The sequence below is a fragment of the Caloenas nicobarica genome, chromosome 9 (genome assembly GCF_036013445.1).
Source record: "Caloenas nicobarica isolate bCalNic1 chromosome 9, bCalNic1.hap1, whole genome shotgun sequence".
Lineage (NCBI taxonomy): Eukaryota > Metazoa > Chordata > Aves > Columbiformes > Columbidae > Caloenas > Caloenas nicobarica.
Genome location: NC_088253.1, coordinates 5,430,819 through 5,574,997, shown reverse-complemented (window position 1 = coordinate 5,574,997; position 144,179 = coordinate 5,430,819). Strand labels below are relative to the sequence as shown.

Here is a 144,179-nt window from a genome sequence, read left to right as displayed (position 1 = left end):
TAACCTGATCTGTGTATTAGGTTGCTTATTTCTGATAAATACGATCCAATATATTAAAACTACCAACATCTAAGAATTAATACTACAGCTTGTTTGATAGTTCTACAAAAGGAAGCCCACTCAGGAGTTCAACCTATGTCTACAGGTAAAAAATGGACTAACTATAAATAATATATTTCACATAATATTGAAATAAGTGGAATAGTTTCCCTGCTTTTACAGCAAGGTATGCTGGCAGGAGCACAAGTTGGAATTGAAGCTCCAAGTCTGCAATCACCTCCAATTTTCACTGTTTTCCTAAGTATTTATAAGGATCTTAATGTTATTTCAGAATTTCATGAGATTTGTCCTCCTTCAGTAAAGCCTTTGCACATATGTATCTTACATTGAACAGATTGATCTAAAGTGACTCAACGCTTTCTTCTACGCTGCTTCCCCCCTCTTTGGGATGATGTTGTGATGCATTCGGTTGTCCTGCTCTGGACATTTTGGTACATATCATCTACAGAATAACTTGCAGCATTGTGTTATAGTTTAAATAACATTCCCTTGAAACCAAAAACCACAAATCATTTATTGATTGGCAAGTACTGATATACTATAGATCCCTGGCACAATGTAAATCCGTTTTTTATATCTGATGCCACGTTGCGAAATATTAGCATTCAGATTAAGAACAAGTGCAGTCTGCCAAGAAAAGCTAGATTTAGGGCCAAAGCAATTGGATTTTGAAATACATTTATGCTTATTTTTTAAAGCGTTTCAATTTTGGGAAAATGAAATGGAGGGTAAGCTTTTTGCCTGGTACTGTGTACGTCGGGGGTTTACCCAAGGGGATAAAAAACAAGCCACGAAGTTAATTTAGCTTCAGTACTAGACAAAAATCTCTTGGCTCACATAAGCAACGCTGAAGGTTGAGAACAGCTGCAGATCGCTTAAAATCATGATTTTTTCTGCAAAGTCAGTTTTTGTATTTCTATATGCACCATCTATTTATAAGTATTTCTATGGCTATGTAGCTTCCTCTTTATAAATAGGTTATTTTAGTAACCATTTGATCTGCATAGAATTTATTCAGTTCATTTCAAGGTCAGGATTAAATTTAAAGAGAGAGTTTTTTTCTTAGATGTTATTTCAAACGGTGATATTTCATGGGAAAATCCAAGTGGTTTGAAATGCTATCTGTACCTAACTCAAAATATTGAATGTTTTTTTTATTAAATAGTTTGGATTTTGCTCTGAAGGGAAAGCTAACTGTGCTAACTTCTCTTTTTAATGAAAAAGCTAAGAGCTGATGAAAAGCAAACCGGTTCCTTCAGCATGCACTTTTGCAAACACTGCTAAGCAAGTCTGCTTTTGTTTTATAGAATTAAAACAGTATTTTTAAAACCGGTAGTTTTAAAACCAGAAAAATAAGTATAGAGAACAAAAAAAATTGCAAGCTGCTTAGTCTGTTTTTTTCTTTTATTATAAATGAACAAAATAGAAGCTGGTTATGTAGAAAATAATTTTTATATAGAGAGAATCATTCTTGCTGAGTAGAAATTTGAAGCACCTATTGAAAGGTACTGGCATTAATATTTGGAAAAGCTGTCACTTATGGATTTTCCAGAAATGACATTTTTGACTAAGGAGTATAATTTAATACTATGCATGATATTTATTTATACATGCTATACTAATTTAGTTATCAGTAGCAGTTTTTGTAGTCGTTAAGAAATAACTATTTCTCAAAAATGTCACTTTATGTAGATATAGTTACATGCATGAGCTCAGGTTGATTTTGCTTTTGAGTACAAATCTCCTGTAGATATTCAGGCCTATAGCTCAAATATATTTTGAGGAAATGAAATTTGTGTGTAAAATTTGTCACACTGCCTTGATGTCACATTGCAGGAGGAAATTTGTCTTCTGAAATTTTCCGAGTGCTATTTCTTTTCAATATTATTAGCTTCACGCAAGCTGTAGTTACTGCGGAAATGGAAGAGAGCAGCATGATCTGATTTCCTGACATCCATAGATTGTCTGTAGACTTTTATTCCTATTTTTGCCATCCCAAATGCATTTAGTATTTAGGGGTTTTTTTGGCAGTTTAGTTCAGAGGCTGCCAGTTTGGGCGTTCAGCTTTGCAGATGATGTTGCTGGTTGATGCCAGTAGTTACCCACAGGACTGCGAGCAAGCGTGTAGTAGCGGTGGAGCAGGAATGGTTCCGAGGATTCAGTCCTAATGGACAAATCCTACTGATATGGTAATTAAGGGCTATGACTTCACTGATGGTCTTGGAGAAAAGGTAAATGGCTTAATCTTTGTAAAAACATCCTAGGTAATCAGTTACTCACAGATTTCATGGAGTGGTTGTAACAATATACCTGTTCTTCATGCCTATAGTACATTTTTACCTCTTGTACCGAGCATATCTTTCGTCACGGGATGCGAATAACGCCAATGCTTTTCTTTACCCGTTTCTATTAGCATGCTATTTATATTAATAGACTAGTAAATCGGAAATTCTTTTCAGTGCCAGCTGTAGTAGAGGCTTAAGTGTTCCAATCTTGAGACCTCATTGATGTGAAGAACGCTCAGGGAATGGCAGCGATCACCCCCTTCCCTGCTGCAGCCTGTGTGACAGGAGAGCTGGCTGATCGTTGTCACCTGCTTGGCTTCTCTTATCTGGAGAGATATCCCAACATCTGCCTTTCCACAGCTGCACGGTTTGCTTCTCGTCCTGTCACGATAATACATTTTCACTGTTCGCGTATGTAATTATCTTGCTTAGTATTTGAGGTTCTCTAGTGTAAAATATGAAGTAGAAATACTCATATCATCTTGTGTTATCAACGAACTAGAAAAAAAATGTTAGTTTCTTGAAATCCTTGCTTTATTTTTGAGACGTGTTTTGGTGATAATTTACAACCACGTACAGAACACTGAGTTCCCTCCCTGTCACATATACACTGACACGTATACCCACACCTGACCCACACTTTTTTTACCTGGTAGCTGATGGAGGGCATAATTTTGACTCGGTTTCTGAAAATCATGTTTAGATATGAAATACAGAGAACTTCTCTGTTAAGGAGCATGCTAGTAACACTGACTTAAAAATTAATGCAAATTTCGATTTATTTTAGGAGAGTGTTTAATTAACCGATATAACATTGTTAGTTATTGAAACAGAGTATAACATGAGTATTCTGGGCTATGGGATTATTGTGTTTTATCTTCTCTTTGGCAGTTAGTTAATAATTTTGAGATAAAAGGTCAATTCAGGGCTAAAAGATATTTTCGAATGGGTTTTCTGGGAATGAAGTATGAACATTGTTTTCTGAAAATTTTCATAGACCATGTGTTGTTCTAAAAAACAAGTTGTTTTGTCCTCATACGCTCTACTTTGCCATTCAAGCATCTTTGGTTGTCCAGGTTTAATTGTGTGGGCAATTCTCGAACTTGCTTTCTTACATTCAAAATCCTCAGTGTCTTTGAGAGCCTATCTAAGTTACTGATTTTGTTCCAATATTATTGTACGTATTTTAATTAAACGGTCTTTTAAGTGACAGAACTGAAGTCTAGAACTTCAAATTTGGCTGTAAAGAAAAGGGAGTACATGGACCAAAACACAGAGCCCCAGCAGCTTTGTGAACACAGCAGGAATCGTTCACCAGTATCCCGGTAAGATTACTGGGGAGACAGGCTCCCTCTAGCACAAAGGGCACAATTATTATAAATTGATGCGTTGCCTGAATCATTAGGGAGGTTGAGGGACCTGCTGACAATAACTTCAACATTGTATTGAAAAATACTATTCTTTTTAAACTGAGTCATCCTTAGTGATATACGGTGTTTTGAGGGCAGAGAAGCAGCCAAAGATAATCGCAGTAAAAAGAAATTAAGAGCTTGCTTTTGGAAAGTCATAATTTTACTTTGTAATTTCAATTTTGCAGTAGATACAGTGTGGCAGATAATTTTGAAATGCTGGGGGAAGGGATAGGTATTTAAAATATCCTAATAGTACCATGAATGATCCTCAAGCAAAAAGTGTAGAAAAGATATTTTCCAGACTATGCCCTTTTCTCTTAAAATCCACAAAGAGCATCACTGTTAGAATGGAAAATGAATATTTACTTTGGAAAAGTGCTCGCTTTTTGAATAAGTCATGTTGCACAGGGTAGAATGGAATGGCACACATCATAAATTAATGCTGTTAAAATGAATACTCGATATGAATCCCGGGAAATGTTCTTTGCCGTCAGTGTTTGAAAAAAAAAAAAAAAGTAGGAGCTATGCAGAAGCCAAACCAATTTGCATTGCTTGAAAACCCGTAGGTTTTCCGCTACTGGGGAATTAGCAAATGCTTTGGATCAGCTCCATCTTGTAGTGTTGTTAGTGTTTACCTAAAAAGCAATAGTGCAAGAAGGTACAGTATGTGATTTGGAAGTAAATCAATACTGAAGTTCAATAAAGAATTGTAAGTTAGAAGAGCAAAAAGAAATGCAGTTCTGTGGAGCTAAACACCTGACGTATATCGAAGCACAGAGCGTGGGCCAACAAAGGTTGTCCAAAACACAGCTGCTGTGCACTTGTGAGGAGACATTTATTTTATTTTGTAAAAGTTCTGCATTCCTGCCAGGCCAAACTGTCAGTTACAGGATCTGCTCGCCAGTTTGGGGTCTGTTCTTGCAATTGTCAACCTTTTTCTTCTGATTCCATTCCATTTATTTCTCATGCTATCCTCTTGCCATTGCCCCCATCAATGGCTGTATTCTTCTCAGTACTTCAAATACTCCGATTTAACCATTTTTATATTTTGTGATAAATTAATCAAGCAGCTACTTTCTGCCATTTCTATATGAATTAGCGTTTTATTTTTCCACTCAGAAAAAAAAAAGCTCTTTAGGTTAACAGATGTAAATTGTGCATATCATTTGGTTAGAATGGCCAAACATCATTCTTGAGCACCACTGCCATTGAAAACCAGAGACACTGAGTGACAATCCTGGGCTCTGTGACTTGAGCGTTTAGGAAAGAAATGTAACAGACCTTTGTTCTTTGTGTGTAGGATCACATTTTTCCAGGTTTTTAACTAAGTAATGACTATACTTTCTAGTATGACAACTGCCATATTGAAATGTTTTGTGATCAACATTTAAAAAATGGTCTGGCAATGTAAATTTGTACCTTCAGCTTTATAGCCACAAAGAATAAGGTTTCGCACGTATGTACCTGGGCGTTATTGTACCGACAGAGCTCTGCTATGGCTCAGTCCAACATTCTGACTAGTAGGGGTCATCTCCGAAGCACTCATTAAGTTCCGCTTAATATCTGAAACATGGAGATTTAAATCACTTCAAGTAATTCTTTGTCAACACTAAGTAAAATTCCTAGTTTCAGCCACTGTGTATCTCAAGAATTTATCTACGTGGAATCTAATCTCTCTGTGAATCTTGTTAAATTTATGGCCTTAGCAAAATGCCGTGGCTGAGAGTTCCAAAATCTAATTATGTGTTGTGTGAGAAAAATTATTTTCCTTTTATCAGTTCCTAATTTACCCCATTTCAATTTAATAACTACCTCATTTTATTGTATTATGGAAGAGAAGAAGAAAAGCTCCCAGTTGACCTTCTTTATAGCTTTCATTACTTCTTAATACACTTTTTGTCATGCCTGTTCCTATTTGTCTTCTTTTCAAGAAAATAAACAAAGTAAGAGTTTTAAAAGCAACTTATCCTTATCTAAGAGTTTCTCTTTGGTTCCATCATATTTATCTGCTTCTGTGAACCCCATTTCTTCAATATCCCTTATGAGATGCAGAAAATCTATAGGTTTTAAAATCTACATTGTTTCATTCTTCTCCTTATATAGTACAACTTTTTTTTTTTCTTCTTTTTACGAGCTCTTGTTCCTGCTACAGGCCATCCTTCAGGTCTTCACAATATTGGCTAGGTGCCTTTCCCACAATATATTGCTCATAACTTGCTAAGATGAATGGCTAATTTCCATTATTTCCACAGTGTACATTAGTTTCAATTTATCAATATTGAATTTTTTCTGCGGTGGCTTTGACCTAGATTATTAAGACATCGGAAAGGTAGTTATAGTTACCTCAGGACTTGAGAAACCTAAATAACTTGATTCTCTGTAAATTTTACTGCCCTGTTTGTTTTTAGTTTAAGTAGACCAAACACCAGGTTTTGTCATCCTTGAGCACCACTAATGTTTTGTCAAAATAAGAAGTCCAAATAGATTTGAAGCTTGATAGAATTATAAAAAGGTCTCCATTCTTTCATAATGGTTTAACTGAAGCAGAGAATGAAATCTTTGGTGGTATTTGGACACGTGCATTTTGGGACTAAAGTAAATAACTTGCTCTGACGTTGTACTGACCAGACCTTACCATGGACTTTCCCCTCTGGTTTGGCCACCTCGGAATGGCCTGGAGGTTTGTACCGTCCCCTGCGTCTTGTGTCAGCGTTTCACCAAAGTGACCTTAGTGTGGACTTTACCTCTGCACTGTATGTAACATCAACGAGCCATTATAAGTTAGTGATTTGTTACATATTCTGCCATATTGATTTATTTTTCTGCCCCCCCCCACCCCGATGGCTGGGAAATTTGATTCAAAAACCCTAGGAAACAGAACTGGAGATTTCGTGTTGAGCTTTGAGAGCATCCTGATTGAGCTCCTTGCTGAGTTCAAGATCCTTTGCTGTTGTTTCTATATTCTGCTTTTGAAATGCCAGGGAAAGGATGCCGGGGAGTCTTCATCATCGTGGTGGCAGAAATTCGCTGTAGCTCAGCAAGAAGGTGCCAAGTCCGAGAAAGCCCTTTCCTGGTTCATATTTCACGTGACACGTAGATTACCTTCTCGACTTCTTATATTTTCTAACTCTAAATGCTGTGCTATTTGTCTGATGAGCATCTTAGTCAGGTTTCGGCATAATTCTTATGAATTGATTTAACAATCTTGGTCATCTGTCTATTGGACCTAAGGGGTCTAAATCTATCTGTCACTGAGCTGCACTGTTCCTTATCTCTTAGCGCTGATTTTCTTCCCCTTCCTTGGCTCTCTAGTGTGACTGGTGCATCTTTGGCACTAAATCTGCCCTGCTGCTCCCTCGACAGCCTCATTAACTTTATCCTGAGGTGTGGATTTTTGTCAGTAGCCTTTTCTGAACCCAATCTCATCAGTAGATCAATTGTAATTGTGCTCTGAAACGGTCCTTGTTGCGATTATTAAAGCTCGAGTATTTATCCGTTTGGTTTTAGGGACTTGGGTGCGAGGAGTGCTTGTTCCTCCTGCTTTACAACCTCCTGACATGAGCAGTTATTTTTAGGTGTGTAACTGAGGTTGTGAGCATCTGATGTCTAAGAACTGTTTACAGAGCAGGAGTGTGTCGTTACAGAGGGTGTTCCTACAGTATACGAGTGTTCCCATGAATTCCTCATTTCGTTCTTCCCCGACACTCTATCTGCTTAGTTTCAAGGGCATTTTGGGATGGTGGTGGGATGGAGAAGGCAGCTCGCTGCTGGCAACTGGCATAAACATTCTTTTTAACGTGCGTAATTTGGATACCGGGCTGAATTTTCAATGGTAATTAAAAGGTTGAGTAACCTCAGTGGTTGTTTAGGAAGTACCTGCAGAATTTGTTCTCTAGGGGATGGGCATTTTAGTTTTGAGCCATTTATACCCTGGCAGGTATATTCTGTAAGCAGCATTTTACCTAGATCCAAATTCACATTAAATTAAAATTGAGTTAGTACAAGCAGGTTCCCTATAAAAGCATTAGAAGTAGAATTATTACGAAAGAATGTTCTGTGATAAATTTGGAACAAAATGAGAACTTTAAAAATAAGTTTTTATATTCCACATATGCATTTTTCAGGGGGGAAAAATATTGGTAACAATATTTTTAATTAATAAACCTGTGTTCCAGCAAACGTGAACCTATTGCAGAAGAGAAAGCGTGTTTTGAATACATACACTAGATCTACTGAGCTTTAAAATATGCCAACATTTAGCATGTTTCTAAGAGCGTTATGTGAGCATTTGTATGTATAAGTCATACAAAATCACTACTGCAATAATGTTTTGTCTTGTTTTGCAGAAACCCTTGAAGTTGGTTTGGTAGAATTAGTGGCAAAATAATGTGTCTTCACACAAAGTGGTCAGAAAGATGTCTGTATCCTTAGGCCAGAGAGTGAAACACAGTGCTAGTCAGTTTGTGAAATCTCGTGTTTTTAAATGGTGGTAAAAGTTGCCTCCTACCATAGACACCCAGGACTAATGAACTATATATATGAGAAGCCCCTGTCCCAGAGGGATCCTCGTCAAACGAGCAAAATAGGTGCAAGGACCACAGGGTTTGGGTCCTGTTTCAGGCTCGGAAGAGAACTCCACGTGTTCTGGAGCAGCGTAATGCCACAGAATTGTGATTTACTTCTCGTGGTGGTTTGGAAGGCTCTGAGCAGAGTCTCCCTGCAGTGAAACCCCAGACACAAACCCATCAGTGGCTGCACGTGCTGCTATCGACAACCTGCGTCTGGTTTCTGCAGACGGTTTGCTTCTGATTTGAAGCTAAAAGAGCTAAACCAGCCGGGCAATTTCAACAAGAAAGAAACCAGCTAGGTACAACTGTATTTTGAAATGCTAATAATAACCTTTAATAGATTTCAACTAACAATTGGTATAATTTAGATACAGTGCAACTGCAGAACAGACCAACTTAGGGCAGATCTGGCACCGTGATGTGTTTCAAAAGCACTTCCATCAAACCATCTAGATTCAAGCAGATATCACTATTGATTATCACTTATTCTGCTGTGAGTGCTAAAGATGATAGCAAAACGCTCCAACATATACCGAAAAGGATCATAGATTTTTCTCTTTCAGGGTTTTGTGACTGGGAATAAAATGTGCTTCAGTGTGTTTGTATGGAAACACGTATAAAAGAAAGGAAATGGAGCAGGCTGGATTTATTCTTGGGCAGGGGAAAAAGCTTAGGAGCTGAAGCCTAATAATGTCCCTTAAAATGTCTTAAGGTGTAATAGAAAGGGTTTGAAAAAAGTCAGAGGTGTTAAAACAATATATATGCATGTATTCAGCAGTACAGAGGTAATAACGTGAGTAGACTGTGTGTCTTTAAATCCAATGGCATTACTGGAGAAAATACTACACAAGATTAAAAACCTGAAGTTCAGAATTTCAGTTGGATCTGTGGTGGTGCAGCATCCTACAACGGTGCTACATGGACGAAGAGATGTCCTTTTTGTACGGGTATCACATGCTATCTGTATTAAAAAAAATTGTGCGGTGTGAGGACGTTCAAGTTTTACTAGAATAAAATACTGAGCATTTAGAGCAGGTATCTGTTTCTTGTTGGTCTTTGGGATGAAGGAGAACTTTGTTGTTTCCCACCTTAGGTGTCGGGGCTGTGCCTGTTGGAAGCATTAAGAATATCTTTACTGTGGTACGAAACCAGCTAGATTATAATCACATGCTTGTTTATCCTTTGCTTACTAACAGGGCAAAAAAAGGCTACAGTTGAGAGAATATTTAGCAATGAGCTGAGAATATTAATGGGTAGTTCTATGTAATTGCGTTGCTGCGCAATAGGCTGACAGGGAAGGACGCAGTGTCTGTCTGTCTGCTGAGAAATACACATTCTCAGGTCTCGCTGTAACTCCTGTCTCCTTGGTCCATTGTTATTTTTTATGTTTTACTGCTATGCTTTAGGGCTTCATGAAGTATGTGTGCTATAGGAGACCAAAGAGGGTGGTTTCTACCTGAATTACAACCTGGCATTATTTGATGTGATCTGTTTTTCCTTGTGATTCAAGCCGATTTAAAGCAGATGTATAACACTGCGAAGGTGATTGGTATCACTCACGAATACTTAGCATTTGGTTTCTTATGTTGTATTCCACACAATATTGGTGCTGACCACATTTGCTGTAGTGGTGTTGGGAGGGCAAAAGTAAGTTAAAAACCAAACTCTAGCCAAAACAAGATTTCAGACCAGATCTTAAAAATTGCCAATCTATCTTTCTTTCCATCTTGGGAAATCTGGGAGGCCTGAAATGATAGCTGTGAAATACAAGCATAACTTAGTGCAGTAGGGGACTGTTGTAGAAGTCCATGAGCAACAGAGAAAAGTCTACAAGCAATAGAGAAAAGAGGAATAAGAAGCAGATATTTCTGAGGATATAACAACTATGCTGATAGTCCACGCCACTGACCAAGTGGCAAGTTTAACAAAAATCAAAGGACGTGCTCACTCATTTAGTGCTGAATAATCTACTCGTAGAACTCATTAGGATATTGTGGAAGCCAAAAGTCTAAAAATCAATTCATAAAGTTGTAACGTGAATTAATGGAATGAAGTCCAGCTGTTATTAAATACGATGCTCCACTTGAAAACTCCAGCTCAGAAGGGTTTACTTGGGAGAGTCACCTTGGAGAGGACCCGTCCATGAAGCCCCTGGTTCCTGGTCTTCAGTTGTCCCTCTTGGTCAAAGCCAGAGCCAAGAACTGTCCTCCAAGCCAGTGTAGCATTTCTAATCTTTGTACAGTATCATGCACCGTAAACAGTACCCTAGTTAGAAACTACAAAGATACCATCTTTGGGTTTTACATGGCTCTTCTACTTACGTGAAGTTACAAATTTGACAATTCCTCCTGCAGTCAGTGAATTCCACACTCGCAGGTCCCTTTCTATTGTTTCAGAGTGTGTTACCCACGTGTCTATTGTAAGAGTGCAATGTGTATGTTATCTCCCTTAAACATAGGTGCAGGAGCTTATAAACTGCCATTCTGCTGTTCCTGCCTGGGAAACGTGCCCTCCAATACACACATTTGGTACTCATACATTATCTTTTGGCTTCCTATCCGCATGCCCATCTGTTCGGATGGCGCAATGCCTGCTCACGAGCTGGTGCGCCAGCTTCACTAGACAATGATGCCAATCAAAAAGGACTTGCTGCAAGTGCTTTCTTTTCTAAAAGTAGCCCCTCTCCAGTGAAAGCGATGCTATAATGGTGCCACTTGTCTCCTTTTTCCTGTTTACACCTGCTGACACTTATCCTCCAAGATAGTGTTAAAGGAGAGGAATAGATGCAACGTGGGATGAGTCTGGGCTGTCAGAAAATATAGGCAGAATCACAAGAGCAACCTCAGAAAGCCATTTGAAACACAGGGCACACTGACCATCTCGATAGGATGCAGACCCAAAAGAATGCAGAAAGAAGTGTTTAACTGGAAAGAAGTGTTTGAGAATAAGCGTATTACTGGGGGAAAAAAAAAAAAGGGCAAAAAGACAGGCTTTGTATATATATCACATATATATGTACAACTTTGGAACAGTAACCTATAAAGCTGAAAGGTCTTAGTGCAGGTAAACCTCTTTATTCCATTGCCTGTCAGCAAAGGGTACCTGTTCAACTCAGGAGAAACAGAGAACTACACCTCAGCAAAATCTGACAGATAAGTCAAATTGTTTGACAGTTTGTTGTAAGATGTATAACCAGCTGGGACTGGAGAGAACCCACTTTCTTTGTTTCCATTTGTATTATGAGCAAAAAATACGAGTTCAGTGTTTCACATCTGAATGTCTAGTGCCACTTTGCAGGTTTTCTGCTTTCTTTCGGAAGGATATCAACTCTGAGAGCATAAGCTTAAGCAGAAGGTAGAACACTTCTATATATTCTGCAAAGCTCTCAAGGGTGTTAGTATCCAGAAATTCATCTGAGAACAAAGCAGTGATAAATAAGACTTGAGGTTACAAATATTTTGTGCATTTGTGCCCTTTTGAAATGTTTATGGACCATTACTGAATATGTGTTAAGGTAATTCTGAACACTCTAATCAAATAAAGAAAAATATCATGTTTTTAAGAATATTATCTACTGGTTGCCTTCAGAAGGTTTGGCCACCTTGCTATTTTCCCCATCCCTAAATGGAGTTTAGTAGTACCCTATTTCTAAATTGTAAAGTCAAGAGCTAATTATGGAATTTGCGTAGCATATGGTAAGAAACCATGAAGCAGTTCCTGGGGTGCACAAACCTTGCATTATTAATCCGTGGAATTACTGGGGAAAAATTAATGTTACACAGGAATAAAGAATGGCTCTCAGTTCTTACTTCTGATGATCATCTCGATACTTGAAAGCCCCTTAATAGCCCATTAGCAATGATTATAGTGATCTTTCTGCTAAGGTGACCATGTCCTGTAATGACAGATGGGATTAAAAAGAATACAGCTTCATCGCTTTCAGATTGGTTAGCAGTCAATACAAAATACAGACATTCACATGGCAGAAAGAGAAAGAACTTGGATTATTGTGGTGAGGAACAAGCTGGGGAGAGAGAAAATAAAAGCTGACTAATGGAGAACCAGCTTTTCACTGTTGATGTATAGTGCAGCCCATAGAGAAACACATTTTCAAATTCTCAAATGTACAAGTAATATACTGAAACAGAAGAGTGATTATTATTACCAATAAGCAGCAACCAAAGATACCAGTCTCTGTGCAGGGTTCTTGTAACTTTTCAACTTATTTTTATAATTATTTCTTTTCTAGTGGAATATGGATGCTGCAAAACAAAGCAAGAGAGGTATCTATATGGAAAAAGAGTGTTTGAACTCTTACAGTCAACACAGACAGTAAGAAAGACTGAAGATTGAACAGTCAGGGAAGGTGAAGTGAGCTGCCTAAGGTGTCCAGAAAATTAAATACCAGATCTAGAAATACTATCTGCCTTCTGAGTTCCAGTCTTATGTCCTGTCTGGGTCAAACCATTACCTTTTGGGGCAATAGGCTGGATAAGGTCTAATTAGCTAATATTTTGAAGTGATAGGACCTGGGGGACCTGGGTAAGAAGTGATAGGACCTATCACCTGTACAGAGATCAAAAGGTAATATTCCATGAACTCTTACTGGCTCTACAAAGAGAAATACAAAGTTTTACATTCATAGTTGAAATGTATCTGGGAGAGTACCTTATATTACATAAACACACTGTCTGTTCATGACTAAAGATATTTCACAATGTAAGAGTCCTCTTTAGTCATGCAAAATGCATAAAATCTCTGTTATATGAAAAAAAAGTGAAAGCCAACTTTTAAATTTCACTCTACAGAGAACAATAAAAGTCAATCGTTGACCCAGAAAAGCTCAAATAAAGCTTTACTTACAATTTACATCCAAACAATTTGCATCAAACATTTTCCTGACGAAGAGAAACGTGAGTAACTCATGGGAAAGCGTAATGTAGAATAACCCTCAACCTTCTGTGCCCCCATTCAGGCTGCTGCTCTCCGCGACTGCTCATTTAATGCACAGGCAGCTCCATTCTTCTGGGGAAGACTTTTATCCGTTGCATACTGGCATTACTGGGACATGGGATTAACACACTGTAAACAAGATTTATCTTATCACAACTCGTAGCAAGAGACTGCTATGTAGAACTGTAAATTGTCATGAAGCTGTCTCCTTAATCCTTTCTGCATTCATTTTTATTAGATTTCTTACTGCCTCCTTCAGTCATGTTTGCAGATTATTAAAACTAAGAGTTTGGGAAAACGCAGTCTTTTGAGCTGTCAGCTGTGACACTGCTGCCTAGACAGAATACATATAAATAAAACCCCTTCTAATATTTGCTTTAGTATTTTCTGCCATGGTATCGCGTGTAATTGTGCTGGTGGCTGCAAGTCCCCAGGTGAGACTGGAAGTGATTTTTGTCTCCCTTATCATGGTTTGATGACTTTTAAAATACTAAAGAAACACTCGTTTATTAGAATGTCAGCTGGGAAAACTAGCAGGTTGATACTGAAATCACTTTGGTTTGTTAAATTCTTATCTTCATTTCCATTTTAATACTTCAGACTTTCAGAGTTTGTTAGCAGTAAAGCGGCTACAGAAATAGAAACGAAATAGTGGGAAGAACGAGGGAATGACATTCAAGGCAGGAGAGGACCCAGGGGGTTTGGTCACTCCATGCAGAGGTCAGGGACACCCCGGGCACCATGCTGGCGGCACGGATCTTCATAACTCTGTAGCAGCTTTGGGAAGTCATTAATTTAATCAAGAATGGAAGCAGCCAGAGCACACCTGCATCTCTGGCACAGCTTCTCTGAAGTTCGGCACAGTCGCTTAAGAGCGCTGCTGTTAATACTTTTATTTCTGTTTGCCGTAGATGCCCATGACCTTGAAGGAAACTTCCCTGCCTTGCCCTGGAAGGAGAACACCTCTCCCCAGGTCTTGCTTTATAATCTTCTTCTATTATTCTTTTATGACAAGATAGCAAACCTTTCTCATTTCAGTTTCTCTGCCACTTATGCTTGAAATTTCTCTCTAGATTATTTGATTCTTTGATCAAATGGCCCAAGTGCCTTCGTGGCACCCATTTTCCCACATCAAGTAGCTAACAAAGCTGCTTTTATTGATAACAATTTGAGTTGCTTTCTAGGTCCTGCATAGTTTTTCTTCTCTGGAAAGCAAGAGCACCCTCAGCCGTCCTTTAAGAAACCTGGAAAAACAAACAACAAAAGACAAACAAAGAAAAAAAACCAAAACCACAAGTATTTCTTCTTGCTTGCTGGGTTTTTCTGGGTTTCCCATTCCTGGTTCTCAGCTGTCCTTCCTCCAGGGCAGAACAACACCCCTGTAAGCACCTTTACCTGCTGTGACTCCTCAGGCAGTTGTTACGGGCTGGATTGCTGCTGAGCCCCGTCCAGGGACTTACAGAAACCTCCTTACGCTGCAAGTAGTCAGTAAATCATTTATAGTCAGCTGCTAAGAATAATGCACTACTGCTTCAAAACAAAATCTAATTAATCACAGAAGCATGTACAAGTTACTAATTAAATGGAGATAAAAAGTATAATTCACACAAATGCTTAATTATTGTCAGGTTATTACAATTTTCGAAATGTCTTGTGTATTTAAGTTGCTTTAGAAAGTGGGAATGCAGCTCCTGTGTTAGTTAAAAGTTTAGGAAATGTTATATACCAGTTTTCCTTTCTTCCATTGAATCTGTTTTATGTGTTCCTGTTGAATGGTTTATATGCAGCTCTCTGTAAAAGTACAGACTAGCACAGTGCTGGATCATTAAATCTTAGGCCAGTGTTAAACCGGACCAACTGAAATGCATGTCGTTGCCTGAGAATGGAGAAAAGAAGCTTTTACTGTGTTTTGAGGATGTATGTTTTATGATAAACGATATTCACGTGATTTGCGTTAATTTATGAGAGACCAAGTATTTCTAGAGGCGTCAGGATAATTAGAGAGCAATACTTTATGGTTTACAATAAACAGAGCTCTGTTTTCTTTCAGGAGTGAGGCTTGGGTACGAGCAGATAAATGGCTCTGGTACCACAACACACTTATCAGATTCATTATATGTGTCTTTACACATCTTTGAGTTGACTGAATCTGCAAAGTGGAGAGGGCAGCGTCATGTCTTGGGGTGCACTCAGACAAGCAGAGCTTTTGAAATACGCATCTTTCCATGGCTGGGGGTGGTAAACAGCAAAAGATCTTTCTGTGGATATACTATGGGCAGTTTAAAGAATCATTAATTCTACAGTTGAGCACAGAGGAATTAAGTAATAAGGCAAAGCAACTAGCAGGATAAATCAGAAGTGGAAGTTGTATATATTTTGTTCTTCTGCAGTGTAAAAGAAGAAATCATGACACCAAAGACATTAAGTCATGATACCTTCTATAGAACGCAAATTTTAAGAAGTGAAAAGCCATGGCCTTCAAGGTGGAAGTGGATGGAGTGAGACGACTCGGTGGCAAAACAAAATTTTAAATGAAAAAAACTCTTTCACGGTCTGTTCTTCTTGCTGTGCTTAGAAGATATTAGAGAGCTGGGGAAGAACCTAAAAAGAGTAGTCCTCAGGATCTGAGGAGCTTAATTACAGAAAGGGAAATCAGGAAAACCAGATCTCTGAAAAGAGAAAAGGTGACTCTGCTGGTGTATTTAAAATCCTGAAGGAACAGAAAGCATTGATGCTACAAGACACTCTATTTGTGACAAATACAGGTAGTTGGGGATGTCAGTCGCTGCTGGGAAAAGGTCAGTATGAAAGAATTAGGGAGAAATCTATTTACATGTGGAATACAATTAAAAAAAGAGCAAATAGAAGCATCTGACAATGCCAAAAAGATGTGTAATAAATGGAAGAGGAATCAGGGAAGTATACAGAGGAAGAGATGCGAGACATGGTTGTTATACCAGGGGGTAATGTATTGCCTGGTGATGTATCAGCAATTCCTAATGCAGTTCGAGCTGTAAATCATGGTTTGTGCGGCCGGGTCGCTCCCTGGCACCCACCCCAACACCCAGCGGCTGCTCCTGCTTCTTCCTTCTGCCATGGGCTCCTTCCAGCCCCTTCCCTGGCTGGAGCAGCAGGGCTTGGCCGGACTGCAGCCAAGAGGTGCCTTTTTGCCTATGAAGTAGCACGGCCAGATTTTGTGCCATGTCTACTGTAAAGCATCGTGTCGTGGAGACAAACCATTACATTGCAGTCTTGGCTCAGTGGAAAAGGAGCGTGTCTTCCTGAGTGGACATGGTGGGTGTCAGGAAAATTTGGAAGCGTGAACTGCAGAGTCCCATGCTACCATAGGAAAAAACGACCTTAATAATCATCAGCTATGAAAAATCTCACCATCTTTTACAATGTACGTACAAATGTTGTGAAATATTTCACCTTCATTCATCCATGTTTGATGGTCGTCACCTCAGGGAAGCTAATCTTGCATGGTGGAGAATTCCAGCTCCAGAAGCTTAGATTGTCACTGGTTTCACCAACAAACCAGTATGATATAGTTTTCTCATATCACTTTGCTACAAAGACAAATCAATGGGAAGGTCTGTCTCCATCTGATAAGCAGATTGTTAACACCAGATATTCCCAAGTCTTCATGACAGTTTAAAAAAAAAATAATAAAAAACCCCACACATTCTTAATGAAGTAATGAATGTTGGCTTCCCTTTATTTCATTTTAGTTTCGGAGTACAATTTAGGGAACGTTCCTGTTGCATTTTTTAACCTTTTTTTTCTACAACAAATGAAGCGTAGAAGTATATTCTCTCGTTCTAATGTGAGAAAACCTGCGTTCAGTGGGCAGGACCTTCTTGTTTCTGATGTTATATTCCTGGTTCTACCACGGCCCTGCGGGCTGGTCTGGATTAGCAGTTTTCCTGTACTTACATGCTTTGCAAAGCAGGTTGAACATTGTGCGTGTGAGGTACTAGAGACCAATTATGCTGTAGGGTTATCTGGATCCAGGGGATTTTCTTCTGTCCCATATTCCTGGGAGGCATCTTTCCTGTTCTCTCATGCCCACCAAGGAACCACAAGAAACACGGAGTAGTTTTTAGACTCCTAATCCTTGTAATCAGTCCTCAGACGGTCTCTGTATCTACTGCTGTAATGCGTTGCTTAACATTTCCCTCTTTTATGTTTATATAATCATTATTTTGGCTTTCAGTACAAGTTTATGTGAGGGCTCAACTTGTTTGGAAACATTTTTCTTTATTTCATTTCTGTTCTAAAATAATTAATTTTGGAAACAAAGTTTATATTTTTTATTTCCTAGCCAGTCCCTTTTGCTCAGCCCTGGAATACACACTTTCCCTCCCAGTTAACAATATATTTGTGTTTTCCCTTCTGGAACCAGGGAAGACATTTAGAACAGCATCCGTTCCTCCAAGTATTTTCTTTTAAGTTTTTGCTCTGAGTTGCTCTTTTCTTAGTTTGCCTTAGATGTAACAATAAGCACTTCCCAGAGAGTTTCAAAGAATACCAACTATGATTCAGCAATATTAACTTTATTTTCCATTCCTCACCCTTACGATACAGTAGAGCTTATTTTTTGTTATTAACTACTTAAGTTTCTTTAGATTACAAGAAAGATGTAAAACATTTTTGAACCTGCTTCTTTAAATCACTGATGTTGTTGGTGCGGGGAGGGCTTTGCTTCCAAAAAGCTTTTGTTCTCATTCTCAGTGAAATGGCTCATAGCATTTGAAATGGGAACTACAAACTAAGAGTTTCTCCTTAGCAACTGTTGTCTCTGCCAGTGTACGAGCTGTATTCTGAGATTTGAATATGCAAAATGACTAGGTCAGGCTGTCTTGAGGGTATAAAAAATATTGGATGAAGTAAAATTTTGCCTGAAATTAAATTTGTAGAAAATCAAATATCTGTTATGTAGTTCTAAGCAGATGTTGGAAAGGTTTTCCTGGATGGCATCCTTGTTAATAGTATGTCTTTTGATCTGAAGCCAAAGAAGAAATCTGGATGTTAGTCTGGATTTGGAAATTTTCTTTAAATAAACATATTAGTTAAGTATGTAAATCTGCTTATCATCACTTAAGGGATGTTGCCAGAGCAAGAAACATCTGGAGCTCAATATCAGCTAACCTATTAATTCACATTTGAGTTGGTTTCATCCAGAGTATTGTAGGATTCTGTTATCTCAATTGCTTAAGTCAGCTTTATGTAAAAGGTAGTTAGTTCTAAGTTCTGCTGTTTGCATTCAGACTCATGAAATGAGTGTAGTTTTATAGGTCTGGTTCCTTAGCTGTCCAGCACACACTGTGGTACAAGGAGATCAGAGTTAAAATAATCCTGGCTCTGAAACACCAGTGCTTGCTTTCACAGGAGGCAGATTCTGAAAATTAATTGTTACCATTTAGGATTATGAATTACAAGGTCTGGTTTATTTATCTGAACTCATCACCATGTGACTCCAAGAAAAGATTATTTGACCTGTTCTTGATAAGGATGTAAGTGCAGATATCAGTGCAGCCTTCTGCCATAAAGCTTCCTCAGTTTTATGACCACATTTCCCCTTGAGCTTAAAAAAGCTGCTCGATCTAGTTCAACTTTTAAACCTATAGCAAACCATTTGTATGTTAGCATTGTCAAAACTGATGGAAGCTGAATGTGTTATAGTGTTCTTTTGCTAACACAGATGACAGGTTGTATTTACCCATGACATGTACTTGTAGTTATTGACATGAGGATGGCTAATGGCAGAACCTTTGTACGTGAAAAACCTAGTAAATTAAGGAAACATGTTTAAGGAAATATTATTTATTGGTGGTGAGAAATTAGTATAAATCTCTATGCAAAAACTGCCACATTGAAACTATGTGTCAAAGCCTTGGAAATGCACAAGCAAGCACGGAATTTGCACTTCCACATAATTATTATGGAGTCTACCTAGAGCTAAGGTGACCATGAAAAAAATGCCTAAATTTCTCTGTGTATGAATTGTGTGCACATAATTCTGAAATTCATGTAGCAAGATTTATTTTAAGAATATAAACATCCCTTTGTGGTGTTTTGTTGTTGTTGGTTTTTTTTTTTTTTTTTTTTTTTTTTTTTTTTTTTTTTGGTGATGTTTCATGATATTATTAAAGTAAAACTTTGCAGACCTGCTGGAATTTAGGAAATGTCTGAGTTCCGATTAATATCCTCAACACATCCAGCCCTTTCTAGGGACTTGGTAACAGTGTAAGATTATTCAGGTTTGTGTACCTTAAAATTAAAAACTGGTTTAGCTGCTCTTGTAAGAGGATATTTATGCTTTGCTTTTGCTCCAACAGGAGTTAGGCCCAACTGGAATTAGGCACGTACCAAAGCCCTTTGTGAATTCACTTTTCTCAAGTTCAATGAAGCCCCAGCCCCGTGGTCGCGGATCAGAAGTTTCGGTCTTGTGTCCTTGAGCAGCTCGTATAACAATTCATGATTACGGAGTGCTTGATGTGGCATCTGCTGATTGATTTAGAGCAGTTTTACAGACACACCATAATGATCAGAATTGCTGTTTTTAATAACTTGATTATATGTAATGGCTTTGGAGCAAGGATTGCTTTGCTGTTGTTTGTTCTTGTCATTGTGGAAGAGAGTAATGATTCTGAGTGATTTCCTTGGTGCTGCCATAAATGAAAGCTAAATAACAATATTCATAGTAATTTGAAAATGTAAGTCAGGCGATGACTTCAGCTGATGATGCTGATGATTTTCTGTCTTGTTCTTGCTGCTGCTCTGCATATGGAAAGCTATATTAGGGAAAAAGAGTTCACCAGTTTTTGATATATAAAAGGAAAAACTGAAATATCTTATGCCGAATCCATGAAGGAATTTTAACGTTAACTAAGCAAACGAAGCTCATGGGTATAAGCCTCTGTTACTGTTTAAATGATCATTATGTTTCAGTGTTTTAGTAAGTGGAGGCTGCTTCACAATGTACCTGCTATGTGATTTAAGCTGTTCCAAACCTTTCCCTGATTCAAATGAGGAAAAGTGTATCTGTGAATGTCATTGTTTGTGTGCTTATAAATACAGTTGCAGTCTCACTCTAGAGAGTGTACACATTAGAAGAGAAATTGGCTTGAAGGAATAGACAAAACAGAACTGGAGGGCACAAAATTGCTAGCACAGTGTTGAAAAGTGTTTTCTACGTGAAACATGTAGAAGGTGTATTAATTTGTATCATATCCAGTAATTATGCATTGCATTATTTATAGGGTTGTGTACCTACTTGTTTTATTTCGTTATAATATATGTTCCTATATTATAGATTATAATTTTTCTGCTGGTCAAGATGAAAAAACAGAGGGAGTATAATTAATATATGTAAACCAAACTTAATCTTTACTCATACAGGAAGATTTCCTATCACTTATTTTTTAAAGGAACCTCAGTGTTGGAGTGAGAGAAACCTGTCTCATTATTTTAAAATCTTTTTCACGTGCTTCTCAGCTTTGGAAAGAGCAGTGGAGTCAAAGCGATCTTCATACTGGCTTTCTTATATACAGGCAAAGTATTTTCAACAAGGAGCATTACTGCTGTTTTCTGTCGTAATGTTATTTAATTAATGTAATTTCATCTGTGTGCAGATGACATGCTGGGTTGGGTTCATAATGGGTCTGTTATTGTGAATCCATTAACTTCAGGTGAGATACAATGGGATGAACAAGCTGAAACCTGTTCTCTGAATCAGATTACACCCGTGTGTAGCCGATCTGTGTTTACGTTTGTTTAGACACTCTGTTCTTTCTCCTGTCTTCCCTTTCTTAAAAAAGTGTAGAAGCTTACCCAAAATGTAGGAGAAAAGTAATAAATATTATTTAAAGAAACAGTTATCTGAAAAGCAAGAAATCTGCGATATGGTTAATAGTTTTTCATCTACTTTGGGTGAAAGACATGAACTGCTGGGTGCTCTCTTTGCCTTAGTTGTTCTTCTGGAAGAAACATAGTATTATATACGAATTATATTATTATATATAAATTAGAAGCATAATATTAGCATAATAAGAGAAGGCGAGTCATTAGTACGTTGTAGGACTCAGTAGTACGCTCTATTTTTGAAGAAGAATTACTGGAATATGCCATTGTATAGGCAGTGAAAGGTCGAAGAATCCTTTTCCAGCCCCTAAATGATCAATTGTGTGTGTAAATGATCACCAATGTAGCTTTTAGGCTGAAAAGTTTTGACAGAGGTGTTCAAACACCTCTTGCACGGAGCACCGCAAAGCCAAATAGTCTTTCTAATGTCATCAGGGTTTACAGATTGTTATTTGCTGAATGGAAATGGAAACACTTTCACTCACACTGAACACGGAATTTCATCACAGTCATATATCTTGAATAAGCTGTTGAAAAGGAAGATATTTAATGGAATTCAGAAAGAATTTTCTTGAGTTCTTATGGTGATAATAGTCCTCCTTTCTCTGATGCATCACTCAGCAGGCATCAGCACTGAAAATGCAGGCCTAAAATGTTCACATGGAGTTTTCTCTGTTATATTATTATTTTTTTAAGAATAATAAATAGTGTTTTTTGTTGAACGCAAGGAAAGAAATTTGTTGTGACTGTAGAATGTGATTCTGTAGAGGAACAATGTGTAGTAGCAAATAGCCAATGAATCATACTTTCCAAACAAAAAAAACCAGTGTATAAAAAAGATCAAGGTTTATTATGTCTCACTTACTATCAAAGAAAAATGTAGCAGCAGATGCAATGTTAGCAAATTCATGGTGCACTGTTCGCTCTTCTGCAGCAGATGAATGACTGTCATTGATAGACTGGCCAGACTGGAACAAAATAATATTTATCTTTTACAGATCAAGGATTCACCTGCATTCTTTTCCAAGAAAAACATGAAAGCTGGAATGAAGTTTTATTGGAAGTGATGCACCTTCATTGTCAATAGCAGGCAGAGGAGTGGTGGAGTGACAGAAGGTAAGCTCAGTGTTTGCATTTAATATTTTAAAGCTAAAAGGCGTGGAATTCTTCAGAGTCACTTCTACTTTGAGGAGCAAGATTGAGCAAGACTCAGTGTTCAGTACTGAGTGATGAGGCCTGTAGAATAAAATAGTTTAACTGCTCAATATATCTCGGCATATGTGCCACGGACTCAGCAATACAGAAAATAACCATGAGCTCATCCTTCTCCCATCTTTTCTCCTTCTCACTGGATGGTGTTTTTCTCTATGGTGCACCTAATGACTCTTCATGTTTTTTTGAAGGACTTTCCTCAGTGTGGTTAAAATATTCTTGAAAACCAGAGGTTATCTTTGTACATTAGAGGAGAAGAGCCCATCGACATCGGTAGAAAAGATCTTTGGTACACATGCCCTTCCTCCAAGTTAAACTGTACCTTTTTGGTACAGGAGAAATGCCATAGCAAAGTGTTAGTACAAGGATAGTTTTTGTGGCCTTTGGTTGTCTTCAGTCTCTCAATTTTCTTGACATAAAAAGTACCCCGCCTACATAATGTACTACTTCCGTAAAATTTGGAAACAAGGTAGTTCCTAAAAAGTAAACCTGAGAGCTAGGTCCCTGCTTTGCTTTGGTTACAGCAAAATATTGAAAAAAAAATCTTTTTCTTTGAGTTCCTACTGTGCAGACTACCTCATCTCCTTGTTCCCAGTGGTGCATTTCTTTTATAATACTAAATGTAAATGGGGCCAGAGAACTGAATCCAGTGATATCTCCAGTGGGTGCTCAGTACATTTATAGTAGGAAGAGGCAATAACTTAAAACTATGGGAAACAAGTTGAAGATGAAGTTGGTGTTCTTATAAATCTAATTGTATCTGAAGATTTCCAATTCAAACAGAAAAAACAAACAAACAAAAAACCCCCCCAAACACACACCAACTCTTTAAATTAATATCCAACCAAAATGATTCTATGATTATTCTTCAGAATAATTAGGACACTTCAAAAAATTTAGGGAAAAGGGCTTATTTGCTGCCATGCTATCTGAAGTGCACAGCCTTTGCAATGAAGAAATCTGACAGCTGACTAAACAGTAAGCTAATTGTTTCATTTGCAAACTATCAAATTTGTGATAGTTCTATTTAAATACTCATTTTCTACTCTACTTATCCAATATAGTTCTTTCCTGCAGTATGGCCATATCCTTTCAATAGATGTTGTCACATCACTGATAAAATGGAGCTGAGAGTGGTGACAAACCCAGAAACATCTGGGCAGTGAAAACAGCAAAGCTCAGTGTCAGCCCGCGATCGATGGGCCACTTACGGCAATTGTGTTTCGGAAGTGAAAGTGGTTGGGATGATGTAATCTGCAGATGATCAGGCTGGTGAAGGGAGGCGATGGTGCCTCCCTTGGGCTGTCACGGAGATGTCTGGGCAGATGTCTGTCCCAGAAATGCCCCACATTCGGGAGAAGCTGTTGGCTCCCTGAGGTGCCACCGATTGATGAGATGGAAGAGGCTCGTGCCCTGTGGCAGTGCCGCCCCTTCGAACAGTCCGTCTGAGCCACGCGGTAAAGCAGTGGGCAAACTGGAGCAGGGAGAAACGTGAATTGTATAGCGTGAAGTTCTCCTTCCAAGTCAGCTTCAGGTCCCTGGCCGGGTCCAATCTCGACACCTCTCCACTGACACACAACTTACTCGGTTTCGCCAGGACTGTCCTTTCCCATTTGTCCAAATTTACTTTTTTGTCATTTCAGCTTAGCCCATTTTCATTCTCTAGGTTTTCTAGTGCCATTAATGTAGTGATTTTGCCCCCTTTTCACATCATGCCAACTAATCACTTATCTATATTCCTCCTGTCTCGGTTTGGCTAACGTTTATCTTATGCAGCAATTCAGCTTTATGCTCCCCCCCATTATTATTTATTAATGGATTGCACAACTCTTCACCAAGAACTTGACATATCTTAAAGACAGTCAATAATTAAGCCCCACAATGAACCTATAAAGGATGCAATTAGATTATCTATTTAGCAGATGGCTAACCAGGAACAGACAGAAGTTCGGTAAATTGCCCTGGGTTAAAAGTTGGGGAAAGGCAGCGCTGGGAATAGAATCCAGAGTCAGTTAAGTTTCTTTGCCAAAAGCTTGTAGTACTACAAAGTACATGTACCAGCTGTGGGGGAATCGCTGTGCTGGCCCAGAATCGTCCTGTTCTAGCTTAAAGCTCAAGATCTATTATTGAAGAGGTTTTCAGACTCAGTCCTTGCCCTCCTCTTTCCTAAGGGGACGACAGAGACATCTGAACTTATAAACTTAAAATAAAGGTCTGCCTATGGTTTCAGGTCTCTTGTGTAGTTCTGTAGATCAGCGAGGTCTATGCATAGCTGGATTTTCTTATTCTAAAATGTGGATTTACAGCAAAACTGTTTCAAGAAGAGGTCATTGTCTGTCTGTCTATCTATCTATCTATCTATCAGTCTATCTATCAATCTATCTTAGTGAGAGCCAGACAGCCTGTCCATAGCATCAAAAAGCCAGGCTAGATTTGTTATCTGTGCAACCATCTGGACTTACATACTGAATTCTCTGTCACCATTAAACAGATGAATCACACTTTGTAAATAGTGACTTTAAGGGGCTTTTGCTGGAGCTACTTGCTTTGTGAGGCTGGCAAAATCTTAAGCAGTCCTTGTAAGATTAGGTCTTGATGCCCATGTTCATCCTATCATCGTGTATGACTCTCTTCAATATGTAGAATATTGAACAGAATATAACCTGTAGAATATTCTAGATGCAGGCTTGCAGCACATTTATGGAAGTAGTGACATGGCGCTCTGACTATTTTCATGAAATATTTTAGGATCATTTTAAGCCTTTAGAGGCAGGGGGTGTGGAGAACAGTGTTACACTGCAGATTTGTGGTCATTTCGTGATCAGCATTCGTGAAAGCTTTCCAGTATGGACATAGAAGGCGATAGTCTCCAAAAGTTTGGAATTCTCAGCATGTTTCCAAATCTGCAAGAATTTGTGCAATCCAGTGCCTAAGGTGGTGCCTTGCAGTAGGGCTGGTTACAGTATCTTGCATAAACTCAGTGGAGTTGCAGAAGATCTTTAGGAGACATTTGAGGTTTTTACATGTGAAAGATTGAATATTGAAATATAGATTGCCTTTCTGTTTTGTAGAGGAAAAAAACAGTGCATCCATATGAAATTGTGCTCATTACTGAGGAAAATAAATTCCTGTCTGTCAAGCAAATGGCCAGCCTTTAGAAGTAGTTAGACTTGCACATCAATTACTAGGGAAAAACAACACCTGTGTTTACTAATTATTTCTTTAATGGAAGGTTTTCAGATACAGGGTCAAATTCTCCACTTGCATCAATTGTATGCCAGAAAAATGGTGGTGTTTTCAGTGGAATAACTCCTGATTTACACTGGTAGGTGTTAGAGTAAATTAGGTGAGTTGTATGTTATGGTACACAACAGGAGTGTCATTGTAATAGGTGACAGCTTTAACTTTTCAATATATATTTTATGTATTTGTACATGATCAGTGTCCCTTTAAATACCGTTTGAGTTAAACCAAGTGTAGTTTTGTTTCTTATCTTTATCTCATGTTTGTTGACTTTTTACTGTCCTTACTACTGTCAAAAACATTTTGATGCTATAAGTAAGAGCATGGATTAAATACATTCTTTGTGACAAGCAATGTGCAGCGTATTCTGTTCTTTCTTCTAGAAGATGTATTATCTTTTTTATTATTTTGAATCTGCACTCTTCCATTATTCTGAGGATCAGTAGAAGTACATCTGAGACCCAGTTATGAAAAAATGTGTGTATGTATATATAGATGCACATATATATATATTGCTTGTGACAGATATATGCTTGCACCTGAAAATATCCGCAGTCATAGAAACTACAATTTTCAGGAAGTTGCAGAGTCTGTGTTGTTGTTTTTATTTAGTGGAGGGTTTCCATATGATGCTGTGATACAAGATCTTGTGTTATGATGAGATTACCTGTGATTAATAGGATAGATCAATTAAGCTTTAGGTATTCCTTCTGGCTAATGAGTTAAGCGTACAAAGGATCAGAACTGGCGAGGTCATCGTGCACTGGTGGTACCTCCCTGTGCCCACGCACTGAGGAGTTGTCCCCCGATTCCTACCGCATTCTGCAACGTGTCTGATGCTCTGGGAGGTGTGTTTAGGATTTATACAGATACGGCCAAATCTTTCTCAGGTGTAAGTTGAGTGAAACTGTGTCTGTTTGCATTAAAGAAAATTTCGCTTATGATGTGCATTATACCCGTTGCACTGATGCTTTTTGAAAATCTGACCTTGTCACTCCCTGTGTAGCACAGTACAGTAGGCATTCACTTTAAATAAAACCAAGATATGCACAGGGAGAAACATGAAGGGCAATTAGGTATACATTTTAGGTGCAGACAGCAGACATTGTTGGCTATTTCCAAGTTGTGTATTTTTACCGAAAACCACATTAGGCCAGTGATTTGCAGGCAGGAGAAAGACAGAAAAAGAGTCTTTCCTAGTGTAGCTGTCCTAGGGCTTGCAAAGTCCAGTCTCGTTGCAGGAAAATCTCTTTTGTATTAGTCTTCATTATTGAGCATGCTTCATATTCTCTTCCTCAGCTCACTGCAGTTTCATTCCTTCATTTCATGTATCAGGAAGATGGACAAAGTCAGCTCAACTGGCAGCTGAATTTGGACTTTTATTAAGTCAGATAGAAATAATTTCACTCGGTAATCTGGAAAGATGGTGAGAATCTGTGGGTTTGGCATGACGTTCCTTTTTAATTACCATGGATTTCTGATCTTCTACATTTCCCTGCAGTTTAGCTCATCGTTGTGAACTTGCAACATGAGTGTCAAACTCCCCTCTAGTGGTTGCTCTACACAGAGAATAAACATTGATTTTAGCTTGATGACAAGTACATAACTTTGGACTGAAAAAGATGACAATTCATGTGAGAATCTGAAGAGTCTACATAGCGAAATTTATTTCTTTGTCTTTTTCCATCTTTTAATGATTTAGTTACTTCACATGTTGAAATACTGTAAATAAAACATGAATCATTGTCAAGCAAACAAACAAACCCAAGCAAACAAACAGAATTGTGGCACTATCCTCTGCAAAATGCGAATGTGCCACCTATTGGCGATGGCTTTGCTCTCCAGCAGGTCAGCGGCGATGGCACGACGAACAATGTCATTTGTCCCACGCGACACGACGGAGCCACATGCAGCTCTGGGCATCGTTATATTAATGCAACAGTAGTGTTGCGATCACATAAAAGCAAGAATTGAGCAATAAGTGTGAAATAAAGAACTGAGTGTTAAAAATGTGCAAAGAATAGAGTGACTCATTAAGTGTCATTAAGATTAAAGAGTTCCAGTTCTTGCTAACAGAGTTCTCAGCAGCAGATTGTGAAACCAGAAATACACTCTACAAGGCAGAAGTTTTCTGCTATGTGTGAAGAGGAAAGATATGGTGAACTTGTGTGTTTCTCAGCCATCTGAGCTGTAAATTTGCACCTCTACAATCCTCTCAGAGAATCTGTTAATAACTTTTTGGAAGCTATTCAGCTCGAATCTTAGAAGGCAGCAAGATTGGACCCTGTACGCACAGGGTCTGTGCGTGGAAAGGAAAGAGCCCGGGGACATCTGACTTTGCAAACTCTTTTCTGAAGGTTTTATTTCTCAGTTTTCAAAAGGAGCCTTCATTCATCCTTCGTGCATATGCAGAATTATATTTGTGTTTATTATATGTTTTACACAGATACCTCTGGTCTTCTGTGCCAGTAATTACATTTGTGCATGCAGAAGTGGAGACTACATTTAAAAACTATAGTTCTTCTAATTTAATTTTCTTATCATTTATATGGCAGTTACCATTTTTGTCCACTCTCCAGGATAGTATTTGGGCACTGGTTATGGTACAGTGCCACCTCTAATTAATTTTATTTAGTAGGAAAAAAAAAAAGTAAGTTAATGTTACTAGTTTCCTCAGCCTAAAAAGGAGAAAGTGCTATTTAGTAAAAATTTTTGAAATGTGTTTTTGCTCATAATCTTGCTGCTTCCTCACAGCTCAGTTTTGGTGGTGGTTTGGGGTTTTTATTTGGTTGGAGGGTTTTTTTGTGAGTGGCTCAGCTTAGTGAAAGGACAGAGTCAACCCTGACTGGCTGCAATAAGCTGAGCACTGGTGTGTGACATTAAATGTACACACCAGAATGTAAGATGTCCATGAGAACAAAACCAGTGCTGGAGAGATAAGGTAATAATGATAGATAGAATACAGCAAGCACGGTTAAAATACATCACGGTATAATATTTGACTAATCGTCTGAAAATATTGTTTTTCCTTAAACTTGAGATTTGTCAGAATAACAAAACAACCCAGCAACCTAGATAAAACTCGGAATGAACAACCAAAAAAACACATTTGAAAATATGGGATATGTTGTTATACCCATACAGATTGTAAAGCAATAGCTGTGTCAGGTCCTCTTAAAAATAATATGCTTTCATCTTACATCTTAATGTAAGACCGTCTTTTCTAGCAGATGTTCTGGGAGCGCTCGCTCCCTCGCGCAGTGACAGCAGCATACCAATGCTCCGAGAGGTTTACCTTGCAGAACTGACAAGTGCTAAAAGAAAAGGGGAGTGAGAACAGGTTTATAATCTCCATCACAGATATGTGGGAAAGGGTTTTAAAATACACTGTGTAAGGGAGAGGAGGAAAATCAGACACATTAAGTAAAAATCTATATAAATAGTAACAGTGAAGTCATACAATGATCTTTAGCAAAATAAGCCCCGCTAAAGCAGGCCATGAGCAATGAGAGCCCGCTATTTCTTATGGGATGCAGTGATAAAGAAATTACATACTTATTTGAGAGGAACATAAATAAAGATTAATAGGTTAATGAGTTATTTTCCTTTCATTACTATACTATTGTACTTTATTATAATTGCTTTGCACTCATTTAATTAAATTTGAACTAGGGCCAACACAAGATAATTTGTTTTCCCTGTACTAAACAATGAGTATGCAGATTGGAAGTACTGAAGCAGTAATCAGCCCTCTGTTTGCAACACTTTTCTACTCTGAGTAGACATTATAATTGATAATTTGATTGTTGCAGCACTCCGTGCAATATATTTTAAAGCAACATTAACATAATGGAAATTATGTTATGTGCCTAATCCGAGCTTTTCACTGCGTAAGTATACGAATCCCATTCTGTAAAGAATTGAGGCACTATCCACCAAACATTTGGACAGCCTTTCCATGCCTCATTTTGGAATAGAGCTGCTTCTGGTCCCCACTCAATGTCTTACCCATCAAGTTATATCACTTAAGTTGTACACAATAAGAGCAAGAGTCACAAGCTAAACTAGCTAAGCTAAGCTTTTCAGTAAAACCTGATTTGTTCTGACATAAATCTGTCATTAAACTAAGTAGCTTTTGTAAAGTCCCTGCACAAGACTTGCGTTGTTTCTGAGGAAGATGTTTATCCACGCCATTGGAATTTATCTTTCCATTGTCTCTTTCCAGCTTCTGAGAAAACCTGGTAGCGATTGATCTGAGAGGCAAAAACATGACATGGCTCGGATATCAAGGTAGGACTTTTCAATGCCTGTCATACAAAGTTACCTCGGGCTCTCTTTTTTACATTTTTATATATATTGCACTTATTTCAGAAACAGAGTATCATTTGTGCATGTTCTACAAGAATAAAAAGAAAGGCTAGGGTTCTGTTTGATCTTTATCCAAATTGCATGCCCAACATGCACTTCTAGTGTGTTCCTCCCTGTTCCCCAGCACCTGCAGAGGAGGTGGCCTCGGTGTGTCCTGAGAGCGGTGGGACAATCCCCAGCAGCTCTATGTGACCTCAGCAGTCACCAAGGTTGCCTTGCCTTTCAAGTTTGGGATGTGGAAGAGAAGTGGAAAAACAAAGTGAAATGTGGTGGCTTACAAAACTCTGCCAATATTGAGCTTTGTTTTCTGACAAAATAAGAGTGGCTTTGCTTGCGTAAATATTTGAGTCACCACACTTAATATTTGCCTATTTACTTTTATGGCCTGAAGTGTCCCTGTACTAAAAAGGTGAGTTGTGGGTTTGCAAAATAAGTTCAACTTGTTTGAGAAAGTGTTGTACAGGGGAGTATTTCATTTACTGTCTTTTAGGACTGAGTTTGCAAAGCCTCCTATGAACTTTTTTTATGCAAGGAATCCTACAGAAGAATAATCATGATTAGTATTTTAGAGAAGTCGTGATGAGGTTCAATGTGCTTGTTGGTCTGGTTGGGGGGCACTGCAAGTGAGTGCGGAGTGGTCCAGGTTGTCTGCACAGGCTTCTTTTGTTCTGCACCGTGTTTCCAAAGCAAGGTTTTGAAGGACACAGGAGGCCTGACTGACAGGCTTGACTTCACTTTTTTTGGTTCTAGTGTGTCATTCTTTTTTCTTTTGCTAAGGGTTATTGGGTCCCTTCTAACTTGGGATATTCGAAGTTCTGAGATGTTTGAAGAGATACCACTATAATACTCCTGGAGCTAAGAGAAAATGAGAAGCAGGACAGGAGAAATGAATGGTGTTACATGTATTTAAAAAGGTGTTAGAGAATGCTCCTGCATCTCCACCCAGCTCTAAAATGACTGATGCTCTGAGAGCTTCTCTCTGTTCCTTGCTCTGGTCTGAGACTACATGCCACACTGATCCTTTTGGGACTTCTGCACTTTTCCAGCCATGTACTTGAGCAATCCTGTCCCAGATAGTCTCTCACATACTGAGTTTTCACTAATTTTGGTCTGCAAGATCTATTTAAAGTCCAGAAGCAATAAGGTGGGCTTTGTGTCAGTAGGATGAGATGGAGCTGCCGGTGTTGGGCGTTGGGAAGGGGCTGGAAATGGAGCTTCCTTCAGTAAGTCAGGGCGTAGGGGAGCTCCTCTCTTCTTCATTCCAAGCCTGTAGGCAAGTTTCTTTCCTGCAGATAACAGCACAAATCACGGGATCCTTTTGTAATTGTCTCTAATGCTAGGACAAACCAAAAGGTCTCCTGAGTCTTAATAAAAATTGCAATCATCCTCAGCGTGATTCGGTTTTGCAGAAAAGGTGGGTGCATTTGAGCAGTGTTTGAGTTTCTCTGAGGGGGGCTTTACCTGAGCAAAGAGACATGGGATCCACGGAAGACCAGGCATCATTTAGTCTTAATCTCGAGGAGTGGCGGGATTTTTCCACACCACCGTAGAATTTGTTACGGTGGGTTATGCCTTCAGAAAAACTACTTTATATGTCTCAAGTAGAAAGTGGATCATAAGTGCTCTCCCTTTTTACACAAAGCCACTGCTGTCAGCCCACAAGGCAAATCCAGGGAGGTTTCTGTTTTCCATTTACTGTATTTTCGATTGATTGGTCAGTGGTGTGTATCCTTTTTCAGTTTCTTTATTCCCTCTTTTTCAGACTTGGAATATCATTGCCTGAAATCCTGAGGGTAACATTATAGATTTCTTTTTCTTTCACACAGAGGCCTTTAAACACACAACATACTTGAATTGCCCCTCCATCTAGCTTGAATTCAGTCTGGGTGTGTAGCCCAAATCACAGACTGAACACTATAATATTGCTTCTTTACACAATTTAAAAGATTGGACTAAAAAGGCAACAATTCTTGTAATAGGTGTGCATAATGAATATAACATGACTGGAGATGTAATAATGGAAGAATATCTTGATATGATGTGTTATAACCAAGTTAGATTTATGATTAAATCAAAAAGAGCATGAAGAAATAAAAGCTCTAAAAAGCATGAGGATCTTGAAAAGGTACAGATGGAAAAGAAAATAGGAGATTTTCAAAGCTAAAGTTTTGTAGCTAGAGAATTACACCTGTCATACAGCGTGGATTTTTATTTGGGATAAATAAAATAGCAGTTGAGACTGCTGAAATGCATTATCTCAGTCATCTGCAAGATAAAGCTGGTGGGGAAGACTGGAAGATTACAGAACCAAGGGAAGAGTGTAAGCAAAAGGAACAACATAAAAGAAGTTTGTGCAAAGAGCTTAGATAAAGAAGAGATTTTCTGAATACAAAAGAAATGAGGTCACTGGAGAAAGCAGTCGAGTTTGAGACATTGCAAAGGTAACCTCCCTTTGGTTGAGAGAAATAAGTTTTTCAGATGTTGAACGTTTTGACAGAGTTTTTCAGTGAAGATAAGGATAATACAAATAAGAAAGACACAGAAACAGAAAAACAATAAGGAATCAATATAGACTCTGAATACTGACAAAATCTAGGACTTTAAAAAATCAACCCAGATTTCTGTAGAGGTGACACACTCACATATGAAGATGCTGATCATGGCATGGGTAATAGTGGCTGGCTGGAAATACCCGATGACTTGAAGTATAGTCAAAGACTTTTAATTCTTGGCAGATTTTAAGTCATGACAGATGTTTTGGGTAGTCTGTGGCTACAAGGGCACAGTTTTGCACATAGCAGTTTCCATTATCCACGTGTACTGTGTGCTTTTTTTTTTTTCTAGTTTGCTGTAGAGAGAAGGGCACCAAGATGGGACCAAGTTGAGGCTGATGCAGAGGAGCAGTGATGGGAGGCCACATTCTCATTCTTTTTGAAGAGGATCTTTAATGGTAAATTTAACAAGTAGAGCAGTCGAAGAGGAGAAAGAATCTGCCAAAGCAAGGTCTCCCAGTGCTTTGCTAGTGCTCGTGTTCATTATACCATACATAATCTAGCCCAAATTCTTCTATTATAGATACAGTAAGAAAAATTAGACATATGGAGTTTCTGTATAAGCAATTTTGGGTTGTATACCTTCTTAGGTAATATGTATCCTATTCATCATCATCCCATATAGTTCCAAGCACCAAGGATATGTAAATCCTCCCTAGAAGGAGAAAACACAAAGATACACAATGACATTTTTAGATGGAAGTAGGGAAAATTTTCAGAAGCTGACTTAAAAATCTGAGACAACACAATGAACAGTACTTAGGAGAATAGAAAAGACCATAAACTCACAGTGGAGTAAAGAATGTATAAAATGTGCTTTCAAAGACAGCACAAGTGAAGGGATAGCAGTAAGGCTGGGAAGTTTTCAGCAACAAAAAATGAACAACAAAAAGAATCACGGCAAACTGTGAAATGCAAATATAGAGGCTTCATGTAGTCTGATATTGGTGAGAGATGACAGTATTACAGTAACACTTGAAAGACCAGTCCCTGGTTTTAGCTATTTTTTTAAAAAAAGTTACGATACAAACAGACAAAACAAGTACTAGTGTGGTACAAGGGCAGAGACCTTAGTTATTCGTTAAAGTTAGAGAAAGCAGGTTGTAGAATAGAGGAAATTAAGAGGTCATCTCATTGAGGCAGAGAGAATTCTGAAGGGAATAGGCAGGATAAATGCTATTATACCAGGTTACTTGAACTCTTCTGAGATGCAAGAACAAAGGAGCGTGAACTAAAAGAAATGGATGGCAAAAATATTTAGTTGGAATTTCTTACACAGATAGGGAGTAAGTGCATATATAAAATATTTCACTAATGGCAGCAAGAGGAAGAAATAATTGAAACAATAATTTAAAGGATTAGTGTATCTAAGGTTTAAAAAATAGAGACATTAAACATTAGCATTTACAGTGAGATATTTTCTTTGGAAGTAATTACACATAATCTTTTTGCAAAGCAGCTCTATTATAATAAATAGTAAAAGAAGGCAGAAAAACTTTGAAATAGAAATTTTAATTTAGAGGTGGTTATAATTCTGGTTATTGTAAGTTTTTCTGCAGTGACTCCTCAGCAGCGTGTGTTGTGTGGAAAGAGGGAGTAAAAATTACTTCACTAAATATATTTTTGTGTCTACCATTTACCCTGTTTGAAAACATGTATAGCAGAAGGGGTTGTGTCATCAGAAGAGTTATTTGTTTCTTTAAAACCAAAACCAAACCAAACTAATTTAATTTTACATCTGTCCAGAGGAGTACACAAATGCACAAGCAGACTCCTGTTGAAATGGAAAAATGGAGAATTTTGCCTGTGGATGCCACAGATGAACATGTGCTATATTTGTTGTTATGCTCAGGAGTAACTTCGAAGCTCAGATGAGGCTGCGGGATCCTGCGTGGAAATGGAACCTTTCGGCCAGGGCGATGATGGATCATCAGATCCACTCTGGCAGGTAGAAATCTTAATCCTGAGTAACCGAAGCTCAGGTGTCGTGCAGGGCCACTGCTATTCATCCAGAGATGGCCATCGGTATAGAAGCTGTCAGCAGAGGTCCCTATGGTCTGCCAAGATCTCGATCTTCCATTTTTCTTTGAGGACATGGGCAAAAATATGAGTTAGTAGTAAATGGTGAAGCAAACTGAAGAGAGGAGAGTGGTGTATGGTTGTGAAGGTGATTCTGTGTTGCACTGCTGCGCATTGAAGGAGTTAGGAACATTGGTTACCGTGTACTTTAAATATATGGGATTAGAGCACCCACTATCCAGAACATGTGCTTCTAGCATGTGTGCTTGAGAAATTGAAATCGATGTGTGTAACCCTAAAAGAAACCCCTGTAGATTCGGAACTATTCCTGAGATATGCCTAGATTGGGTTTTGCTTCACTGAGTTCATAGAAAAGACAGGATTCTCCCTCCTCCTTCTCAGGCAAAGGGGGTCCCAAATTGGTTCGAATCCCAGTAATCCAGCCTGAAGAAGGAAATATTCCTGAGAGAGGGGGCACCCTGTCTGCAGTGCAGGCCTCTGCTGGGGCTGCCGCTCTGACAGGCACGTCCCGGCTGGCTCCAAATTCGGTCGCTCAGCCGGCAACGTCCCTGCGGCAGCACAGAGCGGCATAGCGCGAGCCGTTTACCCCGTTTTTCAGCCATGGAACAACATTCACATCAGTGAATGCCGTGGAGACATACCCAGAATAAGAATGTGATTTATTCTTTCAATGTGAGAAGCAGCTATATGTTCAACAAAGGCTTTCCTCAGACTAATGGCCAAAGTAGGCCCCAGTGCAGCTCCTCTATAGACCGAGAAGAAAGGATTGTTTGTTGAGGCCCAACTGTCCCCAAAACTCAGTCTGCTGAGTGGATTCCGTCATGTAGGAGTTCTCTACTCGCTTCATTGTCACGGGTGTTTCCACAAGCCTGCCATTTCACAGCAAAACTGCGGAATTTCCTACCGCGGTTGCTGTTAGAGCAAATAATTCAAAGTCCTGTCACAGCTTGAAAAGAACAGATGACTACTATAAACCAGTTTAATATATATAAGATATTGTTTACCAGTGGAATACAGGACAATGTGATTTTCTATAGAACCTCTCATTCTCGAGGAATGGCAAAGCATTTAATGCAGGAATGAGTTAGAGTTGTGGTTGTTTGGTCCAGAGCACGGCTGGCTTAGCGTTTCAATGCAAAATCATTATGTGCTCAGCGGTGGCCCTGGCCAGTAAGGGCTGTCGTGCTGGGACAGGGGACACTGGCCCTGACACTGTCTTTGTCCTCTTGAGCTGTTTGTGGTATTGCTTACCCTCTCCTCAGATGGGAACCAGAGGAAGAAAGGGCACTTTTGTTAATTCTTAGCATTTCCCCAATGCTAGTGACAATGACTTTGACTGTGTGGCACCTTCAATAGCTAACTGCAAGGGCTGCAATTGGGTGAGCCCTAATTTATGTGTAGAAATCCTGTTCTCCACAACTATTTTCTTGGTCAGCATGTGCCTCTTGTATTCTTGTGAAACAAATCTGTTCTTTCCTGTTCCAGTATGGGTAACTGCCCTTCCCAAAGGGTTGAAGCAGCCAAGGAGTAAATTACACCATTTGCTTTCCAGGGGGACTTCAGCTGAATTTGAAAGCCATTTATACATCTCATTCTTGTAAACTAATGCTCCTGAAAATTGCTGCTTTTTAAACCCAGTTTATATTACTCATTTTGGATGCTACTCTTTTCCAGCCTTTTGGAATACTTTTTTATTTGCATATCTCTTGCACCAATTCTTGGATGTAACACTGCTGCATGCTTTACCTTTCTTAATATTAATATTTGGTTTAGGTTATTGTTACGAAAAAGCAAGACCTCTCTTCCTAGCAATGAGATGTGTCTCACCGGTGTAAAGCAAGGACATTCAAGCATGTGATGTGGAGGAAACTTGCGTGTTTGAACTGCACGTTAGCATGGTTTTGGTGCTTGCACAATTTGTGGTAAACTTCGCTGAAGTGTAGAATGGGAGTAATTGTTCTAAAATAAAGGTGATCAGCTGAAGGAGGCAGCTTAAGTCTGGGAAGCTTGCAGAATGGAAAAAATGCATATATTCAGTTATCTTAGGTGAAGCTTGGTTATAAGGCACATGCTAGAGCAGAGACCGGTCCAAGAGGTGCTAAAGCTGTGGAGCCAGAAGATCACACTGCTCATGGGACACAGAAGATGATTTTGCTCTGTTCTGCTGCCTGCCACCTCTAAATAGCCCACGTGAGTTTTGTTAGTGGAGGAAATGTCTTTAGTTTAACTAGTATTGTTCTGTCTGTAAATAATACCAAGGTGGCACTAAAATGACAGCTTTTAACCTTTGAGATCTGCATGGCCTGAAAACAACAGAAGTCGCTCTTGTCCTATGCCGTTTTCACCAGGGACACTCAAATTGCTGTCCTTAGTCTGCAGCAGACAGTACAGTTTTTATAGTATTCTGGGAACCTGAAGCAGAGGCAGAGAGTTTAATTCCAGAATGCTCCGCAGTTTCTCTTAGCAGGCAGTTCTCAGCACAGGCAGATGCCTCTGAGGTTCTGACTTGGTTTTTGTCACATGCGTGATATACCCTGCAGGTGCTGGCAATGTGCAGCTGGTGGGACACAAAGGTGCCATCCACCATGGGCAGAAGTGGCCGGGATATGGTGGCAAAATGCAAAAAAAATTTGGAAAGACCTAAGAGGATGATTCCTCAAGGTACAGGAAAGAGTTTATGGAAGTCACTAGCTACCTACGGTAACTGCTTTGGTGCTGCCAGGGTCTCTAATTAATGAGGGGAACTGTGTGTCTTTCTTTAGTGTCAGTTTTCTGGTAATTATTTAAATACATTAAAAAAAATAAAAATTGTCCATTCCAATTTTTCTAGTATTTCCATTCGCTCATTGTTCCGGCAGCTTGCAGGTGTCTGGGAGCTTTGTTTTGAATAAATAGATAACAATAGAATATTTGCAATACTATTTTCCCCATTTAAGACAGCATATATTGAGGCTGTAATAAAGCAAATGTGGAGGAGCTAATAGACTTTTCCTGAGAGCCCTGAATTTGCTCTGCCTGGAATGATACGATTTTTAAGCTGAATTACCACAAATCCTTCAATGAGTGAGTTCCAGGACAAATATTAAACATGTGAATTTTTAAGTTACTTGGAGAATATAAATCTAGAATTTATTCTGCATGGATGAAAATGAGATTTTGCAGAAGGCGACCAATTATTTCCACTTATCCCTCACAAAGAAGTGGAACTATACATGCTGACTGCTGAAGCCAGTAAAAGCCAACAAAAGAAACGCAGTCTAGGCATTTCACAATAGATATTCACAATTTGTAGGCCAGTAAGGTCTCATGCTTGGGGACACGTTAATGGATCCCCAGCTTTGCCCTCCCGGTCCCAGCCCTGTCATGTCACGCAGTGGTGGCTCAGCACTGAACTGCAGCCCATCTCCAGTCCGGGTGTTTGCTGTCCCACAAGGACAGAGATCGCGACTTCATGTTCCACAAAAGCAGAATTTCTCTGGTTGGGCTCAGTGCTCACAAGCTGTTTGTCAGGCAGGGCTTCCTCAGATGTGGCTTGTCCTACGGGACCTCACCGACCAGTACTTAGACATGTGCATGGTCCGAGGTCAATCTGTGTGAACAAATGCGCATTTATTGAGGAGAAAATACTCTTAAGGGCTCTGATTCAAGCAAACATGTAAGTGTATCCCTACCTTCAGCCACATGGGCCAGTTAGTTTTTAATGATACATATAGGGAGGAAATGGCCTTAAGTTGTGCCAGGGAAGGTTCAGATTGGATATTGGGAGAAATTTCCAGGGCTGTGAAGCCCTGGAACGGGCTGCCCAGGGGAGTGGTTGAGTCACCATCCCTGGAGGGGTTTAAAAGATGTATGGATGAGGTTCTTAGGGATATGGGTTAGTGACAGAGTTAGGTTATGGTTGGACTTGATAATCGTAAGGGTCTCTTCCAACCAAAATGATTCTATACCTTTGGAAAAAACACAAGTTGTTCATGACACTTCATGAGCAGAAAGGGAGGCTGTGTTCCTCAACTTTATTTCTTCTTGAAATCATTCAGGTTACCCTTTTACTGTAACAGGATGGGAGCAGGAGAAAGTCACACTGGTCCTTAAGGGATGGAGTTGCTCTGTCACACACCTGAAGTGGAGAATGGGTGAGAGGGTGGGGTGGAAAAGAGCTGCTGCACCCTTGAGCTCTGAACCCCTGAAGCACAGTGTTGGTGACAGATCCGCCACGTCGTGGCACAGCATTTGGGGGCTGCATTTGGGGTCTCCTCTTGCTGGCCCAGCCCAAATGCCTGCCGTGCAAGAGATGGACTCCACAGCAGCTCTCTATGACCGTCTTGCCACGCTTCACCATCCCACGGCCTCGATGGCCCTTGGCCGTGCTCTCCAGCCCATGGGCACCACGGGTCGGGCTGTCTCCACCGTCCCCACCAGTTCACTGTGTGACAGAGAAACGCGCAGAGCTGAGGCCTTGTCCGGCATGAAGGGCCTTGCAGCTGGATCGATGTCACTGGGAGTGAGAGAAGAGGGGAAAAACAAACCCCAAACTGGGTTAAGTTTTGGAAAAATCCTCGTCAAACAGTACCCGTTGTAGGAATTGCTTTCAGCGAGACACAAATGCATCATCTTTTCATTTCTGCAACGGTTCTGAGTTGCTTCATTAAGAACAGGCTTGTTTTGGAGAGGGACAGGATGGGCACTGGTGCTGTAATTACACTGCTCTTGTTGTGGGGGCTGCCATAAAAACAGCTCCGTGTGTTCTCATTACCCCCAAAGACAAACAGTGAAACAAATTTCCAACACCTTGCCCTCCATTGCATCTGGACGCTGTTCCAGAATGACGAGAACCATTCAAAAGTGAAAGTGTACCCCACGGAAATGTTATTCCGTAGACTTTGTACAAAAGAAGGCATTCCTACTCACCTAATTAAAGGATGATGAAAAAAAAAGTATATTTTTGGCAGTAGTTGTGGAAGTGCATTGCTTTTTTTTTTTCTTGAAAGTCAGATTATCATAGCACAAACAATTTGCAAAAGAAAAATGTTTCCTTTTCCTGGAGCCGGGTAATTAAAGACTTTCTCCCTGATCAATTAACAGAACACCAGAGGAGACATTCCATGGCTCTTTAGTACCTGGAATTCCGTATATTTTTTTCCATTGAAAAACTGTAGTATAGCGAACTAATATACACACAGCTTACCTGTGCTCTTTTACATAAGGCAGTGATAATCTTTATCACTGCTCTCTTGACTTTGTTTCAACATGCTTTTTAATGCAAATCTCCTGATCTAACTTGTAGAACGTTTAATATTTAGAATATACTCCTTTAAGATCCATCAAAAGAGGCAAAGCTGCATAACAATGCCTGGTGCTGGAGCATTGTGAGCCTGCTACAAAGGAATGAGGTGATTCTTTCTTTCAGGTCAGAAGGTCAGGCTTCACTGCATTAATTTTGCTGAGTCTCTTTGTTATTTATAACAAACAAGGTCATTTATTTTCATTTCCTTGTTTCTAATTGCATGCATCTCCTTTGGAGTATGAACTCGGTAAACAGGTGGCTGAAATGCTGGGGAAAATGCTTGAAGCTGTTCCAGAAAAAAAGGGCATGTCCCACACTGGTAAAGCAATTTGATGAGTTAGAGGTTTAGTTGTAGCAGGATGTGCACCTGCTTGAAAGCAAACATGCTCCTCTTTGGCACACACAGATACATGCAAATTAAAAGAGATTATTTCACTCTGAATGATGGGTTGATAGTTGATCGAATTTAACGTGGTATATTTTAAATAAAGCCTTGGTCTATATTAGTGAAGTACAATCTCTTTTTAGCTCCTTTTGATTTTTTTTTCCCCCGCTTCTCTTTGAGTATTACAAATGAATGATATTTCTTCACTAGCTGAGCCTACAAAAAGAGTGCGTCTCTGGAGGAGAACTTTATCAGAGAATCTTTATGATGAGGACTACCTCCATGCACTGAAAAATGGAACAAGGAAAAGCTAGGATGCTTGACTTGCAAGGACTAAACCGGATCTTAAATTCTTAATTCTAAAACGAATTCCCACAAATTCAAGGGCATCCATTGGAGTGATTATAGTATGTCTTTTTAATGCAGTAAGACCCCCGTTTCCAGGCAGCCCAAACGCAACTCCTAAATATATTCATGGGCAGCTTTTGCATAGGGAGTTATTGAATTGCATTTGAAAATACAGGCACCATACGGCCAGATCTGTGGCTGCTTTGTTGTCAGAGATGAGATACGGCGTGGACTACCTTGTTTTAGGGGCAGTTCAGAATGTAGCAGGAAGCAGTAACTGTCTGGCATGAGTGAGCTTTTGTTGGTGATAGTTGAGAACGGGTCCGGGCTGAATCCGTAAGGGAAAGAGAAGGAGCTTTTTTAGCAAGATCCTCTATTTCCCCAAAGAATGGGAGGCACCCTGTCCACGGGCTCTGTGGAGAGCTCCGGGGCTTTACAAACTGTCCCCGAGCAAGGGAGAAATGTGGGAGGAAAGCTGGAGAGATGGACGTGCCATTCCAAGGGACAATTGCTTTGTCCATTTTCTAAGACTGGGCATATGGGGGGCGTTTGGAGGAAGCTCTGCAGGGTCTTGGATCTCCCTGCTCTCCCATTTGTCTGCAGATTATTTCCTAAGAGTGGGGCAGGGAAGGCAATTTGGTTGTAAGGATGATGCTACAGCTTGCATTGTTTAGGATGCATACTGTAGCCTTTCTATGAGAAGATTACCGTCCTGGGCTTCTCTTTCCATGCATATGAAAATACAGTTTGTCATTTCAGGGAGAAAATATCTCTAAATGGTATGTTGGAGGAAAGAAAATATTTTGTGTCTCTAAAAAAGATAAAAATCCAAAACCTTTCTTTAGCAAAATATTTGTTTCTTGAATGTAATTATAAATGTCATTGTGCATTCTTCCTGACTTCAATACTTATCTTGAAGAGTTCAGTGAAAATAAATTGTTTTCATGAAAGCAGAGAAGCCATTTGATAAACACACTGTCTCAGAAAATTGTTCCTGAAGCAGAGGTCGTTCTCTCACTTTAAAAGAAAGAGAATATGTTTTAGAAAACAAGCCAGGCAGCAGAAATAAGCATTTTTTGTTTCAGTCAATTCATTTTAAAAAGCAATGTGTAAATCACATGGAAAATTCTGCATTGATTATTTTGACTGCTGTAGAACCCTGGAATAAATGGAGTTGAAATGGACTTGTATCAAAGAACATCGCATTTAGTAGCAAGTCGGAGTGTTATTTTAGTACTGAGGTTTTTTTAGATTTGTTTTTGTGATCAGATGTTTTATTAAATATTAGCCATTCATGGAAATGAGGGCTGATTCTTTAAGAACAGCTTGGCACATACTGTTTATGAGCTTGGGGAAATAGTTTAGAGAACTGGATGAAATCTGTCTTCAGCTTTTCAGTGTTGAAAACCCGGCCTATTGAAGCATCAAAAAAAGAGAGCTCAACTCTATAAACTGAATGTAAGTCTCCTGATGGAAAGTACAGCGGTTCACTTTAGAGATGCTATTGAGGTCCCTAGATCGTGCTTCTAGAAATCTGTTAATTTTTAATCTGATGAATTTATGTATGTCGCTGTTACTAAGTCCTAAACTCTATTGCACAAGTACTTATAAAAACGTGGTTTTTTTTTTTAATTCTCAGCTAGAATTATGCTGCTCTTAATACCAGAGTTATTAAGATGCTCTCAGAAGACTACATCATTAATTAGGAGACCTAAAGGGTAACTAACGAGTCCTTTGGAAGACTACTTCCAGTTATTGTATGGATCTGATCTATCCAGATAAAGATATATGTTTGCAGTCCTATCAAAAGTGGATAATTTTTTTATATCTTTGCACATCCTCTAGCATTGGTCACTATTTTATGTTATAACCTGTGCTGATAGAAGGCGATGTTAATATTGTAATAAGGCTCTGTACCATTTGACGGGGACGTGAGAACCACAGCCTTCTTACACAGTTTTTTATTTTTAAGGGGTGACTGTAAAACTATAGATGGCTTTTTACCTTAAATCTTGGCAGTGCATCCTCAAGTCCTTCTGTGGCTTCCAAGCGATGGCCAGGAGCCCGTCCCTTCCCCAGCCACCAAGCCCAGATGTTTGTTGCGCCCATGGAGAAGACACCCAGCCATGTCCTTGTGTCACCCCGGGTACCACAGAGGCTCCAAGGGTGAGTGTGCTCTCTCTTTGGAGTAACACGGGATTATTGCATTAAACCTACAAAATCACAGAAAGACATTTCCTCGCTCGCTCCAAGAACATCACCACATCCTTGTTTAGATGCTTTATAATGAAACCTGTGCTCCTGAAAGATAGCAGAGGTCATAAAGCTGCATGCTGTATATTTCAAATAATTACCTAATAGAACATTGGATTAAATTAGAACTGAAAAACATGTATGAGTGAATCTGGATTAAATGTAACCTTTCTCATCTGGAAATACTCTTCACCATATCTCACTAAGACTTTTTAGATATGTTTCATTAAAATAATTCTCTCTGTAATTAGATTTGGTTCTACTGTAAAATGAAAGTTTCTGCCTGACAAATTCCTCTAGACTAATACAGCAGTTTTAAGAAGAATTTGGATTGCTCACAATGAGCATGTTTTTCTTTCTGTAGACATTGCCCTTGTAAATTCCCTTTAAAAAGTAGATGCCAGCAGCTTTTTTTCCCTCCTCTTTTAATAATTCTTTTAGTTTAAATTCAACAAATGTATGAATACGAAGAGGGCTGAAGGAGAAAAACAAACAAACAGAAACATACCACACAGCTTCCACATCTTTATATCAACAGATGATATAATGCTATATATATATCTATATCTATATATATACACACACAGAGCCATCTCTAACCAAGCTGTCCTGTCTTGCTTTAAAATGGAATCCCTAGAAAAAAGGAATACGTTGCAACAATTCCTTATTTTGAGTTAAAGCCTTTATTCTTTAATGCTAATCTAGAAATGACACGGTTCCAGTCATTGTTCTCTTAAAGAAGTCAATTTTTATATTACTGGACAGTTCCTTTTCTGTTTTCAGTACTGCAATCAGTTTGTTTTTCAACGTGGTCTTTCTCTCACAATAACTGTGTGCTCGTATGTCGGGATACTGTGACGCTGCAGTCAATAGCAACAGGATATTCACGTTGCCAAAACGTAATCCTATATTGTCCATTACACACAGGTTATTTTGGAGGGTTGTGGAATACTTTCTTTAAAGCGGCAGAAACCTTTTAGCTGTAACATAGTTCAATAGTATTCGTGGTTGTCTCTGCTCTGTAAACAACTGAAATACTTGTTTTGCTGCCAGAATGTGGTTAAAATTGTCATATGTGAGTTGAGGTGGTAAATCCTTTAGGTAAGATAAGAGACTTCAGCAATCCCCACAAACATCAAAGGCGAGCACACATAAGTGTTTGAAAAGTTTGATAATATTGTTTCTCCCGGTTGCACAAAGCAGTATATTTTCCTGATTTGGGCCTGAAAGAAATAGAATTTTCACAAGCCAAAAACTTACAGTTGTGGGGTTTTTTTTCCCTGCAGCACCCCATACTGGCACTTTAAAATAACGATTTTTGTTTTTAAGGAATGACTATTAAAAATACGTTTTAAAAAAAATCCTTTGATCTGTAGTTTTCTAGATGCGGCAACTGAGACAAAGCAAAGGTACATGATCATCTGGCAGACAAGCACCAGCCTCCGGCTCCCCCGATTATTTGGCTGCTCCCATTTGCTGGCTGACGTTCCCTCCTTTACTGCAGGAAACATGGTCAGTGACTAATAAGTGTTTATTGATCTCTGCTTGAGATACTTGCTGAGAAATGTAGATATCAATGAATATTTGATCTGAATTAATGCTAAGAACAAAAGTTTTTTCTTTCCTGCCTCATTATATAGGACATTCATGCCTGCATGATCACTTAGAAATGCCACCTGACTCTACAATCTGATTAGAAGGGGACTTCGGTGAGATCAACTCTAATGAATTAATACGTTGTTACTTGTACTTTTTCTTAGCCAAAAGTTACTAGTGTAGTTGTTGCTTTGAGGGGTAAGTCAAAATATTATTGATTCTCAGCAGCTGTACTGGATCAGCAGAATATAGGTCTAATTCAAAGCCCATTGCAATCAATTAAAAGGACTTCCTATTGATTCTAGGAGGCTTTAGATTATTTTCTAAACCAGACCTGGTTGGTGCTTTGTCTTTTCTCCTCCTGCATTCTATCCTTTTTGTTTTGTGCCCTTTCAACCTCCACATGTGCTCTGGGGGGGAAGGTGCTCAGACACTGTTCCTTAAAAGGTGGCATTGGGGATGTTGTACTTTGGCATCTCCTCTTGTTCCTCCTGGTTCCTATAGGAGCCAACAGATGTGGGAAAATGAGAGTCAGGTCTTTTAAAATGTTGATTCTGCATTGTGAAACTGGAGCGAAGAGTCCCGGTCCAGCTCTGGCTCGTTCCACCCCTTCTCCCTCATTTTCCTGCCCCTCTCGCGTTCGCTGTCTTTGCCAGCGAGAACTGTCGTACCAGAGACGTGGGGCTGGTGGAGCTGCAGATCTCGTGGAGGACTTGGCTGGCCATCTCAGCATTTGGATGTTGGGGAGCTGGTGCGTTTGCTCTGATCTTTGAGGTTTCTTCTTGACTCTGCTATTTGTTTGGTCTAAATCTCCTCCCAGTGCCTTTGACCTCCATAGAGTAAAAAGAAAGAAAACATTACTGAGCCTCTGGTGCTGTGTCCGTGTTACAGACCAGGAGACTGACACAGGGTTTGCAAAGTAGTTTGCACGGGCTGTAGGTCCCAGTTAAATATAAAGCAAATAAGCCATAACCATTAAACACATATGCTTGCTATGTCCTGGTGCAAAGAAAAGGACTTGCCAGGCTTGTGTGGGAATCAGCTGGGCCTGGACATTAGTACGTGCAAGCTGAAAGGTTTTGGGCAGCAGTGAGGATTTGTGCATCCACGGCTTTGAGTTTGTATATGAGCGATTCACTCCAAGACAATTTCTGCTCTTATATCAGAAAAGCAGTTTGAGTTCTTCTTAATGGCTTTTAAAATTGAGTTGTGATGATGAGTCAGAAGAAAGTATAGCTGAAGATGGAACAAAGTCACTGTTTGTGTGTTACTGAATCATAATTGTTGGCATCAGTAGGCATACATTCAAATCTTTATGCAACAGTGCTTTTCAAAAAGTTCATTTGAAATCAAAGTTACCCAGGGCTAGGGAAACTGCTGGAGTACCCCACTGACTGTAGGTAGATGCTTATTTTTATTAAGCCAGCAGAAAAGAAGGAAATACTCGAAAATTGCAAATACTTCATACTTCCAACTGCTCTGAAAGAAAAAAAAAAAAAAAAAAAAAGTAGAATTGCAAACCTATAGTTTTACCGAAGGACCTTAAAGAGAATAGCTTGAAAGAAGAGTTTGTTGGATTCCTTTCAGGTGATATGTACAGAAAGATATAAATTCTTTGGCTCAAATTCCATCTTTAATGTACTCATGAGATGAATACATTGTTACTAACAAACAGATTTGACGTCAAGTATATGGATTTAATGTGTAGCAGAGATTACTCAAGTTTACTTATTCAATAAACTACATTGAAGAGGTGTTGAGAAAGGAAAATAAACACGACTAATTTGTTTGAAAAATTCTCTCTGGCACAATATCACATAAAACCTAATATTTTGTTTAGAAAGATAAACAAGTTAGCATATATATCCCAGTTTCTCTTCTGTTTTTCTTTAAATCACTCGTTAATTTCACTGCAGTCTTATTAGTTCTGCAAAAGACCTAATTTGGACACTCGGTAGAGGTGCCCAAGCTAGATTACAGTCAGGAACTGGAAATATTTTGGTTGGAAATATCACCAAATTTCAATATTTTAGTTTCATAATTGTATAAATAGGCAGTATTTCAAAGCTGTTCACCAAATAATATTTTGGGGATAAGTGTTTTGCATAGCTGGAATTTAATTTTTTAAAATTCTGACTGTATTTCATTTTTATACTAACTTCCTGCAGCAGTGATGTCAAGATAGCATATTTTAGGGGTTTCCTATTGAGCTTGTTCTTTTATTTTCACAAGAAACTTTGTTGGAAACAGTACATTCCATCAGAATACTTAAAATCATCATTATTTACATCACCATTATTTGCCTATCTTCCAAAGTCAACACCTCTGCCCACCCTCCCGCCCCTCGCTGCCCACCCAGGAATCCTGCAGCACCCAAGGTGTTTCGCAGCCTTTCAGAGGCTCCTCGCAATATGACAAATCCTAAACTTGGAATCATTTGCTGCTCATTCCTCACCGAAGCAATTTCTCTCTGAATTCAATAGGAATGTGCTTTCAGATTTCAACCGAAGTGTAGGGAACCGGAGCGAGGCAATCTGGAAATACCCCTGTTTATATAGCAGAGCACCTCAGAACTTGGTGCCAATGTTCCTGTACTTGAGAATCTGCCCATTGTAACGTGTGGGGTTTACAGCAATGTCTGTCACCCAGGGAATAAAACAAAGCAGGTATTACTTTATTAACCTCAGTTTAAATTAGTTTGCTGTGCCTACGTGCCACCGGTTTGCCGTCACTGCTTTGGAGGAATCCTCTAATGCTATGTTGCATTCTGAAACAGATTCAATGTCTTTTTATTTCTGAACAATTTGTTTCTCTCAGGAGCATAAAGAATTCTTGCCACAGGTATGGGGTGTGCCTGTGTGAACACTCTGCGCTGCATGTTCCTCAACCATTTCCCTTCTAGCAACAGAGTAGATATAGCAGGTTTTTTTCCCTTTGGTTAAGAGCGGTTGACAAAACAAATATGGAATTGGATTAGGTGTTTTATATAATACGCTTGTTTTCTACTGAGGCATTTATCAGCTCATATACATTTTTCTACAAAGTTAAATTCTAAAAACTTGATGCAAATACCACTGTATATCTGTGCTATGTTTAATTCTGCTGTTAGTGGAAAAGGTCGCTTTAGAGATCCTGCTTTGCTTCAGACTGTGACACCTCAGGATCAGTACCCTGAATAAGGGTGATCTGGTGTCTCCTGTGCCAGCAGAAGCTACTTGTGCCACCATAAATATTGAAAACAGGATTTCTGTGAATGGAGTTGGGAAGATGTTCCCTTTCTACACGTTGTAGCTATTGACTGTCTCATGGTTTGCTCCCAACCTATGTAGAGAGTGCAAAACCATGCCTGGACCTGCGTGTGGGGCAGTGAGCTCCCAAGGATTTAGGCTTCAGTCAGAGCGGGACTGCAGCACAGGCCCAGATCTGTCTTCAGCAGCCACAGCAGAGAGAGGTCTTGCAGCTGTTGTACAGTTAAACCTTGTATACTGGTGTTGTCATCGCTATTTTGCAATCAAATGAAGTTATAGACAGTCTGGGGTGTATTTCCAGTTGTGTGATAACTGCACAGGACTCAGCCCGAGGCCTGAGGAGCAATTCTCTCCCTGTCATAGAAGCCTTGAGTCAAGGGCACATTTTTGTCCTTCTTGCCTTGTTTGCAGAGCACAAGTCATGAGGTTAAATGGCCTTTGTACTGCTTTGGCGTTTCCTCCAAAAGTTCCGGAGCAAGATTTTGGGTCAGGAAAGCTCCACGGAGGGCAGCAGATCCAGCTGGGCAGCACCTATGACTAAAAAAACGTGGATTGTTAGCGGGTTGCTCTGAAGCAGCATTCGGTCACTTTGCGAGTTTAAGAAGGTTTCTGGGCGGGGGGAAGCTACTGCGTTTTCAAGTCCTGCTTTTGATAGTACGTTAGAAAAAATCTCCTTTCTCCTGCCCCCAGCCTCCCGCAGCACGGCAGCGGCGCCCATCACTGAAGTGCGCGACCAAAGCCAAAAGACCGGTGCGAGTTACTCACCTGGAACCCTCCGGGAAGGAGGACGCCCGCGGCAAGGAGCAGCTCCCGGCCCGGGCGGGCGGCGGCGCGGCCCCGCACCGGCCAGCGGGGGCGGCAGCGGGCGGGCGGCGGGCGGGGCGGGGAGGGGCGCGGGCCCGGCCGCTCCTCCCGGGGAGCGCTGCCAGCGCGGCGCCGGCTCTTTCGGCACTTGGCCCTGTTGCACCAGCTGCGGGGCAGCCGCCCCCTCGCCGGCAGCCGCGGGGCGGTGTGACAGCGCCGTGCCCGCTCCCCCCGGCCCCGCGGGCGGGCGGGCGGCAGTGACGGGTACCCCCCCCCTTCCTCCCCGCCTTTGTCGGGCAAGGCTGCGGCGCTCGGTCCGTCCGTCCGCGCCGGGCGCGTGGCTCCTTTGTGTACAGCAGCTGCTCCTGAATGCGGAGGCAAAGCCCGTGGCTTGGCACTGAGCTTTTAAAAAACAACAGCCCTCCCTCCTTCCCTCCCCTCCTCCCGCCGAGGCGGACGGGCACCCACCTGGGCTCCGCCGCCCACCTCTCCTCTCCTTTCCTCTCCTCCTTGTTTACCTGCACTTTTCCGCCGCCTCTTTCCTCGCTGTCCCCCGCCGCCTCCCGGCCCTCGTTCGTCCCCGCTCCCCGGGAAGGCTCGGCGCCCCGCAGCTCCGCTCCCTCGGCGGTTTGCCCGCGCCCCAGCCCCGGGGAAGGCACCTGAAGGTGGATCTATTAAACCTCCCGGCCGTCTCTCCAAGTGCACTTCTTGGACCAAAGCACCGGCATGGATGTAAGATTTTACCCGGCTGCGGCGGGCAGCTCGCTTCCCGGAGACCCCTCCAACCTGGACTTTGCCCAGTGTTTGGGTTACTACAACTACAACAAGGTGATTATTCCCGCGTGTGTTCATTCCTCGTGCTGCTGCTGCCGGGACCGGCTCCCCGAGAGCCGGACTTTGGGCTCCGTCGGGGCGGGGAGGCGCGGGGCTGGGGGATGCCCGAGGGACGCCCGTCCCCGGGGAGCAGGAGGCGGCGAGCGCCCGCGGGGCCGGGAGCAGCGGAGCGGCCGGGCCGGGGGCTCCGCGTCGCCTCCCTCCTGCTGCCGGGGCTCGCCCCGGGAGGACCCGGCCGCCAGGCCGCAGCCTCGGCCCGCCGCTCGGTACGAAACCCCAACAGACCCGCGAGTAACTTCGGGGTGCGAGTCCCTCTCCCCGCGGCCCGGGAACAAAAGGCGCTTTGCGCAGCGCGCACCCTGCGCGGCCCGGGCCGGGACCTGCGGAACTTCTCCCCGGGCTGGGGCGGCTGCGGCTGCCCCGGCGGGTCGGGCAGAGCCCCGATGGAGCTCGGGCGTCCCTGCGAGGGAGGGGACGGGGCGCATCCCTCCGCTCTGCTCTTTCGGGTGATTCCGGCTCTGTTACGGCCGGTCTCTAACTCTGAAGGGCTGTACCAAACAGGAGGGTTATCTAAAAGTACATCAGCTGCTAGCACGGGAAGATAACGACGGGTTTGGCTTGACAAAGATTGTCAGAGAAGTTGCAGTATCGCTTCCATCTATTCACACGTTCTCTGCGGCATGTGTAGTTTACGGAGTAAACGTTACAGTCAGAAGCAATAGTCATTGCCCGGGGGCTACCTTCATTTACAAAAAAATATGCTTTCATAATACAGGTATGATTTGTTTCACAAATTACCGAAATCTGGGAAAGGCAAAGTTGAGAATGACACTGTGACTCATGCTATTTTGAAAAAGACTTAGCTGTTTGCACTGTGATGTGTCAATAGCACATTGAGCTATTAGCACTGGGCCCTCACACATGCACATAAAGATCCCTTTCACAGTGTGTTTTTCCTGGTGCTATGTTTGTCCAACCTCTGGGGCCTTTTGTGAGGCACTGTATGAGATGCTGGGGAAAAGAAGGGTGCTGCACAAAGTCTAAACTTACGTTAAAACCTGCGTTATTTTTAGAATCCTTTCCAAATGAGTAGATAAAGTTCGATGGAATACAAAGAGGGAGAAATAACATGGGCTTAAGTAAGGAGGTTCAGTAGCTGAAGAAAAGTTTCTCCTAGAGAAATTCCTTCTAAGTAGATCTCACGAGCGTATTTTTCTGTTGCGCTTCACGATAATCTCCATCTCAGCTGCTGCGATGTTCAAGTCTGTCAGTGCCAATGCGGTGGCTGCCTCCTTGTCGAGAGGCAGCGATGGACTTTGGCTGGAGATGCGGAGCAGCGTTGGTTCCCTGGATCGTGCACAGCCCCTGTCCCGCGCATGCTCCCTGCGCCAGGGCTCTCAGCCTGCCGCTTTGTTAGGAGTCAATAGAGAAAGACACGGGAGCATGAATTAAAGATGAAACGTCAACCTGAACTTTGAACGCTGCTAAGTACTTCAAGAGCTCTAAAGTGCGTAGTAAATGTTCGCTGTTGTCTGATATGCCAACTAATTTTGGAAACTCCAATGCTTGCTGACAGACAGCATGCTTACTGTAAATTTCACTTATTCCATAACTTTATTGCACGGTGTGCATTTTTTCAGGTTCTGTTACAGGTTACTGTACAGGTTCTTTTTTATTTATTTTTTTTTAAAGTCCAGGATCTTGAATGGCTTTTGAAAAACAGTAGTTTATTGTGTCCATTAAGTTGCTGCAAATGCATAGTTATATATAACCTTTTGACTGTTTCCCTTCATCGTACAATGAGAACAGAGCACACATTCAGAAAAAGTCCAAAGCAACTAACTTTTGACCTATTCAAAAACGCATTTCGGTTGCTGTGCTTCTGAGCATAATCTTGGCAAGTATCTTGTAGGCCAGGCTTCCGATCTGCAGCAGAAGATATTTTAATTAGCAGAGTACAGCTTATGCTGCATGTGCGTTATAAGAGGTATCTTTGTATGCAAAAGAGCTGATGCAGAGCAGACTGACACGTGCCAGGCTGTGTTGCTGTGAGCTCTTCTTTGGCTCAGCTGGGAAAGCAGCAACACGGTGTACAGGTGTTTCAAGGACAGAGGAGGAATTTGTGAATGAGTTCCTAGAAAGGAGGATCTTAACTGTGTTAATGTAATCTCATTTTCTGCATTGTTTATAGTCTGTAACGATAGGAATCATTGTAAGTTATTTTGGTGGGGTTTTGTCTGGTTTTTTTAATTATTCTGAAAAAAAAGAGCAGATTTATTTTGAAATCTTCCCTCGCTTTCCATCCATTCTGTCCTTTACCCTGTGTTCCTAAGGAAAATAAATGATTACTCTGTTAGGCACTGAGATGACCAGGAGGCACAGAAAAAAAAAGAGTTGAAATATTTACTCTGCTGAAGTAAGTGGGAGAACTGTTATTGATTTCACTGGGGACAGTATTTCACCTCAAGTCTTTCTGAAACTCATTTGAGTATCCTGCCCACTCATCCGTGCCTGCCTCGTTGTTAGGAGCTGAATCCATATTCTCCTTGTGACAGTGACATTGCCTGTGACAACTGCCAGGAAGCAGGAGCTGCGATGGCAAGAGTAAACACATTGCGTGGTTGTATATACGTGCAAAAGCAGGATTATTTACGTGAAGATATTCTCAGGATCGTTAAGACATAGAGTCGATGGCATATGGCCTACCTGGAGAAAACTATCTTGTATTGCAGTGTCTAAATATTTTGAACAGAAATCCTTTTCGTGTAAGTGCATTGCACCCTGCGAGACAAGGCTGGCTGCCACCTGGATGCTTTAAACACCTTTACCCAGGACTGTCCAGTTTTTCCCTTTTGTGGGTACAGCGTTGGCAGAAACGTGGCAGAGCATCCCCCGAAACCCCCAGGCAGGACTCGGGGTCTCGCGTGTCCCCATGGGCAGGGGACACCCACAGGTACCCTCCAGCTGGATTCCGTCTCCACAACTGCTTTTTAAGAGCAACGCCGTGCTTTTGAAACTGGTTGTCAGCGCTGGATAAGTAGACTTGAGGATAAGGGATGTTATCTTGGGGTTTTTTGGGGTGACGTTAGTTTTGAGTGTATGACAGGCATTTGGAAAGGGACTGAAGTCCAAAAGCATCCCTGGCATTATTTGTAGCAGAGCAGTTTCTAGAAGATTCCAGATGGCGATTGTTTTTTGTTGAGGTGTGCAACATGGTCAACACACGTAAAGGGCAAAAGAGGAAATAGAGACACAGAAATACGGTGATTTGTCCAAGGGTACGCAGTCAGTCACTGACATAATCAGGGCCACAACCAAGGTATTCTGAGATTCAGCCCGGTGGTTTATGCTGAATCTCATTTACTCTAATAGGATTACTTACGTGTTTAAAGTAAAGCATGTGCTTAAGTGCTTTGCTGGATGGGGGCCATATTTGATAAGTTTTCAGGGCTGGTGTGAGAGTACATGACTTGACCCTGCATGTGTGGCTGCTGGTGGTTCAGGATAACAGCGACCCACCTCTGCTCCATGGAGCTGCACGAGTGGAATCGTGGTCTGCCCGTTTCTAGAGGAATCCTGCTACGATGCACTGTAAAATATTAACCAAAAAATAGCTATAAAAACTACAGAAATCTGAAAGAAGCCAGCTGTTGTAAAACATTATGCTTCTGTTTTGAGCCCTTTTATGGTTCTGCAGATAGAGGATGATTTTGGACATTTGCTGTACTTGAGTAGTTTTTCTAAACAAACTTTTTCACTTATTGAGTAAATTATATGTCTTGTATAAAAATATTTAGGCAATTACTGTTCTTCTTAGCAGATACATTTTTTATTAAAGGGACCAAAATTCTTACAAAGCAATTTGGAAAAGGGAAAAGAAAGCCCTCAAACCTAAACATGTATAGCTCAGTGCTTGAGTTACCATTATATTAAATTCCAGAATCCTTACTTCATTACTTAGCTGTCTACATTTTATAATGTTTATCTCTTCTACACAGATTGTCCTTGAAGGATACAAATTTCAAACATCCATACCTTAATTTAGGCACTAGCATACATATGTGAATATCAGAGCTTGATGTTTTTGGCTGAAGCATTTTGCATTTTACAAAGGAAGCTCAGGAAGGTTATCTTGTTCTTCCAGAGGTAAAGCAAAGACAGCAGTAGTTTAGCAGCACGCTGGACTGGGGCTATAAGTCATTCCTATTAGTGTGTGTTGTTAGGAAAAAAATGGATCACAGTTATGCAAATGATTGAAAATTACTCTTGCAAATGTAGTGTGGCTGTATATGCATAGGGTCTTCTTTCGTCTGGCAGATGGTGAGAGACAATGGGTACATGTATGCTGTGAAGGTGGGAAGCTCAATGCTCACTCCTCATCTGCCCTGCGTATATGCATAGGTGCAAGTTTACATCGGGGCTCTGCTCCGGTGAGTCCCTGGTGCCTGGAGGCTGATGGTTGCTGTGGTCACCTGCAGTCCGACCGTGACCGAGGTGGCCCCAGGTGATGGGACAGTGCCAGGTGGCACCAAGGACTCCCACAGAGTGGAGAGCAGAGATGCGTAAGCAGAGACACAAATAGGGCCCTTGCTGGAGGCAATTTAAGTAAGGAATTGGGAACTTTCTGTTGCAATATCAACTTGGTAAATGCCATGTTATCCTCAGCATTTCCCATTGATCTTCTGGCCTACGTGGCAAGTGTGCTGAATCACTTCTTTCCTAAAACATTCCTCCCTATTCTCTGGTATCTCAAAACCTGAGGACTATGCAGGTAACTACTGCTGGGGAGCGAAAAAGTTCCCCAAATATTTGGCCGTCCAATCCAGCCCTAAAAATGTTGGACATACAATTCCCAGTGCTTGAAAGAAGTGCAATGATCAGATGAGTATGTCCACGCCACAAGAAGACAAATTATAATTTGTAATGTCTGCGTGGCTTGCATTGTGCTGTTTTTCAGGGACAATCATCCCCCAGGTTTCATGACGTACTTGAAGAGGAAACCCCTGCACACCAAAGGCAGCAACTGTGCAAGAACCTGCGTGTCTCAGAATGAGCTTGTATGATGCTGATGCTAATGGGGTTGTGCAGTTTACAATTTTTCTGTTGCTCAGATAACGCAGCTCCTATACCAAATGTACCCTTTGTCATCAAGACATAAAGAAGAGTTGGTCATACACAAAGTATACTTAGTAGAAGTCGATTTTAAAAAATATTTTAAAGATACCGTCATTACAATGGGTTACAATTGTATTAGCAAGATACTTGTAAATAATATACAGTTATATATGAAGAGTCGGAGTTTAATGCTTAGAGGTAACCTCAGGTACTTACCCTATGAAATGACTAGTGGGTGTGTTTTTAAAAAAGCAATAATTTGTAGCAATTACAACCATGATGTGTGCATGCCACGGGCATGGACACCCACTCACACGTCTGGCTCTAGAGGGAGAAAGTATGGACTAAATCCACTGGGATGGCAAGAGACTCGTTCCCGCAGCATCGCCTGCATCCAACACGGTGCTGCGTGCAGAGGTACCGAGTCCAGCCTGACCCTATAATGAATTATTATGAATTTCTAATAAGATCTAAAATAGAAACACAGGAAATAACAGCTTATATTCTTTGGCAGATACTTGGGAGTAGCTTGCGTCGGCTGTGAGTTGTGTGAGTCATTTGTTGCAGTTTTGTGCGGAGTCTCGCAAGGCAGGGCCAGGCCAACTGTGACCTTTGGGTTGTGCTGCAGGCTTTTATTAAATTTACCGTTAATACATGCCTATGTATTTGTTGAATTCTGACACTCCCTAAAAAGCTAACTAATGCTATCGGATGATGATAATCTAATTTAAGAGGAGAAGAATTTGTACAGCGCTAATCTTACCTTTTTATCTGTAATCACATTTCTGCTGCTGTAAAATTGAGTGCTGCTACACAGACCTAATGGCAGGGTTGAATTTTCAAATGCTTCCAACTCTTATCTCGTCGCCGTCTTCTATACTGTTACCTGTCTGTGTGATGTATTTATAGAGTGCCAGTCACCATAGTATCTTTGCGATGATTGCTACCAAAATTGAGAACTCTGAGGTGAAAATCTAATCAGGACTTTAGATAACAATGTCACACAAGAGCCTTCTGGTCTTTGCCACCGTGCTCCGCTCAGATGAGGACTTTGATGAGATCATGCTTGCTGCTGCGTTATTCATTGTTTATTTTTGTAACAAGATTTCTGTTTCATATCCTTTCCACTGCACGTTAGCACCTGTCAAACCAATCCAAATTCTGTTTTGAATGTATTCTCTCTGTACCTGGAACAAAATATTGAAAAATACAGGCGTTATGGGGCTGCAGAACTAGCAAAACCAAAAGGGCAGACTGTTATACAGCTGCTTCTGCCACAGTTACCTCGGGTATCCAAGCAGATGTTTTCATGAACTTTTTCAGACACTTCATGGTAATGGGCAGACAGGCTGAAAATACTATTTTCATCACATTAAAAATAACTGAGTTTTATAAGCAGAGCACTGGAGAGACGACTGACCAGTGCTGCAGACCCAGTTCTGTTGGAAAAGGTGTGCGTGCTACTAAAACTGGACAATGTTAGTTTACTATTGAAAATGAAAAATGTTTTAAACAAACAGTTCGTCAAGTTTTCGGTTTGTTTGTATAGTTCGTGTGCCAGCTGTTGGCATCAGTGTTCTCTGTGTACTCCTGCACGGCCAGTTTGCCCAGCAACCCCTGTTCTGCAGAAAAGCCCAGGATAGGTATGAAGAGGGGAAAGAAAAGCAGTCTGTTCTCAAAAACTGCAAGTTGGAAGTGACCCTTAATAACCCTTTAAGCTTGATTAAACAAAAGAATATAAAAAAAATCATGGATAGAAGTCTGTCTTTTTTTTTTTTCCCTGGCACTTGTGTCTCAGCTTTGCTCATGCTCATTGGAGACTGATTCAGTGTGGGCATCTTTCACCTACTTAGATGGGCGTTAGATTAGGCCGGCCCTTGGCGTTTCATGGGAGAAACTGTTATCAATTCAATGTTTTATTTTTGCTCTTGTAAAGTTACAGCCCTTCTTACTGCCTAGGTCACTATGACCATATATTATCATTCCTGGTTAAAGGCTCGTGAGAGCTAAGACTAAATCTTATAAAAAAGAGCGGGTTGTGACATGGCGAAGTTAAAAATGAAGGATGCGTTGGGATGAAATGCCAGGATTTGGACTGGCAACTTCTGAAGTGTGGGATCTGTTTGTCTTCTGCTTTTTAAAAATTATTATTTTTTTGGTTATTGTTGGCATGACCTTATCTGCTGCTGGCCGAGGTGAGAGCTGCAGGGGCAACAGCATGGGCATCTCCTCACTTTCCTCATTTGCTTTGCCAAGCATCTAATTGATGATTACGTAAAATAATTACGTTACAACAGAATATTGCTTGAACAGACGCGTTGACTTAGATTTTCTTTTCTCTATATTTAGTATTCTCAAGAGTTCTGATCAACTGGGCAACCTAACAAAAGGTTGCAAGTCTGTAAAATTACCAGCATGGAAGTATTTGTTGAAAATGAAGACTAAACGCAGATGTCTTTGGTCACTTGAATTGAGTTGTCTTCATCTCTCCATTTGGTTTTCTTCAGAGAATGTTTCAAAAGAAACTCTTCTGTGTTTAGGACCCCGAGTAGATATAGTTTACTTTATTAACAGTTAATATGAGAGACATTACTTAGCGATCTACAAACGAAATAGTTTTAGATATGTGAATTAATAAAGTATTAGTTGTGTGGGGTTTATGTTTTGATTTTTTTTTTTTTTTTTCCTGAAGAACCCATGCATGGAAACAACCTAAGCTGTATGAATCATCCTTTCTATCCCAATGGGACAACTCCTATATTTAAATTCGCTGAATTATATAAAGATTTGTAGGTTCAGGACGTATTTAAACACCTCAATATTGATTAACTGTCTAATTTTGATATGAAAAATTGTGTTAAAACCATGCAAAAATCAATTGCTGCATGGTGGAGCAGCTTATTTTCAGAGCAGATCATATTTATCTGCTGTTCTCTTTATGCTGCTCTCTTTATAGTCGTATGGCTTATACAAATAGTTGAATTTTGCATGGTTTAGGATACCGTATTTCAGTATTACTTTGTTATTAATAAAAGTACTTTTGTTAAACGGTACTTTTATCAGTAAACTGTTTTACTGATAGAGGATTAGCAGTCCTCTATTTTTAAGCAATTTGCTTTCTTTAATAAGAATTTGATTAGGCATGGGAAAATAGTCATTTTGTTTGCTTTAGTAGGTTAATACTGTTCCTTTTGTGGGTTCTTGGTAAGCGTGTTGATGAAATGTTGATAATAATAGGCGATCAGGTAAATATGGGGATATCACGTTATTGATTTGTTCTAATGGAAAACTTGATAGTTGTGGTTTCCCACCACAACCCAACATGGTTCTTTTTCCTCCTATTGTTTTGCTCGGTATGGTTTGAAATATATTAACCTTATATTTAAAGTGATAATAAAAAAAGCCGGCTTTATACATGTAAGTAAAAGCAAGACCAGATCTCTAGACTGTACACTGGACATACCACAAATGTTAATACGTTGTGAGGTGCAAACACGAGAGCTTCGTTTACATTTGCACTAGGAAGTAATCATTGAAGTAAATAATATGTTTTTATTTACGTGACTTTCTCTTTGCGTTTTTTTGAGAGTGTCCAGTAAGTGTATTTCAAATAATAAAATGAAGTAATTGGTATTAATTTGTTTTGTCCTACCAAATAATTTACAAGCGCAAGGTATTATTAAATAAAGGGATTTAACAGATGCTTCTGCTGTCTTTTCGTTCTGAGACTTTTAAAACCTACTTAAAGTTCTCCGTGTTTTTGTTCTCCTACGTTTGTCTAGGACTTTTTTTTAACATACCGGCTTTGTGTCAGGATCTTGGGTGATGTTTGTAAGATGCATATGGTGCTATATGGCTTGTTGAAAATACCCAATGGTTGTTTTGAGGGTTCCACAAGCCGTACATACGTGCATTCTCAGTGCTGGTGCTTGTCTTACCTTTGTATTTTTAAAGTAATGTTTGAATCAGATGTGTGCATCCGTGGCTCAAAGCAAAAACCTGAAGTTCTTGGAGCCACCAACAGCTGGGACACAATTTCAGTTGATGTGCAGCTTTGACTGAACAAGGTGAAAGGTGGGCTGTATAATCTAGGGCTAAATATAACTCAGAGGGATTAATCAAAGATCACATGAAAGGAAAACATAGTAGTTTTACTCATTAAATACCCACTCAAGTCGGCAAACCAGGAGTACTTTGGTATTTTGCGTGCACAGATTTGTGGTATGTTCGGTGCACAGCTTAGAGATCAGTGTTGCTCTTCTACCTGTGATTCTTCTCAAAAAAACAGCTATAAAATCATATTGCGAACTTCTATGTTTATTTTGCCTCAATCTGCAACTGTAGCTTTCCCAGTTTAAGGAGCAAACTGTTTTTCTAAATTTAGTCGGCAAACAACTTGTGATAGGATAGCAGCCTTTTTCTGTCGTCTCTGTTGGAAGGGGTTTGAGTAAGGATGGCAAAGATTGGCTTTGACTTCTATCAGCACAAATATATTGCTGGCGATAACATATCATACAAGTCTGCTGCCTCTCTGCCTGTGTTCTTGTCTCTAGGAAATAGCAGTTTTTCCAGGAAGGTCACAGAATTTGCCCTTTTGTTAATAGTCTAGTGGAGAGTTTACATACCGGAAAATAATCCCGATTCTTCACTTGATAATGTATTAAAATTTGGGGGGTTTTTTTGAGCTTTGTGTTGGTTTTTGTAAAGAAAAATTGGCAGCTGTTAATTGTAGCATGTCACTAATAAATGTTGAGTCAAAACCGTGACTCTTGTGCAGTCACACGTTTTTAAAACGCAGATAACATGTGTTGGCCTGCATCGATTGTAACAATCTGCCACTGCTTGGAAAATGTGGGGAGAGGCGATTTGCTGCTATACAGGACAAAGGCATCAGGATACGTACATCTTCTTTGGAGATCATAGGGCTCCTTATCATTGTAACTTCTGGATTGCTAATTAACTGTACTCCACTATAACTCTCTCTGCATCGTATTGCATGTTATTTGTGTGTTTCTGCAGAATTGTTTCTAAATAAAAGTTTTTAAGGTTATTCCATCGTGAGGCATAAGTGAGAGACAGTGATGATGAAGAGCTTGATTCATATTATGACTAACAACAGGTGAACATTATCTTGTTATGCCTCATTCTCAGTGTTTCTGTGACTCAAAAAGGGTGATAAACTCCATTAAAATATCATGGCATCAACAGAGCCAGTATTTAAAATGCACATGAAAGGATAATAGGTATCCGTATAATTTTAAACTACATAAAGTGTTTGTAGATCTTCTGAGTTTCATTTGTTCTCTGTGTGGGTGAAGAACTGATATCAAGTATACACCTCGCTTTCTGCCACCCAGATGTAACCTTTTTCTTTTAAAATAAATGCGAAAGTAAAAAAAAAAGAAGGAACAATTTCCACGGAGGAAAATCAATTCTGGTCCTTCAGAATCATGAACTCAGATTGATACTTTGCAGCTACAGTGAGCACAAGCAATGCACCACCGATCTGGTGCAGAATTGTGACACTGAGAAATCTTTAATCTCCTACTTCTTTTGAACTATGGTTTTCCATTTATTCTTATTTTGTTGAGTCTTGCTGTTTTAATTCGTCTTCCCCATTGTTGTGGTGGGAAGCAGTCATTGTATTCTCTGTTGCCAAAGGAAATGGCCATTTGTTGACTTAGAAAAAGGAACAGAGAAGTGGCTGCGAAACACCTCAGTGAGAAAGAGAGGTGGTGAGGGAACGTTGCCAGACATTTACAGTTCCAGGATCAGGTATTTTCAGTCTGCCTGAGTTCCTAAACTCCCTGCAGGTCTGGGTGTTGATGTGTGGTGGTTTGGGGAATTCTTTTTGGTGAGTTGTTTGTTTGTTTGATTTTTGTTGTTGTTGTTGTTGTTTGGGGGAGAGGAGAGCGAAAATACATGTTATTCACATTTAAAGATTGCCTGTAGGTTTTGGAGAACTGATCTTTGGTTCTCTGTTGTCAAAAGAAAGAGACAGGTTCATCTTTGCTTCTCCACTCGGTTGGCTTATGGCGCCCAAGCAAAGGAGCTCCTCTCTGCATCCTTTTTCTGAAACTCAAGTTGCCAGGGGTCTTTGAATGTAGAAATAAGAAATAACAAGATTTTAGATGATTAATCTCAGTACGTTTGCTAGAGCAAAGCCAGTTGCTTTATTGATCCCAACTACTGAAGTTTTCCCTGTGAAGATGATTTATGTTTATCTTCAAGAAAACAATCGATGCGACAAACAAACTGAACTTCATGCAAGAACTGATTTAAAACACGCTCAACTTTTTCTTTCTCATCTTCACGTTCTGAAATCTTCTATGGATTCAAAAGAAATGGGTGCAATCCTGCTCTTGCACATAGGAATATACTCTCTTTGAAGAAGAGGGATGTTTCTGCTTTTGAATTGAGCTTCATAAACTTGCTGGAAAAAATTCAGCTGGGAGGATGTATTTTGAAGCAGTAGTTTCTTGGGCACTGAACCGTTCATTTCCTAGAAGGATAAAGCCACTTCTTTATACCTGCTGACAAAACAAAGGAATCGGTACTGATGATACGTTATGTGGGGACAGGCTGTGATGCTGGTGAGCGTTTCCCTGGCTGCGGAAAAGCACCAGTTCATTCCGGCCTCTCATCCTTCCCAGGAGCAACACATCTGCCTCGCTGGAAATCGGAAAAATGGTCCGCAGTTGGTTTTGTCTGCACTTTTACTAAATAAATGAATCATTATTATGTTTTCTCCAGCTTAGATACCAAATGAAAGCGAAGCAAAATGTTACATTCAGCTGCTTCAAGTTGGGACGGTCTAGATAATCTTCATCTCCCAAGTGTGAAAGAACTGACACATAAAATTGCAGGTCTGGCAGCAAAGATTTTTTTTTTTTTTTTTAAATAAGTACCTTACAGTTGAAGAATTGATTTTTCTTAAGCAGACATAAGAGATCTGAGGTATCTCTGCTTTAACAGTAATACTGGGAACAGCAGGGTGAGAGAAGTCGGTGTTGTTCCAAGCGGGGCTGTATAGACGCCGGCGATGAGCTTAGGCTGGGGATGAGGAGAAAGCCCTTGGCTTCCCGAGGAGCTGAGCAGCCGTCCCCAAACAACGGGACGGAGCAGCAGCGGCCACTCGTACAGCTCGGAGTTTATTCGAAATATCACGTGCTGTGCTTGGCTGAAACGGGGACCACGGCGTTGATCGTACTTTTAATCCTGTTTAACGTGATTCTTTCAGGCTTCGTGTTTGCGTTCCTAAACGTGATATTGAAGATGCGTTATGAGCTTTGTGATCCCAAGTGAGTCTCTGATTTGGACAAGGCAGCCGTAGATGTGAGAGTTACTTAAAGGCTCAACAGCAATTTTGGAGTTATGCATAACAGCTGGTAAAGAAAATTCGTGCCTGAAGTCTAATTTTGTAGCGGAAAACTATTATAGATGAGATTTATAGATGCTGGGGAGTCACCTAGTACCTGTGAACATGGAAGGATTCCTTTGTTCTCCCTTCAGAAACGGCACACTTTTCCTTGGTGGTGCTGGGGAGGGAAAGGCCTGGACATGTCTGAAAGAGGTGATGGAAAAGTCGACATCTGGAAGGCTGACCGTCTGTAGAAGCGTGGCAGCCAGTTATGAGATGGTTTGTCTGCACGTGGGTGTTTTGTGAGTGCACATCAGACGATCATCTCCCTCCTTACCCCCGTGCTCGGCGGACTGGTAACCGCCTCGCTTCCAAGTTTATAAAACACTCTGGTCTTGTGGATCTGAATGAGAACTTCATTTGGAAAAAAACATTTGGACAGTGGAAGTAAGCAGCATTTCAGAGAGGTGTATGAAACACCTGCAAAAACGTGCAGCCCATCATAGTATCCGTCTGTGTTCTTGAGCAATGTGAGTCTGTTTCACTTCTCTGGAGGCCATAAAAATTGAAAATGATGGTAGCGAATAACTTTATTTTACCTTTAATCTGTGAAGACAGAGTATGTAGTCTTGTTTGTGTAAAAAGTGCCGTCTGCCAGCGCTGTTGTAAATATTGCAGCCTAGTGAGAGCAGCTACTACAGCAACACGGGTCTGTGCAGATCTGCTCTTCCAGCCCAAGTTTGGACACCTAATTACTCATCACCTGGCCTGATTGGTTTGTGTGGGAAACGAGAAACTCTGATTCCATCATACAGTTGGTATTTTGTACAACATAACTTCTTCAGTTTTAAACTTAAGCAAAACTGTTGACAGTACCAGTTTTTTTAATATATTTGATAAAAGTAAAATTATAGTAGAGTAAATTAAGGATTAGAGTTAAATTGTGGATTACTGGTTAATAGCGAAGGCACGTGGAAATGGCATAATTCCATTCTTTCAATCTTTCATTGAAAAGTCCGGTTTCTAATCCTATTTAGGTAGCAAATGGATATATTGTATACAAATCATTATATCATTTTATAGAGTATTCGTGCTTCGCAGCCATACCGATGAAATACATATTTTGGCTAGAGTTGCAAGGATTCTCCTGTCTTATCTTGACTCTACTAAATCAGTAAATTAATTTAAAAGAAATTCAATTCTGAAAGATCTCTTGTATCAATTATCTGTAAGCAAATTAGAAGTTTTTTGAGAATGCAGCATTCCCATGAAACATGCTTCATGCTTTATCCTGTGATATTCACTTGTATCTGTTTTTTGGTCCAACATACAAAAATAACAAAATTTCTTACCTGCCTCTAAGGGGATATTTCTGCTGTCCTCTATGATTATTAGTAGCTTTTTCTAATCATTTGTGTGGTGGTTTTTTTTTTTCCCCATATTTCCTTTTACTGGCCTGCTATATGATAGAAAAATATAAGTGGGGCATTTGTTCCTTTTAAAGAAAGATTATCTGGTACCTTCCTGAGATGGTCCTCTGGTTGGACTATATAAAATTGAAACTTTCTTTGAGAAGTTCAATTGAAAGGGTAACACTGAGCAGAAATTGTATGTTAATAAACTTGAGAATTCTTCAACTGCAGTGGAATGAGTTTAGTTAGTGCTTATAAAAGACATGGCCCAAACACGTGGTACAATAGTATGCAACACAAGTCAAAGACCTGGTCAATCGTAAAGCTTTTTGACAGCCTCTCATTTGTAGCACTGAACATGGAAGGCTGATTTCTTTTTTTGGAAGTGATCACTTGGCTGCACTGGTTCTGAGTCTCAGACTCAAGAATTCTGTAGATCAATTTCAGAAGTCCAGAAAAAGCCAAACAAACAAACAATCAAAAAAACCCCCCACCCCAAACAAACAACAACAAACCAAACAAACACCGCCACCCGAAAACTAGCACATGTGTGCTAGTTTTGAGTTCCTGAGGATTGGATGGCTCTTCCTGAACACCAGGACCCTCATTTTTAGAGGTCTGTTTATTTGCATTTGCAGCATGGGAATTAACTGGACTCTGAAATGTGCTCTGAGGATTTGCTGCTTGGTTATAAGGCGGTTTGAGTGCAAAACTCTTGTTGTCAGGTTTTATTGCTGCTATTTCTTAATATATCCTGGGACAGGTAGATAAATTTGCGCAGTTAAGGCGTGATCAAAAACCTGTATAAATTTTTTTTTTAAAGAAGGTTCTAGCTTTGTCTTTTTTTGAAGTGTGGGTTCACTTGTTGCTGGAGTTGAAGCAGGTGGCTAAAACTGATGTAGAAGTTTGATTCAAAGCCTCAGGTGTCTGAAATAATGATTCTGCTACTTCAGCTGCGTAATGCCAACAATAGGATTTTATTAGTCTATGCTTATGCATCAAATTGGTGATTAAGTATTTTATCTGGATTTAAAAAAAAAAACCAAAACAAAAATATTTCTTTTTTTTGTGTAAAGTGGAGTTGAAAAAAATGGGCTGGGAGCTGTATGAGGCTCTTTTAGCATCACAGAACCCCGAAGCTCGATCTCAGTGAATTTACCCTTGGCCTGTTGTCTCAAAAATGTTTTATGGTGTATGGGTTTGAGAGCTGTGGGCCGGGGTGTTGGAACAGATGTCCAAGAAGGATGTCTCCGTCTTTGATGGTTTTTAAGACCTGACTAAAGAGCAACCACAAGCAAGCAGTTCCTGACCTCAGTATTGCCCGTGCTTTGAGCAGAGGTTGGGTTGGAGAACCCTGATGTCCTCTCCAACCCGAACAACCCTGTGGTTGCGCAAGGTGAACAGGGAGCAAAGAGTATTTGATCCGCCCTGTTCTGTTTCAGAAAGTCATGGATCTGAAGAGGGGTTTTGTTTCACCCTTCGCCTGGAAGGTCCATGCAGGGAGCAACCAAGCACTTGTTTCGTGTTCTTCTCTCTGTTGGTGAAGAGTTTGCCCTCAAGGCGAAGGACTAGGCTGGGAATCCCAGTCCTGCGGGGTGTACGTGTGCGTGCTGGTGTGAGCGTATGGATTTCATAGAGCTGCTGGATACCCCTTCCTTTGGAGTTGTGCGTTAACTCCTGGCATCCTAAAAGAAAGGATTTTTGTTTAGCTCCATGTGATCTTGCTGAAGGGATTGCTGGTTAGAGCCCGTCAGTTTGGTTTGGCAGATATAACTGTGGAAAACAACGGTGTGTAGAGACTGTTTCTTTCAAAGTTCCGTCTGTAATGTGTGTCACTGGTGCCTGTTAGCTTTTTATATATGTGACTGGGCTGTTGCTTCTATAATTATGTTTTAGAGTGTCGTCTTTATTTCTTCAGAATTTTAGTCACATGATAATTCAATTTTTATTTTCTATAGTACTCTTTTTAAAAAGATAATGCAGAGGAAGGTAGTTCAAGCACCAGAATTTCCTATAAACCCTGTTACTTTTGACGCGTAGAAAAAGAAATCACCGTAGTTCAGCACAAATTTGGAGATGTGAAGTAGTTGTCCCAGAAAATAAAAGTTTGTTGTGCACAACGTTCATGGAAGAATGTCTCTTGAAGGAAGCTTTTAAGTAGGCACTAATTACTGCATTCTTCATTTCTTCTTCCTCTCTAGTTTGATGCCAATAAAGGTTGCATGGAGGCTGAAGTGCTCATGTGTGAGAGGAACAAGGAATATGATGAACTTGAAAAATCATAGATTGGATAATTTGATACTTTTAGAAGTCCTACTTCCAAACTAAATTTTCGTGGTATGTAATGGTACCCAAAACGTGTACCCTAAATGTTTGCCTGTGGTAGGGCATTTTGGATTCTGCATTTAAGATGCTAGAAAAGTATCTCGTTTACAGAGGCTGGACATTATAGTTGTGAGAATGAAACCCTCGAAGATGTCACGTGTTCATGGCCAAACCCCTCCCCATAATCACCATCTGTATTGGAGTAAATCGAGCATTGACCCTTTAGTGCAATCTGAGAATAGGAAGTGTGAGAATCATCAAGGCAGCAATTCAGATCATTACTATGAGAGAGCAGCCTAATCAAATTGCTTTGTTTGGGGAAGGGGGGGAACCCAAACACTAAAATTAAAAAAAAAAAAAAAAAATCGTAATTGTCTTCCAAACCCAAGCATTTCTCTGTCATTGAGATCCACTCCAAACATTTAAAGTAGTCGTCGTTGGAAAAGAAAGTATCACCACTTTTCAATCAAAGCAGCTTCTTTGTTTTTATTAAAGTATTTTATAATCTCATCAATTCATTAGTAAGAAGTAATTAGGTTTTGCCGTTTTATAGACATTAGTCACAGAAGTCCTAGGGAATATGGACCAGGATTTCTCACATCTGGCAAAAACATGGTGCTACTTTTCTGGAAATGCTGCTTTCCCTGTGTTCTTTTGTATTAGTTAATAGAAAACCTTCCGGAAAAAGGATACTCATCAAAGAATTTTTTATGAAACAGCAAAACAGTACTCATAACCCTGTTGGATTCCAAGAGTTGTTACATTTTACATTATAAATAGTTTATTTTTCCAGATGCCACAGTTCAAAATAATGTATTTTTAATACTACTTGCAGAATTCTATAGATTCATAACAACACGTGATATGTTAATACTCTCTGTGACATCCCACTGGTCACATCCAACTGTGATAAACAGTTGTATATGCTACAAAAATGACATCTATTATAAAAATAAGGATAATGTAAAAGCATACAAACAATCCCTTAAATTTGTAAAGACTGTTACGAATCTTGAATGTTAATTTGAAGGAAAAAAGTGCATGCTAATGCTAAGTTTATGCCTTCAGTTAATAGTCCTTTATTCCTCCAGGAAAAAAAAAATCAAGCAGCTATACTTTAAATGAATTTAATGAACTGCAAAGACTGACATTTTCACTATAAAAGTCACACTTCATTTAGTGAAGTAGTTAAATATTGATGCTGTATTAAAATACAGGCTGAATAAAAATGGCAATATGTTTTTCAAAATAGGAATTTGAGCTGGTTTTTTCTTGTTATATTGAAAATTTCATGAACTGAGAAAAGGGAAATACAGCAGAATATCTCCGTAATAAACACAAAGCGCTTTGTTGAAATAACATTCAAGTTGAAAGACACAAACCTGTAAAAGCAAGGAAATGAAGTCACTGTGCTCTTAACTCTTTGTGCTTAAGCACCGAATCTCTTAAACGAATGGATCCAACATCAGCACCCTTCGATGTGCAGTATTTTCTAAAATTCTTGAGCATGAAGACAGATTGTAACCCTGTGCTACAGGTGGCACATAAAAGACCCGGCCATGTGTTTACCTGTGATGAATAGTTATATCATGGTATCGTTTGATCTTCATTCCAAGTCATTATGTTTAAGTGCTGTATGATTTCGATGGCAATATTCTGGCAAAGCCACGTTGACTGCTCTGTGCTTTCCGCACATTTCCATTGACATAATTTGAAGTTTCAACTTCTTTTTTTATATCTGCACTTTCACCATAACAACCTAATGTTGACCGAGGATAAAGGAATATTGCTGACAAACACGGTTGAGGGTTTTCCCAGCTCCAACACCTATATGATGGGAAAGGGAAAAGAAAACAATGAATCTTGCCAGAGACGTGAGTGGGAACAATGATTGAGCGATGATCTGATCGGCTTCACTGTGATGGATTGAATGATGTTGTGCTGCACTTCATAAAGCTGTACTAATTCTGACATCAGGCTTCTGTGGATAGTAAAATACTGAGGATGACATCTTTGGCCTGTTGAAGTCAATGGCAGAACTCCCATTAATTTCAGCCGTCTGTGATTTCATTCTCAGTGGCTGACTTGTAAAAACAATGGCAAATTGATTTAGTACTTTCTTCCCCCCCCACACACACCCCTTTGGGAAAGATTTTTGCTCCGTGTAAAATTATTTATCTTTTGACTTTCATGCTCTTACTCTGAAAATATGAACTTTAATTCAAAATAAATATAGTCTGATTTCTTTCCCATACCTATTATGTAAACATCAAACGTGATGGGAGAAAGTGGAGCTATTTCGAAAGTGATAGGTTGTATACACAGTTATATACGCAATTACTAATAGAAACCAATGGTAAACAACACAGCTTTCCTACAGGCGACTAATGAATCATTTCTATAACGAGCAGCTATCAGATGCGGTTTCTCCGTGTGTTGGTGGAAATGTGGTTTACGTGTTTGTTGTTTTTACCCATGTAGGCAAACAGTTTCTCTTTAAAACACCAACAGAAAAGACATTGAAATCTGACAAACTAATTGTATAAATGCATTTGCATTTGGAAGACATGCAGTATTTGTGATTGTGATACTGATCCTCAAAATTCTTCATAAGCTGCCAGATCAGCATCTATTTGCATAGTTACATCTCCTGGTATTTTGCCACAGCAAACGCTGAAATGAGCTACTTAATAGAATATAAAATTTTGTAGGTATTATGTAAAATCATCAAAATTTACCTAGAATTAATAGAGCATGAAAGAATTTCTTCCTCTCCTAGACATCCTTGCAGAAAATGGACGTCAGATATAAGTTTCTGCTCTTCATTGTCCTAAACTAGTTCAGGTTCTGCAGCAGTCGTGCCTTTTGGTTGCTACTCTGCTCTCTGAATAGAGCAGGATAAGGCACAACCCAAAGAGAAACACTCGGTGACATGTTCAGCAATCTGTGTCCTGATGTAGGTAAATCAGTAAAGAAAGAATGGCAAAAGATACCTGAAAATGCATTTCTGTACTGCAGGTGTTCCATAGTTACCTATTAGAATGCCAATATTAAAACTGTAGCAGTGCTGCTGTCCTTAACAGTAGTATAGGGAAAATGTTTTATTAAACACTAATTTCACTAGTTATTTAAGAAGTAGCTGGCTTTGCACACATTAATCTCTTTTTCTTTTTAATTCAAGGTTGATGGTCTAGGTCTTACACATTGTATTTATGAATAGGGCACTCAATAACTATGCAAAATATCTATTTCTCCCATGGGAATCTGTGCTTTGATATATTCTGATCCTTATTAAATTTAAACAGGATCAAATTTATACAGCTTTGGCAGAGATTTATTAAAATACACTGAGTGGACAGCTTGTGGGAGTGCAGTGTGCTGTAATAACATATGCCTCTTACCAGAGAATAGTAATTATTGAGAATCAAATAAATCTGTAGGAGGTTAAGTATATATGGAAAAGATATCAATTGTAGTTTTCCACAACCAGACAGAAGTACTGTCTGAAGATTTGTTGCTGTGTAAAGAAATGAACCACCCTTATAAAGCCCTAAATATTCAAAATGTCATTTACCAACAAAGCTAATATTCATCCAATCTTCAAAAAATGTTAATGACATTTACTCAGTAGCATGAAATTAATTGTTTAGCGCATAAGCAGCTATTCACATTTATACTAAAGATTTATTAAATGTAATTGCAAACGATGTTTGTTACAAAGTTTTGTCCATTTGTTTTCTTAATTAGAATCATCATATTATTGGAAAGGAATATCCAAAATAATGGTTGCAGATTAACTGAATATTTTTTTTAAGTTAAAAATATGTTATACAACATCTGTCACTTATCCAAAGTTCAGCAATGCTCTGTTTTAGATGAGTTACTTTAACCTTTGAAGTTATTGTATGTGGTAATTTCACTGTCGTAAGAACTGAAAAATTGATAAGTGGGTCAGTATAGTTGTGGTTCTGAATGAAGCTTCTGTATATTATGATACAGTTCTTAGGAATTTCAAAGCTTCGGACTTGTAAACATGGTAATTTTGTCACTAAGCATGAAAAAACCAAACAAATAAACCGCCAGTGGGTAAATGGGAGGGCAACAATATGCATCCCATCCCATCGCTGCGGTTGCTGCTCCTGGCAGACAGATTCACGGCTACGTGTTCAGTCAGGGGATTTTGGGGAACACATTCGGGGTTGGGAATCCTGGGGAAGTTGTCCTGTGCTCTCAGGGAACATGGCAGAGACAGCTGTCTGGTTCTGCGTCTTCCGTGGTTTGCATCTTCCAAACCAATTGCCTTTGAAAGCCCAAAAAAGATTCTCTGTAGACACCACCCTGGTGTCTTCAGTTACACATGGAGTTCGCTACCTTGTTTTCCATTAGTCTTCTCCTCTGATTATTTCAATCTGAGAGAGATTTGGTTTTGAAGCAGTAGTTAAAAATCTGTAATTTTTGTCCTGCAGTAATTTGGAATAAGCCATTATCGTGTTGTTTTCTTTGTTGGGGATGTTTGATGGTTATCAGTCTCCAAACAGGCCATCTGTTAAATATCTGCACTGATGGGACCTTCAGACTCTGAGCTTTGCTGGTTATGGTTGAAGTGAGTAGGACTTGAATTGCTAGTATTAATTGTTAGTGTTTGTGATTATGATAATGATCGTCAAAATTCTTCCTAAGATGCTAGCTCTCTAGCACTTAAACCACTGAAATTCTGACCACTCTACTCGCATTGTGGTTCTTGTATTAGTAGCCCCAGACTTCTTTTGTCCTAGGCTTCCAAACAGAGTTCACAATTTTTCCAAATAAACTAATGAAACCTGATTACTGCAAACTACCAAGTGTATTCTCTTAAAATAACACGTTCTGTTTCTGTTCTTTATTATAACAGAAGAAACACTGTGTATTTGTTAAAATAAAAGTCAGGGCATTTGGGTTCCAATCCCATTTTGGTTATTACATTGCTGTATGACCTTGGGCAAGCCATTTATTGCACCTGTCCCCTCCCTGAGTTTTTCTAGGAAAATAGAGATGATAATATATAGGGACCTCCTGGTAGTGCTCTGAAGCTGAATCCATCGCTATCTGTGGAGGGCTCCAGGGGAGGCATTTCTATCCATTCCTGCGTACTATGACTGTGCGTTATGTATGTTGTTATATACGAAGTATATCTACATACGTGTGTATCGGCATGTTTGTCTACCATCATGTATAAGTATAGTCTATATTAATGCGTGGCCTTGTGAGACGACTGACATTTTTGTTCCCATTTGTGATTGTAATAGAATAAAGATCTAAGAAGTAGGAACAAATTATTTTTCTTAAATACACGAGTGTTTTGACTCAGAATATCGATTTCTGTGGGTTTCAGGATTTTCTTTGGGAAAGGAGGTATGCTGTAACAATATATGCATAGACCTGAGTTTACATGGGGTTGATAGAAAGTGAATAATTACGGTAAAAAGAGGAATTGCAATGTCAAATCACTACAACAGCAATGTGCTTACATCATTATGCAAATTGCAATATAGTATGGTAGGTACCTGTCCCGTTGTCCTAAATGTTCATGTTTAAGGCTGTATGGAATTAAGTGATTGTGGAACGAATCTGGGAATCTGATGTGCTGCAGTTCTAAGAAAATCTTTGTCTCATCTGTTAAGTATTTCTAGGTCATGCTTTTCATTTTCTAAGCCAACTAAAGAAGACACAATGTTTGCAATTGATTTGTGTTGTGTTTTCTTGGGAATATACAAATTTCCTTTGGTGCAACACTAAGGAGACCTTTGCTTATAAACATGCGTAAGACAGTTTATAGTTTAAGCAGGGGAAATTTACTGTTTAAAAAGATAGTTTTATTTGTTGGTGGAGAGTAGCCACATTGTACTGATCTGTGCATAGTTTTATTGAATCTGATATGTGATAGAAAAATCTGGCATTTTTAAGTATTTTATGAGGACAATCGTCTTTTGAAATTATTTCCTCTCGTAACATTTCAAATCAAACGTATTGCGACAAGCTATTAGGCTATGAATTTATTCATTCATCACACTAAATCAAGTTGGCAGAGTGGCTTATAAAAGATCATCATCTATATTGATATCTTCAGGGTCAAACAATCACATCGCTTCTTACGTTGAATTGATGCTCCTGTCTATATGCTTTACAGGCCCTAATAGAGAGGAATATTCTTGTCTGTATTGAGCGGATTAGTAAGGATTTTTTTTTTCTTTTTTACTAAAATTTTCGTGACCGCAATCGTTACATGTTTCCTATAATGCAACAAAAAATTGTTTACAGATGTAAAACAATTTAAGTAATAGTTATGTCACGTCTTTTGTGCATGTTCTATGAAGACCACATAAGCTGAAGGTAACAGCCTTGTAGTATTTGAAGACAGCTAAATAATTGTTCTGAAGTGTCAGTGTCTGTGACATTCTAAAACCACTGATGTTCTCTTGAATGAAGTCTGGTCCCTCTCAGAATCCCATTGATTAATTAATAAAGCACAGATAGTAAAAGTTTTAATTTGAAGATAACATATGAGGTACAAGATATTAATTGCACCAGAGATAACATGCTAATTAAAAGGTTCATGCGCAGTTGTCTAAGGTTAACAGTGTGCATTAAAATACTTGGAATAGAAACCTAATTATAATCTGGTATCCGAACGCCGTATTTTTGCGAAGGTAGCATCTTTCGTACTTTCTGATTTTCTCTTTCCAGGAAAGTATTCTTTGCGCAATGTTCCTTTTGCAGCTCGATAAGAAAACAGGCATTGTAAGCCAATGATTTAGAGCAGTATAAATAGTTCCGCCTTGAGTATTTGTTCCAAATGCAGTTACAAAGGTTGTGTCACAACAAATGTATTTAAAGTCACAATTTAGAAGAGAAACAAAATGCAAACCTTTTTTAAAACAGGGAGGTTGTTTTTACCTGATAAATGCGTCGTTTTTAGATAGAGGAATGGTGCTCAGTGTGAACAAGGTAATTGATAAGAGTCTTAAATATTAGTGCCTACAGTTTATGGGGTGATCCGGAGTCTGTCTCCTCGGCCAACCATTCCATTCTCTTAGCAAAAATGAAAAGGACAAAAATGCAACTCCTGTGGCTCTCCTATGATTTATTCTCTTGCAGTGCAATTTTCCAGCACAGCAGTTCCCACCACCCCTTCCTCTGTCCTCGAGGACCTTTCGGAAGTTTCAGTGTCACCTTAGCTGGCTCACAGGAGTGGAGCAAAAGCTTCTTGCTCTGGAAAGCATTGGCTTTTGTCCGCAGGAACGATGCATCTCAGCACTGGCTTCGGGTTCAGTGAGATCAGTCTGACACTTGTGCATGAGTAATGTAAATAAATAACATATATAATAGAAGTGTCATAGTTTAAGATATAAAAACTATCTCGCACTGAATATTCGTGACTTTTTATGCCTTCTCCATGCAGGGCTCTGCAGTGCAAGTGTACCTATATGTTCTGCTTAGATTTAACTGAAACCAACAACTTCACACCAGACTAAAACTGTGTTAAATGGTAGTGAAGTGGGCTCTGAATTCTTACCTGCTGAAGGAATGGCTCTGGACATCGGCTGTGATCTCACACCAGCATTAACATTATTTGCTGGCTCGGAGGGAGCAGCCATTCTTAACCTCTACAAACCATTTATTAAATTCACTAACTCAAAGTGCAGAGGCAGTATCACTTATATTTTAAATCATCATGGAAAAAGAACTCTCTGTGTAAGAGAATTAGGCAAAGATTTAAAGAACATAAATCTGCAGTCTTGGCTTTCTCCGTAGGCGGCGGCGGCAGTTGCTGCTCTGTGCAGTTACGTGCGTGTGCAGGGGGAGGTATTGAGTTGCACGCGTGCAGCTGAAATAGTTTCATATCACTAATATTCTGCGTTGCACAGTCATCCTTATACTAAGGAGGAAAAAAAGAAGTCTGAAATTATTTGAGTTAGCCGGATGAGTTACCAGAATAAAAGCCATCAGTCACTTCTTATGAGTGGTTGTTTCATTCTGTGATTCCGCAGTGCCAAGAACTAATTCACCAAATAATATTTCTGTCATTTAGAAACATAAACGGTGTAGAAGTTTATACCCTAGTGTGTAGGGCTGAGGTCTAGACAGAAAGTGTCTAAATCCAAAAGTATGAGCTTTAAAAAACCTCTGCTTCGGTGTTCCTTTCTCAAAATCCCATAGGATTTTTCTCAAAAGCGTTTATACATAGAAGGTCCTGTGTTTCTGCAGGAAGCCTGGTAAAGAGAAGACCACAGCTTGGTGAGACCTGGATCAAAGAGAAGCTTTGTGATCGTGAATCCTGGTTTCACGTGGGGCTGCAGCCTCCGTTGTGGTGCTTGGATGCCCGCAGGTTGTGTGTGGGCAAGAATGCAAGGACTGCATTTTGCAGATCTGACCCTAAGCCGACGGAAGGGACTTTGTGTTGTACATGTGGCACTGGTACACTTGAGGAGCAGACAAATGCCGGGGTATCTCCAAAGAAAGACTGTTACATCTTATCTCAGTCTGTAAGCACGTAGATTTCTGTGGTTGTGTTTTGTCGTCTAACAAAAGTTACATAACAGAAGTAGAAGCAAATATAAAGAATTAGTTTCTAATTTTCTGTAAATAGAGGCTGTGTGAATATTACCATATTTGTTTGCCTCCTTAATTTGATACCCAACTGGATATCAACATACGACTCGATGGTTCAGTTTTGCAGCCTGAATTATGCTTTATCCTTATAGATTTTAGTGCTTTTAGCTTATTCTCTTTGCCTCTGGAACAAGAGTCGTTAAGTTTTCCTACTTACGTTTTACTGTTACCTAAAATCTGTACCCTGTGATGTTAGGAATTTTATTTTTTTCATTAGACATTCAGGGCCAAGAGGTACAGAGAAGTGAAGTAACTTGATCGAGGTCATGCAGACTCAGGTGGCAGAATTAGGAATTGTACATTGCTTTCCTTAGCTGTAATTCCATCCTTCTTTTCCTAGTAAGATGCAGAAACCTAGAGGTAGCTGCCTTGGGACTGTTACACGTGTATCAGTGGCTTCCAGGGAAGAATTTAAAAAGCTGCATTGGACTGTGATCAGTAAAAGTCCCCAGGCTGGTTACAGTTCCTTGGGCTCAGGAGATTGCACTGTAGCATAAAACCATTTCCCCTGCCCTTGGCACGGGTTGGGTTTTCCTGCGTTACCCCATTTGTGTGTCTGAGGCCTCTCTAACTCTTCTGAGTATCATGTTCAAGAAATAAATAAAAGAATCTGTCTTCCAAGGGTAGTGATTCCAAATCAGCCCTAACAGATGTGGGAACAACTTCTTGTGCCAGAAAAAATAAAAAAATTCACAGGAATATGTTCCTGTTGGTTATTGCTCAGGGATGGAGACACTTTCAGATTTGATTTTCACTGAAATAACACACAGCATTGTTTAAAAAAAGCTCAAAATGAGCATTCGTAGACATAGATTTAAGTTAGCAAAGTTACGTAGAGTTTTTCATAGGGTATTTGTACTTTCAGTACAGTGCTTTTACTTGGACTGGACTTTGTTTAGGTGCTCTTAACTTTCTTTTTTTTCTTTAGCTTTCAAGAACAGACTTTGCCATCCACTAAGGTGCAAATTAATTTTCTCCAAAAGAAGAAGATCTGAACTCCCAGCTATTTGCTTAAGCGGTAAAAGACAAAGACTTTACTCTCTGAAAATCGAATCTTCTGCTTATGTTTTCTTACATACACTTCAAAATACACTAAGCCCTATAAAAAAGGTAACATTTATGAGTGTTTACCTTAAAAATACTGGCGTGTGTTCTGCATCGCATCACATTAAGTTATTTTCTTGACATTTGAAATACGACCTATTTGTAGCATCTGCATTTTAGAAAATAAAGCGGCTGCGTTTCATAGTACATAACATCCTAGGCCTTTTCAGCCTGTAGATATCTGAGTAACAAAAACCTGGTATGGTTGGTGCTTCAGTTCAGTGAATGCCAGAATTCTCCATGACTTATGATTTATTTCTTTCAACGTAGTGTGATTCCACGTAATAAGATGCTCTTCTGTAGACGGTACTTACCATCTTCACTACAGAAATGAGTTTAGTGTTCTTTGGAACAGAATTCTGAAGGCGCTGGTGTGAGTGGAATGGGCTGAGTTGTCCTGTCCCATTGAGCAAGTGATGGTTTGTGCATTGCTCAGAAGTGGGAAAACTTTCAGGCTTTGGAAATACAGCGTCCAGGGCAGTTTGTCTATCCGTGGTCACAGCAGACGTTAGGACAGCTATCTAAAAGTTCAGTCTTTCAGTATTTCACACAGGTTATTATTTTGGAGTCATTATTATCATCCCAGAGATCATTCTTTCATTGGGACAGAAGTTGACAGCAGAAAATCTGAAGATAGCGCTTTAAGGAGTTATTGTCTTGGCGAGTCATAGAATCAGAGATGTTTTGGTTCAAAGCTGGTGAGCGTGCTGTGTGGAGACACCAGCCAAATTCCAAGCTAACAGAAAATTCGAGGGACAAAGGACCTTTTCTGGCACCTTTTGATCAGCTCCCTCTAAAGTATTAGTGCATTAGAGTATTAGTGAAAACCTTGTGTCGGTGGCACTGTCCTGGGGATGATCAGCAGCAGCTCCTCGCACAGCATCTTATGTCAGAAGTATCATGGCCAGTTTAATAGATGTTAGGTAGAAAAAAAAATCTGAGAACAGTTTAAGCAAGCTGTAACAAGAACTAAGGCAGCTCAAGGTGCCGCGCTAAATGAGGAAGAGATGCTCAATGAAATGATATCCTGAGAACAACACGTGTCAGATGCAGATATATTACTGCCTCTAGAGGAAAGCAGTGGGGTTTGTTTCTTGGTTTTGTTGTGGGGTTTTTGTTCGTTTGTTTTCATTTTGTTTTAGTGTAATAAACAGTTTGTGTAACTAGCTGGTTTGACGGTTTAGGTCTGGTGATTGAGGAGAAAAGCAAAGGAACTTGAATTTTAAAATATGATGCTTAGAGCTCAGGTGTGTGGAGCACGGAGCACCTTGCAGCGGTGCCCACCTGCAAGGAGTTGAAATTGTGGGCAAACAAGTGTCAAAATCTGGGCTTTTCTGGGCCATACCTGTGACTGAGACTGATGCAGACCACCTGAAATCACTCTTCCTCTTAGCTCAAGTTGTTCCAAGCATACCGAACTGAACTTGGAAAGAATTCTTTCCTTTGCAGTACCTGGAGGTGTGCTTGGGAAGGCTCTCATGAAAGTCAATGACTTCCTAGACACAGCGCTATGCAGTACTTACGTTTCGAACCTGTGCATTGAAGTCTGTCCTTGCAAGCTTTTTGTATTGATGCACATTTCGTAATGGGATGGGTTCTGTATCACAATGCAGTATCACTGTATTTGTTAAAAGAATCACTGTGTAAAAGTCCAGTTTTGAACGCAGGGAGGCTGTAGCTGTGCATGCGGAATGGTTGGAAAGTCCACGCCTGCCTGGTATGTGCAATCTGTGCTGCCAGCAAACGTTCTTCACTAGGTGGTTAGTTGGCCTTCTATCTTGAACGTGCTACTTATTCTTTTTAGTGCTATAGTTACTATTAAACGCTCTCCTAATCACTATTTCTGATGCCCGGCTGGTATAGCAAGCAGCTCTATAGTCCCCTTAAAATATAAATGAGCATTCTGTAGTTTTTTCCTTGATGTCAACTCGTGTATCATAATGAAAAAGAGGAAGAGAAAAGCCATGACAGCTTAAGTTTTCTATTACTTTGTACTGAACAGTGCTTCGAAGTTTTACAGAAGGGACGAGAAAACTCAAAAAGCATTTATGAAAACTTATTCCTTTATTTGTCCCTGATGTTCCTACTGGAATACCTGTATGGGGAGGGGAGTTCAAGGGTCTTAATTTTTAATGTCTTTTCCAGCAGTTAGAATGTATCTCTTCGAATTTCGTGGAATTATTATAATAAATACACGCTTTGTATATAATTACAGATTTTTGCCATTGTTATAACTGCTGCTAATGAAAATGTCTGTTAAGGTGACGTGAATATTTTAAAATACATATTCATGCTGTGCTTGAAATCCTGCACATCGTTTTCTAAACTAAGCCATTAGCATTGATAGATACTGTTATTTTGCAAATCTTCACTTCAGCAATTTGTCCGTGTCAAATTTAACCACTGCACAATACCTATATAAAGTAATAAACACATCTGAGTTTAGCGCTGCCTGTACACACAGCTCTCAGTATCTCGACGGTTGATAATAATCATGCTGCTAGATATGTTTTTCACTGTGTAATGCAGAACACGGGACACTATTGGTAAAGCTGTTCTAATCATGGCTTCTCAGAACACAAATCCATTAACCTGTAGCGATGACCCCGCTGCAAAGATTCGACACAAACAATGCTGCTCTATAAATGATAGAGTTCACGGCTGAACTGCATTTGAAAGGCCACTTTACATAAAGTTAAGAAAGTAACGTAGGAGAAAAGTTAATGAAATTTAAGATGAGTTGCCCGCTGTCAAGGTACAGCTGCTTACTGAAGTTTCTACTCTGAGAAAGGCTAATTCCGACTCGAATATTGCACTACCGTATGCACAGCCTAACTCAAGCAATATGGAATACTTCTGCTGCTTTTTTCCCGAAGGTGTTTAGCAAATAGGTTTACAGGTTGCTTCAGTGTCACTCAGTCTTGAAGAACTGAAGAGCCACTTCAACATCAAGAGCCACAGAATAATTCTGGCCTGACAGATGATGGTGGTGGTAGAGCTGACATTATCATAACACATCGTCATCACGCGTGATGAAACGTTCCACAGCAAACATCCGCTAGCTGAGGTGAAAATCCACTTTTCTTCAAATCCGCTTCTTGGAATATCTGTTGTTTGCTTGGGTTTTTTTCCCCTCTTAACTCTAACATACAGATATTCTCCCTGTATATATACATATGGCTTCTTGGAAGCAGATGAAATGATTGCTTGTTTTCCTTAATCAGGTCTTCTGAGACCTAAGGGTAGTTTCTCTGACACACCTTCTTAGACTTTCGTGTAGCATTGTATCTCTATCTAATCTACGCAGATTCATCTTGAGGCTGTGCTGAGATCGTTCTCTCACTTTTGGTGTGGTTTTGTTTGGTTGATTGGTTGGTTTGGGTTTTTTTTAACAAGTTCCTTGAAAACTGCCTCGGGCCTCTCGTTTTCATGGTTTAGTGTGTTGATTTTTGTAACTCCCAACCTTGGCAAAACCATTGATTTAATCTTGTTGGAATTGGGCTTCATTCAGGAACTGAATTCAGTAAAATACTGAAAAGTCATTGTCATCTTGTAACCAGACTCCATTTTAGAGCATTTTGTTCTGTTATTGACTTGATATTAGTCTTTTGAAAGAGGCCACATCAGACAAAGAGAATTGCACGTGTGACTGGTTTTGGGACTCACAGGATCTACAAGCTGATGTTTCTCAGCTGCTCTATGTTGAGAATCAATGGTCTGCAGCACCCATAGACTGAACCACATGTGAAAACCATTTGCAAAGTTTTTTAATCTCTCTGTCATCGCAGAGACATTAATTCCTTCATAAGAAGAATCTGTTCACACAAAGAAAATGGCTGAGGCCTACGTCATCAGTGAAGGAAATGTGACAAACTTGGAATCAGTGCAGAGGGCCTGGAATCTTCAGCATCTCAGACAAGCACGAGGGAACCGGTTTTGTTCCTTCCTAAGGGAGGCCAGTGTGTGTTGGTAAAGGCGTTTGCAGTCACGGATGCTAATGCAGATAATACTAGTACAGCATAACAGTGACTGTCTCTGGTAAAACCTAATGCCACCAATGGCTTTCTTGTGGATCGTCCATTGCCTTGTAGGAGCCTGATGAAAATGTTGCCAGGGGTTGTTGTGTGACTGCTCTGATGCTGATGTAAGAACACGTAATTATGATTAAGAAGAAGAAATGATAGAGTTCACGGCTGAACTGCATTCGAAAGGCCACTTTACATAAAGTTAAGAAAGTAACGTAGGAGAAAAGTTAATGAAATTTAAGCTCATAGACAAGTATTCCTTACGTTGTGCGGGGAAGTGCAACACCTTGTCAGCAATTACTTTGTTAATACCTGTAATTCTGCATTCAAGAAATTAAAGTACTTACCGTAAGTACACCTATGCCAGGTCTTGATTTTTAATTGCACGTTTGTTAATAATTGTTCTCATCCGCACTTTCAGAAATGTTTTCAGTATTTCAGACCGGTTTCTGATACTTGTAGTACCCCATAAAATAATGACAGAAAATAAGATGTTATGTGTTTTCCCTTGAAGTCAAGTACGGTTTGAATGCTTTTAAAAAGACAAGTTAAAATTTTAGTGCTATTATATAAATCCAACTTAGCATGACTGAAGTATCCATGAAAGGTTTTTATAAAAAGAAGTCTCTGGCCATTATCTGGTGATCACAATGAAATCCATCTTATCTCTGTATCATATGTACCTATTTTCTGTTTGATTCTGCAATCTTTGCTTGCATTCAGCGATGTTGTGCTGGATGAATAAGTCCCTAGTGTGCTTAGCAGCTGTATGGAACCACTCATGTAGGACCTGATCAACACAAAAAAAGGGTTGAAGAAATTACTGCCTAAAAGAAATCTATGTGGGTGTATTTTAATTGCTACATTACCATGACAGTCTGCAATATTTACAATTCTGAAGAGTTATTTTTAAAAAAAGAACGATAAGCAGCTTGTGTGCAGTAGAAAAACAGTCAATACATCAGATGTTTGTCAGATAAACATAGTAGATCAACCCTAATGAAGGTATCACAATTGCTTTGAATGTCTCTGATAGTATTAATGTCAAAATCTTAATGCTTTTTGGTGCCTTTAGCCTTTCTGATTTCCCTAAGTGATCATAAAGTTATAAACAGTCGTTCTAGGAGGTCTCTAAGAATCCTGTTAGGAGCTTTTTCATTATACTGGCAAATTCATATCGAATTGGTATTCATTTTCACTGTTACAGAATTATCAAATCAGTGCTGTTATTATTACACTGTTGAAAAAGAAAACAACGGGGATATGATGTAGAAGTGCTAATGTGGCTGAGCGCCCTGATGCTGTAGGGTTAAACCCGCTGGGGCTGCCTGGGGCAGTTGCTGCAGGAGTGATGGACGGAGGGACCACAGGGCGTTTGGTCCACGGCAAGAGGTTACGTACGTTCTCATTTCAAAGTCTAACCGTTTTTTGATGGCCGGAAGGGCGAGTGCTTTGCCCACTCGTGCTTTCTGCCAGGCTTGCCCTGGCTCTGGGCTTTAGGGACGCTTCTGTTCCTACCGTCACACGGACGGTGCTGCCTTCCCCGCTTTTAGTCGCGACCAGCATCCGATGGTTCCCCCTCCAGAAGCAAAGGCTCATATATTCTTTTATGTTCATCTGAGCTTTTTTTTCCAAAAGGGAATAGAGCTTTTAGAGCACATTGTTAGAAAGTACAACAAGCCCCGTGAAGGTTCAAATTTGACAGGGATGTTAGGAGGCAGGTCAAGTGACTGCCTAATGAAGATGAATGGAGAAAATTGCTGGTACCAGAATCACGTGGTGGGCGCTTAGCCCAGGTTGCTGCAAGTGTGATGGAATCTCACGGCTTCATTTATCAGTGTCATATTTGGGCTAAAAGTGAGCAGTATTGTTCTCATTTCTTCCAGATGGATAGGTCAACTTTAATATTTATTGCTCTTGTAGAACATTTGTTTGATGTATTTCCATTAGCTCGGCAATAATAGAAAAGCAGTGGAGAGAAACATAAAGCAGCTCCCTTCTTCTTCAGCTGAAATATGGCATACACTAATGTGTAAATATTTCTAAGGCTGTCACTGATTTTTTTTTTTCTTAATTTGGTGGCATGATCATATATATTAGGGGGTTTTATAAAAATAATGGAAAAACCACGTCAAAGGAATGTAAAATATTTGACTTTTGGTGTATGAGAAGTTAAAAGATTAACAATCATGAGCCTATAGTGCCTTTCAGGAGTGGCTTTTGCTTAAGAATGTCAACTTCATGTATATATAGAGAGAAGACACAATAGCACTATATTTGAATGACTCTTATAAGACTGGAAGTATTTTAGCAAACTCAGCTTACAATTATGGATTACTTAAAATGGAGTATAAAGATGTTGGTCATTTTTTTTTTCTTAGTTTCTGTCATCGCTAATTACTTTTTCTATGATGGGAAAAGACCACTTAATCTGGGTTGATGAAAAATTTTAAATAAGGGATCTAACTATTGCAAAATGGTGGCTTGTAGCTAATAGTGGTAACCTCTGGTTACTGTTTATTAACTGATTTTTTTTTTTTTTTCCACCATTTATAGGTCAAGGTGTTTGACATATATTATTTTATACTGTGGAAGGAAACTTAGCTGTTTGTGAAGCAGGTGTTGTGTTAAGTGCAGTGCAAACATCCTAGCCATATGTTTCTATAATTTAAATTAATTTGGTACAGTCATACTGTTAATCTTTAGTGACTTGTTGATTGGCATTTTGCAGACATATTTCTGGAAGGCACCCAATACCATTTTCTGTAGCCTTTCTGGCAGTAGCAGAGAGTAACATTTCCACAAATTGGAATCTTGTACAGCTCTGGGAAGGGAGCCAAGATTTAAATTAGACAATAACCTCTGCTCTGTATATAGCTTCTATTCTTCAGCTGTAGGGAAAGTGATTTGTTTAATACAGTCAGCTCTGTAGCATATAATAGACTGATATATGAGTCACTCCTTGGCAATGTGTGTTTCTTAAATTTATATAGATTGAACAACTAGTTGGTAATGTACTTAGTTACAGTTGTGCAAACAATAACTATTAGCAGAGCTGAACAGACCTAAAAAAAATTGCATTTGGTTGGTATTTGCAAAGGATTCTGCAGAACTGTTGGATTTTAGAACAAGCCTTCTTTTCAGGTGCAGAGGAAACAATTTCATAAACATGAGTATCGTTTGAGCATCGTTTGAGCTTTGGAGAATCAATAATAAAGCTTTTATATCATAGTTTAATGTTTCTTACATTTTTCTACGTGGATGTGTGGACATAATATTCCTTAAAAATTAAACTTGACATCAGTCTGTGTTGTAGGTACATAATTAGGTTGCAGCTCTTTTTGTTTTGCCCTTGTATATATTTTTTCTCTCTTCATGTTAAAATCTGTTGCTGTCAATTGATCTCTGTGAATGCAAAGAATTCTTTTCTTTCCAAACAGCAAGGGTCTTTTCTTAAAAGGAGAACTCTTTACACCATTTGGTTCATGTTTACTTAAAAGCTTAAAATCATTAGACCAAATCTCGCTTTTTGTCCGACAGAAAATTGATTTTGCGAACAAAAATGATGTGGGCCTGAAAGAGAATATTCAGAAATATGCAAATAAGTAGAGACAGAAATCTGTTTGAGCAGCTGAACAAAGCAATCAAATTTTTCCCATTGAAAGTTTATTTAGCTTCACTGTGAACATTTTTGAACAGAATTATAAAGTGCTGTTAGTGAAATGCTTCTTTTTATAGGGAAAAGGCGATTCTTTTTAAGCAGAACTATTTTTAATACACTACATTTTTCTGCCAGGTCTTATATTTACCAAATAAAGCACGTTGTAAATATTGAACAATACGCAGATATATTTCTTAACAGTTTATAGTATGCTGCATATTCTGGGTGGGTTCCAAGCAGTAGTTAGTATAAATGATATGCCAATCAAAATTATTTTTGCAACTATAACCTGTTACAACGCAGTCTCTTATCTGAAGCGTCAACTTGATAGAAGCCAGATCTCCTTTCTTAAGCTTAACTCTTACATGTATAATTTCCCTTGTCCCGAACTAATCCTGGTTCTGTCCCGTAAGCTCCTCAGTGGTGCATGATAGCAAAGTATAATTTATCTGCTGGTTATATAAATCTTAATCATCGCTGCTTCCATTAGGTTGTGCGCATTTTATTCCTTAGTCAGGAGTGAATTGTGTACAAGATATCTGACGTACTTCAGTGGGTGAATAAGATCTGTGAATGTCCAATATGTCCCTTCCAGGCCGGTTTTCTAATAATTGAGCTTCTGTGTAAAAGCTGACTTTAAAAAAGTCCCCTGTAGCCAGCAAGATGATTACTGAAAATTTGACCGTTTCTATTGGTAAATAAATGTGTGGTTTCCTGATGCACCAGGTTTGTCATTATAACTGGCTTACAGAGTTCCTTCCTCAGCTCTTCATTCTTGCCCCAGGTGAAAAAGAAACTCAAATTGCTTTTACCTCCCCACGAGTTCAGTGTTTCTTTTTTGCAGTGGGACCTCAAAACCGGTTTATCAGCATAAACAACGGGATACTGAACTGTAGAGCAAATAAAACAAGTGGGTGGAGGTTTGAAGCACGATGCATGACGAGATCTTCTCTGGAACCTGAGGCCACTGAACGCCGTGGGCGCAGGTGCCACTGCTGACACGGTGACTTCGAGTCGCTGGAATGTCCTTTAGTTTGGGCCCCACTGCTGCTGAAAGCTGAAATTGAATCCTGCATAGAACCATTTCATGGAAGCTGGAGATGCTGTAAATCTCCTTCATGCCCATTCTAAATGTTGACAACTCAGTTTAGGTGACCCGGGAACTTCTGGTGGCAGGGGAGCGTGGGAAATTGCCATTTTTAGATTCCGATGATAAAAATATCCATTAATGAGGTTGAAGCGCAGTGATATTCACAAACTGAGCACCATTCTGTATCTCTGAAGGAGCCAGAGGTCACCAAGCCAGCAGCATGGGTTGTGCTTCCGAGGGGGTGAAGAGACCGGGAAGGAGTCCGACTTTCTCCACATTTGTTTATGGAGCAAAATGTAGGAGGAGTGAACACAGTAGAAGGAGAATTTGCATTTGAGAATGGCGAAAGGTTTATAGAGGAAATGGGAGACTTGCTCTGTTTCCAGAGATTGGCTATTCTTTCGATGTGGTATTATTTTTATGAAGCATTTAGTGCATACATCTCTGTAAGGAATGTAATCAATAAGTGCACCCTCACTCCTTATCCCCTTTTCACACATGCATGGTTAAATGTTACAACATAGCAGAAGTTTTCTCGTATCTCAGAAGAGGATATATTTATATGTTGACATGAAAATTGATAGCCCTTTTATTTTTTTTGTAGTAGCTAGTTTAGCTACAGATGATACTCCAATTACTGAACTGTATCACTCCACCACCATCTGAATCAAATGGCACAGCCTGATTTATGTTGGCAAACAGCTCTTCATTGTTTTTCTCCCTGGTCAGTACCATAGCAGATTTCTGGTTTTCCTAGGTGAACCTTACACAAATTATTGTTTGCATTTTGAGTTTATGAGGGATGTGGGGGCTTGGATGTACGTATAGAAGCAGAGGTGTTTCAGATAACTGGTGGTTGGCATATGCGGTTGGATGAAGGTGAGATTACAGCACTGGAAGAGATTCCTGAGTCTCTTGTGCTCTGTCGTTGCTGGTTTCAGCTTTTATATTAACGTGTATGTAAATACGTGTGCTTTGAATTGCTTCTAGATCTTCTGAAAATCATATTTTACAACATGGCGCTAACTTCTAAGTCTTTTTTCTTTCAATCTTGCTACGTGTTAATCTTTTCTCAAAGTTTATCTTCATCCCTTTTCTCCTAGCAGTTTCGAGTTTCTTTTCCTTATCTATCTGATAAGCTAATTTTTATTACCCTGCTCTGATAATCATCGTTTTACTATACCTTTCTATGGGTCTTTCTTCCACCCTTTTCCTGCTTCCTGCTACCCAGGACTTGCACATCATTTTTTAGCACTTGTATGTCATTTTATTATTATCTCAAAACCAGACTGTGTATATCATATTTGACAACTCAGTTCTCCCATTAGGAGATAGATAGATATAGATATAGATATATATGTATCTTGTGCTATTCTTAACAAGTTTTGAAAATACCATTGAGCAACCTTGTTTTGGTTAACAAAGGGAATCTTTTTCACTGGAGAACTGTCGTAATGATTCTAGGTTAGGTCAGGCAAAACCATTATCTTGAGGATGGTTTACTTTGGGTTTGGGGGTTTTTAAGTCAAACCACTGGATAATAAAATATGAGGACGAGAAAATGGCCTCAAGTTGCACCAGGGAAGGTTCAGATTGGATATTAGGAAACATTTCTTCACAGAAAGAGCTGTCGGGCATTGGAACAGGCTGCCCAGGGATGTGGTGGAGTCACCATCCCTGGAGGGGGTTAAAAGACACGGAGATGAGGTTCTCAGGGACATGGATTAGTGCTGGAGTTAGGTTATGGTTAGACTCGATGATCTTAAGGGTCTCTTCCAAATGAAATGATTCTATGATTATCAGAAATTATTCTAGATGCTTATACATGAAGAGAAAGTCGTGATTTATAATACCTCTTAGTTTTTACTGTGACCAATGAGTTGTTTCCCCACCCTTGGTTGTTATTTTCCTCTCTTGGTGGCAAGAGAGCTGCCAGAACATCAGGTGCTGTTCCTCTGTTCCTGCCACCTTCGTTGCGTTCACACTAACAGTGGGCCGTGTCTCCCAGTTCAGGTAGAAAAATGACGGAGAAATTTTAAGGTAGAGCAAAATCTCCTGAGTTTTGTGGACAACGAAGCAACCGACCTTGTGGATTTGTTGTGATTTGTGCTTCCTGTGAACATATAATGCAATTCTAATGTTTCATGCTCCCTTGCGTGATTTCATCATTTCGCTTGCTCACCAGAACTTGACATGGGATTAGTAGTTCTCAACTCTTATGCAACTTTGATAACTCAGAAACATAATCTGTCCGTGTCGTAAAACTTGGCTAGAGTTATTATGCGATCCAAAATACAATGTAGTAATGAGACAGCTTTAGCCTTGGATATTTGGAAAAAAGAATCCCAAATATGTAAGGTTTTGCGAGAGTGCACTAAGTCCACGTCTCACTTCTACTGCATAAAGATTTCTGATGTCAGGGAGATTTTCTGTTCTAAAAGTGGGATGGAATTATGAAGTTCAAGATACAAAATAAAAATGAGAGAACTCCCAGTAGTTTGCAGCTAGTTGTAGCGGGTATCTGCCTGCCAGAAACACACAGTTATGGTACAAAGTATTATTTAGTTCCATCAGAATGGTTTCTGTATCAAAAATACTATCGCAGAGACACTCGAAGAAATGTTTCTGTAGTGCTCAGATCACCATCATGACATCAGCTGATAAGGAAAACTGAAGAGTGCTACATGAATATACGTTTGTGACTTTACACTTTTGATCTCCAATTATTGACATGGCTTGTAATTAACAGATGTTCCCAGCAATATCTTCCATAGTTTCTGGACATTCAGGCAAAGAAAAGTCATGAAATGACATCTAATTCATGCATCTGGTTTGAATTCATACTAAAGCTAAATCTGATTATTTTAAATTCAACTAAGAAGTAGTCAACTTCTTGCACAGCTTTGGTGTGAACATCATGAGACACTGGATTGTCTCAGGCCACTAAATTAGGAGAATATTTCCAGCACGTGAGTTGTGAGCTTGTGGAACAGCTTGGCAGCGGAAATGCTACAAAGATCTGGTGTCACTTATACTTCAAGAAAAGAAACTCAAGAATTTGGATGTATGAAAGCTCAGGCTTGCTTACATCAAGACATGAAGGGTAGTACTTGATTATTCAAGAGAGCTTTTATTACCATTTTTAGTTTATATTATCATAAAAGCGCTGTTTTTTCTAGGACATCTGAAAATTATGAGGAGAAATTACATTACCGAGATTGCCTGGTGTGCTTTTTAATATGCACTTAATTCTGACTCTAATTAGTCATTAGTATTTTGAAACATCAGTGCTGAAGATCACCTGAAGCCTTGAGAGGCCTGCTGTTTGTGTGCTCTTAGACATTTGCAGCCCTGCACGCGTGAGGCTGCTGGTCAGGCTGCATTTAAAATAAGATTATAAACAGAGCAACCTGATTTTTCCTAAATTAGGATTTTCATTTTTTGGTTCTTATTTTGTTACTGGGAGTGAAGGTTTTGAGTGAAACTTTATTCATTTCACCTGTCATAAATGGAATTTGCCCAGTACCCTTTGTATGTCCTTAACTCTCAGCAGAACCTCAAGGGCTGCAATCAATATCGGAAGTAATTTCGGTGCCCACTTACAAGAAGAAACACACTGACCCAATTAAATGAAGAAAATGCTAGACTGTAGTAATGGATGAAAATGCAATTAAAGTAGGTTACTCACCTACAAAATAAAGTTTCTGCTGCCCAAAACGTTGCCTTTAGGATGGAATGAAACAGTGGGAAGCTAAAGATAGATAAATTAAGCCTGATTAGTCTCAGTGGCATAAATTAGGCATGCCAGCTAGCATGAGGGATTATTCCACTCTTAAATTTAATTCTTCTCTACTGTTACTGCAGAGCATCGCATCCAATTCAATCTCGCATGTTTAAATAAAGTTAGTTGTTGCTGAAGACTCTCCAGAGGCCTCCCTGCTGTGGGATTTGTAATCCAACCCCAACCAAAACCAGTGGAGAAATCCTCCAAGTTTGAGGTTGATGTAAGATAAAGAAGCAAGAGGAAGCGAAGTGTTGCGTGCCCATTTCCAACATGCACCTATAATCTATATTGTATTGACACACATTTCCAAATTGGAAAAACTCTTCATCTGAGGAAAATCCCCAAACTCTTGTACAGCCCCTTCTGGTACAAGGTTAGTGTATGAAATCCTGGAGCATCATCTGTGCTTTCCTGTTCTTCCCACGCAGACAGGCATTGGTTATTGTGTGGTACAGCTTAGAGCTTTGGTTGAGGTCAGCCCCCACTGACTCTGTCCCTGGAGTTGGTGTATTCTTGGGTGGCTTTTCTCTATTTCTTATTCGTATATGTGTGTAATAAGAGCAGCGTTACATCCTACAGACTGTCTTTGCAATAGATGGCTTGCTTTGTACAGCCTTGCATATAACGAAGTAGAGTTAATAGAGACTTTAAAAAAAATGTTATTTTTCTCTTTGATTATGATAAGTATTTCTAAAGTGGTAAATATTTAATTTCAGAAAAAAAATTGTAGGAACCCCTGGTATCAACATGACAGAGTTGAGATATTTAAGATTTCATGCGTATACTGATTTTACTCTGAAAGTGTCTTGACTAATCCTCTATTATGATTATTATAAAATGTCTACATCTGCTTCACCCTTTCTCTATTAATTTTATATTTAAAACTTGATATAATTTGCTAGTGTAGTAGAGCTGAATTACAGTCTAGAATGGAATTTATGATTTTTGTTGGAGTGAAATTTGATATAAGAGTCTAAGAAAAGCTACTTACAGCCCAATTGCAGTATAATCACATCACTTTAAATTTGTGTGCGAAAATGTTACAGTAATCTTGAATATAGTGATATAAAACTATTTCTTGGAATTCTAAGAATAAAATGCTGTCATTATGTTAAGAAATGCTTGGTTTCAATGCTTAGACAGCTTATGATCAAGTAAATGTGTGGGGTAGACATGATTAACACCTTGGTTGTATGAACTTAATGCCTTGAAGAGGAAGGTGTAACAGAAATGTTCATATGGTGAAAACAGTTCTGTATTTATGTGTTTTCACCAAAAATAAATATAAAAATGTCCATTATAGCCGTTAAAAACAAACAGTTGGGGCTGAAAGGATGCTTGAGGGGAGGTCCCACGTGTGCCAGGGGACTGCTGGTGGCCTCCAGCCATGGCAGCAGGTGCTGCTTGGGTGCTCCTGCCCCAACCCACAGGTGTGTGGGGAGGCAGATTGCCGGGGGGCAGCCCCAGAGTCTGCTCCAGAGATTGGATTTGGGTCTTTTCTTGCAAGCGCCACGTGTACGTGTTGAGGCTGCTGATCTGCTTCCATTTGTTAGATGTCATAGAACCATAGAATAGTTTGTGTTAGAAGGGACCTTCAAAGCTCCCCCAGTGCCCCCCCTGCCATGAGCAGGGACATCTGCACCAGCTCAGGTTGCTCAGAGCCCCGTCCAGCCTGGCCTGGGATGTCTCCAGGAATGGTTCAGCCACCACCTCTCTGGCCAACCTGGGACTGGGTTTTACTGTCCTGGAGAGCAGAGGCATTTCCACCCTCACTCAAGGCTGGGGAACGAGAGCAATTGTACATCAGCTCTTTAGAGGTGTTGTAGAAAAAAGCATCGTTTACCTGCCGTCTATCCTCTGATGTCATCAAAAATAAGATCTTATGTACAATGTGAGCTGTTTGGATAAATGTAACTCATTAAATATATACATTGAATGTATGCTGTCAAACTGCATATTTCATAAGACCTTTCTCATGTGGAATCTAAATTGCTACAGAGTTGTCGAGAAAAATATATAGAAACAAGAGACCTAGCCAATAAGTAAATCCTTTTTGCATTTTTGCAATATATTCCTTCCGTGACATTTATGTCTAATCTGGTTTATTCCAGCAACAAGTTACGTGCTCATGAGAGCGATCACGAAAGTTATTTCAGAGTTCTTCACCGGAAACCACTCCAGGTTAAAAAGCAGAGAAAGAAAACAAGTTCTTTAAATATTCATATAGTATTAAACAAATACTTACACTACAGTGGCCTCTCCTTGGCTTTGTTACTCAATGTGTTTATCTTAACATTTGGTCTCTCTCTGTATTTTAAGCTTCAGGCAACAACAGGGCGTGATGATAATGAATGCACTTCAGAACTCTTTGAAGTAACATCTGTAGATATTGTAGAGTCTTTTTTATGTGGAACTTAGTGGATCGCTCCAGGTTTGATACTACATTAGCCTTTTACAGAGGAAAACTAGTCTTAGTATATGTAGGTGAATGCAGAGATATGCCCAGAATCCAGGTTCGAGTCTGTTTTACTACCTTTGAAGCCAAGGTGGGCAGAATGGAAAAATCCGCTCTTGTCTACAAAGAGCCAAAATGGTAAATTGAAACTCTTTGAATGTGTGACAGCAAAATATTTGGTATGTTTGTCTTGGAGAGAACTTTCAAGATTCAGACTAATTTTATAACACCTTAATCTTATATAAATATTAGGACCAGGGCTGCGCTCTGGACCACTTTTTAATGTTTATGCATTTAAATATGGAATAAGCAGCATTAAAAATCTGGAATACATTGAACTGCCTTGACTGTCAGTCAACAGAATAATAATACTCTGCATATTCATACAAAGTTACTTCTTGCATATAAAAACTTTTATAGACTGTATCCTTCTTAAGAGATCTGAAAATGTCTAACATGAGACCGTTAAATATTCCTTTTGTTATAGTTCCTAAGACTCACACAGTATCACACTTGGCAAAATATCATTCGGTTACTGCTTTTGGCCATGGAATTCACTGAAGGAGTTTATATTAAAGAGTTTGGCTGGAATTAGAGAGATTAAGTCAGTGCTTTTTATTGTTATTGTCAAAGTTTTTATTTGCTGGCTGAAAGCTTTTAAAGTAACTTCAGATATTTTCATTCTAATTGCTTTCCTAAAACTTTTAAATCTGTACTATCTACAAACTGTGTGTCTGATGGAGATTTGAGGATGTATGAATAAAATATAAATGTCTATTTTTCTTTAGGATCTTGCTCAAGTATTTTATATCACTGAGATTTTTTTGTCTCTAAGCAAATAACAGAGAGAATGTGTGTATGCATATATACATGCACAGACACACATATATAAACATATATATAAAAATTAGTATGGCAGATGTTCAAGACAAAAAATTGGAATCTAAATAGTCCCCTGAATTAAAGACATTTAAGATTTTAAATATCAAAAGACTGCGAAATGTATGATTGTACAGACATTTATGTACAGATTCAATAATTAATGAACCACTAACGAGATTATTTGTTTGCCTGAAATTCAGCATTGGGGATGCAACTACAAAAGCGGGTACTTAGATACATTTATTTGAGCATTTTGTGCTCCTGTCTGTTGTTGGCTAGTTGCTCGTTAGCGATGTGTTCTTAAGCAAATTAAGCTTGCCGATGTGCAATCCCCTGTCAGAACGACTTTTGTTTCCAACGGGGCCTGCAGAATCCTGGTGTGGAGGAAACTGAGAGAAATAACTGGTCGTGTAGTAAGTTCTGGTGGCCGACGTCACTAACACCAACACCTCTTGGATAGTTTTTCATACATACGTGAAGACCCTTCCTAGAGATTTTGTTGGTAGAACCTGGCAGGAAACGAACGCGCTTCCAGAAGACATCTGCTGAAAATAAGAATAATACTGTAATCTGTCTCAGAAAGCTGATATCTATTGTGCTATCGTATAAATCATAAATTTGCTGTAAGAATGTAAGTGGAAAGGTTCAAGTATAAAGTTGGCATACATAATATCTGTTAACTAATGGTCCAGTACTTCATGAAATTCTTCAAAAATTGTGTCTTTTGCTGACAAAAGCATTGTCTCTGGGCGTGTATTCACTGTGCACTCACCCATAGTGGTTTGGTCTTTAGTGTGACTGGGGTACATTATCTGCTTACGGACATGTGGTCCAAGGCTGACCCAAATGGGTGGCTTTTTGGCTTTTTGGCTGCTTCTGGTCCAACTCTCCATCTCCTCTGTAGTCAGTGACTCAGTCCTTAAACTCCAAGAGCTGCACATTATCTGTGGTAAAAAGAATATTTCTTGCAACTGGCAGCACGTGCTTTTTCTTCCAAAATATTATCATCCTGCCAGGAGTACAGAAATTTCCACAGGTAGCTATGTAGTGTCAAAATTGAGGATGCCATTTTGCATTCATTCGGAGATAAAATTACTTCTTTGTTTACCAGGTTTTAAAAGATGCTTCATTCACTTAGATCGGTATAAATCCCTAACGACTTCAGTGATGCTGCATCTGTGAACCAGCCACTAAAATCTGCCCTATTGTTTCTAGTAGCAAAAATAAAATAGCATACTTGTATTTTATGTAATAATGTGAATACCACCTACTGCTTCTGAAGTACTGAAGCTGTCACGAAGGACTTGCTCTTCCAGAAAAGAACACTCTGCTCCTGCTATGAACACATCATACTTAAAAGTAAAGCCTCGGCAGAGATTAGCTGGATATCCAGCTAGAACAGAAAGGATTGGAGAATTCTCCTCTGTTATTTTTATGTTCATTGAGAAAATAAATTTTGTTTCCTGATGAGAAAATTAAAAAACCCCCAAATTTAATACATCTGGTGAGGGCACTGCTGTTCATAGATGGTGATAGTTGATATTAAAAAAAAAAAAAGAGCCTCCTCTCCCAACCCTCCTCCCACTCCATCTACTTCTGTTGCCAGAATAATTTTAGTGTATATTGTTTTGTTTGGAGTAATCAGGCTGAAGTAGCATTAGTCCTCATCTTTTAATTACAGACAGTTTATTGTCTGTGCTGTCCCACTTTCTGCATGGTTCCCCACCAGCCAGCTAGACTTAGCAATCTCCATTAATTTAATTTGGCATTTCATTCAATCAGACAGACTGTGAACATGATGAATTTTTTTTTTTTTTTTTAAATAACACAATGCTCATTCTTAATTGATGTCCTTATCAGACATTGTATTTGCCAGAGCTGTAATTATTGGTCAGGCAGCAAAATCAAATCTGCCCAAATGCAGTGAAGATGTTCTCCGGTGAAATTATTAAGATACAGTACTCAGACCTGCAAAGTAATTTAGTTTTGGTCTGTAATTACATCTTTTGGGATCGTTATCTTTCTTTTTACTCATAAGGATAGTGTAACCTCAGAGGAATTAATTTGCCGAATATGAATATAGAACTGAGATCCTTGATATGTATTTGTGCAACTACATATTATTCTATATAAAAAATAGGAGCATGCTCACATAATAAAAACCGATTTTATTAATGGCCATATTTTTAAAAATATGACTTTTGATTTTATTGCAGAAATATTGGAAGCGTGATCAGTTTAGGCTGGCGCCTTGCATAAGCAAAGAACTGGCATCAGACGTTATAAAATTTGGATGTATGACTATCTAAAATACATGCGCAAGGGGGCATGTCGGGCTGTGACGGAACGAGTTTAGAGCTGGACCTGCAGCAGTTCAGCACCAAGCCAGGGAAGATTTTGATACTATCCCAAGAAACTTTAAATGTGTGTTTTGGCTAAACCGTAACTAAGAATTATGAAAGGACTGTTAGTGTCATGATAACCAAGTCTGAATTCTGGTTTGCAGTAAGGGTTGGGATAGGGCTTGCTTTAATTAAAAAAAAAAAAAAAAAAAAAAAGAGTGGGAGTGGGTTCTGTAACAACTATTCATTTTTTTAATTTATTCTCAAGATGTCTGATACATAGTCTTTGAGTACAGAATTGCAATCATTCCTTGTAAGCAAAATGTAAGTCTCCAGATCAGTTATGAGAAGATGACAAAATGTGTTTCATTCCTGTTCTGGATATAGTTTGTTCGAATTCTTTATTTGGGACATTTGTTCACGTTCCACGGTTTTGGTGGTATTCGGGGCTGGAACAATAACCCTTCCAATGGTTTCTTCTTCCTTGTGGTTGCACTATTAAATTAAGCAGAATTATTATAAAAAGAATTAGTTAGAAAATCTAATGTATTTGCCTGATTAATCTATTTTTACTGTTGAGCATAAAAATACTAGTAGTAAAAAAATTCTCTTCTTCCATTGAGATGCTCAGATGAAAGTCTGGGCTGCTCTGTGTCTGGTTCTAAGTTAATTATGGATAATATTTCTGTGTTTGCACTTTTTAGGAAATGAGTAGTGAGTGTGAGTTCTAATGTTTTTCAGATGAGAGTTACACCATAACTGAGTTGATTTAAAGACAGGAATGTAGAAAGTTGTAATAAATACTAGCGACTGGAGTTGTAAGTAAAATAATCTCTCCATTAAAATCAGTAGCAAAATTCCCATTAACTTTCATAGGTTCAAAATATTATTCTGTGTGTCCAATAACACCTTCAAAATTAGTGATAGACTTTTTTTTATAGTATGTTTTTGTGGCTTAAACTTCTCCTTTGCTTGTTTTGTTTCTTTCTGTGGCTTTTGAGTCGTCGCGGTCGCAAAAGAAGAGCCCAGACAGAAGCTGCTATTTAACCTCTAGAGATTTTTCTGCGGATTTTTTTTTTTTCAGGAGGAATTCAGAATCTCTGGACATTTAATCACTGATTTTTATGGTGAACTGCCAAGGTTTTCTGTGACGTTCATCATATCAGCCTCCTTTCTTAAAGCAACCGTTCGTTAGTCTCAGCTTTTGTAACCAACCGATTTTTAAGCTCTGGTGAGTGCAAAGGGTGGCTGGGAAACCCGAGTAGCGTTTTTGTGCTGGTTCAAAGTGCCAAATCCCTGGATTTGCAAACGGGTATCGTGGCCTCTGGCCTGGGAGTTTTGATCTGTGAAAACCTGTAGTTTGTACAAGTGGGACAGCGATAGTTTTTATACCCCCAGGCCTGGGCAGGAGTCGATTTGGTGTTCGTCAGGGCATGTGTTGGGGAATGAATTCTCCCGTAGTGTTGCAAGTATACACCCTTCCCAGGAATGATGAACAAGGCTGGATGTTGGTAGTCAAAGCTAACAGAAGAACAAGCTATTTGAGAAATAATGCATTTTGTTGACATTCTTTATACAAGGTATTAGTAAGCAAACAACCAGTCTCATTACAGCCTCTGTGTGGGTTCTTAGGGATTTCTGCCGGCCAAGATTCAAAGGCCCTTGCACCATAAGCAAGCAGAGGACTGAACTGTCAGTGATTTGCATGAAGAGGGGAAGCCGTGATTCCCAACAACTTCAGAAGAGGTTTTGTTTGTTCACAATCCGTTTCATGAAATCAGCGTACAGTTTCTGTTGGTTTGCATTAAGTTGTGGCACTCACCCTTAATATATTTATCAAAACTTAGGCTGGAGTTTGTTTGAACTCCTGAAACCAAAAAGAAACAAATAGTAGTTTGTAATGCTATTATGCCCCTGATTTCGATGACATGGAAGGGCAAAACCTTAAAATATTTTTGTATAATAAAAACAGGCCGTGTTGCTAAAGGAAGCTGAAAAGATTTTATTCGTTTGTAGAGACAGAGCGAGGATGCTCTGAGATGCAAAAGTTCATGCAAAACCTTGCTAATTGCTATGGCTAATTTGCACATCATCCCGTCGCCAGCACAGAAGCAAAAGATGGCTGGACGAGGTGCTGCATCCGAATCTCATTCTGTCCCCAGGAAACCCAAGAGGTGGGACCGCAGGGCAGTGTCCTCGGGCAGAACAAAGCGCTGGGTCTGCCTGGAATTTAAATGCTGTCAACTGTAGGGATGCTCCGAGGTGGTTCTGAGGAGTCTGAGCAAGGGTCCTTTAGAAAGTAATGGAGAAAACTGTTGACTGCGACAGGAGTAATTTCACACACACACACAAAATCTTTCCCGAAATATTTTACTAAAATAGACAAGAACTCCTGGTTCTATTTGGAATGATTTATAACTGTTCCCAGCTGATCACAAAGTGTTTCTAAATTAAAAGCCATTAATTATAGCCTTATATAGATACAAAGATATGCAAGAAGTGCTTTGTAATTCCGGCTCTGCACTTCAGGTGAGAGCTTTTTAAATTACTTGGACCATTGGAGCCACCTGCTTGACTAAACGCTGAGGGCCCTGTGTTTCAGGACTCATCAGTGCATTGCAGTGTTAACATTGTTACTGATTTTTCTCATTTCTCCAGGGCAAATACTAATTAATGGATACAATTCACAGCTGATTAGCTGTAGTTTCTTCAGTAATTACATTCGCAGACTAACTGTTCAGAAGAGGATTTCTAACCCAGTTCTTATTTCACTCTAAGCTTAATTTGTTTTTTGAATTGTTTAGGTCCTTAAGATAATAACCATTTTATTTTCTTTTGTTGTTATAGGTACCATTAGATAATAAGGAAGTTTAATCTTAGAAATACTCACTGATAATTGTTGTATGCTTTCAATGGATTTCTAATTCAGAGACAAAAAAGTAAATTTAAATAATACTAGTTATGATCCATATTTAAAGAGTCATACACAATAGGGCCTTAAATATTGTAGCCCAAGAACAAAATCAATGTGAGTATATGTACTTGCAGCTTTTAGCTTTGACATTCCTCTTTGTGTCGTTTACTTCCATAGTCTTAATAAAATGGAAAACTATGTTGTTACTTTCCCCTTTGTTTTACTTTATAAAACAAAAAGGGAAAAAAAAACCCACTTTGCAATCTGAAACAGCAGTAGCTGTGGTGTTAGGAATACGTGTAGATCAAAACAATACAGAATTTTGCTCTTCCAGGTAAAATATCAGCTACATTTCCATTGTGAGGCACTGGAGCCTATAGGATGCTCAGCTCATTAAAATATGGGGTTTATCCCACTTATTTACCCCATGTTACATCTACACTTGCCTATTATACCTGTGTGCTTAGGTGTAATTTGAAAAACTGATTTAAATTTTTGTTACTGTAGACGGAAGAGCTGTATTGGAGCTGTTTGAGTTTTTCACATAAATCTCTCTCAGTTTGCCACTAACTGACATGAGAAAAATCTATCCTGTCGGTCTCACTGCTGAGCTGAAGTACTGTGTCTTTGTGCAACAAATCCACGAGCACACACCGACGTCTTTATGTGCCAAAACAGTAATTTGAATGTGCAATTTTATTTGAATTTTTTAATCTCCAAAAATGGGTGACATCTGGGCTTTTAAAAATGGATGACATTACTTGAGTATCTGCATAGCTGAGGATAACAGAGTTTTAATAGCTCTGAGGCAGCCCCCATATTGTGTTAAGGCCTCTGTTGCTTAACATGTGTTCTAGGTTGAAAGACTCAGCATGTTAAGTACACAAATGGAATTTCATACTTAAGAATGAGGAATCTCATCTCATATTTCTTCCTCCTCGTGATTGTCTTCTGATTTTGTCGGTCTTGTTTTGTCAGTCTGACAATTCATCAGGTACGTGAGGCTCCAGTTCTTCGTGTTCATCTTCCTTTTTTCGTCCCCTATCACTACAGTTTCCTCCTCTGATTTTTATTTTACTTTTTCCCTTCCTTTTAACTTTTGGTCATATGGTCAGAAATGGATTTTGGAGTTTTCAGGGAATGAGCCTTTCTTGAAAGGATCGACATGGTCCTACCACTGCTCTGGGATGCTGCAGGAACCGCAGCAAGTCAGGGTCTGAAACACATCCCTGCTAAAAACAGTTGTGTGTAGAAGTGAATTGAGGTGGAGCAAAGTGGTTTTCCTTTCAGGACAGGTCTGAAAGCACAACAGAGTTTCTTACTCAAAAAGAACCGTCCGTACACGTGCGTGGCCGCCCGTCCTCGCGCACTTGTTGCAGACCTTGTGCTGCGGGTGGTGTGTTTGCTGTTGGGAGGCAGGTCCACCAAGATCTGGCAAGATAAAACAAAGCCTTCCTGAAAATTGCTTTGCAGAGCTCAAAAATGGGAGTTTAGGGAAGCATGTGGCTTCAGCAGCAGTGGCCTGGCAGGGCATCGGAGGGACAGCACGGGGACTTTCCTCACATTTGATACTCTTACTGTGCAGCGTGCACTGTGCCTGATAATAGAAACGTGAAAGCCTGTGACTTAGGGTTTTTGTGGTAGCTGCATAACATGTGGTATCCGTTCCTTGAAGCAGAGACTCTAGATCGCTGCCGGTGCCCGGGACACGTGCAGGAATAGCTGCCGCACTACCTGCCTTCAGAAGTGCCGTTCAAGGGAATAAGGCATGCTCAGTGCCAATTAACCAAATGCCGATCGTCTCTTTCTTTTCCATGCTCAGTCTGTAAAAGAAAAAAGAACTTCTCTTCTTCAACAATTGTTGATACTTGGGAGTTTGGGAGCAATGGGTCTCTGGCATCCGAGAGGCCCCTTTCAGGTCCCCGTGTGTGAGAGGAGTGGGACTTGAGTGGGAGGACGTGGGCACTCGTCCGCCTCCACCATGGGTAGATCTCAAGGTCTCCGTGCGATACAATTTCTCTCGTTTGCAAAATGTCCTGGTGGTAACATGCACTTGAGGGTATGGGAGCTCAACCGGAAGGAAGGATAGACAAAGGGGGATTGTTTGGCTTTTTCATTTTGTGGGAAGAATGGGATTTTATGAACAAGGCTGCAGATTCTCATTCTTCTCCTTATTGACCTTCATCTCTTTAAAACCAGGTCTACTTAGAATAGTAGTGCAGGAGCTACTTCCAGTTGTAGCAATCCTCCGGGTTAGGATCATCTGCAGAAATATTATAATGTGTGTCAGGAAAGATGTAGTAGAGTCAAAATGGCTTTTCTGGAGAATAGTCTCTTTTTAATGGACACTGATTTCCAAAGTCACCTTTGTGGCTTTGCTACATGGACAAAGAAAGTTGCAGAGATGCACTTGGATATCTTCCATGTACAGACATGGGGTTGCCAGGTATATTATAATAATAATAATAATAATAATGATGATGTTGAATCCAGTCTAGTTCTGACTTCAAAGAACATCTGCAAAATTACATCTTATCTGTTTGTTGTTTAGTCTTCTTTTTTTTGGGGGGGGGAGGTGTTTCAACTTTTTCTATGTCAGTGATGAGGTAAAGAAAAGTTTATCATGGCATGCATTAAAATCCAAATATTTATTTTTCTTTCAGTTTGGAAACAATAACAACTACATGAACATGGCAGAGGCAAATAATGCATTTCTTGCTGCGAATGAGGTAGATGTTTTTCTTTTTTATCTATGCTCATATTCTGCTGTTTGCTTTGATAATTTAACAGACTTTGAATGGATGAAGAGTGAAGTGCCGAATTCCTGTGTGTTTTATGGAGCACAAAATAAAGACTTTAATGAGAAAGAAAATAACCTGACAGCTCTCCATTACTAGTCAATTTAGCTGTCCATAACTCTGTTGCTTACATAGCACGTCAATGGAAACAAATCTGCTTTATGTATGAAAAAAATTATAAACAGAAGGAAACAAATAAAAAGCACAGTAGGTGTACGCTTTGAAAGCAAGCTTGGTGATAGTCATTACTAGCTAATGTGCTAATTTCTGTTCTAGATACAAACATTTTAATTTGGGTTCTTAATACTCATGAAAGTTAGAAAACCAAACCCAACTTTGTTTCCTGAAGCGTTCGTGCTGCGGGAAGGGAACTTGTGACCAGGAGCAAGAGCTGGGCTGGGGGTGATGGGCGCGATCGGTGCCCTTGGAATGGAAACAGGAGAAGGTTCGGTGGTCACCGGGTCTTTGTTGCGGTGGTACCGCCTTCCAGCCACTTAATAGACTATCGGCATGCTAATGCTGACCCAGCTCCAGACAGAAACACCTTGTGCTCCTTGCTAGAAATCAGCAGCTCTTATTCCGAAGGGAGCAGAAGGATGGAAAGAGCAAGATGCACTGTCTACTCATGTGCATGGCAATATGAAGAATAAGAACTAAATATTTATATAGGGTACATGCCATAAATGATCTTCTCAACATGAGGAAAGGTTAGAAAACTGGGCAGCCCTGATTTTCCATGTTGCAAGTGGTGATTCAGTCGTAGATATTCTTGTGCACTTTAAAAAGAGTGATCTTGGAGAAAACAAGCAGAAAGATATAGCAATAAATACGAAGGTTAGAATTAAGACTTGTGTTTTATGAATCATTTATACAATGGTCACCATCTCTTTTTACCCAGCAAGACTGCTTAGATAAGGGAATATTGTTTGGCACTAGCTCCAGTGTTATTTGTGATAATGAACACAAACCCCATCTGTAATGACAACATGATGTTTCTTTCTGTAGAATTTCTTTCCTACATTTGAATCAAACATTGATGAAAGCTCTGCTGCCAGCAGCTGTTCAGAGACAATTTAATTCCAGCTGTGATAATTCACCGTGTCAGACATTGGCTGTTATATGTTGATACAACAGTTCTCCAGATTTGCATTTTTATCAAAAGGAACAAATGTTTTGAACATTTCAGTACAGATGGCATTTAACCATGCACACAGTTTTTTTAAAAAAATGTTGTAAGATATAAATATTTGAAAAGTTAATAACTTTAAAAAATGTGATTGGTAAGATAAATCCCACCAATATTATACCTTTCTGCAATCCTAAATTGCATAGTATTCAGGCTCTTTTTACAGACTGAATAGCCCAGTGATTTGGATTTAAGACTATTTCACTGAGGGGCTTGCTTTCTTCTCAGATTTCATCTATTTCATCCTCATTCTTAGCTCTGTTATATCTTTTTTTTAAAAAAGGCATATGCATATTTGGACAAGTTATATTGTGAGAGAATTAAATTCACATTTAAAAAAATGTTAAGGTATTCATCAATTTACTCTCCCCTTTGTAGTAAGCTATAAATATTAAGATGAATGCTGCTTTTCTAAGTAAAATATTGTATTATTATCTAGCTGTGTTATATATTTATACAGCTGTCCTAGAGTTATTATGTTAGAGGGGAAAAAGATCCAGTTCTTGTAATTACCACTATTTCATAAATATGTCAAGGAATGAGAGGTTCAAACATACTATAATGCTGATTTCACTGAACCCTTTTGCTTGAACAAGGAATAAAAATATGGTTAAATGTTAGTGTTAGCATTAAAGCGTGAACCTAAATTTGCAATTACTACATTACAATGTATTTAATTGTAGTATTTTTACATTAACATGAATGTAGCTTTCTCGCTATGATTTTGGGCCTCAGCACTGCTGAGCTAGAAGCCCATTTTATTCCTGTAAATAATGCCTTAAGAGTGTAATCCTAGAGCACATTCGGGCTTAGAAACCACACTTTTCCTTTATGTTTTCTGTCTCTATGTCATGATTACTACGACCCATTTTAAAGCACCTTAAATATTTATTGAAATAATATTTCAAGTGTTAATTACAGTGGTAATGAAAACAGCCAAATGCCACATATCAAGAATGAGTGTTTATCCGTATTGTTAATGTGATATGTTAGATTTCATTAAGCAGTAATGGGGTAGCAAATGAGTCACAAATTACAGTTGCATCTGTTACTAGACCACGTTAGTGCCAAAATAACCGCAAATGCAGCCATAGGGTTATGTTCATTAGCCAAACACTTCTCCTGCCCAATCCATCCTTTGTGCCTGGGAACCAAGGGGTCCAGAGGAAGAAAAAATTCACACCTTTTGTACCACAGCGGCGGGGAAGTCAAACGTCTCCCTTCCCCGGGCCCAGCTTTCACATCCAGAATTTACAGCCTTGCAGATGGAGCGCGATGGGCAGAGTCTCGGCAGAGCCCGGCGGAACCGCGGAACGCGGCAGCCTGGGACCTCATCATTTCTGGTGTGAGACCAATAACGACAGCTGACAGGTTCTATATGCGGGCAGAGCTTTTTCTTGTGTTTCAGTTTCCATCTTCTCTCAAGCGGTTATTAATTTATATCATCATTAACAGTTTGAAGGATGACAATTTGCAGCAGTTAATGAGATCTTTCACTGAACATATCATTTTTAAATTAACTGGCATTAAGTCACTCTTTCAAACAATGTAAATAATACATAAAGCAGTTCTTCCCCCCCAACTCAAATCCTGAACTAATGCAAACAAACAAATCCCAGAGCAGCCTTGCATGTCCAGAACAAGACAAGAGTGCCTATTTTAGGATTGCCAACTGCCCAATTTGATCAAGACAGTCCTGATTTGGGTACATTTAAAATGACCTAATTTCAAGCACTGGATTTCTATTATTAAGTAGCAGTGGACCTGAAATAATATATGAAAGTTCATTTAACTCGCAAGAAATTTGAATAAGTGTAGCTCATTTGTTTCCCAAATAAAAGTCAGCACTGTCGAAGCCAGATACAGACTCTACTTGAATAAAGATTATCTTTGACAGGCACATGCACACGTACAAACACGCACAAACCCTGAAGATAACTGGCAGTAAATGTTTTGCTCAAGGCATCTTAACAGGTGTTTAGTTTGTAACAAACCTACTGTTTGAACAAAGCTGGCTTGCTCCAGAAAGCACTGGAAGCTGCTGTAATCACCCTCGCTCTTTTGTACGTGTTGCTCCTCCAAATTACAACCCTCATTTAAAAGGGTGCATTGTCCTTTTGGGACGGAAAAGAAAAGAAAGACCAGAATTATAATATTTCATGTTTATTAGTGGATAAAAAGGAAACAAAAGATGTGAAATGGTCAGTGCTGAATTAATGTTGTGTGTGTGTGCTACAGAATTGTCCGTATTTTATGAAGCATGAGAGTAATGTAAGCTGTTTGTGCTATTTTACTAACATATCAATAAAGTGGCAATTTGTTATCCAGCCAAATCCAATGTAGCTGATATTCAGACTAACAACAAAGACAGATGTTGCTAATTAAGTACGCATTAAAAAACTGTTAATACTGATACTCCATTAAAGCCATATGATAATGAGACTTAAATCTTTAATCAGAATGATCCACAAACCCCCTCAGTGTACGAAACTTCAAAATTTTGTTGCGTATAGAGTTCGCGTTTGAGAACAAAAGCAGATTTGGATTGCGGGTCCGGAGGTGAGTGTGCGAGCAGGGTGCCCTAACGCAGTTTGCCTTGTCCTGCCCTTTTCTAGCAGACGTTCCACACGCCAAGCCTTGGGGACGAGGAGTTTGAAATCCCACCCATCACCCCGCCGCCCGAGTCGGACCCTGCCCTGGGGATGGCAGATATCCTGCTGCCCTTCCAGGGCCTTGGCGACCAGCTGCCTGCACAAGGAAACGAATTTACGCCTCAGTTTCCCCCGCAGAGCTTGGATCTTCCCTCTATTACAATATCCCGAAATCTGGTGGAGCAGGAGGGCGTCATCCACAGCAATGGATTGCACATGGTAGGTCCGGTTCTTTGTGTGTCTCTGTTGCCTAATATTGCTTGTCAAAGCATGGTAACGTAGATTTGTGTCATCTATCAGTTTTAATTGACCTCTCAGAAGATGCGTGCGGTGTCTTGGTGTTGTAGCCTCACCAAGCATTTGCCAGTGTCTGTGTTATGCGCAGGTGTATCCTGTATGAATGATGACACGTGTTGTCAGTGTTGCGCAGCAAACGACGATCTGCTATTATTCAGTTCCCTAAGGCAGTTGGCAAATGGTTGAGGGTTTAATATTGGTGGATTCAGGACAATAAACATGGTTGTTAATGTACAGTGCAGTGCTGTACCGTGTGTCAACAGATCTCTTGTGAAGAAGCAGTTGGGCTTTATAAACACAGAATTTTAATTTTGGGAATGGACTTGGAAGCCCATACCCCTTGGCATCCTGGGCATCCCAAGTGCTGCTAACGTTCAGAAATGTGCTTTACGGTTGACACTGGCATCAGGAGTTGGAAGCCCATTGTGTTGGCCAAGGTGAACTACAGCATTTAGAGGGAATTGCTTGTCTACATTTCAAGTGATCATTCCTCTCAGCTTTGGGGATCTCCCTGCCTGGGGTTCTCCAAGCTTTGTGCGGTAACATTCGCGCTCCCAGGGGTGGGACACAGCTGGGAGTCAGTGTACCATACCTGGCGCTTTAAACTCAGTGGTTACAATTAGAATTAGTTTCTGTATTGCATATTTAAGACAGAGTGAAAGTTTAGACTGAACAGATGTTTTACATCAACTCTAGTTTTTTCTGATTAGCTGTTTTTTATAGGACCTTTTGCTAAACCTGGTATAGTGAAAATAGCAATTTGCTGTTGGACTGTAGTAAAGGTCATCGTGTTGTCATATTATGTCTGCACGTAAATATTTTTTGTTTTTTATTATTCTAGTCAACAAAAATTAATTAAAGATTTGCAAATAACACGCAGCAAATATTTCTCAGGAATTCTGCAGGCTGCTGGCTTCATTGCAAATTTTAGTATTTCCTTTGAGGTCGCACTAATACAGAATTAAGCGCAAACGGCCCACTACTGAGGAGGTGCAGAATTCAGTAATTCCATAGATACAAAGAAGGCCTTGGAGGATGTGATACTTCTTTTCAGATCCCATTTTGCATGGGATTTTGTACACACTGTACATGCCCGGTGACTACTAAAGAAGGATCAGATTAATAAAACCTAAGACTCAGGAATGTTATGCGTGAAAATTAAAGTTATGGAGTGTTTGCACACTGAATCCAATGAAACTTGCTCAGAAATATGTAATAAATATAACGGGCTGGATTAGTCTCGTGTTCTATGTATGAGTGTCCCTTCAATGTTACCAAGTGGTTTGTAACTTGACCAAGTTTTGCCTTTTGATTTTGCATCCTTCTGCTGAACGGGATTCTGAGAAATTAATGACACGGTTTCCGTTTACTTCAATGGTAAGAATTGATCCCTGTACACGTCGAAGAGAAGACCTAGAGAAGCTCACGCCTCCTTATCTGAATAGTCCAGGGGTATTTATATTTTCTAGGGTGGCTGTGGGTTGGGGGCTTGTGTGTAGTTTTGCTGCAGAGAATTGAGGAGGAATTGCGTGGTTTGATACAGGGGAGCCACAGAGGGAGGTTCGTGGGTCAGACACTTCCCCACAGCTGCATGATGTGTTTGATGCCGTGAGATGGAGTGACCCCTGCCTTTGTATTTTGGTCGGTGGTCTTTTTCTCGCAATGCTGAGTGGCTTCAGGAAGCTTAGAAACATTAACAGAAAGGGGTCTTGCATAGGTTTCCTCTGAACTCATGTAACGCTCTTTAGTACTCAAATTTTCCAGCTGTTAATCTGTGTTTCAAAAATAGAAAATGAAAAATTATATCATATTTTATGTGAAAAATGTGCACTTTATGAAACTGGTAAATATTTATTAATAATATTAGAATTCATCTTTAAATTAGACATTTCATGAATTACCTTGCCTTGGAGCTATAAAAACTTTATTGCAGCAATAAAAAAAATGTAAAGGAGGCATTTTGACTATGAAATTTCATTTCATGGTCAATTGAATTTACTATATCTGAAAGAACTAAAGATGAGGTTGTAAAATAATTATGATGTTCGTATACGCTTACAGAACAATGTTCTTACCCAGCAATACTAGGATAGTCTTATTTAAAGGCTGTATTAATAGTGTACTGCTAATCACTAAAGCTTCTTTAGCTGAATACAAACTTATTTTAGTATGAACTGCATTGAGTTTATTGGTTGTGTTGTGAAGCATTAGAAAGCTTTACTGTAAGCAATATTTAATGTAGATAAATGCAGTCCTGCCCTGTTGAAAAGTCCAGTAGAAGGATTTCACCTTGAAGAAATGTCATGAGATTTTAAATCACAAATGTTGAAAAAATCAAATGGGCTTGGACAGAATTATGATTAATACTGTGTGTCTTTGGCTTTTTTCTCTGTACTACCTGACATGTTCACCTATAAACTTGAATGCAGAATTGCCAGAGGCATGGTTAAAAATAGGTTATGTCAAGGTTCTCCTATGTCTCCCTTAGGGTATGGAGTTGGCTCGCTACCTTGTAATACTGTAATACTTCTGCAAGTATCTCACATATTTCACACAGCAAGACCAGACCAAAAAAAAAAAAAATTTTTTTTTTTTTTTCTTTTTAACGTTATCTTTGTATACTATTATATTGAACAAAATAAGTCACGGTGCAAGAAAGATATTTATTCTCAGAATAAATGTGGCCTAGCACTTATTAAAAGGTTGTATTGATGAGTTAACAATTGTTCACGCTATTAAGAACAAGGTAGTTTGGGTTTTTTTCTGATACATAGGAGCTGAATCCAGGCACGCTGATTATGCCATGGGAAGAGTGACAATTTGTCACGATGCTGATTAACTTCATTATTATTGGCAACAAACACAACACATTTATCTTACTTAACAGCAATGTTCTACGTTTAAAAACAGACAACAGCAACAAAAAGAGGAGATAAAATGGAGCCAGTTTGATTAATTTTCATATTTTAATAGTATGCAAATAAAATCGTGATGCTCAAAAATGAGTCACTGAAAAATGGAGTGCTGATGTACATGTGACTTTAAAGAACACATGGATTTACATGATGCAAGTATTATCCCTATAAATACTTGAATATAAATAAGTGCAAATCGCCAGCAATATCCTCATTAAAAATCAACTCCCAATATTTTACGTTAATGCTCTGTTTTCTGCTGAGCTGACCATAGAAAAATTATTTTAATCTGTAAACTGTGGCAATTCTATAAAACTACAACTTGTGCTCCTGAGGGTTCCTTTTTTTAACACCTCTCTATAATCTGCCCAGCCTGCTGAGTAGCATTGACATCAGTAGTACATCAATTTCAGAAAGTGGATTATTTTTACTAGACAGCTATTGTGACATATTGGGTCAGTCATAAATGAAAGATATTCATGCAAGCATGCAATACTTGTAATGAAGTCTCACTCTGACCTTCTGTATGATTGATTCTGTAATTTAGTTTTCTCAGGCAGTGCCTGAAATGAAATGAAATCATGTTGAACAAGTTTTGAATACCCACAGTGCACCAGGAGAAGAAAAATCTGCAGCCCCAGAGGCTTGAGAGAGAGCAGCTGAACGATTTATCTCCATGCTATTATAGCCTTTGCCAGCATTCAACATTTCTTCTTCTTTTTTTTTTTCTTTTTTTTTTTTTTTTTTTCTTATTTGGCTTAAGTACTTAATTCTGCAGGTAGCTGTAAATGGGAAAATAAAATGCTGTTCAGATTTAAAATGACAGGACAGGAGTATGTGCAGGGGACTGATAAAATATCTTGAATAGAACTGACCTTTCATGTAGCTGAAAGTTACTGGGGGATTCATCCTCATAATTACCATATAGATTATTTTTATTTCTTTCCTGCAATGAAACATTTCAGAGAGCAGTAGTGCTGATTGAATGAAAATTGAACTTGTTAACATTCTTTTCAGCTTAGCCTGTTGTACATAACAGAAGGTTAGCTTTGATGAATTTCAGAATTCTCCTTCTGATATCTAAGAAACAGACAGTAAAATAATTGTCTCTTTTCAGTCTGATTTTTTTCTTTTATTCAAAAAAGTACAGATGTTACAAAACCAGACTGATAAATGCACATATTGCTCCCTATATTACTTATGCTGCTAGAGAAAATGTGTTCCCTATTTGATGAAGATTTGAGACGGTTTCTATTTTATAGTTGTTGCAATGCTGTCAGTGTGTTCAGGATTCTGCACAGATAAGGCTAATTCATAGTGGAATACACTCGTCTTTAATTACATTACTAGTTAGGAGTAGCACTGTGCTCAAATCAGAGGCATGATGGTGACTATCGCTTTTATTTCAGGAAGACACTTTTAAAATAAACAGCTCAATAATGTGGCTTTAAAGAGTTGCAAATTTGAGCTTATTAAAGGCTGCATACAACAGAAATATTATTAATGTTCCAGAAGAGTGGTGCCTTTTACTTAAAGGTCTGAATCTTCTTTAGTAATGTAAATTCCCAAATTACTAATCGACTTTAAATGAATAGATTAACAGAAGACTGCAAGAATAAAAAGTTGCTTTAAAATTGCCAGAAGACAGTTATTTCTCTACTCACCTGTGTGTGTCTAATTGATATGTTTAATTTTCCTTCACAAAGAAACTTATTTGTAAATCTCTCTTTTAATACGCAGTCTGTAATCTGCTATCTAGGGAGAATGGAGTAGGTTTTCAATTAATACAATGTTATAACAACATTGTTTAATGTGTTGCAGATGAAGCAGTTATTTCATGGGTCATTAATGTGTTTAACGCCTGAAATGGTCTATTAAAACAAGCCCTTGTTATTGTTATGAACATGTTTATTGTCATCCTTAATACAAAACATGCAACTCGTTCCGGAAGGTTGTAATTATTCATTTATAGGAGTAGCAACTATTCTTACTAGAAAGAGAGATTATCTTCAGAGTTTTCTTATTTCTGTTTTTTTCTTGGATTAGTAGGGTGGATTACTAAATTGAAGTTTTAAATCAGCAGCGTGTTTGTATAGACCTCCCCAGCAGCAATGGTAGCTGCTACTGCCACTGTTTTTATTATTTGTGGTACCAAGAAAAATTAATATGAAAATGAAGTAATACCAAACTGGGGTTTTGTGGCGCCAGCACTGGGACGGGCTGGTGTCTGCCCAATGGTCCGAGTGCTTTGCTGATCAAGGCTTTACAAAGTCATTTCTTTTGGTTGCTCTATAGTAAAATATTTTTGTGTCTAGTGGCGTAGTTTTGCATTTTTGGGTTACCTTTTGGAGGGTGTCGTGGGGGATAATGGGCTGGAAACCCTGGAGGCACCAACCAGCGGTGGTTCTGCACAGAGGCTACGTGCCACAACTTTAGTGTGATGTGAAGACAGTGACGTACTAAATAATAGGGTTTTAATAGTGTGCAGATTTTTGTGTCCTCAGTGACGTTGTAATGCTCATTGTGGATAATATCGTCACTTATCTGAGAGACGTGTTCTCCCCTCCTTTCTCATCGGTACAGACACAACGGGCTGTCGGTTAATGAGCTGTTGTGGTTGGAGAAGGAAACGTGTTCTGGTGTTCTTTTCAAAAATAGGCAACTCCTAGTAACCACAAGGGAGGACCTGTCTATAGGAAACAAAGTGGCAGCAGTTGCCAAAGACACCTGTCTGAATAGCAGGTACTGCTGGCGCTAAGAAAATAATAATTTAAAAATTACGCAAGTAGATTATTAGCCATGGAGATCCACAGGGTCTTCTCCACAAAAGAAGAGAAACACAGTAACATTGGCAGAACAGTCTGGGAAAAAGAAGGCTCTGACTGTTTTAAATTAACAATGCCTAAATGAAGACCCATCAGCTCCAGAAAATATTGTGAGGTGCCATATGAATATGTGGAGGATGATACAGCCCACTGGGAAAGCTGTCAGGAATTGGAGCGGGAGCTGAATCTATGATATTCCTAAGAACTGAACTCAGAAGGAACATGGACATGTATGACCAGGGACACCAGCTGTGCATTAAGCCTGGGCCGTGGCTTTAAACTATTCCGCCTCCTGAGTTTAAACTCCAAAATCAGGTGCTGCTGTCTTAAGCCCGCCCAGTGAGGCAGGTGCTGCAGCTGGTCTGGACACGTTGTAGCTGGCCAAAGGCTTTGTTGGGTCCGGCCACCTTCATCCTTGGGTCATCTGAAAACTTCCTTTGAGATTCCTGCTGTTCTCTGCTCTTGCCACCCGCGTGTCCCCTTGCACAGTTTACCCAATAGTCAGCGTCCACTTCAGGTTCTCAAGCTATACAGAAATCTGAAGTCTCTATAGAGTTTTAAATATAGAGTTTTAAATTATTGTATGTTGCCAGGTAGCTGAAGAAAATATACCTGGCTCTGGTAATACCGAAGGTAATGAAACCTACTTTTCTGATTTGCTTTAAAAACAACAACAACCAAACAAAGAAACCCAAACAACACCCCCCCCAAAAAAAAAAAAAAACAAAAAGAAAAAAGAAAGAAAGAAAGAAAGAAAGAAAAAAAATCAACACTCCCAAAATATAGCTACCAACACTTGTAGCAATTTTTAGACAAACAAATGCCATGTAACCCCCAAGTCTGTCCCCCCCAATTCCTTGCACAGTTGTTGTTCCCTTTGATAATGTTTGTTAGTTGTCATGCTCCTTGCAGCCTCTCCCCACGTTGCTTACTGCATAATAAGGACCTTTGAAATCTGCCTTTGATTTGGTACCTGAAGCTGCAGAAGTTGTCTCAAAACTGCTAACAGCATTTATCTGACATTCTGGGACTCAGTTTTAAGTATCCGGGGCTTGTTTGTGCTGTGCCTCGCTGTTTGCGTCAACAGACCGAAGCTGGTGGTGCTACCGTGGAGAGAAGCTCCTCCTGCCGAGAGACTCGTCAGCCCAGAGCCCAGACCTGTGACCTGGGTCACACACGTATTGTGGTCGTGCTCTTGGGTACCTTGTCCAAAAGGAGTCTCATTCAAGATGCTCTGAAGCATGGTAGATGTTTGGGAAGAAGAGAGCGGAGAATCCGTTTGGAAACGCCTCTGCAAAATGGTGTAGAAGTTAAATTATAAAGAAGCTGTGAATTAGATGATGCTGAAGCATCAGCAGCAGCCGCTGCGGATGGGCGGAGGGCTGTAGCAAAGCCCATGGTGCCGTCTGTCTGCAAGAGCAGAGGGCTCTACGCTCAACCAAGGCCACCAAGAAGCTTTGTCCCATCGGCTCACTTAGGGGACTGCTGGAGGAACCTGCCAGCTCATCTCGCAGACGTGGTTTTACAAGGGAAGTAGATGGGTAAGAACAATGCTCCCAAACAGCAAAAGCCTCACGTTAGGGTGCTGGGGAGTCTTGGGTAAGAATTACAAGCATTTCAGAGAAAAGTCCTCATCTCTTAGTTTGGTCGTTGCATGATTTTGGCCGAGCTGTGAGCTTTTCATATTTCTTCACCGTGCAATGCAGCATTTTGTTAGAAAAAGCTGCAGGTGCTGTGGGTGGGCAGCACCAGGAGAAGCCCCAGAGCGGGGCTGCAGAGGTGCCCAGTCCCGGCACCCCGAGCAGTGTCCACTGCTGGGTGCCCACGTTGGTTGGCCCTGTCCCTTGGCACCTTCTTGCTTGGAATCACATCTCTGCAGTGATGCTGCATTACCTGGCCCAGATGCGCTCCCACCGCCACAGCCCCACGTGTCGTTCCAGAGAAGAAATGGGTTTAACTCGTGATTTGGTGATCTCACAGGGAGTCGTGAGGACCATCAACCATGCGAGGGGCCACGGCCAACGCGGTGCAGACCAGACCCCAAAGAAAAGCAAGGGACAGTAAGTCAGAAAGATTCCAATAAGACATGTTAAACTAACTTGGAGGTTGCAGCCATATGAGAAAATTCTATCATGTAGCAGGAGTTGGATTTACAGAGACATCTGAGTTTGCCAGAACAAAAGGAGATAGTTGCTCAGTTTCGGGGAACAAATCATTGGGCCCTCATGTTTGTCGTTTTTATTTGGTTTTGGTTTTTTCCTCTTCACGTCCCTTCTCTGGCTGATAGTTTTCTATACGTGTGGACTGAAAACAGCGTAATTTCTGAGGCATTGGGACCGGGGGAGCCCACAGACCAAGAAATTGCGTATTCTTCACGTTCTTCAGGCAGCAGAATGTGCGTAAGCCTCACCGACCGACCTTTTAGATCCAGCTGCAGACGTAATTTTTTCCCGAACCATGTACTGTTTGTAGCCTTTATTTAGGAGTTAAACTGGGTAAGGTTTACTTCTCTACAGAGGCATGAAGCAAAACCGGGGAGTTCTCTCATTGCCAGAGAAAAGAAGCTGCTGCTTGTAGTGGATGTTCCGATAACTGTGGTTTGGCAGATCTGTTAGTGATGGCAGGATCTGAGGAGGGGAGAGGAAGACACTTCTTCAGGGCTGGCAGTACCAAGGGCAACTGTTTTGAATTCTATTAAGTAAGGATTTAATCTCTGACAGAGAAAAGTATCTTGCTAGTTTGGGTTGTTTTGATTGGCAGTGAATTCCAATCTAGTAAAAATTTAGATTAATGGATTCTTTTATCTGTACTGTACTTGTGGAGAAAAATGGTATTGAGGATTTCCTCTAGAGATATGCTGACTTGCCCAAAAGTAAAGGGAGCAATTTACAGACAGGGCCGACCCAGGATTTCACTCTTTACATTGCAGTGCATTTGCTTCAACTTAAATATATCCTTTAAAATATTACATCAGCTTATGTTACATTGACAGTGACAAATTCCTAAGGCAATAGAATGTATAACAATTTAAGTCAGCTTCCGAAACCAGGGCACAGTGAGCATAACCATAAACACTGGGGTTTGCATAGTTATTTTTTTTGGCAGGTTTCTCACTCGTTAAAACACTGTGTAGGGTCAGGTCCAGCCCCACATCTTCCCGGGGGCACTTCCATGGGCTCGGTCCCCACACAGCTGGGAAGAGTCTTACTGGAGGTGTTGAGTATTTAAATGATTGAGGGCTGTAGACATTGATTTTAATCAAGACTTACTCAAAACGTCCTAAAAAGTCATTTCCTAGTCAGATTTTTAAATATCATGTTGAGTGTTCCCAGAGATTATAATTGTATCAGGGTAGAAATCCAGGATAAGGCTACTGTATGTAAATGATTCTCAAAATGCGGGGTAAGTGGAAATTAGGGCATCTATTGATGCAATGGCTGGATGCGTTTATCTGTCAAGATAAATACTAGCTGTGTTAACTACTGGATGCTTAATGACTTGATAACAGAAGAACGAACTGTCTTTTATTACCTTAATTTTTCCCTTAGTACTCAATGGTATGTTTTGCTTTGGCTGGCTCAGGTACAGTAATTGTTGAAAAACACCTTTGATAATACGATATAAATAAAAGTGTAGGAGTTCACACGTTTTTGGTTTTGGTTTTTTGGTTTTGGTTTTTTTTTTTTAAGTCTCATCACTCCATTGTTTGCTTTCCAGTGGCTGTTGAGGAATTGATATTTTATCCAAATTGAGAACTTCTACTTTTACAAATCAAAGTACAACAAGCTGTATATTGGGCAAACACCATGAGATGTGTCCTCTGGCAATATGGCTAAATATAACTTCTTTGGCATGACTGTCTAAATAGATTAGAATAGTTGAGAGTGGGATAGTTTGATGGACGGATAATCCTTATGGTTCCTTTGCTGAGGCCTTCTATGCATCGAATGCCGAATGGCTCTATAATGTGTGCTGTTGGAGAGTGCGGACGGAAAGCCAATATCCCTCATACAGTCCCCATCAAGTTGTTTTGAGACGGGGAAGCATTGTGGACCATACTTTGCTTTTTTTTCGACCATGTGTGTAACTGAAGAGACCAGAGAAGTGGCTGGCGTTCCCCTTCAGTAACTGTCTCTGTCCCATTGGTTTTTGTAGCACTCGTGTAGGGTAACGACAGAGGGATCTAAAACAAAGCCATTTGAATCTGCAGAAGGATCACACAAGTTATTTCGCTTTGTTTTTCCATTTCACACATTATGTCCTTGTTTGAGTTTTGCCTGACTTGCGTTACAATCACCCAGTTTTGCCTCGCTTCAGCCCAAGACTGTAAAGCAAGTCACTCCTGCTTCTGGTTAAGTTTATATAAAAGAGCTTGTAATATTCTCTAAAATTTTCACAGTATTTTCAGTAGATTATTTTGAATACATGAGCCTTTTTGCTTTTCAGTTTCCATGTAGTAACGTAATTAGGATGTCACGGGGATGTTCTAGTGCACTTGTATTTCCACGTGTGCACCTGATATAAGATGATTTTTATTGTTAAACATCTATTTGATAAACATTTTGTGCATAACGAAATGCTACAGATTCTTTTGGTTCAGTATTGGCCTTTGTAGTACATGGGGTAAAAATAAGAGTTAAGATAATTGGTGGAAATTTTGATTTCTTGATGATAAATTCCTCCTTAGAAGATTTTATTTGTTCAGGAGCTCTATACAGATGTTGCGGAATTTAAGGTTGGTACTGACTAGCTCCCCTACCTTCTTGCTACTTGCCAAACCACTGCACAAACATAAAAAATGGTTTATGCTTCCTTGTCTGAAAGCTCTTCTATAGGTACCGTAGGTTGTTGAGGCCCATGACACTGCCCAATAAAGTAAAAAATGAAATTCCCATTCCTTTCTTTGTAATTTTATTTTAATACTTATTAGCCCCTGACACTTAAATTCAAAGCGCAGAAAAAATGCTGTTTCTTGTTATCATATACACATACGATGTAAATGATAAAGAGATTGGAAATACTACGAAGTATTTTCTTTCATATAATGCATCTTATCTGTTTGGTGCTCGATAGCTAGTTACAAAATATTGTTGTTTCGATTTCTAGCTTTTACTGAAGTTTTTAAGATTTAAAAAAAAAAAAGGGAAAAATACAGAAAATAAAACCTGAAATTAAGTAAGTTGGTGTAAAAAACCACATGAGCATCAAATAGTGTCAGAAGAAGGGACAGTTAAGAATTCATGGGCTTCTGTATAAAATTAGATTCTGGGTCAGTGCAAGTCAACAGAATTTAGTCTCAATAAAATCATAGATGCAACCAAAATGACAAGACTTGGAGTAAATCGTTTGTAACCCGTGCCGTCACATTTTGTTGCCTCGGTGTAAAGGCCAGAAATGGCTGTATTTTGTGGCAACGCAGAGAACAAAAGCTTGTCTTCCAAGTGTAGAATACCTCCGAGAAAGTACTGCCTGCAAAATAATGAAGAAAGTTAATTTCTGCGAGAGAAGGTCATTCTGGTGATCTCCACCTTTGCTTTACCAGCAGTTTTGCTTCGTGCAATAAAGCGATGTCCGTAAACTAAAATGGATGGAGTAATACGCAGAAAGCGATATCCTTTTACAAAAGACTTGGAACGACTTCCAGGTGCTGCTGCCAATGCAAGTCACAATCCAAATGACCCTCTCGTTAAGGGCAGTACATTTGCACAGAAAAGTGCCCTGAAGCAAACGAATATTTCAGCCCATAAGCCTGATGTTTTGATCTTTCTGTACCAAGCGCTCCACTTCTGGCACATGCGTTCCTCTCTAAGGAGCTACACTCCTTTACTGAAAATGTTAAGAGAACTGGAGCAGTAGGAGAAGCAGCGTGGCGGGGTCTGGGTGATGAGCCCAGCTGGGGAAAACGAGGGCGAGACCTGGTGTGGAGGGGCTGCATCAGGAGCGTGTGGGGTCAACTTCACCCCTCCCAGGGCCAAGTGCAACGCTACGTGTCCTTTGGTCCAAGAAGGATTTCTTTTTTCTGCATAGGCTTCAGCAGAAAGACCCACGAGCGCCCAATTCCGATTTAATCCGGTTTATTGCCCCAGCGAAGCGGCAGCGCCGCTGTGTCAGATGGGTGAGGCAGGATGGCATCTTCTCTGACACGTGTTGGGCTCCTTCCTACGGCCGCGCTCGGCCCGTCCGGGACAAGGTTTTCAGGAGCACAGAGCCACTGTTGAGTCGTAAAACCAAGAGGAAAGTCACTGGGGCTAAGCTTAGCTCTGTGCTGACAGGTGTTTGAAAACTGCCCTGGGCTTATCCGCACTTAGAGAGCGCTGGGAAAGTCAGGTTGTTGTCAAATCAGGGGACTCTGTGCTGGGCTCCCAGCACTGCTGGTTTGTTCTGTGTCGTTTCACGAAGGATCGTTGCACCTGCTACTAATTGCGATGTGGGTTATTAATAATGAAAGTGTTTTCAAAATCTAATTCATTTCCCATGCTTCTATCTGCTTGAACAGTAGCTGCGGATTAATCAGGTTGCTGAATCAATTTGTGAGCTATCACTTATTAACTGTTTTAAAAAATCTCCTTTTCTATTGAAACGTTCTTTCATTGTGCATTGGCGCGTATGTGGTTAAGAATAACAAAACTGAGTTGTTCATAGGCAGATTCCAGTTGACTTTACCTTCAGCGTCTCACTTCTTTGTATTTACAAATGCGAGAAGTGTTGCGCAGATGCACAAGGCATAGTTTGCGCCCTCAAGAAACAGTAGAAACAAAACCACGCAAGCACTTGAGTTTCCGACACGTGAAGTACAAGAAAAATAGTGTCGGTGATCAGTACATAGCTTGCTACTTCCACACGTGTTTGATTAAAGATTAAAATGTATAGTTTTGTAGTAGTGCTTGCAAACAAGGATTTTTAGGAGTGATTAGGATGGTTCGAGTGGTTCTCCGGCGTGCTGCGTTGTCTGCATTTGAGACCCGGCAGGGCACTGTTCTTTGTTTACAACTTTAAAATCCCACTCAGGCAGGATTCTTTTATACCTGCTACTGTTACTGGCAACAGCCGAGAATAACTGAGTGTTAGTAAAGGAAGATGCTTTGCTCTATATATAACCCCCGCCCCGGTTTCGTTTACTTTCTGCGTTTGACAACAGTTTGTGTCTTCTCAGTTGCAACATTATCCGTGTCCCATCAGCCAGCCCCGTTCCCTGTTGTTTATGTGGGTATTTCACTCCACGTCAAGAGAAGAAATGTTTAAAAATGGGGAAATGCAATTTTTATTCCACCAAATAACCCCCGTCCACAAGTTGGGGAGAAGTGAAGTCCGGGGCAAGTGTGGTAACTCTTGCTGCATTTATTTTATTAAAAATGCGTTTAATTCACTGAAAAGAAATGCAGCAAACTGCAAGTTGACAGTGTCAGTTCTGAAAATAACTTCACCTGATGACGCTGCATGGTCGCTGCTGACGACTAAATGATGTTCCCATCTCTTTCAGGATCAGAGCCACACACAGGTTTCCCAGTATCGCCAGGACCACTCGCTGATTATGAGATCTATCGTCCATATGACCGACGCCGCTCACTCGGGAATTCTGGCTCCCTCTCAGCTCACCACCATCAACCAGTCGCAGCTCAGCGCGCAGCTGGGCCTGAATTTGGGAGGCACCAATTTGCCACACACGTCTCCCTCCCCTCCTGCCAGTAAATCAGCCACTCCTTCCCCATCCAGCTCTATAAATGAAGAAGATGCAGATGAATCCAACAGAGTAAGTTGTTCTGTGCGCTGGGGTGAGGAAGCTTTACACGTCTGAATGTGGCAGCAGCAATGTGGTCAAATAAAAGATACAAACGTTGCAGTGTAGTGGAATGGGATTCATTTGCTGTTTAGCTTCTTTCCATAATACCACCATAATAATAAAAGTAAGGCTATACATATATATATTTGGCCGAATACATTCATAATTCGTTTCGGATTTTATCGATCTGGTGAATCTCTTTACTCATCAGCTTTCAACAGTTATGTCATTCGGGTATTCTCTGGAGTCATATAAAACGTAGCTGCATTTAGACAGAAGTAAAATAAGCTTTCTTCTAACTCAACGTTTACTTAATTTACATTTTGCTTTAAAGAAATCTGTTATAAAAGGAAAAAATTATCAACAAAATAAACCACAGAAGTTATTACAGCAGTATATTTAAAGGGCCTCATTTAGACTGTTCCATGAAAGGTTTTCTCATTAAGTTAATGGAAATTTGGCATATGTAAAAATCATTGTACAGGATCCTCAAAGTATCAAAGTAAAATGACCATCATAGCCATGTTTACAGTGAGTAGTAACTATTTGTGCATTTAGTTCCATTAGATCTGATGAGATTAAGCTGAGACTAAGTACTGTTTGGTGGGAGAAAGACTTGCACAACAGGACTCTCCAAAATGTTGCCTACATAGTAATTTTATCCATATATTATTAAGCCAGACTGTCAATGATTTTTTGGAATTAACCTGACTTATTTCATGCATATATTGACTGTTCTTGTTCTTACTGTTTCTTAGGCTACTGGAGAAAAAAGAGCTGCCCCAGATTCTGGCAAGAAGCCCAAGACTCCAAAGAAGAAGAAAAAGAAAGATCCCAATGAGCCACAAAAGCCAGTGTCAGCATATGCCCTTTTCTTCAGGGATACACAAGCCGCAATTAAAGGGCAGAACCCGAATGCTACATTTGGAGATGTTTCAAAAATAGTCGCATCGATGTGGGACAGTTTAGGAGAAGAACAAAAACAGGTAAAAAGTTGATGCAGGGTTGTGTCACAAGAAATAAAATAGTAATCCTTATAAAAAATCCTCCTGTCTCTGCTCTGAGTAGACCACGCTACTTGCCGAGGTTGGTCTTTTACTCTGCAGAGCTACACTGATCTTTGAACCTGCTGAAGACTTGGCATCTAAAAAGCATTTTGCAGTAAGAGCCAGTAGGTAGCATTAAATGGCTGTCTTTAAATTTAAAAGGGCGGTCTGTAGAAATGTCGGGTGATATTGTCCTATTCCTGTTGAGACCATCTTTTGATGATTCCCATTTCAAAGCTCTTGTTTCCTGTTAATCAGAAGTTAGATTAAAAAGGGGAAGGCACAGCACATTTACCGTTTTCCTTTGATCTGCCGGATGAATTTGTTACAAAGCCTGTTGCTTTCCCACCTTTGAAGCCGATTCTCGGTGCCATGTGCGACACCAGTTGGTACAGAATGATGAGTTTTGTTCTTCCTTGGGGGTTATTCTTCTTTCTGTACACATGTAACTCCTACACATGGACTGAGGAAAAAAAAAATCTCCTTTAGGGCCGTTTGCCTGTTGCTACTCTGTGCAGCTCCCGGTTACAGTTAATGGAGGTTGCGATGGAAGAGGAGATTCATGTGTAGGATACCTCTAGCAAGATAAGAATGATTCTCATTTGTGAAATACATTTGGAAGCTTTTAGTCTGATCTGACAGACAATGGTGAAAATGATTTTAAGGTGAACTTCAGATTAAAATACAGGTTAATTTACTTTTTGCCTAACTGTGCTTGTTTAACTCATGGGATTCTCTAATACTGGCTTTGGGAATGTGAATTGTCCAGGCTCTGTGAATCACCTTTTCTAAAGGTATAAAGATTTTTTCATACGTACTTCAAATATTTGTTAAAAAAAAAAAACATTGCCTAGGCAATTTTTGGCTATTTTATATTACTTCAGATACTTTTTAGCATCTGAAATACTCAGTGTTCTAATATCCTTGTTACTTAGAGTCATTAAAATATCATTTCCTGGGGAGGTAAAGTATGCATAGGGAGTCTCGTCAAACAGTTGGCTGCTCTAGCAGCTTTTTTTATTCGTGATAAATCAATATAAATTGTGGTGCAAGTCCAGCAAGTAGACCTGAAAGTCTGTGACCAACTGCAAGAATATTTAGATCTTTCAGGGAAGAAAAAGCACGTGTAACAGTGGAGTGTTTAAAGGTGTTTTGGTCTGTTTTCTGTTTCTTTGCAAGTGATTTTCTGGCAAAAATGTCTCAGTAATTGAAGGTGGTGAAATTGTGGTCTCTTTTAATAGGTATATAAAAGAAAAACTGAAGCTGCCAAAAAAGAATACCTAAAGGCACTTGCTGCCTACAGAGCAAGCCTTGTTTCTAAGGTAAGCCAAATAATGCCTTCAGTGTAAAGCAAATTCCCTTTTGGCAATGGCGTTTAAATGTGGAGGGGGGTTGCACAAAATAAAAGTAGAATCCTAGGATTTCTGCAATACAGCTCTACAAAATGTGCTGCTCCTCTCTCACGGCGCAGTAATTATTACAAACCAATAACTTTGTAAATGTACTTGTTCGTTTATCTGTGGAAGCAAAATAATCACTCCCAAAGTAAGATTCAGTCCTGAAAAATATCCTGGCCTTTTGCCAGTGGCATTTGCAAGCTATTTGCAGGGTTTGGGTTTTCCTCAAGTGCTGCTTCTCCCGAGACAGCCTTGTTTTGCGTGGAGCTGGGGAGCAGTTATCGTGTGACAAAGCTGAAGTATTTCTTGCAGGTAAGGGGGGGGAAAAAGATCTGTAGTGGCTCTGAATTTGAAGAGTACTTACAAATGGACTGGCTGGCAGGGAGCCACGTGGAGTACTTTAGCAGATCCTGAGTTAAAACTCAGGAAGAAAACAAAGCTCTGCTGTCTTATTTGAGAATTTACCTTTTTAACCAGCAGCGCTACGCTGGTTGTAGATCTGTTGCATCTGAGTACCATAAATGGAAATATGCTTATAGCCATCTAAAATATGGGTAAAAATTAAACAAGGTGGTTATTTCTCTAATAATATTTCATAAAGATCAGTTACAAAACCATCTTTGATCACAAGAAAGCAACAGAAGAAAGTGATGCTATCTAACTCCTGAGAATACTGATTTGAATGTACAGCTGCAGAGCATTAGTAAATCACACAATAAGTTGCTGTGTATTTTAATCAATGCTTAGAAATACAACAGCAGAAATTACACACGTGCATTCTTGAAAGCTGGGAGATTTCTCGTCCTTGTGTTGAGAAGCCGCATTTGTCTGTCTCTAGGATTTAGATGATATTCTCAAAGCCTTTAGTATCACGATGCCAAGTTCAATGGCAGCTGGAATTCTAAATTCCTTTGAGGGAATTTATTTTGCCAGTCCTAAGTTCCCTTTTCAAAACCATCTGAAATCATATTTTCTCCCAAAATCCATGGGACTTGGGCTGCCGAGTAACTTGTGGGAAGACTGAGAGTGTCGTCTGTGTATATCAGGATTCTAGGCAAATATTCTACATGTGTACAAAGCAGACATGTAACTTATGAGAGACGAATCCTGCCTTTGGTGCTGAAATGTATCTGATTCAAACATACACAGTATACCTAAATATACCTAGTAAAACTATGCCTTCAAAGGCATGATAACTGGTGAGGGGAATTTGCTTCTGCTCAGATTTGTCTCCCAAAGAACAAGAGGGTTTTGAAAACATAAATACCGAAAGCGTTAGGCCCTTTTTAGCTCTTTCAGCCACCCAATGTACGTGACGTCTGTGACTTTCTGGTGTTGAACCAGGGCACGAGTCAGATTTTTGTCCAAGTAAGAACCGATGGTACCATATACAGAGGGAGATGAAGAGGTGATGTAATGGATCTGTGATCTTTTTCAGGTTGCTGATTTGTCTTTTCTGATAGAAAACAGGAGGTGAAAAAGTCTTCCTGAGTAGCTGTGACTTTTATTTCCATGTAAACAGTAACAATGTTTTTTTTCTGTTAAAAATACAATGAATTCCTTTTCCAAACACAGGCTGCTGCAGAATCTGCTGAGGCCCAGACAATTCGTTCTGTTCAGCAGACGTTGGCGTCCACCAATTTGTCTTCCTCCCTTATACTGAATACTTCTCTTTCTCAACACGCGACAGTATCGGCGTCTCCTCAAACTCTGCAACAGTCCCTCCCCAGAGCGATCGCCCCAAAACCCCTGACCATGAGACTGCCGATGAATCAGAGCATAGCTTCTGTCACCATTGCCCCAAACATGCCAACAAACATTGCAGCTCCCTTGATAAGCTCGATGGGAACAAACATGGTGGCAACACCGTCTTCATCTCAAGTCAGCCCCTCAATGCAAAGCCAGCAGCACCAGATACAGCAGCTCCAGCAGCAACAGATGCAGCAGATGCAACAGCAGCAGCTACACCAGCACCAAATGCATCAGCAAATACAGCAGCAGATGCAACAGCAGCATTTTCAGCACCACATGCAACAGCACTTGCAGCAGCAGCAGCTTCAGCAGCAAATGAATCAGCAGCAAATGCAGCAGCAGCTGCAGCACATGCAGCTGCAGCAGCTGCAGCAGCAGCAGCTGCAGCAGCTGCAGCACCAGTCGCAGCCTTCTCCTCCGCAGCACTCCCCGCAGATCACCTCTCCCCTCCCCGCCATCGGGAGCCCCCCGCCAGCCCCCCAGCACCAGTCACAGATACAATCTCAGACACAGACTCAAGTCCTTTCGCAGGTCAGTATTTTCTGAAGAGCAGTGATCTTGTGTGATGGAGGGGCAGGCGGTAAACCATATTTGGCGGAAAACTGTAAATTGTTGATGGTAGTTATGCAGGGATGCATAACAGATCAAATGATCCTCTAAAGTGTCTATTAGATAGGCAATAAAGAACTACAATGTAGCTGTGTATCATCTTTTAGCTGACTATAAGTCTTTTTTTTTTTTTTTAAATAAAAAAGCTGTGCTCTTTTTCATGTGATGCCTTTTTAATTTATTTAAGCTTTACCTACAATATGTGAATCAAATGGCCTAATAAATACCTGGACCTTATGACTGCAAAATGGTGTTTCAGAGTTATATGATATAACCCTTCTTTCTCTAAAAGCAAATAGTGCACTTCAAGGCAGTATGAACTCATGAAGCCCTTAAAGCACAGTTGTAACTACCTGTAAAATGATGATTGCATTTCATACAATCATACTTGTATGACATGAGTTAGTTGATGGCATTTTTTGTCATGGAAAAATAAAGTAAATCACAGATTTTTGCCAAAGCTCTTAATTTTTTTTCTCTCCTAAATGTCTGCAGAAAAACAAATGCAAGTAACGGAACCTAAATGTTTGACCCAACCTTTCACTTCGTTTCTCCAAATAAACCTGCCATAGTTTGTAAGAAAATATATATTGACGTTTATGCTCCTACGTTAATTCCAATTACAGAACAAATGTGAATATTATATTCTGTGTCGAAGTGATGAGTTTCAGATTTAATACACTGTATTTTTAAAAGGGAAATGCACTTAAATAAAACTGTTATTACAGAAAGCTAAGAGAAAAATGCAAGAGTTTTTAATACGCTGTAAAACCAGTAGAATATTTAAATGAAGCTCCACAACCGAATAATCAATGTAAATATTTTCTTTAAAAGTTGTAAGTTTTCATATCATGTGTTGTAAAGTTTTCATAAATGAGGCTTTAATGTAAACACTGGTAACATGAATTATCAACTGCTACATTGCTTATTGTGTTTTTATGCTGTTTTATACTTTTTTATGAGTTATGATAGCAGCAATTAAGTTGTTTGTATTTTGCTTATCTAAAATAAATGCTTTTATCTTGCTATAGAATAAACACATTTCAGTAAAACCGATGAGCACAAATCTTTGATACAAAACCCAGACATGTTGCCTTAATGAAAACACTTTCTAGGAAAATTTCTTTAACTTTTTGGATTTTTATTTTGTCAGACATCCTGGGTAAATAGCTACTGATCAGAACCGAGCGTGCGATCGGCTCTTGTATCCACAGTGATGCTGTGGATCGTGTGCAACTTCTCTGAGGTCTCTGCGCCTTATTTCAGAGAGAGCAGGTGCTGGAATGACAAAGGATTCGTGGACCCTGTTTTACATTGATCCGCAGGAAAGGACAGCAAACCTCTCCCAGCAGTGGCGTTCAGAGATGCAAATAAGCACAAATTGTGGATTTCTTTGCATCTTTGAGTTTCAGATGTAAATGCAGCTACTGCCATGGGCTTCCCATCCGTAAGCCCCTGACTCGGCTGATCCCAAGTTGTCCAACTTGGCTTTTATCGTAAAAGTCGGAGGGGTGGAGGGGGCTGGTATTTCATATGAAGGATTTGGAAATTTCACGTCCAGTGTGTTGTCAGGGTATTTGTGCTGTTTATACATTTTTACTCTTGACAAAGAGGAGAAATCCTTTCTTTTCTTCTTCCCTTTCTTTGCCTGCAGTAGCTGGGCTGCGAGAGCGGTCTGACCACTATCCCCAGTTGTCTTGCATGATTAATTACAGCATCTGTCCTGTCAGAAGCTATAATGAAGAGGTCTTGATAAAAATTGCAAATTACCACTGGCAACAATCTTAAACTGCTTATGATAAAACGAAAATTAAAAACAGCAAGTGTCAAACCTGAGCAGAATCCTAATCCTGGCTGAGGCAGTGTCCATGGCTGCAACCAAAAAATAATGGAATATAGATCCCCCCAAAAAGTTGCAGCCAGACTTAAGGGAAGAGGTACAATACCGTGCGAGTTTATTAATAATGAATTCAGCTTTCAATATTTCATCATCCTTAGGTACTCTGTTTATTACGTACAAATATTGAACAGCAAGAGATTCTAATTATAACTTTATAGATTTTTTTTTTTTTTTTTTTGAGCAGGAAAAATCATGTAGAAATTGAAGCTTTTCATAATAGGTGTTAGTCGACAGCTACCCATGCTCCTAATAGCTGTGGTACGATATCTCATCGTGTCTGGGACGGGGGATGTTTATCTCAAGCGCGGGGAAGCTGCTGCACTAGACGTGGCACAGGCTGCTTGGGAGAGGTTTTTGCGTCTGTCGGTTTTAACCAATGTTACATAACAAAGGGAACCGTTTTATAGGGGTTTGGAAACCTGGAGACAAATGTCTTCAGAAATAATTGCTAAACTGCATGTGACAGTAATTGTGTATTAGTTCTATAATTGTCATTTTGAAGACCTATGAAGTATGGTTGGAAAAATGTCACTAGTGATAAGAGTTAATTACAACTGAAGTCTGTTTTCAACTATTTGCAGTGAGAAGCAGGTGTTATTACACTCATTAAATGATTTCATAAATCCTGAGTTTTATCACATTTGATTAAGAGCTGCTGAACTACTGATGGTCAACTCCAGGAAAAACAGTTTTAATTACTGCAGCTAATGAAAACTAATCACCAAGCAGGACTGTACATTTTAAATATCAAAATTTGAATCTTGAAAAACTGGAGCATCCCCCTCCTTGCTACAAAATTGTATTTTGCATTACCCATAATAGCATATTGCAGAACATCTTGTGTTTCAAACTGTGCAAGTTGGTGTTCATATTCCCTAAGTGGATAACTTAGCTATCGTAGGGCATAAATAAAACTGTTAATTTAAATCACTTAATATGCAATTTATACAGCAAAAAATGCAGCAGCTGTATGATTTCAGTGTCATGCACGGTTTAAAGAATGTTTTCCTTCATATCATGTACAAGCACTTAACTGCTCCCTTCTTTTCCCAAGGTTTCAGATGCTTTATCACCCCGGTTAACCACGTTCTACTTTCACATTAACCCAGGTTGACACATGATGAAAGAACATAAGGAGGTTTAATTTTTAGCTGACACAAGGTCATTAGTTTCTAACTTGGAGAACAAAGCGTTTAAATACCTCTATGCAACATAATCTCAAATTTATATTATCACCTGACCATTGTGGTTAGCAGGACAGATGGATTAAATATCTCAAGTTTAACCAGAAGTCTTGCGCTGGCTCTTTTCAGTGGGGGTTGCCTATTTGAACGGCTCCTTTTCCATTTCTCACTTCACGGAGTTTTTTGCAGCACTGGACTTCATTCTAACCTTTCCCTCCCCCCTTTGTTTGGCTTTTGTTTTGCAACAGCTGTTATTATCGTTTTTGGTCAGCTGTGATTGCTGGAGGCAAAATAGGACCAGATGGTGTTTTGCTATGCATGAATGGCGAGTTAGAGGAGTTGAGATTGAATAGGCCAAGTTTGAATGGTGTCTATGCACCACCTGCCCTCTTCGGCAGCGGCACACACATCATCGGAGCATGATCTGTCGCAGACCTACCCGAATTGGATGGGAATGGAGAGAGCCTCCTTGGATTTTCTCCATATTTATTGATCTTCCATGCACTAACAGCATAATGCAGTACACAGTCAATTTGAGTTAATTGGATATGACACAGCATGTACATGTAATCTATCACCGCGCTCTCCTGGTACGCTTTAGGTTTTGCTGCCACGAGAACACGCGGTATTAGCCTGCATTAATAGGCTAAGTGGATGGAAGTAAAACAGGATTGTTGTAGGGCTTCATTTAACAAAGTACACGGTAGTTTTAAAATGATACCCTTGAAGCTGCCAGAGATGCAGTTAAACGTGAACATTTTGGATTTGATAGACTGGACTATTTTGGCACAGAACAAAATAAACCTCATTCCCGTACTTTTCCACGAGGTTTGCTAGTGAAATTGGAAGGAGCGGTTGACCAAAAGCAGGGAGCGGCGACGGGGGTGACGAGCCGGCGCTGTTGAGAAAGGGGCGCGAGTTTGTGTGGAGGAATCCGCGTCCCAGCAGAAGCAATATTGCAGTGAGCGAATTCGGATTTCCAGCCCCCAAAACACAGACATTAAAATTAGGCATCCAAATTGGGTTTAGAGTCGCAAGGGGCTTCTCTGGTGTTTAAAACCGGCCAGAAAACCGTGACAGAAATTTTAGATCTGTTGTATCCCGTGTTAAGGTTGGCTGAAAGACACCGTGTATGCAAGAGTTGTGTCCGGACCTTACGTAGTAAAATACCTACACTACAAGTAATGAGCCAAGTACGTAACACAAACGTATGGTACGTAAATGGCTTGAATTGTCGCAGCAATTGGATGTTTCAAGGCTTGCTTACGTATGGAGTGGGGGTTGCGATCGTGCTCTGCCGAAGTTGGCAGGAGCTGCTCACTCGGCGTCTTTGTCTGCGGTGTCAGGTAGCCAAGTGAGCTACTTTATTATGAAAATTGCATTCAACTGAAAAAATGCTAAATATTTTCAAGTGCCTGTGGGAAGAAGCTAGTTTCGTATTAAAGGATTTGGTTCTTAAAGTCACCAAGAAGTTAATGCTTCTCAGGTGCAGCCGAGGGAGAGAATTTTCGATTAGAATACTGAAATCTTTCGGAAGAGGAGGTACTGCTTTGAATGAGCTGGTCTGACACTTCAATAGGCTACGCTGGAGATTTATAATGTACTCTGTTTACCTCAGATAAAAAGTAGAAGTGGTATTTTAAATAGTGGGCTTTGTCCAAGCTCTTGGAGCATTAACATCTTCAGCCTCCACACCAACCAAAGTAGTGCAGTTTTCTTGCAAGGTCTGAAATGAAATATATTTTAATCTTTTAGGTAAAGTTGAACAGATAATTATACTTGATGTGGTGTAGTTATATGGGCACTTCCTACAGGTACCATTTATTCTCTTTCCCCTCTGGGAATATCTTTATTGATACAGCCGCCTTTGGTCTGTTATTTTCTCCAAACTGGAGTTGTTACATTACTTTAACCCTGCTGCTCTAATTGAAACAGAAAGGCTTTGATCCAGCAAATCACTTAAAATGAGTGGATAATTCATGTATATAAGTAGTAATTTCATTAAAGTGACTACGCATACGTTTTGCAATACAGTTGCTCAAGTGCTTTCATAGATCAGGAGTCTAACTGCAAAACGTTGTATTTGTTTTCCAAACAATTCCAAGTAGCAATAATAAAAATAATCAGAACCTAGAAGTAGCATAACCTAGCTTACATTTTCTGCATTTTCTTTCATTAGACTCTATTTGAAACAAGTCACAGGTCTGATTTTCAAGTACAGGTATCTAACCTTTGTGCTGGTGCAGTGACTGTGCATCATCATAAATGTGTAAAGAATTAAGCACCTGAGTGGTGATCTGTATCCTCAGTCGTGTAGACGGGTTTCCGCTGTGCACAGGTCTGAAAAGCTGCATCGGCACTCACAGCTCACCACTGAGCAGATGCCTTGACCAAATATTTGTATTTACAAAACAGAGAGGTAAACACAGGCAAACAAAGCACCATTATACCTACCGGCAATATTTGTGAAACCTAAAGGGTATCGTTCCTGCAGGCTGGTTTATTTTTAATGCTGTATCCAATAGTGTAGCGATAACAAACATACACATTGAATTAGCATGAAGTACACAAATAAAAAAACCCCCCCTTGTGTTGTACTTTTCTTGTTGATGGTTATGGGTGCTTAATTTTGGAATAGGTTTTGGTGTTCCATGAATCACGAGAATTGACCATACATCATGGATATTTTAAAAATAGTAAGTAGCTGTACCATTGCTTAACTTCTTTCCTGTTCCTAATTTTGGAAGTGCTGAAAATCATAGCTTGTCAGCTGTTGACCAGGGGGTTTTCACTGCTAATGTACGTCTGTATCATCCGTATGTATGTATGTGTAAGTCCTTGCCCCTTGCTCCTGCCCACCCACCACCCGTGGAAAGCTCCTCCTTGAAAAGCTGCTCCTCTCCCAGACCCGCTTGTTCTTCCCCTTGTTCCTCATGATCTCAAGGAAATGGACAAGTATTCCACATACGTGGTACGTATTTATTTCAATAAAGAGATGCCCAGACGTGCGCACTTAATTTTATGTGGAAAATGTATAGAATATATGTAAAAATGAGGCATGCATTTGAGGAGGTTTTGGGTAATGTTCTTTGCAACGTGAGCTGCCAAAGATTTGGTTACTGCTTGTCGTACTGTCGCCCTGGCAGAATATAAATGATAATTATCACCCTTGTATAAACAGACTTTCTCCATTATACTATTGTGGCAGATAGATCTATAAGTGTTTTTGTCATTTACAGCAGGTAGCATAATATGGCAGATCTGTAGCTGCTGATGGAATGCGCCTAATTCCAAGCGTCGGTTTAGAGATACTTGTGTTTCTATAAGGAATGAGCAGCCTTCTTTTTTTTTTCATCCCAATGCAAATGAAATCCTCATCCTTCACTTCAGAAAACAGCCAGAGCTGACTCGCGGACTTGGACAAATTAAACATCTTTGAACAAAAATAGTAATAAAAATGTAATAATCTCACGTTCCCTTCTGCTGAAGTCTGCTGAAGCCGTACTTGGCTTTAAACCCAAAGCTGAGTTTGTTCTCGTGATTTCTTCCCATTTTCAAAGCTGCTGAGCAGCAAAAATTGATTCCGCATCAACCTACAGATCCCTGTTGGGAGCCTGTGCCAGGCCCAGTGCCGGCCGCACGGCCGAGGGATGCGAGGCCATCGGCGCAAGCGCCGTTCTCATCTAATTTTCATGTCATTTTAGCGTTAAGGGTCGATGCAAGATGTAACTGGTGATTTCAAAAGGAGCCAGGTCAGCCAGTCGTGGACCGTGGACCACTGCATCTCCTTGGCCCTGTCGCCAGCCGTTGTGTCACCGCGGTCGCTATCGGGCAGGAGCTCGCTTCCCTGCCAGCAGGGCAAATTCTCTGCATAAGCAACTCCACTGAGCACCAGGCCTATTAAAAATTCAAACCAACTTTGCAGTGTACTCAGAGCTAAATAAGAGGTTGTGAAGCCAGTAGAAATAATCCCAGTGATTTCAGAGGACTTCGAGTCAGGGCTTAGCTGAAGATGGGCACAAAAATGCAGCCATAATGAGCAGGACTGTAATTTTTTCAAATGTGGGAAAAATTCTTGCAGAGAGATAATTCAAAGGAGAGGGAGGAACAGCAATCTTCTTCCTGAACTGAGAAAATGAAAACTGTTGGGTATGTGTTGCTATCACAGCAAAGGGTTTCTATCCAGGCTCAGCATCTGGGAAAATATTTGTGATTTAAATGCATTAAGCAAAATGATAATGTTATTTGACTTTGGTTAATCAATAACAGAGGAGAAATGTAACACTTTAGTTTGATTAACCTTCTGCCATACAACACAAAGTCAATGAAATCAGAAATACTTTGTTCTTTTTTTAAATTTGCATAAACTATAGTGGGGTTTCATTTCTGGAAGAGGTTTTTTTTTTTTTTTCCCCTATCGTTATCTGTATATTTTATCTGAAGTTTGTTTGTTGCTTTAGAACAACCTATTTGTCCACTGTAGACAAAATACACACTTTGTTCAATTCCTTACTTGAGGTCAAATTCTCTTGAGGAGAACAAGTGTGGGTTGTGTAGCTGTCAAAAGAGGGTTTAGTGCTTGACCCTGAGAAGCATTCAGAGCCCAGATCTCTCTTTTTTTATTGCTTTCCATTTTCATTGTTTGTACTTTATACTTAAGAAGGGGCCTCTGCAGAGGGAAAAGCCCCTGCTTTGGTATTCACGACCAGCAGCCTTCAGCTGAAACACCTCAAAAGCTTTTCACGGCAAGAATTTGGAAGCCACTGCCCTGTGTCAGCTGCTGGTGCACAATGGGACCCACGAGCGGTGGGGATGGGGCAGGATGCGGTGGGACCCGTGAGGGTACCCATGGTGGTACCTGCAGTGGTACCCACGCCCCAGAGGCAAGGGGGGCGGGATGGAGATGGAGCCAGGGATTCAGGGAATACGCACAAATGTTCAGGCAATAAACAGAAAGAACTGAAGGTACGTGAGCTCGGATGCAATGAAGCAGGAGCGTGAATCCGAAAGGGGAAGTTGCTGAGTTAAAGTAGTTCAGAGGGAGATGCAGGCAATAACTGTTTCACGGGATGCTCGCTGAAAAGTTGATGGTGCAGTTTTATATATCTGTGCTCAAACAGAAGTTGCATCTTACATTTTCTGCAGATGGTGTTTATATAGTGTATACAAGCTCAGTGTTAGAAATAGCCATAAAAAAGCCTGAGGTTTTGTATAATTATTCACAATTGCTATTATGTAATTGGAAAGTGTAAGTATTATATTACATTTTATTTTATAGAACTACAGTGCGATTATACTCGGTAATAGCTGTTAACAGTATGCAGTGCCTCATTTGTAAAAAATGCAAAATACTTGTAGTATTGCTAACTGAGCATGAGTTCTGGCTAACACGCAAACGGAGTAAAGGTGGATTTCAAGTCCTTTCCATCCCAGTTGGCAGGACTGTTGGCCTTATCTTTTTTATCTCAGGTAGTAATTCACAGTTCTCCAGGGCCATTCCGAGGGAGCCAGGAGCACAAGAGGACCGAACAGATGGACTGAGATAACACGCGGTTGAGCAGTGGAGGAAGGTCACCTCTTCGGTGAGTTACACAATTCTTGCACGAGCCAGCCCGGGGCAGGGTCATGGCTCTCGGGGGGTAATTTTGGACCTGGAGGACAGGGACTGCATGAGCCCTCCCATCTGCTGCTAAAGGCATGAAATGGAAGTATCCTTGGGAAAAGGAAGTGACCAAGTATTTTCTCGTCTATCTTGGGATTGACTACACATACTATGTATTCTGGGATAATCTGCACCCTTAAGAAACCCTGACAAGTTGCAGCCCTACTCAGAGCAGAGGCTCCAATATATGGGAAAACTTGTTTTTAATTACACAGATCTTCAGCCACCACCTGGGAGCCAAAGAAATGCATGAGCATTTCATTTGCGTGAGCAAATACGTGAGCACTCTGTATCAGCAAACCAGAAGCATTTCACATGGTACTGTCTCGACAGAGAACACAGGCAAATAAAAGTCAAATAAGTCAAGAAACCGTACAAAGAAGAAATAAAATAGATTTCAGCTTCTTTGGAAGCACAAAAAATGAAAACAACTTTCTCTCAAAATTATGGACTGCATGAGCTTCTATGTGCAGCAAAAATTCCCCCAGAATTGCATTTGTTGCTCATAATATTCAGCTGGGAATAACAGGACAGACTCGCAGGGTCCCTGCAGGGCACAGTGCCCATGTAGGCACTATCCAAGCTACGACCCCGAGGGCAAATGTTACTTTCTGTTTGTTACCACTGGTTCAGAACTCTCATTTTTATGCAGACTTGAGGCTGTATCATTAGTCTCTGGTGCCTGTTCTCAGCAGCCAGCCAGGCCCAGCCAGGCAGCATCGATGGAAAAGTGACTTCCAGGGTCATCACAGGCCTGGGGAGACTCAGTGGCACTGGTTCAGCCTGTGTCTGGATGTAAAAATCTCCTTAAATTTCAAATATTTAATGACAGGATAATTATAAACACTAATGAAAACCCTGATCCCATCAAATCAGTCTACGTCTCCCACAGGCACCGATGGCCTCTGTTGCCCTTTGAACCTGGAGATAAGTTAATTATATCTATGACCGGCTAAGAGACCATTTCTGGTTGCCAGCATCCTGACTCTACCTTCTTCCTCTTGGATTCAATGACTCTTAAGCGTATACTTAAAGATAAGATCCTTATGAAGTATGTTCCTGAGCAGGAAACATAATTAAGATATAAGAACAGTAGAAAAGCCCGTAACTGCTTAAAATCCATATCATCTTTCTCCAGGCCTTGGAAACAGAAATAATGAGAATTCCCAAAGGATTTACGTTTTATTTTAGTTTTTGGTTAAGGATTTCACTCTACGGAAGTGAAGCGAAAAGAAAAGTTTGTTACAGAGGTTTTTGTTAAAACTGAAGCAGCTGATTAAATAGGTGACTTCGTGAAAAGCTGAACCAGGTTGCTATTATTCTTGGTGTTTAATTAAAGTCTGGGATGTTTAAGGGCTGATAACTGCATCTGTTTCTTTAAAACATCCTCCTGGGTTTCCTATATGGAAAAGCAGAGGGTGCGTGGCTGACTGTCTGCAACTCAGGGCAAATATTGCCATGACTGAGTTTTGCTGGTCAGGTACTAAAAGAAACTGAGTCCTTGGAGCAGAGTAGATAGATGATTCCTCTTCGAATTAAACAGCATTTGAATAAAGATTCTTTAACCCATTTCGGTGTCATATGTAGCATTTCCATACTATGGTTTTAGTTTAGTACCGGTGGAGTTTCAGCCGTTACCTCTTGAAATCAATTGTAGAGCTCACAATGGCTTTGGTGCTACTGGACCAAATCTTGACAGAGCAGCTTCAAGACTTTTATTAAACAAAAGAATTATTATAACTCAGAGCTGTGCTTAAATGTCCACTGTAAGTGAGGCGAAGGCATTTTGACTCGGAGCCCAGTGCAGTGCTGTTCAGCTTTGCAGCACTGCAGAAACCCATCGTGAGCAATACTGAACTTGGGGACAACTGGGGATGTGGTTGGTGTTGAAAGAGGTGATATCGTTTCCCCTTGAAGTACGATTTGATTCACTATTTGTGAGTGCAGTGTCTCGCCTTCCACACCAGGCAATTAGGCAGCTAGTCGTCACAACAAAAAAGAGACGCTGTTTCCAATATCCCAATGCTTGGTCACAAAACCAAATCAATCTTACTGGCGTTTTTTTGTCTTCACACAGTGGAAGGATCAGATTCTCGTCCCCACTCCTCACTTCTGGTCTGTATACAGTTCTTTAAAGAAATACCGTTTTGCTTAAAAGCAAAACAAAACAGCAGCGTAAACCAAAACCAACTGTGTTCATTGAAGTGTTTTGTACATCGTAACTGCTACTTACCATTTTTATTCATCTGGTGTTTATAGAGAAATCCTGTCTTGATATCTTGAAGGCACTTTTAATGAGTACACATCATGAATTTTCCAACCGCTTTTAGATTGAAAATGATTTCCTTTCTATTTGTCACAGAATCATGTTATTTTACATTTAAAAAGGTTCTTGCACACCTCCCCGGCACCTGGATTGGAAGCGATTATTGACTATTGTAGTTTGAAAATGAAAGCCGGTAGAGTTTACTTCAAGCCTGTTCAACTAAATAAAAGAGTTAACTCAGCATCGACCTAACCCTGCTCCGCTGAACTGGCCGAGTAACTCTCGGTTTTGATGGGAACAGGTGGAGGCTCCTGCCCATTATACCGTGGCCACTGTTCGATCACAGCTAACTGAATGACTTTACTGACCTTCACTATTCGATGTAAGAAAATAGTGCATTTTTTGGTCATAACCCTGCAAAACTTCAGTTTGCATATAAAAATATTTGGAGTGAAGAGGAATAATGAACTTTCACTACCCACATTAAATAGATAATTAGGAATATGGATATTAAGAAGCCCAATTTAAAGTGCTACTGATTGATTTGCTGCAAATGACTGTGAATAAGATCTGCCAGGAGAAAAACAAGATTACGATTTAAAGATTGTAATTAAGCGGGTTAGATTTTCTACCATTTCCCATTCTCATTACACTTGCAGGAATAAAAGACTTCTGTCACACAATTTAGCAGTTACCCGGGTAAAAGAGATTTCTCTTTTCTGTTGTTAGTTGTTTTGATGATCGTACAGCCAATGCCAGAAAGCAGCCAAAACCATTGTTATTTTTACTGTAGGCTGTTGACATGCTTCAGTGTCTGGGCAAACATGTCATAGAGTGGTAAGGACCATGTCCCGTGGAGGGCATGAAATGAAACTCTTGCTTCCATGGTTACACAAAATCGCAGAATCATTTTGGTTGGAAGAGACCGTCAAGATCATCGAGTCCCACCATAACCTAACACTGGCCATGTCCATAACCATGTCCATAAGAACCTCGTCTATATGTCTTTTAAACACCTGCTACCAGAAGACATCAGCAAGAACTCTGCAGCCCACTGCCCACCATGACTCCTGCAGAGCTCAAACCCTTCCAGCATTGCAGGGGTGGAACCCCTCAGAAATGCTGGTTTGATGTGCCGGCGTTCCCCAGACTTCCCTCAGGGCAGTGGTGGAGTCACCATCCCTGGGGGTGCTTAACAGACATATAGACACGTAGATGAGGCTCTTAGGGACATGGTTTAGTGCTAGTTAGGTTATGGTTGGACTCGATGACCTTAAAGGTCTCTTCCAACCAAAATGTTTCTATGATTCTATGACTTTGAGCACTTTTCAAGCGTTCCCACTCCAAATGCAGTTGGGCGGCTTCATGGTCAAACCACTAATAGTGGCCTTTGAAAGGATTCCTCACAACACGAGGCTCGGCAGACTCCTGGCTGTTCTCTGGGTTTAGGCAATCGAATGCCAGCGCCTGGCACCAAGGATCTCACATCCAGTCTGCTCGCTGCTTGTATTGAAGGACACATTTGCAGATGGGGAGCAGAGAAATGACTTGTTTTTCAGCTAGCTATCACATATGGCTGTTCAGTTTTTGTGTGAGGGCTTTACAGAGAGATCTAAGGCTTGTTTTCCAAAACTCACCAGCAGAGAATATGATGGCAGCTCTTATTAGGAAACAAACGCAGCTCTATTTATGCAGAAAAGCTGTCTGTTCGTTAATGATCTTATGTAGGTAATAGCTAGCAGTAGTAATGGTAATTCATTGCTTGGAACACATTTACCCAAAATACTTGTATTTATTTTCAGAGAAGATGACATATACTGACTTGTTCAATACAAATATAAAGAAATATCTGTTGTGTTTTACAGAACAACTGTCTTTATTCTCTCTTTTGCTTTGTCCCTTGAGCTTTAGAGTATGACTATTTAATTAAAGATTGAATGAGAGACCAAGTTTAATTTTTTCTACACAATAAACTCCAACATATTCAACAATGTCTCATGCCTTCCTGGCATTTTGACGTACGCCTGCAGCAGAGAGTCTATTGAATTTGGTATGTGACTAAAATCTAACAAAGAACACTGTCTGCTGAACTCTAAATCTGCTTGGTTAAATCATTCGATGTGCTGTACAAGTTGTACAGCTGAAACTGAGAATAAGCAGAGCAGAACACAGCCAAGAAGCAGCTTAGCTACAATTCTCAAGACATGATTTAGGAGCTTCGGGGTAGTTTTGACAGTTTTAAAAACACTGAAATTGTGACTACATAGGAATTAATCTTATTTCTTTCTCTCGTTACTTATTACAACTCCATTACTACTTAAATTAAAACTGGGAGACGTGTCTGGTTGGATCCTCGCAACCAATTGCCACAATGGTTGTTATTTGGGTAAATAGATTATTGCAGTAAGAACCCTGTCCGACTGAGACATGGAATTGCCTCAGCAGCAACATCCCTACAGTCAGACAATAAATCCTTCTTGTGCATGAAAAATAAAAGTCCTCTTTTGCCTCTCCAGAACATTTGTCTGTCAGACTGTACCCTGCAGTGGAGACACTTCCACGTATTGGCACATTATAAATAATAAATAACAATAAGACAATACATTGTCACATTTAAATAACAAATAAAGAAAATAGGAGACAACGCTCATGGAACTTTGAGAGATCTCTAAAGACTACATTTTATGCAAGATAAGGCCTAGAGAAATGGGCAAAAGAAGATAAGAATAGTCTTAGAAATCTGGTGAAATGCTGTTGGTTATAAATCCTGGGCTAAGAATTCATCTTTGGTCAAACTCTGTTGAAAGCAGTGATTGGAAATAAAAAGTGAGGCTATTTATGAGCTGTTTAATACAATAATCTGAAGCCGTGTTAAATCCAAATGACCCATTCCACATGCAGATTGCACTCTGAATTATATCAGGGCAGTTATAATGAAAATAGCAGGTGTCCTTTTGCTTTTTGGTCAATTACCGTAGTTAATGAATGAAGTACTTTTTCTATCACAATTTAATTACCCAAGATTGTCCAACTCACTTGCAGCATCTGTTTTTCTGCAAGGGCCTACTTTTGAACCCATTTTTTTCTTTTTTACGAGTAGGTCATCTAGAGCACAAAGAGCTTTATCCAGCATGGTACAGATGAACTTCTGCACCCAGAAGGATGGGAAGTGAACCCCAATGTCAGGAACTGCCTCCTCTCATGTTTCAGACTGGAACCATTGCATCCTCCTCAGAGCTGAAGTCTTCCTACCTCTTCCCTTTTTTTTGCCAGAGCCACGTTTCTCAGCGCGGTGTTGATCGGCACTCTGTTTCTTTCCACCAACGACCACGACCACCAGCAGCACAACGGTGGGATTAGTAAAAATATGGTCCGCGGCGTCAGGCTGTGACTTCTGCACATAGAATCACAGAATGGTTGGGGTTGGAATGGAGCTCTGGAGATCATCTAGTCCAACCCAACGTGTACAGTCAGTTGCTTTCACTGCTGAAGAATGAGTTCCTCTATGTGCTTTACTGACTGTCTTGACTGCTCGTTCTGTTGCTGTGCCCCAGCCCAAATGCCCAAGCAGGACCATCAGCCTGAGCACTCTGGCCTGGTGGGATCTCAGCCAAACACAATGGACCCGGCTCCAACACCTGGGACATCAGGACATCACAAGAGCACTTCACTGCACAAAATATCCTCATGGCTCACTGTGCAGTAAATACCTCTGGTACGTAGGTGCACTCCTGCTACCAGAAGACATCAGCTCAATAAATAAATTATTGAGTAAACCTCTATGGTCAGACTAGGCAATCACAGGGATGCCTTCTGGCCTTAAAATCTATTATCTTAATCCTCATTTACCCTAAGGCCATTTTACCCCCCTCTAGCCGTATAAATGGACCTTTAGGTTTGAATATTTATATCCCCTTTGAGGTATCTTTATGTTGCCAGAGTGATGCCTCAGTAGCCTTTGTGTGAGTGAGAATGAGGAGCTCTGAGTCCCTTGGTTGCCACGTTGGAAGCTGGCTCAGGGGCTTGGGTTTCGCTCCTTGCTGTGGTTTTCCTCATCTGATCGATACATGCAGACTGTTTGGGAGTCCTTGTTTTAATATTTTATTGACATTGATTCACGTAACTTTGCTTATGTCTTTTGTGCTGGGGATTGACTAATTAGTGACACAACCAATAGACCCACCTGCCTTTGGCATAGTGCTCAAATCCAGGTGTCCACATTTCCCAGGTGGGATGTGAAATAATGCCAACCTGTGGAGAAGTAAAAAGAAACCAAACAGTAAATCTGAAGTGGTATAGGCTATAAACTTGGAAACGAGTCCTAAATGGGCCACAACTGGACATCAGGTGTCTCTGTAGCCTTGGTGAATCTCAGCTGGTGCAAATCTGGGTGTGTGAGTAGGACAGTTTGACCTAACGGCTACCTATTCATGTTATTGTGGCTGTGCCTCCAGGACTGGGTTTTCTGCAGTAAAACCTGTGATAGGATGGCCCTGATGAGCAACACATGGATGCACACACTAGTAGCAACCTCATCTTTCTTGTGGTCTGAATACAATCTGATAATAAACAAAAATTCATGGTGAGTGCTTGGATTAGATGAACATCTGCTCACTAATCTGTTTTTAAACTGCACAGTGGCTCTTCCCTGTCGGCCTTTCACTTGAATGGAAAGATAGTTAAGAAAAAAAGAAAAAAAAAGGGAAATTCAGATGCTCCAGACTCCTGCTGGATAAACATTGGCATTCAGGGGTTCCCGGAGCACCGCAGCTATCCCTGCATGGAGCCCTACGTGCAGCTCTTGTCAACCCAAATGCCTCCTCCAGAGAGGGGCTCTTTTTGTTTCATTGGGTGTTGAATGCAGCATTACAAGCCATGACTTATGGCAGGAGAAACGCAGACACCGGAGGACAGATTCCTCTGTTGCATAACTCCACAGCTGAGAAATGTGCCAGGGAATGCAGAATTACAGCCCAGACTTTTCCAGCTTTCCTTCTTGTTGTCTTCATGGGCCGGTAGAAAACTGTGACAGCTGGAAGTGAGGAAAAAAATGAGCTTTATTGCTTTCCAGACGAGTCAGATGGTCTTCAGCAATTACTGTAAGAAGTGAGAACTGGTCCTCTCAATGGATCTGTGATAAATTTGGTCTGCATATCTACTGCAATTGTTCTCCCAGTCCCAAAGTGCTCCCGGGGGTCTCTGGATGGCAAAAGCCTCCAAGATCTTCCCACTTGCAAATCAACAACTGCAGCTACTTCTGCAAGTTTCCAAACCATCACTGTGCAAAGAGTAGCAAAGTGGGACAAGCTGACCTTAAAACTACACGTCTGGAAAAGCGCCATTCACTTTTTGACCCCAAAATTGAAGCTGTTCAGAGTAAACAGCAGGGAATATCTTTTGTTGCTGTTGCGTTTGGGTCGGATCTTTTTTTTTCAATTTTTATTTTGCAAGATGGGAACTGTCAGCAGGGCCGTGCCAGGGTATAACCCCCGTACCCCGTGGCTGTTGGGGCAGGTGGTTGCACCATGGTCTGGCCACCCCTGTTTGGAGACCAGAGCAGGGTCCTGTGCTGCCCCTGCTCGAGGTGGGGTGCAGGGCTCGGCAGAGCGGGGTACGGACAGTGGCAACACCCAGCCCTGTTGCACAAGTGCTTAATGAGGCAACAGGCTCCTTAGAGCTTATTGCTTTGGATTACACCACGTCACCTCCTGTTATACTGCGTGAAGCCCTAAGCTGGGCTGACACGGTGTAACTCAGGGGACCTTGATGTGGAACGACATGACAGTGTGTGAGAAAATCAAAGTTTGTCTCTCCTGGCATGGAGCACTCGCTCCGTGCGGCCCCACTTTCATTGTGTCACAGGCAGGGTAGGTGTCTGGAAGAACTGGGGTATTTTCATTAAGCAAATTCAAATCTCATTAGCAAATTTTCATAAAGTGATAATGCAGTGGCAATATTAGCCTTATTAATCCAATATGAAAGTCATTCTCGTGATAGAGAAGAGAGCCAATAAAAGCCTTTCATTTGGTACAGGCTAACAGCACATGCACCAGTGTATTCCTAATGAATGCGGAGTTTTAATCTCCCAGAATCAGTTCAAAGCTTCAGAGTACAGTGAATTAATACCAATGGAAACAGTTTTAAAGGTTTATTTTTTACCTTCATAACAGCTGCCAGTACTGTCTGAAATCAAGAATCGTTTGGTTTAAAGAAAAAACCCCACAACTAAACAAAATCCCCAAAACTTTTCATTTAAGCCTGACAGGCAGAGGAGATTTGTGTTGTTGTATAGCTCCAGATAAAAGCAGCATCTAGAACTGTGTTTCAGTTGCCAGGACGACTACCCGCTGCACACTCAGCCCTGCTGACTGCAACAGGGAAATAAAACTGGGTGATGGATCAGCTCAACCATCAGCTTGGTAGCAAACTAAAATAGCAAGGCTGTGGTGATTTCTGGACTGTGCTCATATTTGGTCAATACTTGATCTGAAGAGAAAAAAACCCAGGGTCACGACCTATTTTGAATTTCGTTTTCAGATCTTAAGGCTATTTGTATGGAGATAAATTGCAAACTAAGTCCGAATGTTTGTACATTTTGCAAGCCGTTGGCTCTCCTTTTGCCCAGCCGTTTTGCTCATGGTGTGAAATCGGTTTTGTCGACTCCGGCATCCGAAGCCCACCTGCCATGGGAAACCACGTCTCGCCGTGTGACTGATGGCAGGGGTGGAGGGAACGGGTGCAGGGCAGCTCCTGCCCTTCTCCCATCTCCCAGCTGGTCCCGTCCTGGTGGGTCACAGCGCGATGGACCAGCCCTGTCACACATGGGGGAACTCCCTCTACCCCAGCGTGCTGGTTCATGCCACCCCCAGGGCAGACGTCTTGCCAGAAACTCAAGCTTGTGCACAAGCAGACACTTTGAGGAAGGTACAAAATCAACTCTATTTAATTCCAGGCTTGGACCTGTGTCCTCTCTGTGTACGGAGCATCAGTTGGTGCTGAGGCCCGGAGCCGAACTGTGCTGACTTTGTAATTACTGTGGGGTCAGTAATTAATTCCAGCAGTCGTTACTCTTACAGATGAGGACTAGTTTACGCACAACAAATTTACTTAGGTGCTGGTTTCTCTTTCCTACTTCATCAATTGGTGCGAGCACACAGTGGTTTGTAAAAAAATCGATAGGGTGGGGTTTTATTTACTTAGAGAACTTTACTTACATTATTTACCCCATGGTCAGTCAGGTGGTTTGTGTTTATAGAAGGGGCTTGGAAGCTGTAGGGTTGCTGCAGCTGTGGCCCCAGCGAGGCTGGTTAACTACTCGTTGTGTAAGGGATGCTGCTCACGTGAGTAAGTGCTCTGCAGTTTTGTCAAGAGATGTAGATAAATGCTTCTTAGATGTAATCAGTTTCTTTAGTTTCATACCGCATAAAGAGTTTCTAACTTTAAAAGGCTCTTTTCATGAATGGTAAAATATGAAATCAATTCTGTTTATTTGAATGAATCTTTCAGCAAGCTCAGGGTTTAGTGTGGGGGCACTGCAGGCAAAATGTAACAAATGCCCTAGTATAAAAATGCTTAAAACATGATGAGAAAGGTTATAGAGATAAAAAATTAGAGGGAAAGAGTTTGAAAAGCGAAAACAAGAAATCTGTGTGATACTAAAGGGTTTGTCTATTTTTCATGTTTACTTCTTCTGTGTTCATAATTTTTTGGTCCATCATCAATCACTGTCAATTTGAAAAAGTGCTATACTTAGGGTCATTTATCCAGGGCTATTGGAGGCTAAAATTATGCAGTTTCAGTCAAATATACATGAATAAAGACTGTCATTTCTGATTAATGGCATGTGACTTCAGTGTCGTACAGAATCATCTTGCCATCCAAGCTTTACAAAAAGGTTATTATGTAAGGCCTTTTCCATAATATATCTACTTTTCCTCTAAGAACACTGCAGAAGCCATTTTGCTCACATTAAAATCAGTGTTGCTATCCCTTATTGTGCCGGTGCTAAATGCTCTGTGGATTTTGAGATTGCCAGAATTTCTGTGGGACTTGAAATTACATTATCGAGGATGGTTACCGGGCTTGTAGTTTTGGTGCTCTTTCGTAGTTTGCTTTTTATTTTAGTTGTAAGATATAGTCTTTAATTGGAACAAAAATTCAAGTTAAAACGCTACACATCAGGCAGTGTATTCAAAAAAGTGCCACACACAATGCTTGTGGCAGGGGCAAAGTTTATGGTGCTGCCAGAGACCCTGGAGTCTCTGGGTACCCCCAGAAGATGCTGCAGGCATCCCTCTGTGCTGCCGTGCAAGGTCCCCGCTTTTCAGCTCATCCTGGGACCAACAGCAACATTGGTGGTTCCAGCCCTCCAAATCCCCATTTCTGCAGCAGATGTGGCAGTGGTTATACTGCAGCTGTATTTGTCAGCCTTCATAACCCTTTTTTTTTTTTTTTTTTTCCTGGTACTATTGCTGGTAACAAGTGCTGCTCCATCAAAATCTATAAGGGCTTCCCTGAAGTCTGGTTCTCACGCAGAAACCTGGAATCTTTTTTCCTCTTCCCTGAATGTCATTAGCAAGACACACTTCTTCACTTGGGTGATCATAAACCAGAGCAAAGTGTGATGAAGGACAAGAGTATCAGAGGAACTGGGCTGCTCGATGAGAGCCCGGGTGTCCCTAGAGCTGAGCAGGCAGCAGTGCAACTCCTACTCCGGGTCATCCTTTAAAATCATCTTTTACTCCCCCTGGTCCTTAGAGAAAAAGCCCAGTGAGCAAATATTCCCACCAAACACCCACCCCTGGCCCTTCTTTTCTCCGTGCACCCTGCACAAATGAGTCGATACTAGCGAATTAGATGATCCCAGGTGCTATGTATTTGGGCTTACATTTTCTAAAAGAAGAATTTTCTGGTCTTGTCTTAAGCCCTTAGTGGTAAATGTTATTTTCTTCCATTTCTTTTGTATTTATTGTGCATGTTACTGTTAGTAGAGAAAGACTTGTGCGTTTGGCTGTGGTAATTTACGCAGTGTTTAGTGGTTAAGAGCCACAGACACGGTCAATGAGCTAATTCAATAATCTCTCACCTTCTGCTAAGTGCTGTGCTATGGGAATGTGTTTGTACAGGTCCTAAATGGCTGCAGAATGTCACATCACCAAGTGTTGTTCGGCTGGGACATAGCAGTGGCTCCAGGGTGGCCATGCATTTGGGGAGATCTGCTACGTAATAACTGCCGTGCGACTCTGGACGCTGTAACCACTGAAACTGATGACTGTGTTTCTTGTGAATTAGCCTACATGATGTACGTAGAGTAAAAATTTGTTAATATATGTATATGTGTATTAATGTCTGTGAAATCTGCACAGGCGAACACACATATAATGTCTATTATATGCATTAGTGTTCAGTTACTAGCAGTTTTAATAGATACACTTAGCTACTAAAAAAAAGATAGTGGTAAAAATGTGAGGGTCTCGCTAAGAAAATAAATTACACGAAAGGGGAGAAAATAAGAACGAGAGAAAAAAAACCAAACAAACACAACAAGATCACAAGCTAAAGAAAAAAGCTTCGGGGTGATCAATAGACAACAACAGTAAGAGTAGTGAGGAATGTGCAAAATCTCCTATTTGCATTGCGTTATGCAACATTGTCCTGTTTTATGCTATTTTTTTCTCAGCAAATCAGATGGTATCCGGAATTGTGGCATGATATAGTTGAGTCAACTCTCATCCATTATGTTTAAAGACCACAGCACAGGACATCTGTAACGCAGGACTGTACATATTTCTTGTGCTTCTGATACTATTAAAGCTACTTAAGTGTCATGACGTGTTTATTTATGAGATCATCAAAGCCACTTAATAACTTTCTCTTGGTGCCTTGTTTACATCTGTGTAATACAGAGCCAGATTGTGCAGCCCACAGTCACATCAGCCAGCACTTACTCATGCAGGTTGTGCCTCTGACATAAGGGTTTCACAATCTGGCCCATAATGTATCAAAATACAAGAGGCCAAGATCTTATCGCTTACAATCATGTAAATCTGGCTTTAATCCTTTTAAGCTCTAAGTTAGGTACCTAGACATAAATCAGTGAAATTTCGTTGGGATTCATTGAAGCTCCTCTGATTTACGCTGCGGAGATCGGGCCCGTTAGATTCGCAATTTAGAAATGCATTTGCTCCACTGCACATATAAACGTTAGGATAGCTGAAATTATATCACCCCAAAAATATTATTTTCAACACTGGCTATTTAAACTATCTCTTTGAACAATATAAACAAAGAGAATTATGTCAGAGTTAGAAGCAAGAAGGCTTAAGAGTCACATATGTCTTAACCTTTACACTGGCTATGAGTACATCGGTTCCTACAAGATGAACTGCATTATAAAGTAAATAGATCTGCTTTAAAGAAAGGTCAGGACACATGTTCTGCTAAAATCTAATTTCAGTCTATTGCCCTATAACCTGCTGCTCTCTGGAATACAACAGATATAATAGTAAAGAGCCTGCATTTAATTATCTGTGATATAAAGCCTCCTTATCCTCCTGAGAATATTCACAGGAATAACAGAAGGTATTCTCAAAACGCTGTATTTACTTCTGTAGAGTGAGTGTGTTCTGTTTTAACTGTCTTTCCTGCTTTCTGGAAATATTATTCTAGTACCTCTTGTACCCTTAATCCAATGTTATATCACTTGTATGTCCTGAAAGACTGGATTGTTTTACAGATCCAAGCAAACCGCTTTGCATAGTTAGCCAGCAGTAGGTTCCTACAAGCATATTAAGACCAAGCTTTGCTCATCATCCTTATGCATTAACTGTTTGCTGCTGCCTCTTTCTAAGATGAATTACATTAGGATTCGATAGCTTAATAATAACACTAATTTTGCCTGATACAAGCCAGAAGAACTCTAAGGTGAAGGGAACTTGCCATAATCTCAGTGTTAGCCTGGCAGAGAAACACGTAAAGGTAATGCGTATGCTTAAATGAAAGAATAATTAAGACAGGCTTAGTCATGTTATAACTGACGTGCCACACAGTCCTCAATCAACATGTCATTTAGAAAGGAGAGAGATGCTAAGTTAGCTTTTAATGGCGATAATTCAAGCACCTGCTTGAACTATTTAAACAATTTTCAGGAAACAAAAGAGAAGAACACCTGTCTGGGGCTTGGATCTACCTGAGGAAATTTTTGTCTCGTGTTTCACGCTGCTTATGTCATTGCAAACAGGCACGTACAAACTATATGATGAACTGATAGCAACTGGTCTAATTACTGAATAGAGTGACTCCACCAAAATGGGCAGAACCAGCCCTGGCAATCCTGCTCACCTGGGTCCAGGAAGGACCGGCCTGGAGGATGCTTGGAGAGCAAATGCCCCCTAAGAACTAGCATTTTAGCAGAGTTTAAGAAGTTTCTAATTTGATTTTTGCAGATGAGTAAGGATGGATTCCCTATAGTTTGGCTCCAGAA

General features: G+C 40.0%; 1 protein-coding gene across 1 annotated transcript; it reads left to right on the top strand.

Annotated features, from left to right (window-relative positions):
- The first annotated feature begins 49,176 nt into the window (after window positions 1-49,176).
- On the top strand, window positions 49,177-121,622 carry TOX3 (TOX high mobility group box family member 3). Its single transcript, XM_065641181.1, has 7 exons — window positions 49,177-49,305; window positions 99,093-99,158; window positions 103,029-103,283; window positions 116,582-116,851; window positions 117,640-117,867; window positions 119,169-119,249; window positions 120,900-121,622. The coding sequence occupies exons 1-7, from the start codon at window positions 49,204-49,206 to the stop codon at window positions 121,620-121,622; spliced, it is 1,725 nt and encodes a 574-aa protein (XP_065497253.1). The 5' UTR covers window positions 49,177-49,203.
- Window positions 121,623-144,179: the final 22,557 nt, after the last annotated feature.

Coding starts and splice junctions, on each gene's coding strand:
- TOX3 (XM_065641181.1), top strand. CDS start 49,204: ATGGATGTAAGATTTTACCCGGCTGCGGCGGGCAGCTCGCTTCCCGGA. Junction 117,868..119,168: donor TAGGAGAAGAACAAAAACAG/GTAAAAAGTTGA, acceptor CTCTTTTAATAG/GTATATAAAAGAAAAACTGA. Junction 119,250..120,899: donor GAGCAAGCCTTGTTTCTAAG/GTAAGCCAAATA, acceptor TTCCAAACACAG/GCTGCTGCAGAATCTGCTGA.